We start from the raw sequence: 114,169 nt of genomic DNA, 5'->3' as shown, positions 1-114,169 counted from the left end.
AGTTGATAAATTCAGTTCCTCTCATCTTTTTCCAGACTCAAAGATCTTGATTTCCAAAGAAAATGTCAAATTCACATCATTTTAGAGGTTTTTGGTCAACTTTTAAGCAGTCAGATCTTTTTCTCGTTAGTCCAGAATGTAAGAGGAATCTGTCTCTGACTCTGTATTGTCTTTACCCAGGTTCTGAACAGGTTCTGAACAGGTCTGTGTGGTGGTTCTTCAGCACTGACTCCACCCGCAGGTCACATTTGTGATTCACCTTTTAAACTCTTTAATTGTGTTTCACAATCCTCTGAGAACTGCCGTTATCCCTACTGCTTGTACAGCATTGTGATTGATATCAGCCTCAATAGCTTGTTGCACAGGTCACAACAAGCCCACAACATGGTAGTTTTGAACTGTTAAATACTTTTTTAGTTCGCAATGATGGGATGTCAAGTCAAGTTTATTTGTGTAGCACATTTCAGCAACAAGGAAGTAAAAAGTGATTTTCATAAAAGAAAAACATGAAATCATCAATTATCAAGCAATAAATTAACATTTTCTTAACTGAATTTGATGATTTCATTTATTGTAAGACATTATCAATACTTATATTTGATGTCAATTATTAAAACATATCACTTTTTGAAATAAACTGCCGGGTTATTATTTTATTTTTGGCCACATACAAATGTATGTTTATTTTGCCCTGGGATTTTAGAGTGACATTTGTCAAAATACAAAAGGGTACAAAATTTAGAGAGAATACCCTGGAAGATTTTGTGATTTTTTTTTTCATTTATATTCCTATTCCAGTCATGTGATTGATTACCTGACCTCAGCTCAGCGCATGTTTCGCAACCTCTATGTAGCCACTCTTCAGCGTTGTTTTTTTTTTTTTTTTTCTTTGGCCTTCTTGCCACACTGTCTCACTATTCCTTGAAATACATTCGTCGCGCAGCCATTTCCCGGTTAAACACGCCTCCATCCTCAGCAGCGAGCCAAGCAGCAGCTCTGATAGTGCTGAGCGCTCCGGGTTAAAGAGCAGAAAACGGCATTTTTAATGAAAAACAAACCCTGATTTCCGATGTGTGGAGGAAAAGCACCGAGGGATCCATCGCTCTGACGAAAATTCCTCAGGTAAGTCACTGTAAAATATTTCTGCACGTTTGTGGGAACAGCGATTCATATCATGAAGGTGCAGTGGGCGTAATGCGGTGCCTGAACCGAAACTATGGGGAAAACAGTTATAATTCTGGCATATTTAGATATTCCCAGCGGAGTTCGCTGGGTTTGTGCGAGTAGTTTTAATGTGGGAGTCTAAAAGGTTTTGGAGATGTTGGGTTTTTATTATGATAAAGTTTGTACCACAGTCTGAAGTTTGCGCAGCGCGACAGGGAAGTGGCGGCTGCCAAACTGTGGCGCAGAAGTGACATCTGCTGTGAGACGTTTTATCTCTATGGCCCTAAAACAAACATTTTAGATAGAAATCTACGGAGGATTTACAGCATAAACATTTACGTGGTTAAAAATAATAATTGAGTTAACTTTAAATTGAATTTGTTTTATAACTTCCGAGTTTTGTTGGGCCAGATTCTCAGTTAAAAGGAAAAAAAAAAACACCTCATACTTATCAGATCCAGTGTTTTGTCATCAGCTTTGATTTGGTTTGCGTGTTTCCTCTGTTTCTAGAGAAAATAATAATTACTACTTCAAGTAGACTGAACTGATTCTGTGACTAATCTCACATAAAAAATTACACGTGACGTATAATAATGAGTAAATAAGGCGTTTAATCCACAACTATTACCCTGAAATTACTCTTTTTGCACTTCTTACAGTTCTTAATATCTATATCCACTTGAGATCAAATGGTGCAACAAATAACCAGATTGTCGCAGTTGATTAAAACTAAATCTACAGTGGATTATAATGTGTGCTCTGATAGGCACAGCTCCTCATTTTAACATTTACTTTCCTCACATTCTGGATTTTGTCTTATTAGATGCTTCAGGTGTTGACAAGATTGTTAGGGAATCATTATTTTTGAACAGAGGAGAGGATGCGTTAAAATATTTATTATCTTTCCTGTTGTCGTTAATACTACAGCATCATCATATGAATCCAGACTAGCTAATGCTAGTGGATGGGAACACCTGGACCAAACTATTGTGGGCTTCTACAATCTGGAAAAAGTCAAAAAGTCACACAGATTTATGAAGATGCTTTTTAATTAAGCTTTTCCCCTTTTGCATTGGATAATTATTTACAAAGAACCCAAAGATTATTTAAGAAAAATGGACGCTGGAGTGCAACAGCAATAATCTGCTGCACACACTGATTATTTTTATTTAAAGCATCTTTGATATAGAAACAATGTGGTGTTAAAAACAAAAATATTACAACAGTTTAAGTTAATGTGGGTTTTTTTTACATTGTCTCTATCAGGTAGAAACTCTGGAAATGTTTTAAATGTTCTGCTCCCAGTTCACATGACCATCAGAGACTCTTAGTTTCTGCTACTGAGAACCAACTGTGCTGGGTTTATGCTAAGTGAAGATGCCAAAAGAGTTGTATTTATTTTTAAAAATAAAAAATAAATCTTGAAAAGTTTTAGACTACCCCTTAACTACCAGGATAACTTTTAGCCAGAGTCTCCTGAAAAGTTGTTGTAATTTTAACATTCAAAAATAGGTCTTAGAAATGTAACCAAATAAAATACCATAAAGTCGGCGTTTTATGATTTTCTGTTTTAAATTTCCCAGTTTACAGTAACATGTTTGCACTGGTAAAAGCTTTTGTAACAATTAATTGGCCTGAGGCTCGGCAGACTGTGACAGTGAGTGAGTGGGCGAATGTTCGTAGGAAGAAGGCGATTCTGGAGGGCTGATGGTTGCCAGACGTTTACTCACTCAGCATTCAAGCGCAGACGAAAAGGCAACATGAATTAGAAGCAGATCGTGAGTTCCATCTGAGGCGCAGGAAGAGACTTTTGATGTGGTTTATGCAAAAAGCAGATGTTTTTGTACTGATTCCTGGTAATGTACGATATTCCAGTGACATTTCCCAGAGCAAATGTTTTTCTTTAATTCTTTTACAGCATAAAACACAGCTTGTATTGAAGGTGTCGTTCACAGACTGTTTTCTTTCAGGTGGTCTCAAATGGACTGAATTAAATCCACAGAAATATGGAGGGAATAGGAAACCAAGGAAGACGTACATTCACCTTCCTGCTCCTGATGGTGAGAACGGCTCCAAGTTCATAAAAAAGTTACACTTTTGTGGAAATTACTGTTTGCAAATTCATGCTTGTTATACGTTCTTTGTTTTAGCTAATGAGCAGTGGTGTGTTGACGATAGAGAAGCCATGTGAACCCTGGCACTATGAAACAGATGGAATATGTTGCAACAAATGCCATCCTGGTACAGTAACCCTACGATGATTCAGGCAAATAAAGACAAAAATCTCAGGGTTTTTTTTAACTGGATTTGTTTTGTTTTGTTTTTTCTCTCAGGTTTTAAACTAGTAGAAAAATGTACCAGCAATACAATTAGTGTCTGCACGCCTTGTAGTGATGGTGAATTCTCAGACCAGATAAACTTCAGTCCTACCTGCAGAAGATGCAGAAGGTGCAAAGGTAAAGCAACATTAGCTTTTTCTAATGCAATGCGTGGGAATTGTGTTTAGCATTAATTCAATTGACTCATTTTAATCTTGTTTGCTTTTCTACAGAATCAAACAATGAATATCAGGTATCACCATGTCGAAACGATAGCAACACTAAATGTCAATGCAAAAAAGGCTACTATAAACACAACATTGATTCAGAAACATACGACTGTTTGAAATGTAAAAAATGTGGACCGAACGAGATCGAAGTACAGCCATGTGAGTCTTAACATCGTATTGAATTATAAATTAATCTTTCACTCAGTTGAGGACTTTATTTGAACCCTATTTAAATAAATACTTGTGTTGCACAGGTACACATGAAACCGACACTGTGTGTGATTGCAAGGAGAACTTTTCCAGAGAGACGGGCAAGTGTGAGCCCTGCAGCCGGTAAGTCAGCCATGCTTTCACGTTAGCGCTCTTCTCTCTGCTTCTGATGGGAGTTTTTTTGTTGACACGTTCATTTGGGGAAGTTGTTTTGTAGAATTGAAACTTGCGTCTCACGTCCGACTTTGTTCAACATTTCCATTTGTTGGCAATACAGGAGAAGTTATGACACACTGAAAGTTGCTCACTGGCATTTTTCAAGCCCTTAAAAAAAGAACCTCTGTATTTAAATGGAAAATAAAAAAATAAAAAAAAGATATTTGAAAAAATAAACTGATTATAAAAATATGAACTAGTTTCTTTGGAGCTTTTGTGTTAATTATCGGATAAAATGTCAAAGCAGAACTCGAGTCACATTCAGGGAATTTAGCTTTATGAGATCTACAGATGTTTTCTGTCCATTTCCTACCAAACTGGTAGAGCTTTATTTGACGTTCACTTAAGCCTGATGGTGTCTTTCAAATAGTAGATGCAGAGTTACAGAGCGGACGCTGTAAAAGCAAGTCAGCCTTTATGTTAATCACTTCCTATGAAGACGTGCTACTTCCCCTCCGTGTTCTCAAACATCCTCTTTGTTCTTCACAGTTGTTCTCTGAAGTGCGCACAACACTGTACAACTCCTGCTCAGACAAAAGGTAAGCGCCGACACGGCCACCGACATCAACCACACAGTCCCTCTAAGAGCAGAAGTGTTTCCAAACTTCACACTGACTCACGTTTTCTTCTCCTTTTGAAACTCTGGGACGCCTACTTTTAAAGTTTGAAAAATTTCCAGAAAACTACTCTTGAAAAAGTAATATCCCAGTTTTGACTCCTTTGTAAGGAAAACTGCATTCTCAGAAGAGGCGGTAGTTGTGACCGTAGTGTTTGGTGGTGGGGCAGTTCTCCTTTTCTGTAGTTTCTGTCAACATCAGCAAACCTGTGACAAAGACCGTCACTACTGGTAACCTTGTACAACACAAGGCATTCTCGTCCCTTGACCTTTTCGTGTTTTGTCTCATGATAGCCACAAACCTCACTGCGTTTCTTTGGGATTTTACTGTGAGAACACAAAACACAAAACGGCACTGAATGTTTTTCTGTTTTCAAATTGAACTCGAAAGACAGGTGTACGTTTATGTGCATTCGGCCCCTTTTTCTCTGATACCCCTAAATAAAGCTAACTGCAACCAATTGTGTGCAGTTTAAGCTCTGCATAACAACAGCTGGTCTTTGAAGGAGGTTTGTTAGGGAGCATTACAGAGCAAACATAAAATCACAAAACCCAAACACAGCAGAGATGTTGGGGATAAAGTTGTGGAGAGGTTTTAAGCAGAATTAGGTTATCAAACAATATCTGATGAATTACTTTTCAACTGATCATCTGAAAATGGGGACAGAATAACAACTCTGCAAGACGCAGATGTCCACCTGAACTGACAGATCAGGCAATAAGACTAAAAATAAGTAGCTGATGGTAGCTCTGGAGGAGAACAGAGAATCTGTTGACAGGACGTCTATTCATCATGAGCTCAGCAAATCAAGAAGAGAGACAAGATGAAAGCCTCTGTTGAGAGAGACTAATGGCTATGGCACGGTGGTGGCAGTATCATGCTGTGAAGATGGTTTTCTCTGATAGGAACCAGGAAGTTGGTCAGAGTTGGTAGAAACGTGCATAAGCTAAATATGCTGCTATCTTGAAAGAAAACCTGGAAAAGTGGAGCTTCACCTAAAAGCAGGAAAACAATCAGTGCGTATGACCTAGTCAAAGTATGAGAATAAGTGGCACGACTTGATTACACAGGCTGTCCATTCAATCTCTCTAGGGTTGAGATGTTTAGCTAAGAAGAATGAACAAATATTTCAGTCTCTGGATGTGCCAAGCTGCTCAAATTAAAACAAAACAAATAAATATACATTACATCTTTAATGTCAAGTGAATGATTTTCCTTTCTCTTCACAACTGCATTGGTCTATCACTTAAATATGAACAGTTCTGCTGTGAGTGTTAGTACATTCACAAGAGTAGTAATAATGTTAAAAACCCATAAAAGGTCTAATTGTATTCAGCAAGAATGCAATTTAAAGAAGCAATTCAGCAGTACAGATACGACAAAGTAAAATATTTCATGTTTTTTAACGAATAATCTTTGTCTCTTTCTCAAGGTCCTGCCCATCCTCACCCACAGTTTATCAATATGATCATCGGATTTTCAGTTCTGGTTGTTTTGCTGGTTTTGGGGATTTTAATCACCTTCATCGTCACAAAACGCTCGTTCAATAAGAAGATGCTGAGTCTGTCCTCCAGATCATCTGCCCAGCAAACGGAGCAGAGCAAGGTATCCTGACTGTCCTGTGTGTGGCTGCTTTGTTCAGTTTCGTGTGCATATATGGTTAGTAATACTTGTTTTCTTGTCTACTAGGATTTCCTGGTGAGTATTAATGAGACTTCAGTGGAAACCAGTCTGAAGGAGGCTGCCGAAACCTCTTTTGTTGAGCAGGAGTTATCCAAGCTGCCTGACTGTGTCCCAATGAGTAAGTCTATTACGGCATCCACTGACTTCAACTCATAAAAAAACAGGAAAAAAAAAATCAACTGTGTTGACTCTTTGTGTTCCCCCCCACCCCCTGTTCTGCAGTCCCCGACTTCATCTACTCAGTGCTGGATCTGGTTCCCTTGCAGCAGATGAAGCAGCTTGTTCGCTCTCTCGGCGTCACGGACACAGAGATCGAGCAAGCAGAGATTGACAACAGGTACTGCCGGGAGGCTCACTACCAGATGCTGCGGGTCTGGGCCCAGAGGGCACCGCGGACAGTCGGAGGGGGAAAGGCTGAAACTGTACACCGGCAGGTTTTGGAGGAGCTCTTAAGCAAACTGAGACAGCTTCACCTGAGCCGAGCAGCCGAGGAACTAGAGACAAAGTATGCCATTCAGTGATGCAATCCCCGCCAGCCTGGACTGAAAAAAAAAAAAGCTTACAGAACCAAGTATTGTTCACCTAGAGACCCTGCAGAGGGTGGATTAAAGTGGACACGGTGCTAAAACCAAAGGAGCAGTTTTATTTCACCAGCAGGACGGAGAGCTTTCCCTCAGATCCTCCACTGTGCCAGCAAAGAATCAAACGGGGCTCAAGAAAATGGACCAAACAAAAGCAGCTTTATCAAGAACTGTTTATAATATGAATTCTTTTACATTTACTGAGATGTAGATGAGAAGTGCAGCGCAGATTCCCTTTATCAGTTGTGAAGATTTGATGTACTTACTGTATCAAAAAGTTGGGAAACGTCTGAAAAAAACTAACATGATCCTCCATTTATATCTGAGGTTAAAATTCAGATTTTATGCCTTGATAATCCAGAATCTGGCTGCAAGTTCAAGATAATTTGTTTTTGAGCATTTTATGCATTCAACTTGAAGAAAAGTTGGACCAACAGAGGTTCAAGTAAATAAAAAAGTAAAACATCTAACTTTAAATGAAGCAGAAAAAAACAGATTTGTGGTTTTCTTGGCTTGTGATGAGATTTTATGGGGCTTGAAAACTGTGGTTATCTTCTCATCTACTGACTTACTTTTGCCAGTTAGAACAAAATCAAGAAATATTAATTTCATTTCACATTTTAAGCTCAAGTGTTTGTTTTTTTTTAATGGAAACAAAACAATTCCCTTAAGTCTTGTTTTAAACTGAAAAAATTAACACCATAATTTCTGAGTTACCTTAGAAATCTAAAGGTTTACCAGGTTTTATTGCATCAATGGAGGAGAGAGTTGACAGAGAAGACTGATAATCAACACTTTGGTGGTAGAGTGATGTTATGTTTGATCACTCATTTAAAGTGACCAGTTTTTGCTGATGCGAGGATTTAAATGTGTCCAATTCTGAGTTTATGTTAGTTTTGCACTTTTCTAGCTACTTTTTGAAAGAATATTGTTCCTGTACATTTGCAGTTGGTCGCTTCAGGCGACTAACCTGAACTAGAAACAGAAAACACACAAAATATTTTTTAACAAAGTCTTTTTGAGTTAGCGAACAAAACTTGTACATTTAGATTTTATTTAGAGATGCACCAATCAGGCTTTATCTGGTTCACGGTCTGATTCAGATCCTTTTATTCTAAAAATTAAGACTCATACAACACAAAAAAATCTGCAGAAGATGCTTTGATAAACTGTTTAGTTTTCAAACCAAAATAAAATAATCGCATTTCTCGATTATCTTCATTTATGCTTCAAAGTTAATGATGCATTTAAAGATTGAAAAGTGTTGGAGTTTTTCGTCGTGATATATTTGATGAATAGGAAATGTTTGATTAGAACTGATCAGAGGAATATTATGAATTTTGATCCTAAGCTACTGATTGGTGCGTCTATTACTTTATTACCAAAGATTTTGATTGGTGCTTCTTCAGAAGCTAAACGGCTTTTATTTTTAACTAACTTTACAAAAAAGGGACTCAACTAAGTCTGCACTTGTTTTATTGTGATTATATTGTTGGTCTTTTTATTCAAGAGTTTCACAATAGAGAAGTTTTATATCTCTGAAATATATAAAGCTTTTTTTTTTACAAAGCTTTATTATTTTTCTTATTAAGAGTTTAATAGATTGTAATTGCTGTGTCATTTCACTGAGGTCTGCTAAGCTACATTTTTTTTATAACTATTACACATTTTCACTGTTGTGAACAAACTTAAACATGCAGATAAAATGTGGTCTGGTTAGATTAAAGTTTGTCATATTTTCATAGCAGTTCCCTGTTGCGCTGGAGTAGAAAACACACACAAAAAAAAAGTCAGATCTGCTTTGTTGGAAACAATGAAGCCGGGGAAGTGCTTTGTTCCTCCTGAGCAACTCTGCTGTGTATCGTAGGCTTTTCACCGCCTCAGTAGCATTCTTCTAAGCCCCAATCATGCAAGCATTATCCGTGACACGCCTTGTCTCAAGTCTGTTTCAGTTTTTATATTCATGCCATCCTTGTAGACGAGCTTGGGACGGAAGAAGCGTAACTCTAAAAGCACTTTTTTTTTTTTGTTGCTTGACACTGTATACTGTGTTTGGGTTTTGAATAAAGGTGATGTGAATTTTTTGCATGTCTGACTTGTGTTTGAGACTCATCTAAGGGTGCGTGCGGCGTCAGGGGTGGAGAAAAAGGGGAAGAAAATATTTGAGGATGTGTATCTAACTGCAGGCTCTCTGCCAATTTGCATTCCAGCAAGATAACTTTAACACTTGGTCACATATTTAGCCATAATAGATATAACTGAGAGATTTTTGTCCTTCGTGACAGACTGTGATTTTTATTTATTTTTTTCCTTTTCCTGTTTCTACATTCTTCCAGTTAAATTCCTCTTGTTTTAAACATGGCAAACATCCTCTTCAGTTTTTTTCTTTTTAATAAATTGAGAAGAAATTCTCATTGACATGAAACAACAATTGATCATCGTCACACAAATTAGCCCCCACGTAAGCACTCTGTACCTGCGACACATTAACCAGGCCTCAGCACTGATTAGTCGGCTGCAGAAATCCAGTTGTTCCCGTCGGGCCAGTTGCTGACAGCCGGCGCGCAGGTGAAAGGAAGAAAGGGAGGGACTGATCGGGCCAGAGAGGCATGAGAGGAGGAGAAAACCAACAGAAACCAAAGATGACTGCGTGAAGCAAAATGGATCCAACCAAGCCCAGGTAAAAAACTGAGATTTATTTCTTTATTAGGAGAAAACAATGGTAAAAAGGCTTCTTGTACAGTTATTTTCTTTATATTTAACCACAGTCCTGTTGGTGTTCTAGTCTAGAAACATCAACTCGTCTTCTGGATTTGGTGAAACGTTTACAGAGACTTTAAAAAGCTCAACAAACCTGCATTAATGGAGCTTCATTAATGACTTAAAGCTACAAATCTATAGCAGCGATATGTTCCAGATGCTTTCAGAGTTTGACAGTCGCCGAGTTGCTACACCTGTTCAAAGGTATTACACTGTGATGAAGGCTTTTACGTCAAGTTTGACAGCATAGCAGCAGCTGATTAGTGCGGTGTACTTGTCTCCATTATGTCTTCTCGTAAGAGTCTCTTTACTTCTCACGCTGTACAAAAATCAGCATAAATGCGACCTGAGCACCTTGTTTCAAAAGTGTTAGTTGTCTTAGTTGTGATTTGCTGTATTGAGTTTCCTTGTTATAAAAGTATTTATTTTGCAGAAATAGTTTACTAAAATCCAGTGAGCTAAAGAAAATGCCTCACAGTCTGGACATTTTTTATAACAGACTGAATGTGATGTTAATTGTTGACTTTAAAAAGTCTTACTTGGTAGGAGATGCAAAACAGTGTGAGTTATTTCCTCTCTTTCCAGGACAGATTGTTATCTCTGTGCCCTACTTCTGTTTTCCTGTTCCAGCGTTATCTGCTTTATTTTACATGTAATTCTCCCGTCAGACAGTAAAATAGTACTTTTAAAACTTTCATCCTCTTATTTTGGCTGGTTTCTAGAAACTTACAGGATATAATATGTATATTTTAAATTGTTTTCACTGAGTGGTACATTATTTGAACTCATATAAGAGGCTTATTCACCAAAATCCACTCATATTTATACACTAACGTTCAGATTAGTGAGCAACTTGCCCCAAAACAAATCACAAGTTGATGTTCACCAGACATCGACTTACAGTCACAGCTGGACTCACAGGGGTTTTCTTGGAAACTGTAGCTGGTTAAACATAAAGTTTTCAATAGAAATCCTGTAGGATCTGTCTGAATTCATGAGAAAGAAATCAGCGTTTGGCGAATCAGCAATTTTATTGGGGTATTAAAAACTCCTGCACACATTCCAGACTTCTTATAGGTTTTCTGGCTGAGTCACGTTTCCAATTTGCCCAAGCCAAGCCTTGAAGTGCCATCTGAATGCATTTAGACTAAACTAGCTGAGTAATTTTACGCCTTGTCAAGTCGAGTCTGATACGAATTGTTGAACCTGTGTTAATTTGTCCTGGCGTGGGAACTGCAGACGAGCCGAGGCGATAGACGGTGCCACTGTAAATAAAACAGAACAGTTGTGTTTTGTAATATATCGTCCTGAGACGTGACGATCACATATGGCTTTATTAGGGAACAGAAAGTTATAAACAGTTATCTCTGGGTTTGATTGGTTCAGTTTAGTCGTATAATGTTGAGTGGATGGTGCACAAAGCAGCAACAAAATCAAATATCTGATGATGTTCCTCAAGAGGAAACACAACAGGCACAAAGAAGCCAAAACATCAGAGCAGAGATACGGCTTTAGTATATTCAGCATTATGTAAAATGTATTTTTAGCTGTGTATTTTTAATTAGGCATAAAAAGCCTCTAAACCCAAAGGAGGAACTAAAAGTGTTTTTACACGTGACAGGCGACTTGGCACAGGACCCATTTTGATTCCAGCAGCTTCTTATTTGGTTGAATCTATTAAAAATATAAATATAACACAGTTTAAAACAATATCTTTTTCCAATAAAGTGATTCCAAAGCAGCTATGAGGATAAAATTTGGAATCAAAAAAGATGATCAATCTAAAAAGATGCATTTCTCAGCTAAAAGTCATTCTTTTCCCATATACAATATTTGCTGTAAATAGATTTTTTTTTTAAAAGTAACTTAATCTATAATTTTTGTTTTAAATATTGAAATAGTAAACCTATCTAGTCAAGCAATGTATAGATTAAAACCTTATAGTTTCAGGCATGTTAGTGAACTGATCAACAAGTAATCAAACAAGCACCATCAAAAGTGTGTAGATATTTACTTTTATTAGATACTTCTTCTTTTGTCCTCCATTTTGTTCAGTTTCCTCATTTTATGACTAGAAAACAAAAGAAATTACCTGGTCCTGTTCAGACTCAAGCACTGGGCTGAAGAAAAGTAGATAAGGATCACTTTAAAATGTTAAAATAAATAATTTATATCGTAGTAGCAGTTTTAATGCTGCCATCTGTTTTCATTTGCTCTGAAATTTCAAGCCTTCAGACTTGCAAAGAATGTACAAGCAGACATACCAGAACTGCAACAAACCACACGGCGACCCACTATCATTCTTTCATAGGTTCATGAAATATCTGCAGCCTTTAAGCACCACGGTCTGTCAATAAGTAACGCTGTGCGCCTTTCTTCAGCCTGTCCACAAAAATGCCGTATGTAAACAACGGGGAGTTTGAGTCAGTAATGAAGGAGATGGTGCTGAGACAAGACAGCCTGAATGGGGAGAAGCAGAAAGACGCAGAAACCAGAGAGACGGATGTTGTGGATGATCTGCCAACGGACGTAACGCACCGCAGGGGGTCTGCAGATAAAAACAAGTTCAGCACGTTTGGCCACCAGGCAAGTAGAACATATTAATACCAGATTTTTACTTGCATATCTTCATGAAGATTTTCCCTACCATGTCTGCTACTTTTAATCCTCTTCTCATCATTTAATATTTTGTCTGATTCATATGAAGACAAATTATGTAATTGTTTCCTTCTAAAAGTATTCTTATACTTATTTATTTAATTTTATTAGTCTGTTTTTAAATTACTCTAAAACAAATAGTGAAATCCAAATATTGAAATGCTCTTTGATTCTTTAAATCGAGTTATTTAAACTGCGATGTGTCTTGCAGCTCTTTAATTTTCAAACTATATTTAGTTTGTAATACGTGTGTGGTACGTTTTCATTTAATACTTTGATCGGATTACTTTTTCACATTACAGATATTGTTGCAACATTGAAGTGTAAAGTATGAAATCCTTGAAGAAAACTTCCATAGCAGAACAGAAAGTGTAAGGTTTTAAGAAATATAATATAACACTAATATTAATGCACAAACATTGCCTTGCACAAGAACTCAGAAACATTTTGTTACATTGCAAGCATAAAATTCTGGATATTTGTATGTAAAAGGAAAACACTGTTGCATTTTTTAATATACTTTGACATCTCTGAATAAAATCTAACCCTCTTAAGCAAAAGAATAAAAGAATTTAGTACATCAAGAATGAATGAAGGATCAGTTAATGTCTAAATTATCCTGCATAGACATGCAGCTGTTCCTTGAAGGCCTCAGAGGTTTTTTAGAGAATAGAGCAAAAACAGCAGAATCAGAAAAAGTTACAAAAAAAGTTAAACATCTCAAAAGTTGAACATCTGATGGATTCCTGTACATAGAAAGAAAATGCTACATCTGCAGTCCTTCCAAGACATGAAAATCCACCTGAACAGACAAAACGAGCCACGACTATAAATCAGAGAAGCAGCCAAAAGGCCCATGGTTGCTCTGGAGGAGCTACAGAGATCCACAGTTCATGTAGGAGAACAAATATGGCTATTCTGGAAGAGTGGAAGAGCAGAGAACATGTTAAATGTTGTGTATGGTAGAAAAGTAACACATCAGATCACACTGAACACACCGCAGTAAAACATGGTGGTGGCAGCATCATGCTGCTCACCTTCCAGCTTAACAATGACTCCAAAAATACAGTCGTAGGCATGACGAAAAGCGCATTCATGTGTTAGAACGGTCTAGTCAAAGTCCGGACTCAAACTCAATTGTGAATCTGTGGTGAGTTTGAGCTATTCAGAAAACAGGAACGGGCAGATATTCCAGTGTCTCGATGTTTAATGCTGGTAGAGACGTACGTATCCCAAAACACCTGCAGCTGCAGTCCAACGTGGTTCTGCCTCCTACTGAATGCATCTCACTGAGTTTTATTTGTACAACTTGTGTTTTGCAAATACATAAGTTACGCTCTGCAGGGATGGACATCGTATCGTATGTCCATCCCTTTTTCATTTATCATGAAAAATGTCTTGTTGTTTCCATGATAATCTTAAGTTATTGATGGTAGATAAAAGACAAAACTGACAGTATGATCAGAAATGTTGTTTTTGTGATTTTTTTCCCTACTCTTTGTTGCATGAGAACATCAATAAATATCGGTACATTTAAAAATTTGATTAAATGCTGTGAGCAGCTCAGTGGTATAAATCACACTTCTTTAAGTAAGTGGCATTCCTGATTTACATAGGAATGCTTTTCAAGCATGTAGATTTGCGTTCATGGGGCTTTGAATCCTGTGTTATGCAATCACAGTCATAGAGTTACCAAAAAAAAAAAAAAGTAAACAATAGTTTTAAAAAACGTAATCTTTATCACAATAATATCACTAAATATCGCGATAAAATTTTAATTTCATGTTGCCTACCGCTAATGTTAACCCTTGTGCGTGCGAGGACTGAGGCAAACGAAGAAGACTGTGGCAAATGATACAAGTTTTACGTGTGTAAAACTATTTTCTAAACACAAGGGTTAAAGTTGATTCTCTGGTAACAATGAACAATGAAGCTTGTAGTCGCAACGTGACGAGGTGACGGCAGCCTGTGTCTCATTTTCTATTTTTGTTGACACAACTGTGTCTACAATTGTTTTTTGTTGTTTTTTTTTTTATTCCACGGCTTATAACTCACTATTATTTTTCTTTTTCTAGAGGAAAAGCAAGGTGAAAGTCGTGACTGACTTTGCAACCCTGAGCAAAGTAAACTCGTCAGGAAGTAAATCCAGAACGCCGCTGAAGCAGGTGTTTGGCAGCCAGGGAGTGTCAACGTCTGAGGTATTGTTTGGTCTCTTATTCATCAAGCTGCATTTCTCACACACCGTGAGGCAGATACAGACCTGCTGCAGCCTTGTCCACCCACACGAACACTTAAAACAGTGCAGCGCTACTTGTTCTGCTTCTCTAGTTTTCTTTTTATGTGACCACAAAAATTCATAACATCCTTTACTTTCACGGGAACTGCTGGTGCATTTTAGCATTAATGTTTTCTGCTCCTGTGTGCTGTCATCCCCCCACCCCTCATAAACAACATGGTAGGATTTATTAACCAAACATCTGGAGACGTTTGCTGTTCCTGCCAACCTGAGCTGGATCTGGAAGGAGGAAGTTCAGGGAACAGCACTGGAGAGCAGCTGGACAGAGCTGGTGAAGTCTCACACAGTAAGAAACAGTTTTATATCTTTTAACATGTACACAACTCGGACGTTCTGCAGAATATTATCTGAGTCAAATGCTTGCTAAATTCAGTCCTGCTGAAGTTTGTTTTTAGAGGAAGTAGGAGTATTTTGTTTCCCGTATATCCTCATTGCCTTCTCCGCTCCGTCTGCGCGCTGCAGGCATTCCACAATTACACTTAGCCACCACTTTGTTTTATCTGATTCAGACAATGGCAAAGAAGCAGAGACACCAGCAGGCGGCGCTGTGGGAGTTTGTACAGACTGAGCTGATCTACATCAACAAGCTGAAGATAATCAAAGACGTAGGTCCTCCTGGTTTTATCACAATGCGTGTCAGAGCTGAGGAGGGATTTTCTACAGGATGTTTAACAAATGTGTGTCTGGCTTTCACAGTTGGTTGTTGCCGCTCTGGTCCACCTGCACCAGTATGACGTTCTCCAGGAGGTTAGTCTGCAAAGCATGCAACTGGAATATCACACACATATAAAATATGCAGGCCTAGTTTCCACTGCTCTGTTCTGCTTAGCAGCAAAATACACAGCTTGAGCTGAAAGAAAACACAACAACATCAGCAGCCTGATCCCCACAATGTTTCCACCTAGAAGACGGAAACTATCGCAAAGGCCAGAGAGTTAAAAATGTAACGCTGGTGTTTTAATTCTCCTTCCTCCAGGTGAAACCCAATCAACTTTTCTCCAACCTGCCCTCCATCCTGCAAGCTCACCAGCTGTTCTGGCAGGAGGTGGTTTTTCCCATGTTACAGGAAGTCAGAAGAACGGGGAAACCTTTTGACCCCATGAGGCTGGAGGATGGTTGCCTGCAGGTATGGACTCATTGTCTGCAGATCTACAGTGACACACAGTAAATGATGTTCCTGCCCAGCAGTTAAAATAAATGACTTATCCCCACACCTTCATTTTTCCACTAATGGTTTATGAGTAGGCTATTTGCTCATGGTGCAGAAATGGGTTTGATTGTTCACATAAGTTTGAATTCATCTGACAAAGTTGACTTATTCAGTGATGTGCAGTGCAGAAGTGATCTATCCAAAAGGTTGGTTTACATCAAACTCAGTTTCATTTTGGACCATATAAAATATCTGAATGTTCTTAAAGGGTCAGTTCTGCCAGAATATACTGATCAAATTAATTTACCTGCTAAAATATTAATAAACAGCAGTCCCTCCAGAATTTTGTAATTGTTTTTGTGGCTTTTCGTAATCAAAATTACATATTTTGCGATGCTAATTTAGAAATATTTGTAAGAAATTTTTATACTTTTGCTAATGCGTGAAGTTAAATGTGACTTTTGTTATTACTCACCGTATTGATCACAGTCTATAGATTGACATCAAGTAAGACTGAGTCAATTAAACAACAGTCAATGTTTTTTTTTACCAATTTTTGGAAAAAAAAAAAACTGCTGTGAAATCAGAAAGGAAATGTGGGGATCTGTTGATTTTGTGCGAATTTAGAGGATTTGTGAAAAACTGGAGGGTCCTATTGATGTAATTTGGAGTCTATAAGGCCACATAAAAAGGTACAGCAGGCCAGATTTGGCCCCTGAACCTTTGTGTTTGACACATGGTTTAAATTGTGTTAAGTTTGTTTTCATGGGGTTCTGTACGGCAGTCAGTATCTTACCTGCAGTAGAGAAGCACTCAGACTTCAGATCTCCCTCTACACACATTTTTCGCTGCACATTTTATTAGATCAAACACCAAATATGCATTAATATGCATTAATATACACAGTGTAAACCGTCTCGATACCAGTGGAGAAGCTAATATTCACAGTCTTCCTTATTTCCACTCTTGGGGAACAGCCAGTCAGCATCAAAGAAAGTAAAAGGCTCTCCTGGATTAGCTCTTTTGCAAACAACTAATATCAGCTACAATTGCAACTAGATTTTTTAGCTTCCCATCTGCATTTCTTAGAGGCATTTTATAAATTCTTACCTTCCTAAAATATTGGCATAAGTAATATTTTGTCAAATATGATTTTAAAGTAAATTTTAAAGTCACTTTTTGCCAAAAGATGATTTAGTTTAAGCCAAAAAAACAAAAACAATAAATACTTTTGTCAAGAAATTACTTAGGCCATTATTCTAGGAAGATGATGACATGCTGCATAATCTTCCAATGTGAGAATAATTTCAAGTCATGTTACACAGAAAAATTCACAAATATTCAGCCATGTAGGCATATTTTCACCAATTTAACAACAATTTGAATACATGGTGCAATAACAGGGTTTATGATGCATTTGCGCAAGCTGCATATCAAATTAGATTTATATGCGGCGCAAACGTGCATGCATTAAACGCACATTTGAAGCTAAGATTATAATCTCTTCCTTCTAAAATAATGGATGAAACAATCCCACGCATGCTTCATGAGCAAGGCCTTACTGGAACCTGGTGCCGGTTAGGCCCAGTTTTGCTGTGTATGGAGAATTATAATGAAGTAGAGAGGCAAAGCCAGCATTTAAATCCAGATATGAGTTGTCTTCTGCTTTTGCACCAGTTCCACGAGCGCTTCTTGGCCTACCACCATTACTGCTGGGAGGAGGAAAACAACCTGGAGTTCACACGAAAGCAGATGGAGAGCAACCCTCATTTCCTTGCTTTTGTGCAGGTAAAGCAGCAGCAGCAGTAGAGAAGACAAACAGTCACACCAACACTGAGAGAAAAACTCCCACACTTAGCAACTTTTACTTTGGTGAGATCCATTTTCAGATCAGGTAATTGTGGCGCTGTGGTTACTGACGTTTTTGTAACCTAGTAGGAGGGCAAACATGAGAGCTTTATGTCAACCAAACCACTTTTCACGCCAACATCTTCTCCGAATGATTCGGGTTGCTAGATCTCCAGCAATGGGTCCTGAACGTTCAGCTGGAAAAGGGACTTCAGGACCAGAATACGACACGCTGTCACTCTTCTCAGCTTCACTTTTCACACCTTTTGTTTCCAGGCAAACCTTCACTTCAGCAGGAAATAGTCACTGAGACGTGTTAAAAGGTGGTCCAAGTGACACAGAACAGGAACAGCTAACGCTTCACACTGTAATAAACATGACTTAACACCTTCCATGAACATGAATGAGTCTTCATGAATGTTTACGCCTGTTGTCATGAAGCGTCATTCAGTAAATAATGGCACTTTTAATGCAAACTTGCATTGAAAGTCCATTAGAAGTATCAGTTTTGCATTAAAAGTGTCACATACATAAAGACTTCTTCATGTTCATGACATGAGTTAAGTCATAGTTATGACAGTGTAATGTCAGTCAAATAAAGTGTTACCTTTTGATGCTACAAAAGACAAATAAAATATTTATTTTTTCCATCAGAACGTGGTATGCATAATGTCTTGCATGCATTGCTGCATTACTGCAGTGTGTCATGGAGGAAACCGGTCTGCTGAGATGCTAAAACGTCAATTTTTGTTTTGATAGCGTCGTTCAGCTCCTCTGCATTATTGAATTTGCTGTCTTTCATTTTCCTCCGTAGTGAGGATTTCAGGTCAGACCAGTTTGCTGGCCAATCAAGCACAGTCATTAAAGCAGGTGTTGCTACTTTTGGTTGTGTGGGCAGGTGCCAAGTCCTGCTGGAAACTTAAGTTATAGTTTCCGTGAAGCTTGTCTTCAGAGGGAGACAAAAAAAACCTGCTTTGCCATTTCCTAGCAAACATCGGTAAAGATTTCTGACCTGTTAAAGCTTAGTGGCCCAACACCAGCAGATGACACGATTCAACAAATCGTAACTCTCTGTGGAAACTTCACATTGAACTTGAAGTGATTCTGTGCCTCTACCCTCTTCATCCGGACTCAGACGTTTATTTCCAAGTTAATTGTAAATGTTATTTTCATCTGAAATGAGGTTTGAGCAACAGTCCAGTTATTTTTCCTTCTTTTAAACTTTAAAAGGTTTCTGGTGTTGTCTTTGGCTTCATTTAAGGAATGTGACGGTTGTGGCTCATATCCGGGAAACGCCCGTGTGTGGTGGCTCCTGAAGCACTGACTCAATTCATTTTCACTTATTTATTTATGCAGCATAGCACCAACTCACCACAAATGTTGCCTTTAGACACATAACAACAAATTATTTCAACTCAGATGCATCTGCATATGCTGAGAGTAAGTGTTTTCAAATATCAAACAATGAACCTCATTGTTTCTTATTTTGATTTGAGAGACGATACAGAAACAAAACACACAACAAGAAACTGTCTATCCAACTGAGCGGTTATTTCTGTGTTTTTCGACATGTCCAGTGGGTGGAGATGCATCCTCAGGGGGAGCGCATGCGGCTGGGAGACATGCAGGCCAAACCACATCAGAGGATCACAAAGTATCCCCTGCTGCTCAAAGCTGTGCTCAAAGAAACCCAGGAGCCTCACGTGCAGCGGGCCCTCAGAGCCATGGTGAGGCCTGGTCCAGCGCTGGCTCTTTTCTCCCTACAGCTGCAGATTTACCTCACACATCATGTCTCTGCTCCTGCTTTTCCCCAGCTAACTACTGTGAACAGCTTCTTAGAAAGTATTAATGACTTCATGCAGTATAAAGATGAGCAGTTCGCTCTTTACACCTCTGCGCAGAAGATTGAAGGATATGAGGTGGAGGGAATAAATGAAGAAATCGACAAGGTAAAATGGATTCGCCATCAGGATTTCTGTAAATAATTTGATAAATATTTTTGTGTTAATTAGTACAGATTAGCTTTTGAGTCTCTTCGTCGTTTTCTGTCGTTCTTTTGTTGTTCGTTTGATGGTATTTTGTGATCATTTACAAGGATTTTTTTTTATTCTCGTTCGTTTTGTTTAAGTTGTAGTTCATTTTTTTATTTTCAGTAATATCCACTTTATCGCTGCTTTGTCCCTTTCTGTCTTTATCAATTTCAATTAAGCTCCCTTGTGGCTGCTGGAGGACATAGCAACAAGCTCCAGCAAAGAACATTTTATTTTTAAGATGTTTATTTCTTATTATCTTTAAAAACATAACAGCTCATCAATTCTCACTTGATGGTGTAATGTAGGTGCATGATAACATTAACACTGCAGCTCTAACAAGAATGCAGAAAAAAGCTGTGAATTTTTTTGTTAGCTTTGTGCATCTGGAAACAACTTCGTGTGCAATAAAATGCACTAAACCTGTACTGCACGGGCAACCTTAAAAAAACATAGAGGACTGAATACAACAGAGACGTTAAAATCTTTTTCAACTTCTAGGGTTTATGGTAAGAATATGACATAATAAGTAATCTGAAAGCTACGTGCTGTTGTGCTTGACAGATTGTCCGGGACGTCTGCCGCTTTGACCTGACGTACCCCATCAGAGGAGTTGGCTCCAAGGTCGTACGCAAGCTGCTGCTGGAGGAAAACCTGAAGATACGAGGCAGCAAGGTGAGTGCAGCTTATCCTGGCAGGTCCTGTCGTTTTAAATAATTAATTCCAGTAAATATTTGACAGAAATGTTTATCTTTTTACCCATAATGTACTGCAGACGGACGTGGTGGCTCTTCTGTTTTCAGACGTTCTCCTTCTGACTAAAGTGCAGAAAAAAGCGGAGCGACTGAAAGTGTTTCGACCTCCTCTGGCTCTCGACAGAATGAACTGTGTTCCTCTAAAAGATGGCAGTGGGTAACACTCTCAACGGGACGATTATATCCGAAAGTTCTGCTCAAGTCCGTCCTGAAACCATGATGCTTGTGTTTCCCGTTTCCCTCAGACTCCTTAGTTCTGGTGGAGGTCGGTGAGCTTCACTGCATGATGAACGTCACCATCCTGGTGACCAGCAACCCAGAGAGATGCTCCACTTGGGTCAACGCAATCAAGTCAGCAAAGGTAATCAAATCCTTTGGTCTCATATGGCTTTAGAATTGTTACTTTAGAAATTATTATATCTGTAGATATTAAAGAACAACAAAACATTAGCACTAAGAAAATTGTCTGGCCTGTGCAGGAGAAACATTCTTAATTGTAATCAATAAATCAAGTTTATTTAGCAGATTTCACTTTGTGGAAACATTTTTAAAATTCAGAAACACATCACATTGTCAACAGTTGTGAAAACCAATAACAGACATTAGATTTTGTCAGTTCAAAAGTACAAAGACCCCTAAGGGACATGGGGAAAAGTTTTTCTTTTGCGTTACCTCGCAAAACATTTGTGTTTCCTCTCAATAGGTTTCATGCTTTCTCGCAATAATGTACTAATCAGTTCATGCAGGATAATTTAGTACTGAAAGTCTTTCTTATGGTGGCCATTGTGGTTTCTGCTATAATATAAGGTTTTCGTAAGGTTTTTCCATGTATGTCTGGTTTGTTTGTGAGATATCAGAAGTTTTATATCTTCTTCTAGAGGGTAGAAATGCATCAGAAACCTATTTGCAAAATGCAAAAGCAAAATAGGTTAAACATGAGCTTTCCCTCTCTTTCCATCCTGCCGAAGACGTGAACAAAGGTTTTTGAGTTGGTAGTCTGAATGGTTAATAAAGGGCCGTTTTTATGTGCAGTTCCATTTCTATGATCACAGTAAACAATATTTGGTTATTGCGAGGTAACGTAAAAGAAAAAAAAATTCCCATGTCCCTTAGGGAGCTCCTTACACAGCGACTTTGAATAGGTGGGGTTCAAGTTTATTTAAATGAGCTCAGTGTTTGAGTAAAGTTACGTACTGAAACTGGAGCATCAAAGACAGAAAATCCAAACATTCTCTGAAAATGTAAAAACACCTTCAGAGATCAGGGGGTGGGATATAATACACTCTCAAGTAAGAGCTTTTAATGAAGTTGTTCAGGATTTATACTTGGTTGACCAATTTATTTTTCCAGTTTTAAAGGAAGTAAAGCCTCAGAGCATCACTGAGCCACCGCCGTGCTTCACTGTAGGCCTGCGGTTGTTTTTAGGCTATGTTAAATTCTCCCTCCTCCAGATTTAATGCTGAAAACTCTGAAAGGTTCGCTCTGCTGAACAGAATCCCCAGATCGTTTTTACCTCATTCATATACAGTAGCTGTTGCATGTACATTTCTTGTTCTTCTGGGTCTCTAGTTAGTGGAAATACCTCTGAGTTCAGGTATGGAGCCCTTCAGGGTTTAGCATTCATTCATTCGATACATACTTCACAAGAACAAGAAGAATCTGTTCTCTCTCCCAGAGCTGCAATAGCAAAATGACATCTGTATGTCTCTGTATTCCTGGTTTGATCATTCAGGCAGCTTGTTCTTCACACAAATTTTGTTCAAAATATGTAATAATGTGTGATTGGTCTGACATTTGACATGGCTCTGTTTGCTACACTGACAGCTCTGCACTGAAGGTCTATGCTAAAATGAAAAAGGGCTTGAGAGAGGATTGTTTATGCTGCTAACATCTGTGGCGAATGCTTTCCAACAAGATTTCACTTTGACTGAGATCATCTCAGCTAAGGAAAAGAGTTTAACCTCCAGAGAAAAAGATCCAAACTGTAAACATTGTACAAATTTTACAAAATGTTTGAGACATTTATTAGAAAAACGTCATAATTACTGCATTTTGGATTTCCTCAAAAGCGTATTCTTTGCAATTAAAAGATTATTTTTGTTCAGTCTAATGAGAATTTTCATCAGTCTAATTTAGAAGCTTTTGTGTTTATCCAAAATTTTAAAAAGTAAGTTCACGGTTAGTGTTTGTGTTTCTTAATGCTACATTAGATGCCATGCTTTAGATGCAATAGATAAAATGATTGTAAGCTTTATTTTAATAGTATTTATTGTTCAAACACTAAATGTTGTATCCTGATTGGTTGCAAGATACCTCCTAATTCTGTTATAAAACTTTTACTGTGGGAAATGGATCATTTTGAGACAGTGGCAGTCTGAAAAAGCAGGAATTGTGCTGAATTTTAATAAAAACTTAGTTTTAGCGTTAACTCTTTCAGCTAATTTATTCCTGCAAACACCCAGAAAATTTTTCATTTTGTCTACGAACCCTAAATTGCAGGAGGTGGTGGAATATTTTAGTTGTGGGTCTTATAACAAAGACCAGGAAGTGTTTCAACCCGTAACAGAAAGAAAGGATGAATATTTGTATTATTTCAATCACATTTCTGTCCAAATAGAGTGCTAAACCTGTTAATAAGTAGTTGAAACTACACTAACATGGTGTTAAATGCTTCTTTGTTCACTGTTACTTTATCAGGACGATCTGTTGGAGATGAGAAAGCAAGAGGACAACAGACTGGACAATGTCAGGTCACTTCAGCAGGACACCAAACCTGCTGTAGACGTCAATAATGACGACATGGAGGTAGAAGACCAACCTCCCATGCAGTCAAGGCTAATGAATGAGCTTACTGATGTAATAAATAAAACTCAAACTGTTAATGGATCTGAGGAAGCAGATCAGGATCAGATGTCCCCTAAAAGCTGTGGATTACCTCCTAAAGTTCCCTACAAGCCAGTGCGCAAGAACATCCCGACTCGACAGCCGGCACGCAGAGAGCAAGAGTGGATAGAGATGGGAATAAGGAGAAAACATCTGGAGGAAAATGAGAAAACTGCTGAGACTCCGATGATGAACACACACAGTACTTTGAGGACACGCGGTGAGCTTTTAAAACCGTATCATTTCGGTCAAAATGAAGGTCTAGGAATGTACAACCCAAAGAGACAACCCATCCGTCTATTAGATGAACTTCCTGCTGTTGACTACCCGACAGATGAGGAGGTCACTTTTCAAGTTCCTCACGAACCAAAAATCATGTCCAGGCCGCAGTTTGGAAAACCACCTGTAGAGAAACGATTAATAAGAAGCATCTCAGATATTCAGTTTGTGCCGCAGGACCCCGGTGGAACCTCTTCCTCCAGCCAGTTTCTGGATCCAGGAACTCCTCCTGATGCTGCAGGCTTCCCCCAAAACTTAAAGTCCCCTGGGTTACGGAAAAGGAGGCCAGGCAGCACCAGCCAGGCCCCACCGACTCCGACATCCAGCTTCCTCAATGAGCCGACACTAACTCTGACGGCTCCCGACGGTTCAAACTCCGAGTGCAGCATGCAGGTAAAGAGAAGCTCCCTTCCTACTAAGTTTGATTTAGACGTCCATCTGGGGGTCAACCAGAAGCCGACCAAAAGCAAGCAAGCTCCAAACCCGTACCCAAAGTACTACTCCGACACCGAAGCCTTTTCTGAATCTGAGCTGTCAGGATCCAAATTCCACAATAAAAAGTTTAAATTTAAAGACTTGAGGAGTTCTTCCAGTCCCAATGTGCTCAACAGAGGAGGGCAGCGGCCTCGCAGACCCTCGGACAGCTCGTACCCTGCAGAGGAAACTCCCAAATCGGGATACACCCTGAGAGAACGCACCTCACGAGTGGAGGGAGTCTTGGAAAGAGCCAAGGAAAGGGCAAAAGACAAAGCTGGAATCAAAAGAGACAAACAGCTACAAACAAACCTGCAGTACCTGCGTCCTTCCTCCCCATTTAACAGGGCCCCGTCGCCAACGCCCAGCGAGGGCGGCAATGAGACGGACCTGGAGGAGGTGGCGCTGATCAGACCCAGAACCCTCACGGTGAGCACAGGATGGAAGGAGCAGCTGGTGGACGGCGACGAGGACGACAAGAGCAGCGGGTTAGTAGGACACACGTCCCCTGTTTAACGTACATTTACAATCATATTGTACTTCAACCAAACATTTGTGAAATTTTAACAAACTTTAAAGGGCCGTTTTTATGTGCAGTTCCATTTCTACGATCACAGTAAACATATGTTCGTATGTTTTCATACTTCCATTTTGGCTTCAGGTGCTTCTAAAATAAACACAAGCACCTAAAAGGAAAAACGCCCAGCCATTTTCTGGTAAAGGAGCTCAAAACAGAACAGATCGGGTGAAATTTCAATATCAGAGAATAATTTTGAGTATTAGATGTAATGAACATGTTTTCATAGCCCACACTCCTATCCTAGCTCTTTCAAGGAAGCATAGTAGGTCACCTTTAATGTTTTTTGGTGTCTGGAAAATGAGCCGTTTCAAAAAACTCCAGATAATTAAGTCACAATGGACATTGCGCCGTTACCTAGAAACACATGCAGAGCTCCAGCATGTTTGGTCAGCTGGTGTTACTGCTATATGTGCTGTACAATGGCTGCTGGAAGTGTTTAGTCGTTAATTTACCCTCAAGAAATCACTTCCTGCATTCTTGTTGGTTGTCCAGGAGGCTCTACTTCTGCTTTTCAAAGATGTATGGTTATATAATTGTACATCTGTTTGCAGCCATTTTCATGTGTGAGTTGAGTTGGGGGGCCAGAAGCAACCAATTTGGTTTCAAAGTGACAAGAGACCTTAAAGCAGCTCAGAATTGGCAGACAGATTACGATGAAGCTGTAGAGAAGTTTAAACATGATTAGATAAAAATCCCAAGCTCTGTACATCATAGGGCCTTTCAAGCTGCTGTAAAAGAATGGGAAAAATAAGACATGATTAAACTTGATTGATTGTTTTGGGGTGTTTTTATGAAGCCAGTAAGGATTTTATTCAGTGAAAGGGAATGCCAATCTTAATGGTAAAATAAAGTTTACTTCCAAGTAGGTAGAATGTAAAATTTGTGCTTAATGTAGTTAAACTCTCTGCATCAAAAGTAAGAAAAAATACTGATATTATTCAGTTTTCATTTGTCCCATGTTTTTATATAAAATGAGTCTTTGCACTTTACCTTCTCCATCTCAACTTTATCCCCTACCTGAATGCATCAAAGAGCTTCAAGAGCCACAGCATTGATTAAAAGTTGCAATACAATCAGTTTCATTTCAATACTTTATTAATCTTTATTCTTCATCTGCCTTGTCTGTCAGTACGAACTGACAGTTCAACACTGAAAGCCACAGAATAAATATGATCTAGAGCATCAACATTTCCATTGGCCTCAGTGTTTACAGACACTCTGCGGTGATGTTTGAGCTTCATGGCCTGAAAAATTTGCATAGCTGCTGATTATCTGATGCACACTGCACTAATGCATGCACAGCATGCTAGCTCTGCCACAGTTAGCTTTCTCTCATAACTTTGGACTCGACGTGAGTTTAAACTCCGTGGTATAAATTACTGCATGCATCTGTGTAATCAGCAGTACAGTAATGGCTGGAGTTAAAACAGCCTGAACTTTCTGCTCAACAGCAACCAGGGGAAGCCTACTCAATGCATTGGGGTGTCAACGACCCAACAACCGCACAAAGACAGAAAAAACTAGTTCAGATTCCAGAATAGACAAATAATACAGATTTTTTTTTTTTTTTTTTTATGGTTCTCATTCATCCCCACGTTCTGATGCTGCCCTGGGCAACAGCAAATATGACCAAATCACCACAAGTAACTTTGTAAACGGCAGAGTATTGTATATTTGCACAACATATTCATGACAGTGAAATCATGACAGTGATTTCACATTGAACAATGGTGTAAACTTCAGAGATTATGACCCACTGTTTTGCACGTTTCACGTGTTTTTCTCCTTTAAATCACTCAATTTCAGTGAATGCATCAGATTTCTGTAGAACTGATTAAGGCATTAAGGTGTTTTTAGCCAGAAGTGTTAAAACAGGAAGATGTCTTAAACATTCAGGGTCTGGGACTGTGAAACAAAAACCACCACAAGCTTCTTCTCCTTCCCACGATGCTTGCTTTTATGTAACCATCATATGAAAACAGTTACAGCATCTGTGCAGTTCAAGGTGATAAGACGTTAAATGTTTGCATGATTGCGTTAACATTTCTGTTGCTATATTTTGAAGAAATTCTGACTCTTCATTTGTTTTAGCAACTGGAGTGATTGAAACTGTGATGAAGTGAGAACATAATCCACTTTAGATTCTTTTTTACAACTTTTTCATCCAGTTATTTCACAATGTGTCAGCTACATTTCACCCAACTACAATTTTGTTGCACTTTGGAAAATGTGATTTTGTATTTTTTGATGATTTCAGTTGCATTTTGCATGTTTCCTCAAAAAGACACAACAATCCCTAAAGTGTTGCTATTAGTAGATACATTAATGACTATTTGACCTCTTAATAATCTGCAGCTTAAAGTTCACTCTGACCACATTAGTCTGGTGTTCTCAGTCCTGCTTTGGAAATGATTTGTCGTTACCAACATTTTATTTGTGCACTGTCAACTTGTATCTATTTGACTGCTGAGCTTTAATATAAAACGCTGCTGGAACATTTTGTAAAATTTATTTCTCAATCTGTCGCTCCGTCTCGTACTGAGATGAGTTTTTGAGGAGGAGTGGGCCGGTAATCTACAGACTGACATGTGAGAATGGAACATTAAAAATTGCTGCCTTGCTCATGTTTCTAACCACACCACTCGGTTTGCATCCTGAAGTCCTCATTAGCAGGCTGAATAGGTTTAGGTTTTTCCAGAGACATTTAGATAACAAATTTATTTGATTCATAAATTGGGCGATGTTTTGTATTTTAAGCACTTTTCTTGTTTGCCTGATAAAACTTGTTGCCTGATTGCCATCGTTAGTTGTTGATTATGAATAATTTCTAAGAAAATCAAAAGTTTTTAAACGTTAAAAAGCTGGACTGATGTATTAGTTGCAATTCATCCCAGTGCAAAGGTCAATTTTAATGTCTTAATTTTGGTTTAATTTAACCTTTACTAATGATTTAAGAAAGAAAAAAACTTTAAAAAATTAAGTCAGGTTTTTCGCTGAAAAATGAGAATGGAGCTCCAACTTATTAAAAAAAAGTAAAATTGTTAAATATAATCAGATTAAGTTTGCCAGATTTACTTTATTTACGTTTGTTTAACATGACAGCTTAACGAACTTAATATATTTAATTAGATAAACTTAATTTGATTAACAATAACTCATTTTTTAAAAGTTGGATCTCTACTCTCTTTTTACGGGGTTCTGTTGATGACCCAGTTATTTGATTCAGATCTGCTGGAAAAGAGACACGTCTAAAAGAAACTGGCCCTCAAAGACTTTCACCCCTCTGCATTAGGCTTTCGCGGTCATATATTTATTATTAACACATTTGCCCAAACAGTGTTATCACATTTAACTTTTTTGTTATTTTTGCATTTTTATAAAGAATGTTTTAAAATATATTTATTCATATATTCACTTGAGTTGAACTCAAGTGTTTTTGACGGAAAGGCTAACTTTTTTAGAGATTTAGAGGTTTTTGAAGTATAACCAAGAATAATGCATTTGGTGTTTTTACCTTATTTTACTGCAGTGCAACATTTAGTTGCATTAAAAATTTAATCACAAGCTATAGAGAGATGAATTAAGTCAAATCTACCCAACAAACCACAAAACGGTGCTATAATAAGACTTATTTAAAGGTGCATCTCTAATTTGTCTTCCTAAAATCTCCCTTTAGAGAACCTAAATCATAATTAAATGTATTTTATTCATTAGTAAATGAAGGACTTGTGTTTTAACATTGTTGTACATTCAATTGTCAAGGAAATATTCATAACCCTTAAATTATTCAATTTATTTGTGTTGAATATATTAAAAATCTGAAAAGTGTGGCATGCTGTTATTAAACTCTCCAGAGTCAGTATTTTCCAGAATCATCTACAGTATTTACAGCTGCAGGTTCATTGTGATGCTGCTGGTTTGTTTTTTGGACTCTCTTTATAAATTATCCAAAGGTTGCCCTGGATTTTATTTAAAAGTGATTTTTTTATATTCTTTCATTTTACAGTTGTGTTTTTTTTTTTTTACATAATCTCAACATAGCGACTTTTGCTGTTGTGTGAAACGTTTAAGGGATGTGATTATCTTCCCGCTGTAAATTTCCTACAGCAGGCCTTTTTGCCAATTGTGCTCATTGAAAATAAGAGTGAACGGAAATCAGCTGCTCTATAAATGGCAATATAACAATCTGCTGCCATGTCTGCTTTGTTTCAGCAACGCCATGATGGATGGCGAAGTGGTGGACTGGAAAGGCTGGTGCTTAGATGACGACGAGGTGATGGATCACCTGAGCCCCAGAGGGGAAGGACTGATGGAGGGAATCAGCCGGTCTCTGGCCGACATGGGCCGGCCAGAGATGTTTCCGGGTCAAGACGACGGAGAATACAGTCAAGTGTAGATCTGTAATCTGACCCGTCCTGTTCATTTAGTCAGATGGAGAACTGACACCGAGCACAACATCTTTAGGGGGAAGCAAACGTAAAAAAGCAGGAATGAAGATTCGTGTCGTCGCACAAGAAGATGCAGATTATGTTTTCTCAGTTTCTAGTTATATGAGTGAGAATTGATGTGTAAAGTACTGTAACATAGTCAGAATCAAAAATGTACTGTATATGTTACCATTTTTTTAATTTAGATTTGAAGTGTATGTGTTATTTATCAGATGCGTTAATGTCTTCTCATTCAGAAGGAGAATTATGTACATAACAATTAAAACCACCTTTATTTCTGTTAAGTGCACTTTATTTTTCAAACACTTAAGACATTTTCACAATGGGCGAAAAAATCCACACAAAACCAACAATATTTACATCTGAAATAAAGTATAATTACAGTTTGAATTCCTTTATAGTTCCTGCTACAAAGTCTGCTGTGAGCTTATTTACAAAATCTGTGCAAAAGAAAGCCTATCAGTTTGTTTTTTCTTTGCATGGAAAAGACATTTCACTGTTTAGTACTGGGAACATCTTCCTGCAAAGATCTCTGGTCGAGGGAAAATCACTTTTTCACTCGATCTTTTTCTCTTTCTTCGCGCTCGTTGGAGATGGTGTGAACGATGGTCTCCAGCGCAGGATACTGCAAGATCCTTCTCCTCTGTGGAGAAAAGACAACATTCAGTTATTTCACATGACAGTTTAAAATTTATGAAGAAAAGAGTCCACATTTTCAAGATATTTCTAAATAAACTGAAGATTTTTATTTTTTTTACCCTTCGGTGATTCTTGTACATCTGAGCAAGAATCAACAGCAGAATGACGAGGAGAAAGCTGAGCCCGATCACGGTGCCGGTGTTACTGGAGACTCCTGATGATTTTTCTCCACTCAGACCAGCTAAAGAAGAAGAAAGAAAACAAACTGTGAGATTTCCCAGTAGACATGAATCCATCCTCCATGTGAAGTTCATATTTATTGTGGATCTTACCCATAAGGTGAACTTGGGTGGTCACATTCCCCAGAAGGCCGTTTGTCCCAAAGTAGCGACATGTCCATTCACCAAAGTCCTCCTTCACAGGAACCGTCTGTCCGTACTGGACCGGTCCGACCGACTCGGTGCCGTTGATGTCGTAGCTCACATGAACCCACTCATAGCTGGTCACTTCGCTTGGGTCGGACAGTTGGCAGCTCAACATCGTGGTGCCCTTCTTCTTTGACTTGACAACTGAGGAAAGAAGAATAAAAAGTTAGCATAAATAAATGATGGTGAGGAAATGAAGAGCTGATGTTGAAGACACTCACTTTTAGCGACTACAAGCTGCATCGTCTGGCTCAGTCTTCGTCGTTCTACGGTCCCTCCACACCTGTACCTGCCCTCATTTTCAGGCACGACCTCCTGGATTACGATGGATTTGTCCCAGGAGGACGACGAAGCTGAACGGTTGTTGAAAATTTGATACCCGCTGTCCAGTTTCTCCACCAGTGCCGCTCTGGGGGAAAGGCTAGGTGAGAAGACGCAGGGCATCGTGAACGAAGACCCCAACGCCGCATACAGCTTGGTGTCTTGTTTGGCAGGCTGGATTATTCCTGTAAAAGAAAAAGGAAGATGTTATAGGAGTGATTTAAATCACTACTTCCTCCTAACCTGCTTCAGCTGTCAGACTCTCACCTGCCACAGACAGCTCCACTGAAGCTCTCCATTCGTTGCTGGACGTGTGGACAGAACAAGTCCAGGTTCCTGCCATCTTATCCGAGGCCTTTACCTCTACAGCTCTTCCAGCCTTTGGCGTAAATGACTGCCTGTTCAGCGTCCAGTAAACTACAGCATCTTCACGCCAAGGAGTCACAGAACATCGGAGGGACACATTGTCCCCCCACATGGGAGTCGATGGAAAGACGTACGCTGTGAGGGAAGAAGGAAATAAAAATGCTTAATGATGGGCATTTGAATAACCAGTTCTCAATATTAGCAGAATTTCTGCACATGAACCTCAAGCATAACCTGCATCCTCCCAAAACTGGATTTTCTTATAGCTAACCGTACCAAGTGTCAGAAAAACACAAACCCAAACTAAAACCTTCTTACCTTCAATGATTCGAAGCATGATCCGTTTGTCAGTCGAGTGGCCTTTGATTTCCACCTTGCATGTATAAAGTCCTGCGTCGTCTTTCGTCAGACCATTAATCTCTAGGCTGTAGTCGCCTTTGCCAAACTTCGAGTGCGGGCATTGGACCCGGGAGTTCTCCCTGTTAAACCAGTTAGAGCCCCAGTACTGCAGACCGCTGCTCTGCTTTCTCCACACCGTGCTGCATTTCAAAAGAAACATCCAAGGTCAGAGGTCAAGCACATGAGCTGCCTATACATGAGTAAGTTGATATATGTGTAAATATGTCTGTGATTATTTAAATAAGTCTGGAAATTCAAGCAGTAAATACATGTAGTGATGGATGGTACGTTACTAAATGGAAGAGGAAGTCAAACACTGATTGGTCTGATTAACTATTCAGATTTTAGAGTTTATTTAATAAATAAGGCTTAAAATTGTTATTGTTTCATGACGGACTGCAACACAGCAAATATGAAATACACAAACACTGAAGCTATTATCTTTCTTATGTAATTATAATACTAAATATAAAGATTTCAAATTTTGAAATTTTGGAATTAACTATTTAATTAATTGTTTACACAGTTTTTATTTGCTTATGTATTTAATTTTGCTTAAAATACCGGACATATAAATATTACTTTTACAACATATTTGAGCTATTAATTGCAACACTTTAGATTTTTGCTATAGCTATAAAATAACTACATAAAATAAGCATTCGGCTATTTTCACATTTACTTAAATATGAATACATTTTTACTTAAAAGTTAAAATTAACAGCCATATTTTTTTTATCTAATTCAGTTTTATTTACATGATCACATTTATGATGTTTTAAAAAATAAATCTTCTTATGTGATACTTTGTGGCACTTTATGCCCTGATTGATATTAAGGATTAGTTAGGTTTTAAGCAGAAATAATAATAATAATAATAATAATAATAATAATAATAATAATAATAATAATAATAATAATAATAATAATAATAATAATATCAGAAGAGGTGAGTTTCTTACCCTTTGCTCTCTTTGTTCCAGGTGATGGCAGCAGGATCACACTGTGCAGCTTCACACATGCAGGGCAACACGACCTGGGAACCCGCTTCACCAACCACCTCTGTCACCTCACTTCTCACTCCTAGAAATACAACAGAAGATAAACACTTTACAAACTGAAAACTCAGGAAAAAACTTTAAATATCTGATCATTTGTTTAAAAAAAATTACCTTTTGTGAGAAGAAAAATCATCCCAAAGACGAGACTCTCCACCAGCATCATTCTGATGTTTTAAATTCACACCCAGTTAAAATAAATCCTTCAAATCTGATCCGTCTTTTCTGCTCAGCCGTCTCTCTCTGTGTCTCATGTGCTTTTTTCTCACTCGGCTTGTTGGGGTTTATATTTGAGCCCGTGGGTGCGAGCGGAGGCAGAGATGGGTAGTTCCTCTGCAGATCATGTGACTTCAGGGAGACTTTGATGCGGTCTGGCTTTGTCAGCCTGGAAACTGTAAGACAGAGAAGTAAACAGGGAGTCCCACTTCCTCCCACGGATTCTCTCTATCTCCTTCTAGTTTCTGATTCTTCTAAGTGAGAAATCCTCTCCAACAAAATGTGAAAATATTCAGTCTGGAAGCTCAACAAGTAAGGAGGTCACAGGAAAAGTTTTGACCCAAATTCGATAAGAAAGAAACGATCTAAGTACTCTAAATACATTTTAGAGGTATGTGGTTGATAGATAAAGACACATGGGTAAGTTTATAAACTTTTACAAGGCTAAGTTTTTGTTATAATTTGTTTTAGTTTTCTCTGTAAAGCACAGTGGATGCTTTTTGTTTACAAATATTGTTGGTTTCATTCATGGAAGCCCTGGTTGTTTTTTTGAAACTGCAACACCAAACGCACCCGTCAGCACGGCGTCACTTCCAGTCATTTACGTTCACACCCAATGGTTACCAAGCCATCGACGTTACCAAATCAGATCCCCACCAGCCGCATGAGTATGAGAGCAGGGCTTAACAAACAACAATCTGACCCTGATGGATATTCATGACAGTGAATCATCCCCTCCATTCTCATTTCTTTACTTTCCTTTTCGTCAGATCTTAGACAATTGCAGCGGCAGGAGAATACGGGCCCACACCATGAGGCGAAGGATTGTTTCACATCATAGTTTTGCCATTTTTCATTCAGCCGCAGCCAGAAGGAATCTGATTAACTGTAAACACATTGAGTTTTGAGAATGCAGACGTAAACATCTGGAACGCCTGACGATCATGTATGATGTTTAAAAGATGACGCAGTTTAATGTTTCTCGTAGGTCAGTGTTTGTCACTCTTGGTATTATTGGAACCAATTTTTCATTCAAGTGGTGAAAAATATTTTCCTCTGGATGTTTATTAACTCTTCTAGCTTTAAATTAAAACAGAACAGATTCTACTATAAATAGAAGAAACATGGGCTCTTAGGATGGACCAAACTTTTATTATTCTGCACTATAAAACATTTGAAGGTGGCTCACCTGCTGCCTTTAAAATGCAACTTAAGTCAACAAGAAAACTGGATCAGAAATTAAAGTTCATAAAGTTGATTTAACAACAGGAGACAAGTTGTCTAAACATTGTTTGTTTTTTAAGTTAATCAATCTTGAATTGTGAGTTTTAACTTAATGTTGCAATTTAAACCAAATAACCATTTCGCTGCCCTCTCCTAGTTAAAAAGCACATTTATGTATTATTTTTACTCACAACATCGTGTTAAAAATAACTGTTTATTTTACTTTAGAACAATTTAGATTCTTGTTTCAAATTGCATGAAGGAATATTTTTGATCTGATAATAAATTTTATGAAACATCACTATGAATTCTGCTCAAAAACATGTAGTGTGAGCAGGACTGTCAGTTGCATTAATATAAACATTTTCCTTAATAACACACAAGAGTCAGATCAATGTGATGCACTTCCATCTCAGGCTACAAAAACATTCTGGGAAACAGTTGCCACTCCTGTCTTTTTCTTATTTTAGTTGTTTTTTACCTTAAAAACTCCACTTTATTCAACTCTTGGAGGTTTGACAGCATTAATAAAAAGTGAACACGCAGTTCAAATGTTTTACAGTGTGTGTGTGTGTGTGTGTGTGTGTGTGTGTGTGTGTGTGTGTGTGTGTGTGTGTGTGTGTGTGTGTGTGTGTGCGTGTGTGTGCGTGTGTGTGTGTGTGTGTGCGTGTGCGTGCGTGTGTGGGTGTGTGTGTGTGGGGGGGGTTTTTTACACATTCTGTTACATAATTTAATTGTCAATTTAAGTGCAAATCAGAAAAATAAAACGAGAGATAAAATAGGTGCAATAACCAGGTTGCATAGGTGCGAACAACCTTAAGCAAATACTTTCTTGAGGGCCGTTTAGTTGATTTTCAGCATTCAGTCGTATTTGGTGGTTACCTAAGTGCATATAGCATCTTGATTTTGTACTATCACTATAGTTTAAGCATCTGAACAGATTCAACAATCTGTTTTGCACATCAAACCTGGAGGAGGTTTCAGAGGCAATAGAGGGATTAATTGTAGATGTTGCTTTCAAAAAATGTGTGTCCAAGTAATGAAATTGATGCCTATCTCCTAATAACACCTAGATAACCTCCACCACATCCCAGTCAATCAGAGCAAATCAGGTCTTTCTAGAGGTGAGTGGTGCTGGGGGCTGTGGTGGTCTCTGTGGTTGTTCAATGTACCAGCTGGAAAAAAAAAATCACTTTTGAACTCAACCTGATACAATAAATCCATCTGAGCTGTGTTTTCCGTCAACATCACTAACTAGACGTACGAGCCAATGTTTTTGCACAACAGAGTCTAATGTACGCAGTCAGATGAAGAATGTACAGTACCTATACATTTTCATGCCTCATGTTAGCTGAACTGCAGTAGCAGTGGATATAGTGTCACAATTTGTCCATCGATACAAAGAAAACTAGTTTCAAATTTCTGTTTACATCTAATGCACAGATAAATGCATTATTGAGCATTTATTAAGAGAAAATCAGAAGATATAAAATGCAGTATGCAGCATCTAAAGCACTCCACACCAAATTAATGCAAGAGTGGCCGATAATGACAACAGAAAAAAGGCTGAAGAACCCTGTGTTTGTTTTTAGAGTTTTATCCCAGCTGTGGAGAATAAGAGGTGGGCATAAAGCCAGAAGGGTCAAATGTCATGCACATGTAGACAACATTAAATACACTGCTATGCATTTAAAAAGCTTCACCTGCAGTTCAAACACTGTGATGACGTTGACAGTGTTGTTTTCCTATTATTTCATATCAACAAAAGTTGCAATGTGTTTTTGTTTCATTATTTATTTCATGCAAATATGTTTGAATTGTGGACTTATTGTCGGAAATTCAAGCCTCTGGATATTGTTTGGTTCAACTTCCATATATTTTCTGATTTAAAATTTTTTTTTATTTTCAAGTGAAGTTACCGGATGATACATTTTGCTTGATGAATGTGGGTTGCTGTCTGACTCTCATCACTAGTACAGTTGTTTTTTCTTTCTCTCTTTCTTTTTTTTACTGCAAAATGAACACCCTTGTGTTAGTTATTCCTGTGATTTAAGTTATATTACATCCTTGTTTGACTTGTATCCTAATTTATTTGTTTTAAAATCTTGCTAAATTTGAGAGGAACTTTTGCTCTGGTCTTGTGGTGAATTGCAGAGCATCACTTCCTTAAATCTGTAATATTTTCTGTTTTCCTTTCAGACTCATATTAGCTCTGCAGGTGAATAATCGAGCCAGGGTTTTTCCTCATCAGTGGACAAATCTTTTATGGTTTTAAAAGTTTTTCTATATGCTTTTGCTTCCATATTCAATCCACAGGTGGAACCAATCTTAAGTTTTAGACATAAAACTTGACAAATAAAAACAGCTAAGACAGAACAAAGTGTACTTCATTTATTTCTTAGCTAGGAAAGTCAGAGATGAAGGAAGATCTTATCCAGAGATTTTTAAAACAGAAAAGCAGATTGACAGATAGATAAATGCTGTAGCTGCACAGAGGAGGATAGAGAGAAGTTAAAGTCACACATACGAACCAGAACACCTGTGTGGGTGAAACCTCAAAGCTGTTTACTTCCTCTAGTTGGAACTGTTTCCTTGGTAAAAAGCCACGTGATATATATAAGACGTTAAAAATGAAACTTTTAACGTCTTTTCATCAAATAAACCATGAACTTTGCCCTTAAGCTTCAAATTAAAAGATGTTCTTTGTCTGTGAGAATCTCTGCTGCGTTGGGGGCCTGTGTGCGTCACTCGCTGTGAAGTGGTCTTTCCTACTGCACAGCTGATGTTTTATCACTTCCACTGTATCTGAATGCGAGGGTGAGTGTATTCTGAGGGAAAATGCCCCTCAGATGGAAAAAACTTTTACTACGAGCTTTTAGAGGGTGATGATTATGTTAATAGTCGTGAGCATGGAAAATAGTCAAATGACGTTCTTCAGAAGATCAGAGGATGAGTAGTTTGTTCCTGTGTCACGTTCTCAATATATTCTGACTCTTTTTGCCCCAAACCAGCCTTATCTGCTGCAGTGAACTCTGTTTTAACCATATGGAGAGTAGACGGTTACAACCAGGAGAAATGCAGGCCTGGCTGTGGCTTCAACAATGTGAATGAGTGACTACATTTTGCATATGTAGGTGATGCTAAGTGATGTTCCACCGGGTTTACTGGCAGAGGAGGCTGATATTATTTCTGCTCTGCTGAGAGAATGAACCCTTTTTTTTCTTGTCAGCGCTTTGCTTTGCTTGGTGGTGAAGATTATTGCAACATAAGCAAATGATCTTCTTGCTATTTGCTGAGATATAATCCTGCATAATGTTTTATCAATCTCACAAAAGGGGATTTTTTTTCTTTTTTTTTTCTTTTTCTTTTTTTTGTAGCCTGCATGTACTTTACATGCAAACAGGGCTTTGAACTTCTTACAAAAAATAAAAATAAAAAGTCAACGCTGAGGTATAAGTGCGCACATCCTGCACACTTACAGTAAAAAGGCCAGCCTTCTCTGCACAGGCTACAGAGCGCAAGATGTGAATGGAAACGTATAATGTTCGATAATGTTTCGTTCAAGCTTATTTCCATGCACTGGCAGATGTGTTAGCAAAAATGAAATACTGACAAAGATCAACTTTGCTGCGCTTGTTTTTTTGAAAATGACAAAATATTCCACTTGTCTCTCTGCAGTAGTAAGACTGAAAGTGCCTACATGTGTCAGTGTGTCTGTGCGTGTGTACACAGAGCCTTGAAGAGAAACAATGTGAATGAAGGGAGGTTCTTATGGTTTCAGTCCAACTCGCTGTGTAACAGGAAACCCAAATAAACCTTAACACAGTGATAGTGTGATAGATAGAATATTATTGAGAAGAACACAAGAAAATAAGCTCTAAACCACAAAGAGTGTTTTAATCCATGGTTTTACTTTACAAGATCAGAAAAACTAATTGTAATTAAACTTTAGAAATTACTTTAACCCTTTTATTCGCAGAAGCGATATTTAAAAAATGTTGAGGAGCTTAGCATTAAAAGTTTGTAATAGGCTTCCCAATAAGCCTGATGTTTGTAGAAAACAATTTCATCTACAGCAGCTTGTAAAAAATATTTACCCCTTTAAATGTTCACAATTTGTCAGGTAATAAAGTCCAAATTAATAGCTTTTCTTGTAAAACACCAGCACAGAACTGCGCATATTTTGAAGTTAAAGGATAATGATTCGTATTATTTTACAATTAAAGTTGGAAAAGTGTGAGCTGCATTTGGGTTTAACCTGCTGAGTTTTTCCCCAGTCTTTTTTTGCAAAGGAGACAGACAGTATCTTACAGGTCTTGCCACAAACTATCAGCTGGATTTAGGTCTGGACTTTGACTGGGCCACTCCAGCATGTGGATATGCTGTGATCTAAACCACTAAGTTGTTGAGGTCTCTTTCAGCTTCTGACAAGGTTTTCTTCCTGGATTATCCGGTTTTTAGCTCCATACATTTTCTCATGAATGCCAGCCATCTTTTATTTTCTTGTTCAAAAGCACCCAGAGCATAGTGCAAAGACTGTTGAGCAATTTGCTAGTTAACAGTTTCAGAAAATGCAAACCAGCACACTCGCACACTGAAAAAGCCTGACTTCAACAAGAAAAAAAAAAGAAAAAGGTGTATCCGTGATCCTGTGAGACAAACATGCATCTCATTTTGGACTTAGAACTCCAAACTTCCTCCATGTATCCAGTATTTTCCTCATAGAGGAACAGAAGCTCATAGGAGCAGAAGAAGACGTCTGTCAAAGTTTAAAACTTTGACAAGTACATGTGCCACCAGTGATGGACTTTCATATCATTTGGAAAACGCAATATTTTTTGGAAATAATAAACTAAGTGAATGGATTCAAATCACATTTACACCATCACATGCAAGCAAAGCTCACATTAGCTGGAAAAATATCTTTGTTAATGATCACAAACCGTTAAAAACCCACAGGAAGCAAAGCGTGGTACCATGGTGCTCACTGCAAACATGAATGAATCCACTCACAAGTTGGCATAAAAATACTTATGAAAAAATTTATGAATAAAAATACTGGTCAAAACTCATGCAAATTAAACTTCATAGAGCAGAGAAATTAATTCTTGACCAAAAATAAATAAATCTTTGCATCTGCTGAAAACATTTCCGCTTGCAATTTAATTTTTTGATGTGAAGATCTGATAAACACCAAACAGAAATGTGCATGTATAGTATTCAGACTCTTGACCTTCGTTGCACGCAGAAAGATTGTTGCACTGCATTCAGTCCCCAAAAGCGACGTGGCAAGATGAAAAAGTAAGTGCTTAAAGTCATTTTTGTTTTTAAAATAATTGTATCAACAAACATGCAGCAGCACAAACTACTTTCCGACTGGGTAGTTTGGTTTGCTAATACACTCACACATCTTGCACACCTGCATCCTGCATTAGTCAGAAGCATTAAAATGCACTTGTAACATCAGAGACCTGCAGAAATAGAGGATAATTTATGCATGCAGAGTGCTGCCTACTATAGTACCTTGAAAAATATTTGATTTTTTTCCCCCATTTTGTCATGCCACAGCAACAAACTTGTAAAACTGCGTTTGTTTTCGGTACACCACCTCCCCCACCGCCTTGTTGAATCACAGTTTGCTGCAGTTGCAGCTGCAGATCTTTGGGGTATGTCTTTACCACCTTTGCAAGTCTTGAAACTGAAATCTTTGCCCTCTCTTTTTCGGAAAGTAGCTCAAGCTTAATCACATTGGACAGCGAATGTGCCCACAGCGTGATGCTGCCATAACCGTGCTTCACATGGGCACGCTTGGTCCAGGGAGGCGTGCAGTGATAGTTTTCCTCCACCATGTGGGGTTTTGTCCATGAGACAAAAGGATTAATTTTGGTCTCGTCTGAGCAGAGCAACTTCTTTTGCTTATAAATAACATTTTTGTCACTTTTCCATAAATATTAGAACTGCTGAGTGCCTGACTAATCATTGTCCTACCAACACAGCTATGGATCTCTGCAAAAAAAATTTATATCTAAGAATAGAGATCCAAATTCAGGATCTTTCTGGTCAATACCAATGTCCAGTTTTCTTTCAGGTCTGACCAACTGATTTTAATTTTATTTTCTGAGGTCTGTAACTCATAAAAGGCACAAAATGTGCTGCAGTTCCTTAATAGAGGTTGTTTAGTAAACTAAAGAAAACCAACCAATTAGAAGATTGTAATTTGACGTTTGTTGGGTGGGTGTTTCCAAGACATTATATCTGTGATCAAATTCTCAAGAAATGTACAAACCTCCATGATTAATTCAGCCTTAAATTTTAATACTAACAAACAAAAACCCTCAAGAGACAGAGGCGTGACTAAGATCTTTATTCTTGTCTTCTTGTTTTTTGTTTTCTTTCATTCTTCTTGTTAAAGGTGACGATGAAAAGATTAATAATTTGAATTTTTAGTGAAGTTTACTTTAACCTTTTTTAAATCAGATCGTTTATCATAAAAGGAACTCGTCTGCATAGCGCAGACAATTTCAAAGGCTTCCTAGAACTGTGACCGGCACTCTAAGAAACTTCCTGTTTTCTGGCCTGGAGTTTCCGATGTGGCCTTTTGCACACTGACCAGGTTCCTTCACTTTGAAATGTTAATTTTTCCATTTCTTTATCAGCCTGAGTTAGCCGAGCTCTGGTTTAACCTGCCTCTAATCAAATACATTCAGCAGCACAATTTTTTTCCGTTACACCTCCTAAATAATAGGTGTTAGTTTATTAATTTTCTATGTAAATGGAAACAAGCCTTCACCTAATGTAGACAAAACTTTTAAAGAACTGTAAACCATCTACACATGGAAGAAACAGCATCCTTGATGTTGAATTATATATATCATGGTCGTAATTTGAGCCAACATTTTTTTGCTATTGTATGATTTTATGCAAACACAAGCAGGAAGTCCTAAATATGATGGAAATCTACTCTAAATTACATCTTCTGATATGTTTAACCTAAAGAAATACTAATAAAAAGAAAGACACCAATTTTAGCACAAAAGAGAACGTCTAAAATATATGATAAAACATAAACATGCATTCAAAGAGTGGTATGTGCTTTGCTGTTTGGCAAAGAAGGAAATGGGCAAAAGTTTCAGTTTTAAGACGTGCAAAACTGCTAGAGAACCCCCCGCCCCCCCAGGACTTGCAGCTGAAGTTCTCAAGCAGTCGACATTTTGATTATGATCTCCAAAGAGCCTCTTCAAGAAAGTTGATTGTTTATGTTCTTAATTTGGTGATTTATCTTGGAAACCCTATGTTGCTGTGCTTAGTTGGATGTCTTTTAGTGTGACGGTGGTGGGTAGAGTAGCCAAACATTTTACTCAAGTAAGAGTAGCACTACTTCAGTATATTGTTGTTCAAGTAAAAAGTAGCCATCCAAGAAATGACGCAAGAGTAAAGTGTATTTGAAGGCGATGTAAGTTCTGAGTAACTGATCTCAACATTAATCACTTAAAATTTAAATATTACATCATCAAATGCACTAAAATATAAGGTTATGTGGAAATTTTGGCACTAAATAAAAATAATTTATTTTGAAAAATTGCAAAACAGCAAAATCTGGCAAATGAAACATTTTTGCATATATATTTATTTCAAAATAAAATTTATGAAAGTGTAACTAAAGCTTCAGGTCTGTGTGGTGAATTTGTGTTTCTCACAGAGTGTTCAGAAATTTTGCTCAAGTAAGAGTAGCAATAATTCACAATAAAAATACTCAAGTAAAAATAAAAATACAGCTTAGTAAAACTACTCCTAAAAGCTTCTTTTTTCCAAGAAGTTACTCTAAGTGAGTAAATGCTACCAAACTATGCAATTAAAATGTAAAAAATGAACTAGTAGGACTCTTAGTCGGATATTTATTCAACTAACAAATGTGAACTGACAAGAAAAACACAACAGAGTAATGGATTTTTTTTTTTTTAATTTCTAAATTTCAAAAGTAAATTCAATCAGCAAGAAATAAGCTGGCATTAGTAAATTTTACAATGGACAATGGACTTTTTGGTAAAATGACAGATCTGTAAGAAGTTACTACATGGAAGCAAGAAATAACTAATCCCTGGTCAACTGGAGGAAATATGCATGGCTGAGATAGTAAAACAGATCAAATGGGTGCTTTGCCAAGTCACAATCATCATAATGCTTAACCAAATTTTAGGTTTAATATTTAGAGTTTGGCCACAATATTGGTAAAGCACATTAGTTGTCAGTTACTATCTACATATTACAGTCTTTAAATAATATTGCAGTCTGTTTTGCTCACATGTAAATAGGAAAAATAGGAAAATATGATGAACTTGAGAGAAAAAAAGTTTGCAGTGAAAGAGGGGAACACTAAGCGTCAACCAAAAGAAAACACAAGACCCTTTATTTCTCTGAATTATGTAGAACACAAACCCACAGGTGGAAATTTCAGTATCCTTTCTTTCGCTGTCTTACAAAGAGTGGGCTGATGCGGTTTGATCTACAGACCATATGTTTACATTGTGTTTTAATGTGGGTGGTTCAGTTGAGCAGACCATGGTGAATATCTTAGTGAGGCATTGTCTTTGAAACATTTGTTCCATTTGGCTCCTTTTTTTCTTTTTAACCATCATGTGAAGGTTTCTGCAGACCCCTCATGATAAATTGATTATCATGAGTACTTATGTCACAACTTGTCCTTAATGCACAACATACAAATAGAATTTAGTAGTTTACTAAATTGGAGTTTGTTTGAATTTGTCAGATTTCTTTATTTGATGCTTTACTTTATGTTAACGTTTTGCCCATAAAAAGAAAAAAATATATCTGGATTAAACTTGCATTTTTACTCACCTTGTTTTAACCAGGCAGGCAACTTACTGACCTTGTTTTGGTTATCAAATCTATCACCCATTTCAAATAGCTCCCTCTACTGGCAGTAAACCAAATTTTAAAAAATGCGCATGGAGTTTTTTATATATATATATTGCGCCGCTTACACGACAGTACCGTAGAGCTGCGTTGCATTGTGGGACTTACAGTAAAGATGGTAGCGGGCGTAGAGAGCATGTCGAAACGACGATAACATATAGTTTTGTCATTATATCTTCGACAATAAGTATTTCCTGCTGTTGCATCGTGATAATCATCTGATGCAGGACTGCTGTTGAGTACGGAAACAGGTACGAGTCTCAACGTCGACCTTTATGCAACGTGTTAGCTGAAGCTAATGCTAAAGCTAAGGGTCAATGCAGATACAAACGAAGAGGCTAAGAAAGCTCAGTGTGACTACAGACCGTCACTAGGTTTACCCTCTGATTAAGTTTTAATCTAACCGTATGATTTATCTTTGTCAGAAGACTGAAGATGTTTGCGCTCGGAGGTTTGTTGAGAGTTGGGTCGACCTTCTTTCACTCTGCGGGAAATCTGCTGCTCCCAGTCAGGACCATCTCTACAGGTCAGGCCGGCTCCAGTAAACCCACTGTGTCCATTACCAGTTTTATTTTAGAGCCTGCGCCGCTGCCTACAAATGCATTAAATGCATTCGGTCATAAACTAAATCTTAAGATTAGAATTTGAAGGTACAATCATGACCAACCATTAGTTTTTCAGTGGCACTATCTTGTGTTTTGTTATCTTTGTTTGTTAAATAAACATGTTTAATGTAACATGTTCATTTAACAAACTTTATAAACTTGCACTATTTATGCTTGTGTAATTAACCTTGGAGACATTAAGGATATAAATGCAATAGAGATCTGTTATTCTACCAGTTTTTGCTACTGTAAACGTAATGCTTGTGGGAAACTCGGTGCTGAATGCAGTAATCTGTTCTTCAGGGTCTTGCTGCCAGATCAGGATGCATGCTATCCCTCAGCCTAAACAAGTGGACAGGTGGAACGAGAAGAGGAGCATGTTTGGCATCTATGACAACATCGGCATCTTAGGTAAGGGATTAGTATAATGTAAATATAGATTTTCTTTTCACCATAGATGGATTGTTTTACTTGGCTCATATGTGAGCAAGATAATCTCCAACAAAATAAAATCTGAATCTCAGAAGATGATTTTTTTTTTCCAATAAAAAACATCAGTAACACTTTATTTGAAGGGATGTGCATAAGACTGACATGACACTGTAATAAACATGACATCTGACATGAACATGAAAGAGTCTTCATGAATGTCTGACTGTTGTCATGAAGTGTTATTCAGTAAATAATGGCGCTTTTAATACAATGTTGATACTTTAAATTGACTTTTTATGCAAGTTTTAATGTAATCTTACACTTAAAGTGTCAATATTTACCAAATATTGCAAAGTTGACACTTTTAATGGACTTTTAATGCAACATTTCAATAAAAGTAACTTCTTTTTTTTTTTTTTACCGAAAGACACTTCATGACGACAGTCATAAACATTCATGAAGACTTCTCCATGTTCATGACAGTGTTATGTCAGTCTTATGCACACCCCTTCAAATAAAGTGTTACCCAAACAGGATATATATATATATATATATATATATATATTGCAGCGTTATTCCTCTGTCTTATATATAATCAGTGCAGTAATCTCGTTTTACTTTTTGTGGCCAGGGGACTTCAAAGCCCATCCTAAAGACCTCATTACGGCCCCCTGCTGGCTGAAAGGTTTCAGAGGTAATGAGCTGCAGCGCTTGATTCGGAAAAAGAAGATGGTGGGAGACAGGATGACGACTCTGGACAGACACAACTTGGAGAAGAGAATCAGATTCCTCTACAGACGTTTCAACCGCACCGGAAAGCACCGCTAACGCCACAACGAGCCTCATACAGCAAGGACTGTCAGTGAATTCATCACATCACTGTGTTATGCTGATCGAATTGGAAAATAACTTGCAGCCATTGTGTGCGTTTTATTTTTGGACCTAATGAAGATTGTTTAAAAACCTGGAAGTAAACCGAAAATGCATCATAACATAATAATTAAAAGTTTTTTTTTTACACTTGCACTCATTTTAAACCTGTTTTTTTTTTTTCCTGCTTAGGCAGATGGGAGTAGACCAAAGGCTGAGTGGTCCAGATGGACATACACCATCAGACAAAAAGACACATGTCCATGTCATTCTGAAACTATATACTCACTCTTAAATCACTTACTAAGGTTGTAAATAATGAGGTCAGTTTTAAAGATAATTAATTGCAATTAAAGGTAAAATTGAATGTAGCTGTGTAAAAAAATAACACTGGGTTTGTATTCCTCTTAACTGTTTCTGTTTCCATGTGTGACTTCATGGGGAGTACTGCCCTTTCTGATCCAAATCAAAGCATGAAGAAAAATTCACATTTGTTCTGACTTTATAGAAAGTGATAACATTAGGCTGCTCAAAGACTCAGTGTCAGCATTTTTCTGAAACAGACACATTAAATATGTAGAATATTAAATACTTGAACTAATAGTTCACAATTGCTGTTGGTCTGAAGTCAATATGCTGCTCCTTCACTGGTGATTTTTAGTCATTGTTGAAACTATTTCATTTGTTGTGAGGAAACTTGTTCTCTTCAAGTGTCTGGATGTTCTCACTGATCTTTAATCCCTCATATTGGTGGATTGACTCAATAATCTGACAAACATCCCCATAGCATGATGCATCAGCAGCCATGCTTCACAGTGTATTCTTTGGTTGCATGTTGTCTCCAGAGAATAGGACAGAGAAAATAGTAATTTATCATTTGTCGATCCATGTTTGATTGGTTTGATCAGCCTGGAAACATGATCGGTTTCTAAAAAAAATGTTCTCTACGTTTTCTGGCATTTAGCTAATAGAAATAGTTTTGGTAATTCTAAGCCAAAGCAAGAAAAGTTTGTTCTGATTTAAATTCAGACTGAGAGAAAAAAAATATTTGTCTAAATATCTGGTTTTACGTGTAGATCACACATCACTGAGATTCTGTCTGCTCTGATGAAAGCAGGACATCCCTACTCTCCCATCATTGCTTAGTCTGCATATATTTAAAGAAATTCTAGTTAAAATTCATTCATAGTGTCTTCACTTCTACATGGGAACAAAGAAATCACAATAAGCTTCCAAAAACCATCTGAGTTTTTAGCCAAAATCTGGATTGATGAGCCAAAACTTTATATCCCTGACTGTTTGCACTTGATGTTCAGACATTAAAATACAAATATATGAATTTGGCACAAAATAAAAAAAGCACATTTACATGCACGTATCCACATAAGACAAGCTTGATTGATCTGTTTTATGATCTTTGCAGGTGATGTAAGTAAGATGGTTCTCCCTTGCAAAAGAAATCTGACTTCAGTGGAGCAAACCTGGGTAAATGAATGAATTAATTAAAATCAATGTTAAAATAATTCATTTCTTAACAATAGAAACGGTTTTAGTCAACAAAAGTTTGAATTATCCTTTCATATAAAGTTCATGTTTCCAAACTGCATTGACCCTTCATTCTGTCAATCCAGCGTTGGCTTTAGGACCTCAGTTTTCCACGGCTCATTTAATTGTTACTTTTGTTGAATAAGTGGGTCTGTCGAAGTGCAAACGGTGCGGATTTAAACAGGCTGGACTTGAGTCAAACAGAGGTAGTTGCGAAAGGAAATGTGATACAGTAGCCGGTGGGTAATTGGGAGAATCCCGGGCCAGGGAGAGGAAAACGGTCGAGTCAACACTCCGGTTGTCCACTATACCGCAGTCTGGTCCCGCCGCCCCATCCAACACGGAGAGCTGCAGCACTGCAAAGCCTGAGAGGAGGGAACGGGAGGGGAGCGAGGGGGAGGGGAGGGGTGCCGCACTGTCGTTGGGAGTCCAAGTGAGGAGACGCATTATTGCAGCTGAAACACTTTGCACGAACCAAAGTACCGCACTTCCCCCCCCAAGACGAAGAGGAGGAGGAGACGGGAGTCAACGAGAAACAGCTGGTTTCTCATCACTGCACTTTTCTCTCTCCCGATCTTGACATTTGTTTTGTGGCTCTCAGAAGAGGAAACTACCCAGCCTGCCAGCCAATCAGCGCTGCGTCCTCGATCAGCATCCAGGAGCAGCTCCAAACGCTCAGCATCGCTTGGCAGAGCCGGACGCAGAAAAGCCCCGCTGGGACCCGAACACCCATGGATTCATCTCTCGGCTGGATTATAATTTAGAAGCGCTCCTCTCTTCTTGAACTCGCGTTGCTCCCCATCTTTCTCCCCCAGCCACACTGTGAGTTATTGCCCGACCTGTATACGTGGCTCGGTATTGCGGTACTTTTGCTGACGGCTTGCAGTATAAATGCATCGCTAGAAGATCTCCACTGCGCCAAGAAGACTCCCCGCCCTTTTCTGAAGCTACTTAAACCTCTTTACTAATTAAAACCTCAGATTGTTTTTCCTGGATAAGTGCCTTCACTTTTTTTCGGAGATTTTTATTATTATTATTACTTTAGTATCCTCCGTCTGCTCCCTCACTTCCACCGCTGAGTCAGTTCAAACAGCTGCATAGAAGATGTGAGTATTAATGCGGATTCTCTTTTGCGTCTTTTTTTTTTTTTACAACAATGCAAAAAACCGTGAAAGCTGTTCCAGATAAATCTTTATTCAGTTCTTAATCATTTGCATGTCTTTTTTAAATCAGTATAGAATCAAAAACTGTGCTGTTTTATTTCACTTTGCTGTGTTTTTTGCTGACGCATGTGAAAATTGTCGTCACATCTCTTAATAGAGTTGGATTACTGCCACAGCTAATCTTTCAGTGGATTTAAATCGAGTTGGTTTTATAATGTTGCATCCCCAAAAATCCTTTCAGTTCTTGTTAAACTATTTAAAATATCATTATTTTTTTGTTTGCTCGGCTCAGAAGCGGAGTTATTGGAAACATTGTACAATAATAATACTAATCATAATTATGATGACATTTATCTTCTTCCTGGGACCATTTGAAAATTTTCAACGATTTTATTTATTTATTTATTTTTTATTCCCTGAGAAGCAGAGGCGCTCCTGAGGGGGGCGGATCCCCGGGAAGGCAACGGCCAACCTTGTTAAATTGCTGACCATCCCCACTGGCTCCACAGACATATTATTTATTAAAATTAAAATAAAATTGGAGAAAACACATTTCATTGAACTGAAGTATCTATCTATCTATTTATTTATTTATTTGTTTATTTTCTGTGTCCTTCTGCCACCTTTAAATATATATCACTATTTTTCGGTTCTGCTCTCCCACACGCTTCTCTGTACTTGTAGATGATAAATGACAACAGCTAAATAAAATTCCTGAAACTCTGTCAAAATGTCACTTTTTGGTTTTGATGTCACCCCCAACAATATCAGTGGCCCCCATCTGACCTGCCCTATAAAAACTTTCTGGAGCCGCCCCTGCTGAGCTGTGACTTTTATTCCCACCAGCTCCCTCTCTTTGTGGAGTTTAATTGGTTTTTAATCTTGCTCCTGTTTTTCCTTACCTTGTTTTTTTTTTTTTTGCTTTCCCTCTTTACTCTCTATTTTTATTAAGACAGTGTATCAAAGTTTACTACTGGAAATCACATTTTCTCTTTTGTTTCTCAACTAAACAAATCCTCAAGTTTTTTTCAGATAGAAATTCATAAATTTTTTTTCAATACATTTCATAAGACTATGCTCCTTATTTAAAATCACTCTCCTTTTTTCTGGTCCACTTTTTGAGTTATTTTTGTTATGCACTTTACCATTTTTCTTCAATCTAGGGCTTTAAACATGAAAAACATTTATTACACATTTAGGAAAACATGACATTTAGTGCAATATACTGCATTTATTACAGAAAAGCCTAAAGCTCAAGTTCTTCTCCCTGATATTTGGGATTGTAACCAATTCATTTTACGGAGAGTTAAAGCCGCTTAAATTGATCAATAATATTACAGGCATCCAGAGTTTGAACACCTAAAATGTAACATTCATCCATCTACTGCTTTGCGGTCCTGGTACTGTGGTGATGATTGTGGCTGAATGCGTTATAGAGCTCAGTCTCTTTTGTTGTTCACTGTTGCATGAACTGAGCTGCTGACGGCGTTGTGGCCTATTTTAAAACTCGGATTTATTCTGCAACTGGGTCTACGTACTTTAGTGGTTTTCTCAAAACTTTCTCTTACGTAAACCACACATCATTAATCTAATTGAAGAGGTAATAATCAGGTTAATAATACTTGAACCCAGCAGCAAGGACTGGTGAAGATGAATGAAGGCTGTGATTGAAAATCTGAGCGATTTCAGTAAATATTGATTTTTCAAGCTCATTCTAAGTTCAACCATGAGAAATATGTTGCTTAAAAATGAAGATGAATTTGTTTTTTATATGCTATTTGTAGTGAAAATATATTTTTATATATTTATATGTTCACAAATGCTCCACTTTCTCACACAGACACTAATGAACAGTGAAACCTGAAACAATGCACACATTTTATACCTTTAGATTCATTATGTGGCACCCACATCACATCAGAACTGGACGATTCAAGTGTTTATTTTTAATGCAGTCTTTCTTTTGTTTCCAGGTCTGCCCCAGATGCGTCTGCCCCTCCTGCTGCTGGACCTCCAGGCGCTCCTGGCGCCCCCGGTCCAGATGGAGCCCCAGGTGGAGCGCCACCCGGCCCACCCAACACCAGCAGCAACCGCAGGCTTCAGCAGACACAGGCCCAAGTCGAGGAGGTGAGATAAACTAAGATCCCAAACTTGTGCAGTGCTACTTTCTCTTTTTAATTCAACTGAAATGTTAAAGGAAATTTTAAAACAGCACTCTATCTCTATTCTTTGTGATTTATTGGCTCAGAAGAACCAATTTCCCTTCCTCCATCAACCGTTTAATCCTTTCTGTTTCTGCCAAATGCTGCCTCATTGCCGGCTCTAGGTGGTGGATATCATGAGGGTGAACGTGGACAAGGTTTTGGAAAGGGACCAGAAGCTTTCAGAGTTGGATGACAGAGCAGATGCTCTGCAGGCCGGTGCCTCCCAGTTCGAAAGCTGCGCAGCCAAGCTAAAAAACAAGTACTGGTGGAAGAACTGCAAGGTGGGTGCATTTAAGTGTCTCATCACAGAGAAACTACTAATGTCTGAGTCAAGCAAATGCCTGCAGGCATTCAGCGTTCTGTTTGGAGGAAGACATTGTAATCTGTTAATGAGCTGCTGTTGAGGACTGCAGTGACGCCTCAGGGAAAAATGGAAGACAGACGTCTGTTACTGAAGAGTTTTAAACTGGAAACTGGATAGCTTACATAAGAAATCCATAAAAAAATACAAATAGTGTATTGTTTTTGTTTTATTGAGTTGCTCAGGTGGTGTTTTGATCTGTTTTCAAGCAAATAACTAGAGAATTTTTGTCTTATTTTCCTTTTTTAACAGATGATGATCATGATGGGCATCATTGGAGTCATTGTGGTTGGAATAATATTCTGTAAGTACAATGTCGTTTTGTTTTAGTCATTTAGGTTTATGGGACAAGTGAAACCTCCCCTTTGTCTTTTAAATAACATACTGTGTCTTCCTAAAGATCTGAACTTTTTTTTACAATTTCATGTTACAGTCACACATTTCAATGGATTTTTATTGGGATTTTATGTCACAAACCAACACAAAGTAGTGCTTGATTGCGTATTATGGATACCGACATGACGCACATTTTCATTAGAGAACAAAACAAAACAAGCCATGAAACCAAAGTATTTAACTACTTAAGTGAATATAAAACTGAAACACTGAGTTCATAAATCCCCACCTGAGTTGATTTTGATCAATAATCACCGGAACATTGACCAACGTACTTTATGTATATTGATCATTTCGATGATGGCACTCGACAAAATGTCATGTTTGTTGCTGGTTTCTCAGTTTGTGACTAAATGATCTTTTCATGACTTTTTATTTTTGTCTTTTTCTGATGTAAAGCACATTGAACTGCCTTTTTTTTACTTGTAATGTACTTTATAAGTAAATGTGACTGACTGATACGCACAAATGAAAATGGAAAAAAGACAAAAACGTCACACCTTCAATGACTGACTGTGTCTTGAAGGGCAACTAAGAAAAACTGTTGACAGAGCAACTGTGAGTAACACGCTCCACAAATCCTCTCTTTACGGAAAAGAAGAAAGCCATGTGAGGTCCTGTTTGCAATTTCCACATTGGGGTCACAACAAACATGAACCTTTTTATCCACATGCAAAACATGTCAGGCGGAAAACTGACTCAGCTCATTTAACTAAACAGACCACAGCAGTGGCAGCATCATGCTGGCAGGACAGAGAAGCTGGTCGGAGTTGATGAGAAGGTGGATGGAGACAAACACTTACAAATCCTGGATCACAACCTGCTAAAAGCTTCAAAAGACTTGAGACTGGTGCAAAGGTCCACTTTCCTGCAGAATAAGAACCATAAACATTCAACCGGAGTTACAATGGAAATGTTTTGATCAAAGTATATTCATGCATTAGAAGGGCCCAGTCAAAGTCCAGAGCTAAATCCAACCGAGCTGCTGCAAGATTTTAAAAAATGAAGCTCAGAGAAGCTCTCCGTCCAATCAAACTGAGATTTAAAAAAAAATCTGAAATATCCTCAAATTGTAGCCTCAGCAAAATATGGTTCTACAAATATTAATTCAGATGCGCAAAACACATTTTACATTTTTTTGTGTGAAGAAAATTGAAAACCGTGTATCATATTCATGAGGTGGTGCAGCTGTTTGCAGCCTTGGTGGGTTTGAATCCTGTCCAAAGGCTCTTTCTGCATGGAGTTCACTGGACATACACACCACCCCCCTCTGAGGTTTGTTTGTTTGGATGGATGGATGGATGGATGGATGGATGGATGGATGGATGGATGGATGGATGGATGGATGGATGGATGGATGGATGGATGGATGGATGGATGGATGGATGGATGTTCACTCTGTGCTGGTCTCTCACATGAAATCCAAATTGCTGCAGTGTGTGACAACAGATAATATAAGTTACCGTACTGGAGCTGATGTGACTGAACTTTTGAAGATAAATTATTTTAATTAACGCTTCTTTACCTTATTTTGCTTCCCTGATTTATTATCCATTAGACTAATGGCTGCCTCTTTATCCTTCATTTGCAGTGTACTTCTTCTACTGAGCGCCTCCCATCATCACAGATGAACTCAAACCTAAGGATACCGTTACAGGGGAGAGGAAAAAATGAAGCGCCACTCCTCCCTTCTATCAGCCTTCCTCCTCTTCACACAGTCTTCCATTGAACCATCCTGCACCCCAACAGTCATGTTCCTGCGTATGTGTTTCTGCTCTCTCCGTGCCCCTTTCCCCACCTTCTTTCTTGCTGCTTTCTCTCAGTCTTCCTCCATGAGGTCTCACTCACTCTCTCCAGTCTCTGCACCTCATGTATTATTGAAGGCTGCAGCGGGCGGACGGAAACAGGGAGGAGAAAAAGAAAGAAGACGGGAGAAAGCAAACAGAGCTCAGAGAAATATAAGTGGAGATTGAACAACAGTTTGCAGTCTTTCTACTCCAGCCAACGCTTGACCATGAAATTTTTTTACCTACATTTGTACATTGATACCGACATGCCAAACTAATACCCTCCCTTCATCATAATGCTTATTACTAATACGTTAGCTTAGGAGTCGAATCATTTCTGTTGTTTTTCCACGTGTGCAATTGTGATCCGCCACTCTGCAGCTTTTACCCAATAGGATTTCACCAGTAATTTATTCCATTTCCTGTTCAACTTTCTCTCACACAAGTCTCAAACTTCTGCAGGGATGATAAGAAAGGAGAAATGCAAAAAAGGGGGAAAAAAGTTTGCTTGAAATGTTAAGCCAAAAAGAGGTGATTCAGGAAAAAGAAGTAGGAGTTCAGCAGCATATTTTCCTGCATAAATACATGCAACCTGAGTCATAGCCTCCAGGCAGAAAGCGATGAGTCAGTTTTGGGATTTTTCTATCTTAGGTGATGGTAATAGAGTCATGTACGCAGAAAGGCACATGAAGCAGCTACTGACAGACAATCTGCACGCCTGAAGGACCCGAGGAAGGCCTCTCCACTCTGAATGGACAGAGTCGCAGCCACAGACAGATGAATGTGTAGCGTCGCATTTTGAGCAACCTTCTATTGGAGTGTTTGTTGTTTTCAGAGCGCAGGAGAATGAGAGAGGACAGGATGAGGATCCCCCAGAGCCGCCAGGCTGCCCAACCCCCACCCCACCCCTTCACTCACATAAACCAGACTCATCTGTCACCTGCAGTACGATAACAGCCAGTCAGAGGCATTCGTTTCTAACCTGCATGGCAAACAGTATCCATATTCGTGTGACCTGTGTATCTGCCATTTCTTAATCTTACTGCCGATTGTATATTTTCTTTCCTTAGTGGTTTCAAGGACCTGTGTATAATGTCTTTCTGATCAGATACGTACTGCTTATGCAATGTGCAACAATGCTCATGAGTTTGCCAAAATGTGTCACTTGCTTTGAACAGAAAAAAAAAAAAAACATAATACTCAAGGACTGCAACCAACCGCTACTGTAGTAAATCATTTTAGGAATCACATAGAGCTAACATAGGAGAACCACTGTACATACATACAAGTTTATGCTCCTGAAAATGTGTTTATATCAATTCCTTTAGGTTTTAGGAGACTGTTGGTTGTTCGTGGAACTCATTTTCTGATTTTGAAAGTTGTGAAAAGAGTAAATAACACAAAGAGATTCATGAGAACAATGGAGTAATGCATAACTGTAGCACTAAGCTCTAATTATCTGCTGATATTGTGCAACAATATTAACAGGTGAATAGAGAAGAGATTATGTTTTGTGAATTGAACATAAGGGTGAGAGATGCAACTGAATTTTGCAACAAAAAAGAAATCTAATGCATGTTTACCACTTTTGCTGATGCCAATAAATAAATCATGACCTGAACTCCATCAAACTGTTTTCTGACTCTCCTCATGATTCTTCTAAACACAGAAAAGGCTAAAAGTCACTGATCAGGATTCACATGTTAAGTCAGTGAGAAAGAGCTGAAAACTGATCAGCGAGGTCCAGCCTGATTTAAATCCATAAAGCTAGGACACAGTAATAATTATGTTCAGTATTAATGTTTGCAGCCCTCAAAAGTAGTTCCTAATAGTACCTGAACTAGTAACTAGTAGTCGACTGATTGATAACTACAAATATTTTTTCCGAAATGAGTAAATTAATTAACGAGTGAAGTTTTTTTGTCTCTTAGTAAATTATTTTAATCTACTCTCATGACCACAACTTTGAATTCAAGTTGTAAAACAAACCAAAAAAAACTTCAATAGGGACAAACACCCTCACCAATGTAGAGTCATAAAAGCTTTATTTTCAGACAAAATAAAGTGAAAGGTCAGTGTAGGACAAACAAAAAGACAGAAAAACAGTAAACAGCTGCTGCATTTAAAACCACACCATCATAGTGGAAGAACCGCAATTCCTCCATCAATTCCTCCTGAAGTGCAAAGAAAAGTTGTAAATAAAAAAAATCCAGTATTTCCTCAGTTTGTACAGCGTCTTCCTTCTGCTTGTAATTAATTAACGTATTTTGTTCCCACAGTATTTGAAACTCAAATAAAGCGGCGTCAAACCTGATATTTTTAGCACTTTGTGGTTCATCATTAAATGTTTACTGACTGATTTTAAGTAAAGCTTCCGATTCACAGCCTCATACAAATAAATGAGCTTCTTGGTTGAATAAAAATTACTTTAAATCTATTTCTGTCAAAAGTATGAATAATTTAAAGAGCAATGCCACAATGGAGCTTAAAAACAAATCCAGAAGAAACCTCAAAGACATACAGGATTTTAAAGGTTGCTGTTAAAACCACCTCATTTTAAAGAGACTTATTGTAGGCTGCTGTTTTTGTTGGATTTATGCAGATATGAAGTTTAAGTTTAACCCCAGGAGAGACGTGAAAGGTCCGATTATTTGTGCTGATTGGAAAACTATATTTGAGATTCAGATCGGTCCTCTGGTCAGACAGAGATAATGAAACTTCAGTGGTTCATCTCTGAGAAAATGTGTTTTTCCTGCTGAGATTATCAGTATATCACAACAAAAGGAACTTCAAGATCCAAGGATGCTTAGTGCAAATAAGAAAACAATAGAAAACAATAGAAACCGTACAGCAACTGGATGCAAATCATAATAAATGAATGTTTCCCACAAATAAAATATTTCAAATTCAGCCGACAACAGCTATGAGACCTGAAAATGTTTACCTTTACAGAAAAAAAATAATTCAAGGCTCAGCTTCAAGTTAAGATGACCAGAGAGTCACTTATTTCATGACCTGATAGAAGAAGAGAACAGTGACAACGAGGAACCCGAGAACCCACCAGTAGGAATCTGTAGAGAGAGAAAACACACAACACTAAGGATTGTTTTAATGAGAGGAGACAAATGTGCAAAAATACAAAAGCTCTAATCAATGTTATTGAATTAGGTGGAAATTTACTGAGACATAAAGTTTGATTCTTTGGAAATGTGATCAAGTGATAAAAAAGTAAAGGTTTTATCTTGGAGAGGTTTGTGTGGAGGTTTCTTTCTTGTACTAAAACAATCCGAACAGCCTGTCGGAGAAATCTGACAAATGTTTCATATTTCTGTTTTTACTTAATTTATTTAATTTTTTATCATCTTTAGATTAACAAGTTAATGAAAACATTTTGTTCAAACGTTTATTTGAAAAAGAAACTTACCTGGTTGGGGACTTTCGAGTACTATACTGATGTGGAGCGGATCGTCCAGAGCTGGGTGGGTCACCCTGCAGGTGATCTTGGTTCCTGGAGAAAAACTCTGGTCAATGGTTACATGAGAGGACAAGGTAAACGTCCCGTCCCCGTGCTGCCGATGACTGCTCAGAGAGCCCTGGTTCGGAAAGAGTTTTGGATCCGTTTCCGTTGGAGGAAGGAAAAACCACTCCATCTGAAAAGCAAAGAATAAAGAGCAGAAAATTATGACCTGTAATCAGGCAACCGATCTTTGAACAACAAAATGCAACAAACTACTGAATGAAGAGGATTCAGCATTTTTAGTAGTTGTGCATTTGAAACTAAAGTTGTTTTTGTTCTTGATCTATAAAACATAAAACTGCTTGTGGTGAAGAAAAATCAATGTATTTTAAAGAAGGTCTTTTGGAAGGTAATGAAGTGTTTTTATTCTTCAATATCTGCAAACAAAAACCATCATCTTATCGCTGCCAAGTCAGTTTATATGACAAACTTTTTAAGGAAGCAATTTTTTGGGACAAAATACATAAATGTTTATTTTGAAGTGGAAACAAAAAAGATTGGTTTCATTTAAAGTATGAGGATTTGGGGGTTTTTTTATCCACAAACGTATTATAATATTTTTTGGGTAAATTCATGATGAAGAACACAAGGGGGCGCCATACTTCCATCCAAGTCTCTAATTGAGGTAGCCTGTCAAAACACAACTAATTATTATCAACTAATTAGCAACAAGCTTTAAAATGAATGCGTCTTTATTTCAGAAACTCTCACTGAAAAAAAAAAATTTACCTTTAAAATGTTTACATTTATTCTCTGGATTAAAGAAATCCCACATTATGAAATATTTGTTTCTTTTTAAAAAATGCAAGTAATATATCCAGAATTTCTATTTTCCCTAAAGTAAAAATACTGTACACTTAAAATAATTTGTCCACAGATATCAATGTGAAACATTGTTTTGCTTGACGTTGGTGCAGTCAGTGAAAGGTTAAATGAAGTTGTAGCTTAATCTCTGTGTCCAATAATTAGGAATTTATTTGTGAGGTTTTTCTGTGTTTTGAGCTTTGGAAAAAAAAACAGCAGCTTTGGTCTATAACCCCAAATGTGTTGTGTGTTGGTAAGACAATACACAACACTCAGATAAATAAATCTTTCAACAGCAAAAAGAAAATTAAAATTGAGCTATTATTACTTCATTCTAATACATTTAATTATTATCTCTCTGATAAAAGGAAACTCTAGGGTTTTTTGCAGGTTATTTCAAAGGGTGCTAATTAACCAAATTAAATAATTACATCTAAAAACAGAGTTGCTGACCTGTACATCTAATGGATAGTATTTAGCACAATGGCAGCTCAGTGTTTGTGGAGAATTTTTATTCAGAACCAGCTTCTCCGCTGACAGAGAAACCTGCGGCAATTCTGGGAAGAAAATCAAAAAGAGGAAATAGTTATAAAATAACCAAAAGATCGACTTTAATGGATGCTTAAAATAACAGTAAGATCAGAATAGAGGAAAAACTTACGAATGATATGGAGCTGGATGACCTGCTGGGCGTGGAAATGACCCAGGTTGACGGTGCAGATGTAGGTTCCTTCATCGACGACCTTCAGCCGAGTTAGACTCATGGAGACGTTTCCCTCACTGAGGAGCAGAGCAGCGTCCACACTGGAGCCGTTCCTCTCGCCATGAACTGAGCACAGAAAATCAGACAGAAATGACAACTTTATCCAAAGTTATCATATCAACGTTAAAAGGGACAAACTCGGATCTGGAGATTTAGGTGGAAATAAATGTCTTATTGCAACTCTGAATAACGTTTTTGTCCTCAAAACTCCCAGATCCTTCCTTTGCTGTGTAATTATGAATGGTTTTTTTTTTTCATAATGACTATTTTTTCGAATTTATTTGATATACTTTTGTACAATATTCATTTATTGGCATTATTTTGCATTTCTATTGAAAGTAAAAGCTTTAAGATTAGTTCAAAGTTATCCTGTGAGTCTAAATAAGTTTATAGAAGTCTTTTAACATGTTTTGCCCTTGTGAAAAGTTGTGTGAGGTTTTAGTAATGAACATTCAGGTAGATGCAATATGCTGCTTCACCACATTAAAAACTGCATGCATATCAGAAAACGTTTAAGATTTATGAATGCTAATATTTTTCTAGAAGCAGTGGACTGATTTCAATGCACAGACCGGCAAGGCAACATGCAAAAACTACGCTTTCTTGATATAAAGTCATTTCTACAACACTTATTGTAAAATCTGTTGAGTAAAACCTCATGTTAATATGACACAGTGAGTTGTCAGCGAGTTACAGCTATACAATCTGTGTTCTTATATATAATATCTAAGAAAACCTTTAAAAAGCATTTGCATAAAAACAAAAGAAGTAATAAACACAGAGATGTTATTGATTCAATAAAAAACATTTTAAAAAACTCATAAATATAGAGTCCTCCATATTTCACTAGATTAACTCGTCTTCATCTCACTAGTTTTGATATTTGTGAGAACATTTTTATAAACAAATGCCCGTTTATTCTGTTGTTTATTCTTGTTAGTACTCACCTACAGTGGCCTCTTCTGTGTCATCCAGCTTTGTCTTCGTTTCGAGAACTTTCCTGCCTCTCCCTCTGTGCTGCAGGCGCCATTCCAGGCCCACTTCCGGTGCTAACGGCGTCTCTTCCTGCTTGAAGCCGCAGTTGAGGAGAACATCTCCTCTCAGAGGAGCAGATACAGAATTTATGTCGGAAAACACCAGGAATATCACTGTGACACAAAGAGGTAAAGAAAGCAGAGAAAATGTCATGAAGAAGAATCTTTTTTTTCTTATTAGATGCAGCCCTGAACTTTGTATTTTACCTTTAGTCAGCAGAGTTCCTGACTGGCTGAGAGGTAAGTTGAGTTTGCTTTGTGTCAAGGTGGTCTGATCTTTGTCAAATGGTAATGTTTGAAGAATGAGCGATGTGCTGAAGTCGAGTCCCTCCACGCTGAGGGAAACCATGAAATATGCTGGATCAGAGCTTTCCTGAAGTCCTCGAGGAGTGTAGCGACTTATTTCACACATCACCTCCTGCTCATTGCAGTCTGCATGGAGCAACATGCCTGCGTTGGGGATGTCAGGCGATGACACTGGAAGGAAGGAACAAAAAACGTTGAACACAAACTGAGCAGATTTTACAGTGACTGAGGTTGAGATGTGTCGATAATAAACGGACACCTTTGTTTTCAAACAGAATGAGGTCTGGATCAGGGACTGAGGGCGGGACAAATGGAGTCAGTGTGTCAAGGGATTCATCGGGTCCCACTGGGACGTCTCGAAGGACGAGTGTGGCTGGAGTTCGGCTGAAGAGAGAGCCGCCTCCCATTCCACCCATTCCGACTCCCTCCTCCACCAGAGAGCAGGAAAGAACGACGTCTGCAACCCCATCAGCTGCAGACAAACATAAAAAACAACTTTGAAGCTCATACGTTTTTTCAGTTTTCATGTAGCGTATTTAGTGTAACTTCACATATTTGTTGAAATTATCACTATGTCGTGACAGATAATTTGTGAAAATATCGAGTTCCTCTGCCTTCTCCCAGTACTCCCAGTTTTAACAGCAGAAATAGGCCACTCAGTCAGAAACAACCAATCAGAGCCAGGAGGACGGTTTTAGCGCTGTCAATCACTCTCATGCACACCCATCTCCTCTTGCTCTTTTCTACACTGCAGCTGATTTACCTCAACGTAGCCTGCAACGAATGCTAAGGCTAGTAGCATTCGGCGGGTAGCATGGTGGAAAAATGGTTTCATTTGTTTCTTCGCCATTAGTACATTTAGTAGCAAATACATGAGATTGATTGACAGGAGTCCTGTGAATGTTAGAGTCTTTAGGTTATGGAAGCTGCAAGGATGGGGCTCAACGCAGGACTTACTTAAGATATTTCACTGTATTGAAATTTTGGGTCGTCTCACCATCATCTCAAACGTTTTTTGTTCCCTTAGAAATTTTTCTAACCCAGGTTAGCTTTGGGACACAGCATGACACCTTGCAACTGGTCCATTAAAAGTTAAACGGCTTGCAACGATGCTTAGTCAGATTGTACATGTCAAAGTGGATAACAGGACCCAAAGTTTTCCAGCAGATTCTCCAAAACATCTCACTGCCTCAGTCATCCACATTCTATAATGTGTCCTGGTGCAAAATGTTCCCCAGGAAAGTGACGAACAAGCACTCAGACCATCTAGTGTTGACCTGATAACATATTGTTGACCAGCCTCCAAATATCAGTTTTGGACCACTTTTGTGCTCCATATTTATATATTTATCCACTCTTTTAACATTTGAAGACTGGAAACAACTCAACAAGAGCTGCAGTTTGCTCAACCTGATCCTCATCAAAATCCTTCTGTTTGAAAATTTTTTCTGCTTTCAATACATCAACCTGGAGGATAAAATCTTTCATTTGATATCAAATATATTCCACCCACTAACATGTGCCAAGAAGATCTTCGCCTGTCTTACTCCCTGATCAGTGTGTCAACAAATTGTTCAGTTCAGTATGCATAGGATATTTTGGATTCTAATTCTTTTAACACACTTTTTGTTATGATCGATCTCTTGACTGAGTTCACATCCGTAATGTATTTAGTTTCTTATAACACATTTAAACAAAAATAAGACCGTTTTAAAGTATGGGATGCCAAATAAAATGCTAATGACGAGAAGAAAACCTGTGAGCAGATTCAAGAAAAAGTTTGCTTATTGCTACTTACAATCATTTGTGAAAATACGAGTATATCTTACCATTAACGAACGTCAAAAACCATCCGATAAATATTGCTTCAATCATCTTCAAGGAGCAGAAGATTCGTGTTTTATTAAAAATGAAATAAAAGAATACTGCACCAGAGCACTTTCACTTTTGATTTCAAAAAGCTACACACGCTTCATAACGATGGTCCCTTCTTTGAATACAATAGAGCTTTGTGACTCCCTCTTCGCCCCATCTGTGATATTCATTAACGAGATATTATTACCGGTAATAAAAAATAGAAATAAAGTCTTTCGGCAGGAACGGATGTGCGTTTAGATGTTCTACTTTGAGCATGCGCAGAATGCGAAAACATATCACTAAAAGTGAAAGTAAACTCAGAGGCTCGACCAATCAGAAACTAGCGGAATTCGAGTCATGGGTTACTATGGTAACAGTGGTTATGCGTCGTCTTTCTGTTAAAAGAATCCTTCCCTCCCCTGAATTGAAAGACTAACGTGAATCTGGTAATATCTAATAATGTATCCATACAAGCCATTGTATGACCTGATTGTCAATCTCCAAGTTCAGTTTATTAAATCAATCAGTAACATTTAATCAAAACTAAAACGTTCAAATGATTCACTGCGGTGTGAGTTTTTAAACTTTACACAGTCTTAACTTTTTAAAACTGAAAACATTGGTTACTTGTCAGCTTCTTCAGCTTATTGATTTTCAGTATAATTTTTTAACATTTATTGTGCATAAGCTGAAGCACTATTGCTTATATTTCATCTTGTCAGCTCTTCTGTAGCTCTTCTTCTGAGAGCTACAGTTACTTGCTATCCGTAGGATAAAGAGCTAAAGCCATGCAAAAACAAAAGAAGTTATAGAGTGCAATTTAAGTATTGCAAACCTACAATAAAGTGATAAATTTTGTTTAGCTGTACTTAAACTAATTAGCAAACACATCTTGACATTATAAGTTATGTGCAAATAAGGTATTTGGTATAGACTTTGGGCTGCACAGTGGCGCAGTTGGTAGAGCTGTTGCCTTGCAGCAAGAAGGTTCTGGGTTCAATTCCCAGCCTGGGGTCTTTCTGCATGGAGTTTGCATGTTCTCCCTGTGCATGCGTGGGTTTTCTCCGGGTACCCACGCATTTCTCCGGTTTCCTCCCACAATCCAAAAATATGACTGTTAGGTTAATTGGTCTGTCTAAAATTGCCCCTAGGTGTGAGTGTGTGTGCATGGTTGTGTGTCCTGTGTGTCTCTGTGTTGCCCTGCGACAGACTGGCGACCTGTCCAGGGTGACCCCGCCTTTCGCCCGGAACGTTAGCTGGAGATGGGCACCAGCAACCCTCCCGACCCCACTGAGGGACAAGGGTGAAAGAAAATGGATGGATGGATGGTATAGACTTTGCCATGGTAAACCATATTGTTTTGCTGAAATGTTATTCTCAACAAATTAACTTTTTCTGCCTACATCACCAACATTTTTTTATTAACCTACATCCATTAAAAAAATTTTAAAAAAACATGGTCATCAGTACATATTTTATTTTTCAACACAGAAATCAGTTGTACAAATGTTCAAAACTTTCTCTTTGGTTTACAGGTTTGCTTCAATAGAGTAACATCTACAGATATCCTGAACATTAACTTCATAACTTCATTTTTTTAAGTAGACAGAGCAGAATATTTTTATCAGTGTACTTCAAATCACCGCTGGTCTTTTGGTGCTTGGGAACTCTGATGGCTTATAGGTAGTATTTGATGTTTGGAACACAGTAAAGATAACAAGATTGTTTTTTCTAGTGTGATGAATTTAAAGAGAAAGGCTCTTACTACTTCAGCAATTTATTTTCTGAAAACAATGTTACCTGGAAACAAACATTTTTGTCTTCAATACTACATATATTTGTGTAAAGATACTAATTTGATTTTTTATTATTGAGTTCACAGATTCATTTATGTTACATTTATTTCACCACATGTAAATGTTTCTCATATAGCTTAAGTTGTTATTGTGCTTAAATGCTTCTATGAAGCTTCAATGCTTGAATGCTTTCAATTTTCCTGCATGATCTTGTTAATCCAGTCTACATAGTTTGCCACTTTGGTATAAAATCCATATGTTCCTTTCTGCCCACATCTGAACCCCCAGCTGACAATCCCAGCAGCCCAGAATCGTCCATTTTCAGATTGCAGAGTGAAGCCACTCCCACTGTCACCTTGGCAAGAGTCCTTCCCGCCTTCAGGAGTTCCAGCACAGAACATGTTGTCTGTCAGTATTGGTTTCTTGGTTCTAGGTGTTCCCCTCAAAGAATTACTGCATCTTTCCTGTTCCACCACTGGAATATGCACATACTTCAGCTTATTTGTTAGAAAACGCTGCTGGTTGCCCTTGTCTGTAATGCCAAAGCCAGACACCAGCCTGAAAAAACAAAAGGTTCACAGAACAAAAAATCAGTTATGTAAAAGAGATTTGATATTAATGAAATTACTTTGAAGGCCTACTGTTTCTTTACCCCATCATTCCCGTGTCATATGTGTCATTCTTTGATGGCAGACACAGTGGCATTATTGCTGCTTTGAATGTGACCGGGTCTTTAAGTTTTATCAATGCAATGTCGTGGTCATAGTTTAAATTGTTTGGATTATTGTACTGATGGTGAACATGGACTGCAGTTGCATTCAGAGAAGGAGTTTCTAAAATTTGGTGAACATCTGTAAGTCCAAGGTAAATCTATAAAAAAACACAAAAGAAAAAATATTTCAACAAAACATGGACAAACCCAGAAGATTACAGAGTGTTACTTACAGAAAAAGCCTCAGGAGTTTGTACTTGTCCATGAATCACAACCACGTGAGCTGCAGTTAAAATCCAGCGATCTGCTATGATCATACCTCCTCCCCTGCTGTCACCTACATTTATGAAAGCTTGCCATGGGATGGTATGCTCTGCAGCATCATTTCCTCCAATAATCCTCTGGTGATTTTCATTTTGTTTTGTTGGTCGACCACAAACTACATAGGATATAAGTTTGTAGTTATAGAGAAGACATAGAGATTTCAAGATGTGCTCTGATGTTTTAAGAGACCAAAAGTGATACCTGGTAGGCATGCTGGTCTTAAAATAACATCATGGTTGGATCTCCACTGTCTATCCGCTTCACAGGTGAGAGAAACTACAAAGAATAGAATGTTATGTGTTATATCCATCTTTGGTGTTAAAAAGACTGAGAATTATTGGTTACTGTTTGTGCCTGAATGTTACTTATTTCATGGACTCCACTCTGTTATACCCTCTGTAAAAACACCCTCACCCATTACTTTGTGACAGACATTTTAGGTTGTTGGTTTTTTTTGACCAATGCATGTGGCATTTTTTCCTCTTCCAACCTGCAAATATAGCTCCGGTCTTTCAAAATCCTGAAAGATTCTGGCAGTAATTTACATAACTATTTATAAATATATGTTGACTTTGACCTAAATGCATGCAAAATGTCTTTCAGAGGGTCTGTTGGTGTCAATGCATGGCAGCCTCTCTTCTGTCTGCTGTGTCAGCAATCTAGCTTACCACCACTAGGTGTGTGAATTACTGAATACTGTGTGAAGTGCTTTGGGGTTCACAAAGGGCTATACAAGCACAGGCTATTTACCATTTTACCAGCGCTGGAAGCTTATTGGAAGCATCTATATCAGTAAGTTACAACTGTACAGTAAAATCTTACCATTATTGCCACCATATGGTGAATAAAATGGTTCATTGCAATGATACTGAACAACAGAAAGATATTGGTTCTGGAAGCCAGACAGGAAGTTAATTCCTCCATTCAGCAGGGGGTCAGGTTCTCCACAATCAATTACTATGGCAGAGAGAAAAAAAAGATTCAACATTTGTCAGCAAAACATTTGTCCTGATTATTCACACGTTCATAACGTACTGTGGCATTCAGGCAGTGGGAGGTGCCACTCTCCGTTGCTTTGGCACATGGTAGAGAAACCCATTATCTCCACACCATCCTGACCAAGAAGAAAGTGACACACATTACATTGAAACATTGTGGTGTTTAAAATTTTATTTAAAAAAGTGCTTAAACTTGCCATCATTAGTTTGTATCCGTCATCACAGCGCACAAAAATATAATCTCTGTAGAAGTACTCAGTTAAGGAAGGGGTGACCCTTCCTTTAGCGACTTGTCCAGGAACTGGACACGTCACTCCTAAACACATGAGGAACATAAATGTGTGATCAGCTGCATGTTCCACCTTCAGACCCTCTTAATTTTCTAATGTCCTTTCACCCCCTCACTGTGTGTGCTGTAGTCCAGGCTCCATCCATTGCTTTGTCCCTGATTATCAATGTTATAGTCCAGCTTGACAATGTTTGAGTTTGTGTTTAATAATCCTGGGCTTGATCCCCCACACAGCTTCATGGGATTTCTGCCTGGAATGATCACCTTATAGAAAGAAATGCTCAAAGTTTGTTAACTGAGCAAATATTTACATTTTGTAGTTTGTTTACTTCTATTAATTTTACTACAGCTGGTTAAAGCTGATTCACGTTACCTCCAACCAGTGATGGAGACAGTTTGGGCCTTCCTCTGTGTCCACACTCTCAATGTGAAATTTGTCAGAGAAGTTAAGGGAGAGAGTGAAGCCAGACTCAACAGAAATGATATACTGACAGGACAAAGCATCTGGCGAGGGATTCGGATAACCCGGACTCATCAAGTGTCCTTCCAGTTCATCAAATACTCCGCCACCACAGGATACTAGACACAATGAAAGTCACAAAAGAGTTTTCACATACAATTCCTTGCAAGACTATTTCATACATTTTTTCATATTTTTTCACATTAAAACCTCATATTTCAATGTATTTAATTGTGTTTTTATGTGAAAGACCGAAATAAGGAAGTGCATGACCACAATGTGGAAGGAAAATGTTAAATGGGATTCAAATTTGATTTCGTAGTTCGGCATAAGACACCTACACAACACATGAAAACGTGAACGTTGTGGCCCACGAGAAAACTGCAGTGTGATGGAAAATTAACACATTCAACACACCATCCTCACAATGAAACATACAGGGAGCAGCACTATAAAGTGGGATGATTTTCTTCAGCAATTAATGGAGAATAAGATATGGAATTAAATACAATCCTTGGGGAAAAAAAAGAAATTGACTCTATAGGGTGGCTGAATGCATATATGTATGCCTCACTTTTTTATTTTTTTATATGTAAAATTTGTGTGGAAAGGTATATTAAATTATCTTTTCTAATGTCACTCTATCATTGGCTCATAGCTTTAAGTCAAAAGGGGAAAAGTAATTTTTTTTTCCATTACTTTGAGAAACTTATACATTAATTGATTATGCATTTGTCTCATGCAAATCAATTGATTTGCATGAGACAAGAGGCATCAGAGTATTGAAAAACTGATTTTAGATTTACCCTTCATGAGCAAATACTCCGTTCTCTCCATTAACCAAACTTACGCATGCAGGTGCGCTGGTCTGAGCGTAGCTCGTAGCCATGGTGACAAGCACAGAGGTATGACCCAAGTGTGTTGAGGCAGATCTGAGAGCAGAGTGGACCTGATCCATCCTCAGGTTCTGGTGCTGAGCATTCATCTATGTCTGGTGAAATGAAATTATTCATATAATGGTTAGATATTCGAAATTAAAGACATATTATTTATCACGCCAGAAAATTACCAACGCACACCTATTGCTTGGTACTGAGCAGAAAATCCCACATTCTGGTTTCGGTCCGGGTTGTAGTCATCGGACTGGAATATCAGGGTGAGTCTGTTGCCTGGAGACAAAATGGGCTGATAGCCGGGGTGATGTCCATCAGCAGAGTTCTCATTGCCACAAAACTTTCCAAGCACCTTTTCATCGTATAGGACCTGCAAATATAAAATCTTAAATATGATGAAGAAATACTACCCTTAATATGTTATTTAAATGGGGACTTGTAAAAGTACATAGAAGTAATTGTTCGTTGATTTTGTATTTGTTTCCAGAAGTAAAACCAAATGGCTCACAACAGTGGTGGTGTGAACCATTCTGAAAATTCATTAATTTTATTAGTCTTTTTTCCTTAATGTGTATAATCTTAATTATTTATGCAACATTTACACCGATTCTCATTAAACAATTAATTTTCCCCAGTTCTCTTCAGGGCATTGCTGATAGCGTCCTATAGTGAAGCTAAATAGCCAATCGTGTGTGGTTGCTAGGGGAAAATAAAAACCATTTGGCCAATCAGGGTCGCTGAATTTAATGTCTTTAGGGCGCTCAGAATTTTGCCTTCTCGTATCAGATTCCATAAAGTTCTTGGTCGCCATGGTGATAAAGTTGGTAATGGCGACGATGGCAGCGAATTCTACACAGTGACTGACAACATGGTTTTTTCCACATGGGCGGTAAGCTACAGCTTCTGCTTCTCTGTGTGTTTTATTAGGTTTAGCTATATTGCGCTGCTCTTTTGTTGTTTTGTTCATCAACTGCCGTCATTTATTCTTTGCTGATAAACAGTGGAGGTTGCTGGTTAGCATAATGCTAATGCTGCTCTAGATTGTTGTGATTTCTTTTTCATTATTATGATGCTCTTCTTTCCTTGACTTTCTGTTTCTGTCATATTACTAAAGTTTGTTTGATATCTTGATGTTTGCATGGTAATATGGCCGTTTTGATGTGGTGTTGTTCATTGAGCTGAAATCCTGTTTGCTAACTCGTATTTATGAACGTACGTACCTACCTAGTTATAGGAAGGCCTCTGCTGCTTGATATCAGTTGTCTCTTCACAGTTTTAATAAAAATTAGCCTGTTATTTCTTCAGCGTTATACTACTAGACGATCATACATAAATCTGGCATTTTTCACAGTTTTGAGTCTGATTCAGTTAGCTGTTGACATTTATTTAATGATTAAATACTGTATATTTTGCAAGTTACTTAACATTGACTTTTTACTTGCAGCTAATTTAACATGTTATTTTTGCTAGAAGAAAAGTGTTTTATTATCCTGGGCTTGTAGTAATTTTTCTAAGGTTCAGTTGATTCAGTTTTTCACTGAACCAATTGTAATTCTTATACCTGACTACGAAAGGAAATCTCTTGGCACATTAGCCCTACCAAGAATTATTTTCATCAGCCGCCACTGGTTCATACAAAACATTTCAAGCACCTTTTATTCTAATAATTGAGAGAAAAATATAAACCTAAAAAAATTCTTAAAGATAAATAATAAAGACTCGGCAAATCAGAAATTATATTTCTACGATCACATTGAACTCCCAACTCAGAAAATAGTTTGATGACCCTGACTTTGGAATACATAATAAATCTAATCTCTTACAAGAAAAAAGACTGTTAGGCCCAAACCTTTGTGTTCCTTATAATGTTAAATATTTTACAAGCTGTGAGCAATTATGCAGTGGGTACATCTGAAAGTATTATATTGCTCTGACTGTGATGGAGTCGTAGTAGCAGCCTGCAGAGGCCTCAATATCCAGATGTGTGAAGGTCAGACTGATCTGGAAGCCCTCCGGCACGCTGATCTCCCACTGCTTCTGCAGGTTGGGGGGATAGGGCAGAGGATACTGGGGGGAATGGATCTCCCCGTACATCGGAGGGTCTGAGTCTGGCAGTGGGACACACTCACACACCAACACATGCAGAAACCTGAAGACGTGCACAAACAAGAGGTCCATCTGTTTATCAGACTTTGATGATCAGAGTCACTGGTCCAAAGTCGATTCAAACAGAAAAGAGCAAACAGAGGGTCAGAATCAACTAAACCACAAGATACATTTTATAGCTGAGAATATCTATGACAATTAAACACTTGCCTGTTAAGAAAAGGCTCTCTGAAATGAGTCATAAATACTTTGAAGTAGAGTAAAACAATCAGGTTTTTGCATTAATATTTAGAGACGTTTAGAATCAAGACAAAAAAATCTGACAAAAACGGTTTAATTCAATCATAATTGATTTTTCATAAAAAAATAAAAATCCTTTAAACTCACCATATGATGAAAGATGTCCAACTAATCCGTAGATTGAATATATCCATGCCTGAATTTTTCTAGCTGTGTACCAGCACAAGTCTGAGATACAAGTGAAACATTAATGTCATAATGGCTCCTGTTTCAAGTATTAAGCAACCCATTGCGTTAATGCCAGGAATACGCCGTGTTTGTCTTGGCAAAAATCAAATATGTTTGTTTTTGAACTTCAAGGGAGTGAAGATAGTATTTTGTAAAAATTGTGATTAGAATTGGATAAGGCATTTACATATTTGATCGTTTATGCTATTTTAGATTATGTTTTGCTATTCTTTCACTGTAATGCATCTTTCACTGTAATTTATGCATCTTTGGCTCATTCATCAGCTGTCATAAATAATTCCACCACCAGAGGGAGGTATGGATATTTTTCCAGCATCACCCCTTCAATGAACAGTAAATGTTTGGCAACATTGCTAAACTCACTTTATCACCCTTATTCCTGAGAGGCTTAAAGTGGAAACAATTATGGGCCTTACTTCCGGAAGTAGCAGTATTTCACTGCAATTTGTAAGGTTTTTTGCTAGTCTATATTCATGATAGATGCTACATCTCTTTTCGGTTATTGTAAAATAATTAGTTAAACTTTTTTACGGATACGCCGTCTGCTATCTGAGAGATGCTCAGTACAGAGGATCGTAATTGTGAGTTTAATCTCGAGGAGCGACAGGAACAAGATCGTTAAGTTTTGTAATGGAATGACACTTAATTAGCAGCTCTGCTAGCAGCTCGTTTCTCTGAAGAACTGACAGTAATGAAGAAGAGAAAAGCAGCGAAGCTGGTCAGAGTTCTGAGCTGCCGTTTTGCTCCGACAACAACAGAACTACATAATATTAGCTTGGTGTGATGTGAATTTTATTTTCCGTTTCAATTTAAAAAATAAAGTTCATGAAGTGGCTGCAACAAGCGTGTTTTATCATTATGTTTGGGCCAGCAATACATTTTTATAAGACTAAATAAAATATCCGGGTTTATTTAGTCCACAAGCAGAACCTCGAGGTTTTCCATTGCTCGGTGTTACTGAAAATCAACGGAGAAATGACCGTAGCTGCTGCTCTCCTGACGGTGTTCTATCAGATTGTCATACTTTCTATGAGATTATCATATGGAGGATCTCCCCACTGGACAATAGGTGTAATCAATAACTAGCAAAACTGCTACATTGCTTTCATAGATTGGCTAATTTTTCTGTCGAAGGTAGCCAATATTTCAATTATATTTAGCTCTGTAACTCTTACTTTAATAAGAAGAGTTTGAAACAGGAGGGAGCGTCTGAGCATTGCCACTAGCCGACAGCTCTGTATGGGAGCCGAGAGCAGAGGGGCTATTGCAGCTGGCAGTAAAACAAAATAAAGTATGTCTTTATTTCTTACCATCTTCGAGCCACATATCTGAATACTTTTCTAGAAAACTCTGGTGCTGACTCTTTTAGTTTAAGTTATGATACTAACCAAATATTCAATTTCTACATATTTATTGGTTCTCAACCGTCCAGGATATGGAAAAACAAAAAATAAATAAAAGTTTAAAGCAACTTAAGTTCTAATTTAAGTAACACATAACTTGTATTGAGAACCACTGCAATAACTCAATATTTATGAGGAATTTTATTAAGTGGAGTTGCTCATTAAAGCCTTAAATTTTTGTAAAGGTGTATCAGAGATTAGATCTGTGACCAAGATCCAATTTCTGCTCAAGCAAACACATATCTAAGACATTTTAATCTTAGTTTGACTTCTGGGTCTCAACTGGTTGTTTACTGAGAAAAACACTTTTGTTATCCATTTTAACATTACATTTGACTATAACTTTGCCGACCCTCCCAAAATTGCTCCTGTTTATGGGCCTCCTGTGCATAGGGTCTCCCCATAAACAGGAGGCCCTATGCACAGGAGGCCCCTTGCACTTGACTAGAACAAAAATGGATCACACATTAACCTGTTATAGAGAGCAACTTGCCACTGGAAAGTGTTGTAAGATGCGGAGCTCTGGTAACTTAAATGGTAAATGGACTGAACTTATATAGCGATTTTCCAGTCATTTTGACTGGAAAATCGCAATGTAAAATCGCAATCGGAATGTGACTCTTTTTACTGGAAAGAGTCACATTCACCCAATTGCACTCACAAACGCTCACACATTTATACACCGATACGCAGATCGGTAAGCAATTTGGGCTTAAGTGCCCTGCCCAGGGGCACATCAACATGTAGCAGTAGAACGCTGGAATCGAACCTTCCGATCACAAGACGACTACTATCCCCACACAGCCACAGTTGCCCCAACTGTTGTGCTGTTCGTGGCTGTACTCTACTAATCAGACCAAATTTAATTTGTGGCTGCAGCAAGTGTGTTTTGAACATGCTCCCAAAACAAAACCGGTAGTTTTCATCGCTTACAGACAAATAAGCAAACAAAAAGAATTTGGCTAAAAATTCTAAACTTGAAGAGAGAACCCAAAATGCTTGATGTCTACTCATGTCATTGTGTGGACTATAAGCAACAGAAGAAAACCCGCATCTGAAGCAACTGAGTCAGTGAAGTAGCCAAATATGCTAGTGCGGGTTATTTGCGGCAGTTTCTCCAAGTCACCATCCCTCTCTTCAATAGCTGTAGGTAGCGGTAAAACAATATTGCCACATATTTTATAACCTAAAACAGAGGTCCCCAAACTTTTTCCTTTGAGGGCCACATAACTTTTTCCTTCTCTGGTGGGGGGCCGGAGTCAGTTTGTAACAGAAAAATGTGACGATTGCAGGAGTGCCTAAATGTAAAAATTTGTTGTTTTCCAGAAAGCACAATCAAATAACCCTCTCTGGGTTCTTCACAGAACAAAAATCAAGAAATAAATAATTACACTATTAATGAAATGAATAATAACCAAATAACCCTCTCTGGGTTCTTCACAGAAGAAATCAAGGAAGGATTATAGTCCGTACTTTCCTAACTATAAGCCACAACCCCAGTAAACCAGTAAACATGCACATATAAGCCGCAGATATTTCTGCCACTCCAGGTTTTCCACAACGATGCAGCAACAGCAGAGGGGGGCGGACACCCAACATTTGAGTCATAATAGGTCAATTAAAAATCACATTTATTAGGGTTTAAAAAGAAAAAGTTGCCAAGTTTATATTTAACTGAACTGATTCCGGTAGTTTCCGAACGGTAACTGTAACAGTAAAAGTGCTGATCCTTCATGTCCTAGCATGTGCTAAATGAAAATGTGCACGTTCTTCTTCTTCTTCTTTAGATTTCAACGGCCGCTTGCATCCATTATTGTTGCACTACTGCCATCTACTGGATCCTAATATCTATACCTCAAATTCTCATAATGGTCCCAGTATTATTTAAAAAACAGTTAAATAGCATTTCCCCTCAATGCTATTTAACTGATCAACAACACTCTCAAATTTAAATTCCCTATTAAAACCTAATTCCGTTTTAATGGGCGCGTTCTTTTATTTCCAATTTTGACTTCCAATGATTCACTTTGTAATTGTCTCGCTATGGTGTCTTGTAGCAAAACTAACCATCAGACAAACTCCTCTCACACAAGTCAGGATTAATTAGTTCTTCCTTTATTTCCATGTAGAATGGAGTGAAATTGTCCAAACACAAACTCAGGATGAGCTCAGAGCAGCTTACAGAAGTGTTTTACATTCAGATACATACATTAGAAATACAACTGATACAACAGCTACCTCGGAATGCTATGAGCTGCAATGCTACATAACGACCTCAGAAATCTTAGCAGCCTGCTAGTTAGCAATGACGTAGCACATAATCAAATCGCCCGCAGGTATTTCCAAAACTAATTCAATAAACAAGTTACTTCTTTTATCCAGTGGTGGGAACTGTACTTAAGTACAATTTTCGTGTATCTGTACTTTACTTAAGTAGATTTAATAATGGGTACTTTCTACTTTTACTCCACTACATTTTACAGTAAGTATCTGTACTTTCTACTTCACTACATTTCTACAAAGTGTCGCGTTACTCATTACATCCAAGTCGCGTTGAGCTTTTTTTCCGTTAAAATGTGAAGTTCAGGGATTTAAGGTGGCACCGTAAAATCCGAGCAATAACGTGACTTAGTGTCTGTTGTCACCCATCGGCTCCACCTTTACTCGCACGCGGAGCTCCAGACATGCGCAGTGGTTTCCTCTGAGCGTCAGTAATATAATAGCGCTGCATAAATCATAAGATATAGCGACATGTACAATCAGCAGCGCTTCGCTTTCACAGACGGTGGGACTTCGTCCAATTTTTAACGTCACTTGGAAGGAAAGCTTAAAGAAAGGTAAGCTCCGTGGACGTGATGCTAGCAAAGCTAACTGTATTTACTGAAACACATGTTGCATCTGCGATGAAAAAAAGTTGTCACTCATGCGCTAAATTATTGTGTGGAGGTGTTGACTGAGGTGTTGCATATATGGGACAACACTGTGACCAAAGTGCAATATAGTAATATGACATTCATGGATGATCCGATTCTTTTGGACAGATCTTGACCAAGTCCTATAGTACTGAAGCCTCACTGAGAGCCGTACTTTGTTCTTGTAATGCTCTGCGTACACTGCAGTAGCTATTTTATTTCATTAAAATATGTTTATATTTAATTGGCGAATAAATAAAACAAGAACGTAAGAACACAGAGCATGCTCATTGCTCTTTGTTTTCGTCACCTGTCATGGTGGCAGACGTTGCAGCAGGAGGGACGATGAGAACAGTCACGGTGCTCCTCCTGCTTGGTTACTTGTTGCTTATTGGGCCTTGGACAGTGTTCATAGTTGAGCGTTGTTAATTGCTATGTTTAATGGTGCAATTTCTGACATTGGCAATATGGGCAACCACCCAGGGTGTTATTTTTTTAGGGATGGCAGGAGACCTCTGTGTATTGTGGCACAGAGATGAAAGCAAAACAGAATGAAGAAGAGTTTGAATTGTCACTGGATAATTTATTTCAGCTCTAAGTGTTTAATATCTAGGTGTTTTTATGGGAAAGTGAATCTTTCAGATCAATTTGAGAAGCAATTTTGATAGGTGCACTTAATTTTATTGCCATGTAGCATGGGGTGCTGGCTTTGATTTGGTCTTGGGTTCGGTGGTCTAGACTACAACTCTGCTATGTGGCTCCTTGGTTCCATGTCCTCCTCTGCCAGTTGGATTTCTTTCAAAATAAATGTGTGGCAAAAAAAGTGAAGTTCATGCTGTTAGGACAGGAGATGTTTCCATCCCTGAAATTATGATGCATAGAATCACATATCTAAGTCAAAACTATGTTACAGAGTAAACTCAATAAAAACATGCTTTATCTGTGGCATTGTTCATTAAAATGGCACATTACTGATGTATTAAAATTAAATACGATTGGTACACTTAATGATATTAGTGATTAGGCAATGCATTCAGCAAGTACTTTTACTTTTAATACTTAAGTATTTTTAAAAGCCAGTACTCTTTTACTTAAGTAAAATGTTAATGTGGTACTTTGACTTTTACTTAAGTACATTTTTGACTGTGTATTTGTACTTTTACTTAAGTAAATTTTTTGAGTACTTTCTCCACCACTGCTTTTATCACATGTTAACATAAAGGCTCGTTTTGAAGTATAAGCTGCTACTTACAGGCATTGCTTCGAAGAACTCGAACTGGAATGCGGCGTTCATAACAGACAAGTGTGTTCATCTGCTCTACTGCTATCAAACAACCGCACTGATTAAATAACATAAAAGTCAAGCAGTTCCCTAAAAGTCCAACAACAATGCGCCTTGCAAAATAAAACCCCCACAGTTTACAGGACACACTTCCTGCTAAAGAGCCCCCTGGTGGTTGAAGAAAAATCCACATATAAGCGGCTTATAGTCCAGAAAATACAATATATATTAAAAAAAATCTGAACGCTCTCTGGTATTGTTCAGGGGGCTGGACTAAATGTGGAGGCGGGCCAGATCCGGCTCGCAGGCCGTAGTTTGGGGACCACTGGCCTAAAACCTCTGTGGAAAGCCAGCTAGCGAGTTGCTAACCTGTAAATAAATGGTGGTTTCATTTTGCGGTGGAAGGCGCGCCCATAAATCACGCAAAGCCTCATGGGGGCTAGGAATAAGGTGGATAAGAAACCCGTGAACCACAATACAAGAGCGTTTGGTAGTTTAAGTGGATGAGGACATTTTTGGCATTGTATAAAAAGACACATAAAGACGCTTAAACCACTTTATTCAAATTGAATAAACAAGGTTTTGAACAAAATAAAGTACAGCTGAACTTACAAACACCTGGAAAATTAAGTAGCTGAAGTTACCTTTCTAATTATGATTTATTATACAGTATGAGCATATTTGTATTTGAAACTTATTATGTTTAATTAGTTTTTAGTGATGGTGTGTTTGTTTTTGTCTCATATATAACGTGTTACTGTGTTTAATCTTCAATGCTTTCAATTTTCCTGCATGATCTTGTTAATCCAGTCTACATAGTTTGCCACTTTGGTATAAAATCCATATGTTCCTTTCTGTCCACATCTGAACCCCCAGCTGACAATCCCAGCAGCCCAGAATCGTCCGTTTTCAGATTGCAGAGTGAAGCCACTCCCATCATCACCTATGCAAGAGTCCTTCCCGCCTTCAGGAGTTCCAGCACAGAACATGTTGTCTGTCAGTATTGGTTTCTTGGTTCTAGGTGTTCCCCTCAAAGAATTACTGCATCTTTGCTGTTCCACCACTGGAATATGCACATACTTCAGCTTATTTGTTAGAAAACGCAGATAGTTGCCCTTGTCTGTAATGCCAAAGCCAGACACCAGCCTGAAAAAACAAAAGGTTCACAGAACAAAAAATCAGTTATGTAAAAGAGATTTGATATTAATGAAATTACTTTGAAGGCCTACTGTTTCTTTACCCCATCATTCCCGTGTCATATGTGTCATTCTTTGATGGCAGACACAGTGGCATTATTGCTGCTTTGAATGTGACCGGGTCTTTAAGTTTTATCAATGCAATGTCGTGGTCATAGTTTAAACCGTTTGGATTATTGTACTGACGGTGAACATGGACTGCAGTTGCATTCAGAGAAGGAGTTTCTAAAATTTGGGGAACATCTGCAAGTCCAAGGTAAATCTGCAAAAAACATAAAAGAATTTTTTTTTTTTCAAAAACACATGACAGTGAACAAACCCAGAAGATTACAGAGTGTTACTTACAGATAAAGCCTCAGGAGTTTGTACTTGTCCATTAATCACAACCATGTGAGCTGCAGTCAAAATCCAGCGATCTGCTATGATCATACCTCCTCCCCTGCTGTAACCTACATTTATGAAAGCTTGCCATGGGATGGTATGCTCTGCAGCATCATTTCCTCCAATAATCCTCTGGTGATATTCATTTTGTTTTGTTGGTCGACCACAAACTGCATATGATATAAATTTATAGTTTTAGAGAAGACATGGAGATGTCAAGATGTGCTCTGATGTTTTAAGAGACAAAAGTGATACCTGGTAGGCATGCTGGTCTTAAAATAACATCATGGTTGGATCTCCACTGTCCATCTGCTTCACAGGTGAGAGAAACTAAGAATAGACAAAAATGATTATTTACAAAAGTGGTATTTTCATCTTAGGTGTTAAAATCAAATACCAAAGTATTATCAGTTACTGTTCACAAAATATTCACCAAAAAGTTACTAATTTTGTACATCATTTAATGTCTTCAGCCTTAGTGAACAGCATGCCTAACAACTTTATTTTGTTCACTCTGGAGGAAATTCACAAAGCAAGTCAATATCCTCCAATCTCTGCAACTGCTCTGCTTTGGCTATTTAACAGATTCCTGTGCGGGATCTACAAGTAAGTTTTACTAAATACATCCATATGTAAACGCGCTAATCAAGCCCAGTTGATGGATCCATCTTGGACATATTTTTTGTCAAGTTGTACTTCAGATTCTCATGTACGAATCTGTATGTCTTATTCTCATCCACAAACACAGCTAATGCAGCTGTGAACACAAAGCTTGAGAAACTGTTTTAAGGATTTGCCTTTTTTATAACTTTACTAAGTTGTAATAATGTCAGAATTAATGCAGTTATTGTAACTGCAGCCCATTAATTTATGCATTTAAATTTGGCTTCTATTACGAGATCTATTGCATGTTGGGCAATTGTTCTTTAAAATCTCCTTGCTATTGTACCATCCTGAACTCCTTTTTATGCCATAGTTGTGACAAAAGTCCCCCATAGCCTACACAAATATAGTTTTCTCTTCATGCATGTCTTCTAAGTTACACAATATGGCTGGATTGTCTTGGTATGGCTGGACGTTGCTCTATATGCAGACAAAATGTCTCGCATAAAGTGTAAACAAAGTGAATCAGCATCAGGAGTTGCTATGATGCTGGTAGGCATTATGCTTCCTTCTGACTCACATTTTATATGAAATCTCAAAATATAACAAAATACCACATTAAAACTTATAAAAACTGTGGAACTTCTTGATAATATATAGATGAAAACACACAGAGTTCATCTGAGTCTCAAAGCTTAGAGCATCTATGGAAGCTTCTTTAGAAAACATCTGAATAGAATAGAATATACTTTATTATTGTATAGTAAAATCTTACCATTAATGCCACCATATGGTGAATAAAATGGTTCATTGCAATGATACTGAACAACAGAAAGGTATTGGTTCTGGAAGCCAGACAGCAACGTTACTCCTCCATTCAGCAGAGGCTCAGGTTCTCCACAATCTATTACTGCGGTAGAGAAGAAAATAGGTTCAATATTTTGTTAGTATCAGTTGGTTTCTTTGAAGATGCAATCCTTTTCTCAGTCAGTGAGGAAATGAAGCTTAGGTGAAAATTCAGTCTGGAAGACTCTTGCTACACCTGCCTCATCAATCAGCGCCTCCCCCTCATCTCCCTGGACCTATCAGCGCTGGACCAAGCCTCATCATGGCCAATCATCGACCGAGCTCCAGTTGATAAGGACCTTCATTCATGGCCTCCTCCGCTTACCAGATGCGATCAACCCACCTCCGCCCCATCTCCACCTTCCACTCCCGGCTCTTCAGGCACACGTCCTTCTTCGACCTCCACCACCAGTACTGGCCCCGGAGGGGCTACATTCCTATGCAGCATCAGGAATGTTTATCGAGCTTATCGCAGTTTCAGCTCAACGTCCTCGGCCGGGGCCTGAACGCCAAAGGACTTTAATGTTTACTTGTCAATAAACTTTTTAATTGCTTTCTTTCTCTGTCTGAGTCTCTCCAGATTGAAAAGGATTCATACAAGTCTCCCCAATGCAGCGATCTGCGGGTAGAACTTTCTCTGTTTCAGAGTTTTGTTAAACTATATCATGTAATCATGCTGTGACACTTATCCATCTTACAGTTGAAAAAAAATTTATACATTCAGAAATTCAACACCAGATATTATCTGTTCAAGTAGAAATCTCACAGCAAACTCGACAGGTTTAGCTTAAAGCACATTATTGAGTTACATGGATTAATGTATATTTGTGGAAAGGGAGATTAAGTTATCCTTTTTAGTGTTATACTGTATACTGTTGGCTCACAATGTTGCCATTGCTTTGAGAAACAGATTTAACATTAATTAATTATGCATTTCTCTCCACCAGTTTCTTCCAAATCAAGGTGTTGAGAAACTGATTTTAAATACACCTGAAAATCTCTCTGTTCACCAAACTTACACATGCAGGCGCGCTGGTCTGAGTGTAGCTTGTAGCCATGGTGACAAGCACAGCGGTATGACCCAAGTGTGTTGAGGCATTTCTGAGAGCAGAGTGGACCTGATCCATCCTCAGGTTCTGGTGCTGAGCATTCATCTATGTCTGGTGAAAGGAAATTATCCATATAATGGTTAGATATTCGAAATTAAAGACATATTATTTATCACGTGGGAAAATGACCAAAGCACACCTATTGCTTGGTACCGAGCAGAAAATCCCACATTCTGGTTTCGGTCCGGGTTGTAGTCATGGGACTGGAATATCAGCTTGAGTCTGTTGCCTGGAGACAAAATGGGCTGGTAGCCGTGGTGGAGATGAACTACATCAGTGAACTCTACATCAGCAGAGTTCTCATTGCCACAAAACTTTCCAAGCACCTTTTCATCGTAGAGGACCTGCAAAGATAAAATATACAAAATAATGAAGAAACAATAACCATACAACTTTTAATAAATAGGTTTCAATGAATAACATAAGCCTTTTTAATACAATATTAGAAATACATTATCAAATGGAAACAAATGTAATTCAATTCCTTATTAAAATAAGAAACTGAACATTTTATTGATTAAAATGCTATAGCAGAATTCCTCTAGTGTACGCTTGATCATTAGTACTAAGGGATGCATCTGCATCTAAATACTTTTAAAATTAACATGTGAAAAGCTCAGCCCTTTCTGCTTTACACATCATACAATGTATCTGTGGACATATGTTTTTCTTATAACCAATGAATAATTTAATAGTTAATGGTGCTTAATAGGAGACTTTTTTGTGCACAATCTGAACTGGATGACACTGAAGCTACAATTTGAGTGGTAGGGTATTTCAGTAATTGATTCATCACAATTCATCTGCCCTACATCTCTTAGTTTAATATAGCTCTGACTGTAATTGAGGATTTGATGTCCACATGTGTGAAGGTCAAGCTGATCTGGAAGCCGTCCGGCACGCTGATCTCCCACTGCTTCTGCAGGTTGACGGGATAGAGCTGAGGACACTGGGGGGAATGGATCTGCCCTGAGTCTGGCAGTGGGACACACTCACACACCAACACATGCAGAAACCTGGAGACAAGCAAGAGTTCGATCTGTTTGTCAGACTTTGATGATCTGAGCCTCTGGTCCAAAGTCGATTCAAACAGAAAAGAGCAAACAGTGACAGAATCAACTAAACCACGGAAGACACATTTTATGTACATCTATGACAATAAATCAACTATCTGCCATAACACATTATGCCTTCTGCAGTCATAAATCATTTAAAGTAGAATAAAAGATTTAAAGTAATCGCTTTAATATTTAGAGACGTTTAGTATTATAGGGCTACAATATCATATGATAATGTTAAGAGCTGTTTAATTCTGTTACCATTTTGTTTTAAAATCCTCTAAACTCACCATGTGATGAAAGATGTCCAACCAATCCTGGCATTGAATGTGTCCATGTCTGAATTAATCTAGTTGTGTACGAACACATGTAGATACAAGTGAAACATTAATACCAGAAAGATGGCGTGTTTATCTTGGCAAAAATCCAGTACATTTGACTTTGAACAGCACACGAAAAGTATCATAAAGATGGTATTTTGTGAATAATATGACTATATGATATGATTAAAAAATGTCAAGTTTCATGCTATTTTAGTTTGTTTTTCTATTCCATTCGTCATATTTGGCTCATTCATCAGCTGTCATAATTAATTTTACCACTAGAGGGGGGTGTTTATATTTTTCCAGCATAGCCCCGTCAGTGAACAAGTTTGTATATCGCAACAATACGCTAGTAAACATGAAGTTTATTTTCAGTTTATTTATGATGAAGATAGCAGGATGAAGCCTGCCCCCAGGACTGAGGACACCTGGCAGTGGCGCAACTACACATTATTCAGGTGGATGCAAAAACATAGATCGGCGCCCCCCCCCCGACCGAGGGACGGAACGTCAGGGTGAAGGAGCGACGCTCACTCAGCACCCCCCCTCCCCCCCCTCCGAGGCGACGATACGTGAAGGGTAAAACTCGCTACATTTACCTCGTTATGTGCGCGAGGTGAAGGAGCGTAAGGCGCGCATTAGTGTACGGGAAAACATCATCGGCGCGCCGCCCCCTCCAGACGGGGTTTTGACGCCCCCTCTGGTGCTGCGCCCCTATGCGTTGCATACCCTGCATACCCACTTTTTGCGCCACTGCTCAAATCCATGGAACAAACATCCTGCTCCAACAAAAATGCACCGCACTTCATCTAAACCACCTGCATATCCCCCAAGAGCGCACACGTCCAAATAAGGACAATTGCGTCACGGGCTTCCCCCGTCACCAATTAAACGCATGGAAATTAGCGTCCAGAGCGAAACGCCAACAAGCAGTTGACCAATGCGAAACAAGCGCTCACAAAGAAGAACGTAATTCATTTAACACGGTAAAAACAAAAGCCAAACTTACCGAACCGAACAGAACCGTTTGACGACCCCCCAATTGTTACGACTGGCTCAATGTCATAACAAAAACGGGAGACCATGCAGGGGTTAAAGTGTAGAAAAATGAATATTTATTAACAAAAACAACAATGGATTGTGGATATCAGTGGTGTAATGCAAATGCTTGGATGTGTTGTATGAGTGCATATGGAAGTGTTGAAGTGCCAAAACAAAGACAAACTCAAATGTGCAAAAAGGAGGGGAGCCGAGGCCTGGCAACAGAACACCATAAGCGGCAGAGTGGACGCTGAAGGCGACCCAGAAGATGGAGACAGCCAGGTTTAAGTACTCTGCATTCCCAATCAACCTGATCAGCAGCACCTGTAAAGGGGAGGAGCACAAGGACAGACAAAAGCAACACCTGCAGCCCAGCCCTTAAGGCCCAGGGCCGTAACACTTGTTTTGTTCCACTGAACCTTCTCAGCTCCATTTTAAGAAGCCGACAGCAGAAACCCCTTCAACAGTGCATGTGTTTTGAAATCAGTGATGTCAGTAACGCTACTTTGTAACGTGTTACTGATGTCTGACCACTTCTTTTTCAGTAACGAGTAAGCTAAGGCGTTACTATTCCAAATCCAGCAATTAGATAAAAGTTACTTTTCCAAATCACTGTGTGTTACTATTTTCTTTCGTAATGTCATTTTGTTTCCTCTGCGCGTCTTGGGGAGCGACCGCCGTTTCTACGCGACATTTATCAGCTGATCAGAAACATGGAGGGAGGAGGGAGATGCACATTTTGTTGCTGGAAAATCAAGAACTATTTTGAGATTCTGTCAAGTCCGATTATTATAAGTTACTTTGGACTTGTTTTTTTTTTATAAAGTTGCTAGCAAACTTAATGAGTTGCAGTTTGTTGGGCTTGTTTTTGAACATGAAGTTCCTCATTTGTGCAGGAATCTGGGGTGTTTAAGGTTTTTTTGTTTTGTTTTTCGTTCCTATGGCTCGCCATCACCACCAGATGGCACCGTGGAGGCTAGGTCAGGAGGACTGGAGTGCTGACGTCACGGTCACACCGGTTCCCAATCCACTGGTCAGCGGGGCTTCAAGAAACTGCGACTGCCAGCATACCGACGCTTGAGTGTTGGCCAGTTATGGTAACTCTGAGCCCTCCTGTGATCTAGTTGTGCTTCCAGTTGAACTGATCTAACGCCTTCTGTTGTCTGGATTCTTTCAGATGTCCCTGTGACTACAAGTTTGGCTATATTCCCGAGTTTCCCTTGTGACGCCGTGGATATATTACCCATTGGTGCCCAAGACCACCCACTTGCCTTTCTCCGTTGAAAAGAAAAGAAGACTCCTCTGTGTCTGGAAATCCAAGCTGGCAGTCCGCTCGCTCGCTCCGTGACACATTCTCCACCGCAGTATGACCTCAACCTCCAGCCCAGATTCTCAGCGCCTTTTTAAGACTTTATAGTTGGTGTTCAGATATTAATCTTGTCTTTCAATGACGCACAACTATCAAGTGATATTTTAAAATTTCCTGTCAACTTAAAAAAAAATTTAACTCAAAAACTCAGCGGGCCGATGAATGACTGCCAAGCGTCCCAACCACTGCGTTTAACAAGTTTTCTGGGGGTAAAACCTGAATGTGTTTCAATTGTTACTGAAATACATGAACTTTTTAAGTATTTTACACTATTTTACACGTTTACCCCTAGAGGGGTCACGAGTGGTGCTGGTGCTCATCTGCAGTGGTGGTGAACACACACACATCTAGGGAGAATTTAGAAAGACCAGTTAACCTAACAGTGATGTTTTTGGACTGTGGGATGAAGCCGGAGTACCTGGAGAGAACCCACCATGCACTGGGAGAACAAGCAAACTCCATCCAGAAAGACCCCAGGAATCGAACCCAGGACCTTCTTGTTGCAAGGTGACAGTGCTACTACCAACCAGGGGCGTCATATAGGGGGGAAAAGTTAGGAAAATTCCAAGGGCCCCTGACCAACAGGGGGCCCTCCACATTTTTTTCTTTCATAGAAATTAAATAAAAATGGGGCCCTGTCAATTACAAAATTAATCATATTGTGTTTTCTAAAATTGTTTTTAGCAATAAAAATCAAATGTTACCACTCCCAGACCAAAAAGCACACATCCATATTTGGACTGAATCCTCCCCTGGATCCTCCTGGATCTGCATGAAATGCAATCTAGAAACAACCAATCAGTAGCAGGAGAGTTTTAGTGCTGTCAATCACCATCTCATGTGGCTGCTCATCCTCCCTCTCCTTGCTCTGTGCTATGCTGCAGCTAGCACTGCCTGTTGTGAATGCTCATTCTGGTTAGCATAGCTACCAGTGATGGCAGATAAACGGTTTTTCTGTAACGATAAGTTGTTTCTCCCCCATTAGCATATTTAGCAGTGAGTGAATGAAGTTGATTAACAGCGCTAAGAGCGTCCTGCTGGTTCTGATTGGTTGTTTTGGCCAGAACATTGCGTTTCTATAGCTAGCAATAGTAGTTCAGGAAGGAGATGGAGGTAGGGATGCCACCCATCCCGTAAAATACGGAATCGTCCCATATTTGGGAGAAGAACTGCAGACCCGTCAGAACCTAAAACACATCTCTTCATCCCTCAATCATCTGCCGAGGCTCATAGGGATATTCTAATGCATGAATGATTGCTCTACGGATCACTTTTTAAAAACAAAAAACACCGCCATAAAATAATGTCTATCACTGCAGTGGAAGTCCCACCCAATGAGAGTAGGGTGACGCGCCATGGGGAGCGTCCCTTATTTTAATTTCTGAAAGGTGGCAACCCTAAATGGAGGAGATTGTTTTCACAGATCATCTGTAACAGCCTGCTACGACATCGTGACAGCTTTAACAAATATAGAAAAAACATTTTTATTAAAGTTGTATTCCGCAGCTTGAATAAAATGCAACTACGTGGCATTTTTTGAGAAGTCTGGCTTGCTTTATGTATATTTTGCACATTGCCTATGACTGTTGCTTGTGGGGAGAGACATTTCAGTAATAGAAAAAAAGGAAGCAACCTACTTGCATACAGTATGTAAACGGCTGCATGTAAAATTCATAAGCAACTGAAGGCTCGACAACTGAAGGCTCGACAACTGAAGGCTCAACAACTGAAGGATGGACAACTGAAGGATGGACAGCTGAAGGATGGACAGCTGAAGGCTCGACAACTTAAGGTTCGACGTCTGAAGGCTCGACAACTGAAGGCTCGACATCTGAAGGCTCGACAACTGAAGGGTCGACATCTGAAGGCTCGACAACTGAAGGCTCGACAACTGAAGGATTGACATCTGAAGATTTGACAACTGAAGGATAGACATCTGAAGGCTCGACAACTGAAGGCTCGACAGCTGAAGGTTCGACAGCTGAAGGCACGACAACTGAAAGTTTGACATCTGAAGGCTTGACAACTGAAGGTTCAACATCTGAAGGCTCGACAACTGAAGGATTGACATCTGAAGGTTTGACAACTGAAGGATAGACATCTGAAGGCTCGACAACTGAAGGCTCGACAGCTGAAGGTTCGACAGCTGAAGGCACGACAACTGAAAGTTTGACATCAGAAGGCTTGACAACTGAAGGCTCGACATCTGAAGGCTCGACAACTGAAGGACAGACATCTGAAGGCTCGACAACTGAAGGCTCGACAGCTGTAGGTTCGACAGCTGAAGGTTCGACAGCTGAAAGGCACGACAACTGAAAGTTCGACATCTGAAGGCTCGACAACTGAAGGCTCGACATCTGAAGGGTCGACAACTGAAGGGTCAACATCTGAAGGCTCGACAACTGAAGGCTCGACAACTGAAGGCTCGACAACTGAAGGCTCGACATCTGAAGGCTCGACATCTGAAGGCTCGACAACTGAAGGATAGACATCTGAAGGCTCGACAACTGAAGGACAGACATCTGAAGGCTCGACAACTGAAGGCTCGACAGCTGTAGGTTCGACAGCTGAAGGTTCGACAGCTGAAAGGCACGACAACTGAAAGTTCGACATCTGAAGGCTCGACAACTGAAGGCTCGACATCTGAAGGGTCGACAACTGAAGGGTCAACATCTGAAGGCTCGACAACTGAAGGCTCGACAACTGAAGGCTCGACAACTGAAGGCTCGACATCTGAAGGCTCGACATCTGAAGGCTCGACAACTGAAGGATAGACATCTGAAGGCTCGACATCTGAAGGCTCGACAACTGAAGATTCGACATCTGAAGGCTCGACAACTGAAGGTTCGACATCAGAAGGCTCGACAACTGAAGGCTTGACAACTGAAGGTTCGACACCTGAAGGTTTGACATCTGAAGGTTTGACAACTGAAGGATAGACATCTGAAGGCTCGACGTCTGAAGGATTGACATCTGAAGGTTTGACAACTGAAGGATGGACATCTGAAGGCTCGACAACTGAAGGATAGACATCTGAAGGCTCGACAACTGAAGGCTCGACAGCTGAAGGTTCGACAGCTGAAGGCACGACAACTGAAAGTTCGACATATGAAGGCTCGACGTCTGAAGGCTCGACATCTGAAGGCTTGACAACTGAAAGTTCGACATCTGAAGGCTTGACGTCTGAAGGCTCGACGTCTGAAGGCTCGACACCTGAAGGCTCGACAACTGAAGGCTCGACAACTGAAGGCTCAAAAATTTAAGGATTTATATCTGAAGGTTTGACAACTGAAGGCTCGACAACTGAAGGATAGACATCTGAAGGTTCGACGTCTGAAGGCTCGACGTCTGAAGGCTCGAAGTCTGAAGGCTCAACATCTGAAGGTTCGACAACTGAAGGCTCAGCACCTGAAGGCTCGACAACTGAAGGCTCGACAACTGAAGGCTCGACGTCTGAAGGCTCGACGTCTGAAGGCTCGACAACTGAAGGGTCGACAACTGAAGGGTCGACAACTGAAGGGTTGACATCTGAAGGCTCGACGTCTGAAGGCTCAACGTCTGAAGGCTGGACAACTGAAGGCTCAGCATCTGAAGGATGGACATCTGAAGGCTTGACAACTGAAGGTTCGACGTCTGAAGGCTCGACGTCTGAAGGCTCGACAACTGAAGGTTCGACGTCTGAAGGCTCGACAACTGAAGGTTTGACGTCTGAAGGCTCGACAACTGAAGGACAGACATCTGAAGGCTTGACAACTGAAGGCTCGACATCTGAAGGCTCGACAACTGAAGGACAGACATCTGAAGGTTCGATGTCTGAAGGCTCGACGTCTGAAGGCTCAACGTCTGAAGGCTCGACAACTGAAGGCTCAGCAACTGAAGAATGGACATCTGAAGGCTTGACAACTGAAGGTTCGACGTCTGAAGGCTCGACGTCTGAAGGCTCGACAACTGAAGGTTCGACGTCTGAAGGCTCGACAACTGCAGGACAGACATCTGAAGGTTCAATGTCTGAAGGCTCGACGTCTGAAGGACAGACATCTGAAGGTTCGATGTCTGAAGGCTCGACAACTGAAGGGTCGACAACTGAAGGGTCGACATCTGAAGGGTCGACAACTGAAGGCTCAAAAATTGAAGGATTTACATCTGAAGGTTTGACAACTGAAGGCTCGACATCTGAAGGCTCGACAACTGAAGGACAGACATCTGAAGGTTCGATGTCTGAAGGCTCGACGTCTGAAGGCTCGACGTCTGAAGGCTCAACGTCTGAAGGCTCGACAACTGAAGGCTCAGCAACTGAATGATGGACATCTGAAGGCTTGACAACTGAAGGTTCGACATCTGAAGGTTCGACGTCTGAAGGCTCGACAACTGAAGGTTCGACGTCTGAAGGCTCGACAACTGAAGGTTCGACGTCTGAAGGCTCGACAACTGAAGGACAGACATCTGAAGGTTCGATGTCTGAAGGCTCGACGTCTGAAGGCTCGACGTCTGAAGGCTCGACGTCTGAAGGCTCGACGTCTGAAGGCTCGACGTCTGATTGCTCGACGTCTGAAGGTACGACAACTGAAGGCTCAAAATTTGAAGGATTTACATCTGAAGGTTTGACAACTGAAGGCTCGACATCTGAAGGCTCGACAACTGAAGGACAGACATCTGAAGGTTCGATGTCTGAAGGCTCGACATCTGAAGGCTCAACGTCTGAAGGCTCGACAACTGAAGGCTCAGCAACTGAAGGATGGACATATGAAGGCTTGACAACTGAAGGTTCGACATCTGAAGGCTCGACGTCTGAAGGCTCGACAACTGAAGGTTCGACGTCTGAAGGCTCGACAACTGAAGGTTCGACGTCTGAAGGCTCGACAACTGAAGGACAGACATCTGAAGGTTCGATGTCTGAAGGCTCGACGTCTGAAGGCTCGACGTCTGAAGGCTCAACGTCTGAAGGCTCGACGTCTGAAGGCTCAACGTCTGAAGGCTCAACGTCTGAAGGCTCGACAACTGAAGGCTCAACAACTGAAGGATGGACAACTGAAGGATGGACAGCTGAAGGATGGACAGCTGAAAGCTCGACAACTTAAGGTTCGACGTCTGAAGGCTCGACAACTGAAGGCTCGACAACTGAAGGATGGACATCTGAAGGCTCGACAACTGAAGGTTCGACAACTGAAGGTTCGACAACTGAAGGCTCGACATCTGAAGGATCTTCAACTGATGGCTTGACAACTGAAAGCTCGACAACTGAAGGCTCGACAACTGAAGGCTCGACATCTGAAGGCTCGACAGCTGAAGGCTCGACAGCTGGAGACTCTGGCTCACTGGAACGGCACAAGCTGGAAGCCCTGGGACAAGCGGAGGGCTAAGAGATCCTTGTCGCTGGAATCGGATGTGGCATGGGGAGGCTTCTTGGGTCCGGAATCAACATAAGCACAGAAAAGCATCATCGGTCCATTTTTGACGGAGGCACAGAGAGACAAGACACTATTGGCCCTAACTGAGAGAAATGGCATCTCACGGCATTAACAGCACCAGAAAAAAACCTTGAAACAAAGCTGGCTCTCTTTTTCTGGTGCTTTTTTAGGTGACTTTCTAGACACCACACGATCGCATCGTCGACCTCCTCTTTCTTTATGAAGGACAGCACCCATCCAGCAGACCCGCAGCGTTTAGTGATATCCCTAAAAACCTTTTTACTTAGGGCAGGAATCCATTTCTGCTGGATTTTGTATTGCCGTCCCTCAAATTCAGCCCAGATTTGGTCGACAATGCGATCATGTGTCTCTCTCAGGTAGCTAAGACTCCAACGTTTCTTTGACTTCTTGATTCCTTGAGATATCAACAACTGTACAAAAAGGTGTACCGCGTCTTTTCGCTCTTCCTCGAGTGATTTCCTCATTGCTCTCAGTTCCTGGACGAACCAGATGACAGGATTCACCAGAGATCTAAATTCTAACCCCACCTTGAGCCACTCGTTGGGGTCCTGGTCATCTGAGGGAGATGTCACCATCGATATGATATGCTTTATAAAAAGCATGTTTAATACCTCTGTACACTCATCTTTTATATTCTTCTCAATACCCATGGCCTGGGCGAAGGCCTGAGAAACAATATTATCAAATGTGGCTTTCAAGTCCTGATATGTAAATCCCTGGTTCTCAACCAGGTCTAAAACCACATCTGAAAAGACATCTGTCAGATAATTCAAAAGATGTTCGGTGTTCTCTCTGATGTCCTCATATTCCAAAGTCAAATCGTCCCAATCTTCCTCTGGGATTTGTTGGTAATATTCCTCAATCGCGGGAATTGCAAGGTCATCCACTAAGACATGGAGATCTGCTCTTATTGAATTCATCAGCGCCATTTTCCTAGATTAAACGAGATCCTCTTCTCCTCGAACTGACTTGTAATGAGGTAGAATTTTATCAACAGGAGTTATATATGTGTTACATAACAAAGCGCTTGTGACATCACAAACTATGACGCATCAGCACAGAAATACATGCAGAGCAATGACGTAATCGGCATGCAAGTGTTCTGACGATCTGTGCTACCTCGTCACTTTGTCTTATCTGACCACTTCTTTTTCAGTAATGAGTAATCTAAGGCGTTACTATTCCAAATCCAGCAATCAGATAAAAGTTACTTATCCAAATCATGCGCGTTACTATTTTCTTTAGTAATGTCATTATATTTTCTCTGCGCATCTTGGGGAGCGACCGCCGTTTCTACGCTACATTTATCAGCTGATCAGTTGATGAGAAACATGAACAATGGACAGAGGAGGGAGATGCGCATTTTGTTGCTGGAAAATCAAGAACTATTTTGAGTTTCTGTCAAGTCCGATTATTATAAGTTACTTTGGGCTTGTTTTTTTTTAACGTCGCTAGCAAACGTAATGAGTCGCGGGTTGCGGTTTTTTGGGCTCGTTCTTGAACATGAAGTTCCTCATTTGGGCTTGGAAACAGTGGCGGAGCTAGACTTTTAAAGTTGGGGGGGCCAAGGGGAGGCCAGGACTACCTCTGGGGGGGCAAAATTTATAATGTGTGCGCGCACATCTATCTAGTCGATAGATAGACCAAACTAAATATATATATATATATATATATATATATATATATATATATATATATATATATATATATATATATATGATTTTTTTTCTTTGACGGACAACAAAAAAACTGTAGCGCAACCTCTGCTCCAAACTACGAATATTGTCGGCCCGTCTTCGGTTTTTCCTTTTTTTTTTTTTTCAGAGGATCAGTAAATACTGTAACTTATTGGTGTTTTACCATCACCACCAGGTATGAAGTGCTTTAGCCTTTGAGTTGCCCCACAGCCCAGCACAACTGAAACAACCGGTGTGAAGTAGCGAAGTACTTGTACTTCGTTACTTCACACCACTGCCTACCAGATTGTCAACAGGAATGGCATCCCGGACGGACAGATTGTGGTCTTGATGTACGATGACTTGACACAAAACGAGGCATGAGTTTGCTTTTCTTACTGTTTCTGTACTTCTCCTTTCTTCTAAAGAGTTCAGAAACTGTATGCCTATTATTCATTTCTTAATAAGTTATAAGACTACAAATGAACTTACACTAGGGATTGCTAACTGTTTACATTCGTGGTTCTCAAGCTGTGGTGCATGTACCACTGGTGGTACTTGGGATGGCTGTAGTTGCACTCAGGAGAAATATTATGTGCAATGCAAGAAATTAGCAGTACTGCAGTGAAAGAACAGATTCCAGCAGCTATTTATGTCATGTTCAGATTAATTTTGAAGTTGCAATGTGAATACGATTTCACCATGTTCCAGTTCCATGTCTGCAAAGAGGTGGGACTTACTGCTTGACGAGCTCAGTTATTAACGATATGTGCCAATTACAATGCATTTTTCCACATTTTTGCATAGAGCCGTGTGTGTGAAGCATTTAAAGAAATGCAAACGATCACAAGTGCAAATAAAAAGTTGTATTTTTATGACATGTAAGGATTTTATGCATGTCACAATTTTTCCCAGTCAAAATCCCAACTTCGATGGACTTTTTAGTAAATATTTTGAACTTCAAACTCCCAACTACAGTCATATATTTGATGAATTAATATTTAATTTCAAGGCAATAAGAAGCTTCTGATCAAACAAGCAATTCATTTTTCTAAGTATAATTTCAAGGACATAAAATCTGAGGGCGGCGGATGTAGATCCACCTCTGCATAGCAAAAACCACCAACACTTCTCTACCTACTGAGCCTAAAGGTTTAGCTCTGAAAAAGTTACGTGTAACCTTGGAAAATAATCCAGCAGGTAAACATAAATAATGTAGTTGGTGAAATCACTGGGAATCTGAGGTGTGAAAGACCTTGAAGCGGGCTGAGAACACTTTCTGCTTCTACTGCTGGGTTTCCTCAGGCCTGGCGCCCAGGATGAGACGAAACTCCATCTTAACTGTTTAATATTATGATAAATGGAGAGAAAATGTGATATCAGTGTGACTGGAGCAGGGAGTGAGGAAGTGGGATGTGAAATTAGATGGTGAATGTGTCGCCGGTGACAAACCCAAAGTGAGATGGAGAAAGCTTAATGGGAAGAGTGATATTCCTCCTGGGGGAGTTTTGCTGATGGCAGTGGCGCAACTACACATTATTCAGGTGGATGCGAAAACATAGATCGGCGCCCCCCACCACCCAACCTCCCGAGGGAAGGATCGTCAGGGTGAAGGAGCGACGCTCTCCCCCCGAGGCGACGATACGTGAAGGGTAAAACTCGCTACATTTACCTCGTTATGTGCGCGAGGTGAAGGAGCGTTACACGCGCCGAAGTGTATGGGAAAACAATCATCGGCGCGCCGCCCCCTCCAGACGGGGTTTTGGCGCCCCCTCTGGTGCTGCGCCCCTATGCGTTGCATACCCTGCATACCCACTTTTTGCGCCACTGACACCTGGTCCCCCATTAACTCCTAATGGGTGTAAAATGAGACTTTCTTCTGTATGCCTGCACACGGTCACACCTCAGTAAGAAGGTGGCTTGGTTGGCTTGCAGTGGTCATAACTCTAACATCAGTGAGTAATGTTTCTCCTGTATAAGACCTGAAATATGACAAGTTGGTTAACTCATATTGTTTAAATTTAGAAACTGCCTGGAGTTTCCTGCGTGGTTCTGGGTGGGCCGTAATTTACCCTCCCAAGTTCATCTGTACTTTTTATTGCACACATGCAGCTCAAAAGCACAAAAATATGACAAGTATTCATATATAGAAAGTACTGGCAAGATGATCTTCCTGCTGTTGTTGGGCCGGAAGGAGCTCTCTGGTCGTGATGACAATGGCTTCCTCTGCCATTTTCCAAAATCACCTATTAATCTGTAATTTCATTTCAGACAAAGAGCTGCTGCATCACGGTGGAGACCCTGCTGCTTTGTTTGCTTAGTTTTCTGCTTTTGTTTTGTTAAATTTGTTTACTTTGGGTTATTTTTATATTGTTTGTTCTGTGTGGCCTCTGGCCTTGCTGCAGGTAGCAGCTTTGTTTTTTTGTTTTTTTTAGATTACTCAATTAAAGCACTTATTTTTAATGAATGTATATGTCCAAGGTTGGGGATAACCTAATTTTAGCACTTGTTCATGTCTAAATTGTGGTGTCTTTCTTTGTGCATTTGCTTAGTTTAATCCCACCCTTATTCTCTGTGTCCAGGCAGAGATCTGAAGCCGGTGGGGGGCCTCCAGCGAGTTTGTGTTAGCAATTAAAAAAAACAACTACTGTAACCTTTTGTAAAATGTAGAATTCAAAACTAATGAATTTAGTGGTAGGTTTCAGATTCATTCTTAATGTGAAGGTCCATCCTCTGACTTTTAAACATGAACAATGTGACAGAAGAGTTTAGCTGGTTTCAACATAACATGTTTAAAACCTCAGATCCAGAAACTAGCCTCATGCTCAGGCAGTAATAATGAAAACAATGTCACTGAAAACAACACCATAAAATGTATTATTTATTGGCATTTATAAACTTTATAACATGTAACTCTGACATATATTACAAAGCATTGTGATAAATTTATCAATGTAGAGAATATACTCATGATATAGATTTGTGAGTATGGATTAAGTCACACATAAGCAAAGCAGGTTAGCATGTAAAATGGTTCAAGTCTTTAGATGATTTGTGAACACTTCTTTTACTACAGATATGAAGCACTGTATTTGGTACCATCTTCTTAAATGTCGTTATTGATTTTATGTCAATGTTTGAATATTTGATTTCAAGAATTTGTAAAAATTGGTTAGTTTCAATAATTTGATCAGCTCTGATAGATGGTTATTAATTGTGATTGAGTGTTGGTTGTTGTTGTTTTTTTAACTCTGTGCTTCATTTTTCTTGATCTCGTTAATCCAGTTGACATAATTCTCCACCTTGGTGTAATAACCCTTCTTGTCACCTGTTGCACCACCCCTCACACAGGGAGATCCCCATGACACAATGCCAATCAGATAATGGGGCCCTATGCCTGAAGACAACATGGGTGAAACAAAAGGGCTGCCACTGTCTCCCTTGCAACTGTCTGTCCCTTTGCCTCCAGCGCAGAACATGTTGTTAGTAAAAGTCATGGCTTTGTTAGAAAGGGAAGGTGTGTTCCTACACTTAGAGACGGGGAAGACAGGAATGTCAACGTATTGTAAGACGTCTGATGTACGACTCCAACTATTATCCTGAAATATAGCCCCCCAGCCAGACACTGTGCCTTGTTCTCCCTCCATCACACCTCTGTTTACTTCTGGCAAGCAAATAGGCAGCAGGTTTGGGCCAAGCTTCACTCTGGACGTGAATTTTATCAGAGCTATATCATTATCATAATTTGTTTGTAGTGAGGCTCCTCTGTAGCTGGGATGCACTATGATTTTTTCAATTGGAATGGGAGATACATCAGTTCCTGTAGTTGTTGCATCTATCAGTCCACCGTAGAGTTGAACTGATTCTTTTGGGATGTCATTCACAACGTGTGCTGCTGTGACGGCCCACTGATCGTTTATCAGCGATGCTCCTCCGAACTTTGGAGTTGTTATGAAAAGCTGCCACGGTATTTCTCCCAGCAATGCCGCTTTTCCTCCCAAAATTCTGCCTGTGCTTGACGTTTCTGGCATTCCACAAACTGAAATGCACAAAAGTGATCAGTAAAGCGAATTGAGTGATTTAGTAAAGAAATAGTCAAGCAGGCATTCCCCCTACCTTCATTGCATTTTGGCATCCCGGTCCACTCGCCATCGGCGTTACAAGTGCTTGTATCTGAAAGGTGTAATGAGGCACATTGTTTAAAAACGAGCAACAGCAAATGTGCCACAGTGTGGGAGAGTCGTGTAATCACCATTTCCTTCCAGTTTGTAGAACTTTGAAGTGCAGTAAAACTGGATCTGGCTGCCATACTTTGTGTTTTGATCATCTGGATTCACCAGCTGAAGGATGCCGCCACGGCCAAGATCCGGCCAACCACAATCCACAACTAGAGCGAGAAACAAAAATTACCACGCAAAGCGGCAGTACGTTTCAAATGAATAAGAAAATGTTCAGATTGGTTTTAGTCACACTCACTTTCACAGGGGTACATGGGAGCCCATAAACCATTGCTCTGGCAGGTTGTGTCATACCGTTTCAATAGACCGTCAGAGGCCTGTTTCACAAAACGAGAACTTCATTAACTTAACGTCAGCCTTGGGTTTGCACAAATCCATGCAAACTTTACTCTGGTCAACAGCCAAAAAGTTGTCTGGGGTTTTTCCAACTGTTTTAGGGTAATTTTGATGCGCTGAATCCAAAAAAATCACATTGGTTTTGTTCAACTTTCTGAAGTACGCTACATTTTAGATTGGGATGCTGGGATGCAGTCATGATGGCTGATTACTCTGAAGAGAGATATCCCTGCTGCTGAGCATGCCAAGCGTTAGAAACGGAGGTTCATGCCCTTCATTTTGCACAATGAAGACGTAATGTTCAATTTACATGCACTAACCCTTATCAGTGTTTGTTACTCAACTTACAGAAATCCAAGTTTGGATCACTTAATTAATACACTATGTTAGAAAACAATTTGTTTCTCCTAGAACCTTTTTTGGATGAGAAATATTAACATAAATGAACCGATAGTGTCACAAAAATGCCATCTGTCAGAAGATCGGATTAGAATAAAAACCTGACTGAGAAATAAGGATGTCACTTTTGGATTCATTTGTGCAAAATAGTCCTAATTCAGGTGAAAAAACAAAGACAACTTCCAAAAAATATTCTTTTGTAACCCAGTGTGATTTGAGGACTCACTGAATCTGCAACATAGCCGAGATCACAAGTTACAGTCACTGATTCTCCCCAGTGATATTCTTGTTTCAGAGGAGTCGTATTTGAGTTTGAGGTCACAGGTCGACAGACCTTATCTGCAGGGAAGAGCAGTGATTTTAGAGATACTAGAGATCCATTTTTAGGAGGGTAGAGAGGAACTGTATTAAAAAGAAGCTGCATTACCTCTGGTCTTGAAGTGGATATTAAAGCCCTTGTTGGTCCCAGACCCGTCGGAGGTGAAATGGATCTGGATGTGGCTCGAGTGAGTGAGAAGAGGAGAATGTGGGGGTTTGTTACCACAGAATGGACCCAGAGTCTCAGAGTGGGTCTCAATCTGTCAAACACATCAGCACAGTGCATGTCTTAAAATATAACACTCTGAAGCACCTGATAAAGCATGCACATACGCAGTACTATTAAACCTTATAACATGTAAAACGTCACAAATATGTTTTCAGTGGGGAAAACAAAACACTTCTTGCAGATGATCTTTGTGACAGTTTTGCACTCTGTTCACTTGAACTAGCTTTGTTTTGTTTCAGAGGCAGGTGCATTAAAGTTGCACTGAATACTGCAACATCATTGACCTCAAATTAGCAACCTCACAGTTCTAAAGTAAACCATGTGCTGGAGTCCCTCAAGTCAGAGCTGCTGCTGCTGCTTAGAAATCTGAACTTCATGTTTGTATAAAAAATCCCTTTAAATCTGGACTTTGGTCTGATGTGTCAAACTTTCAGCTTTCACGATTTTGTAAGGTTCACTGAGGGTGAAATGATGGTATCTGAAACTGCGGTTGTCTCTGTAAAAGACAACCGTGTAGGTGTGATGGTGTGAGGGTCGTTGATGGTAAATGGATTTTTTCAGACTCCAAAACCTAACCATCATGGTAACCACAATATCCTAGAGTGATGCATCATTTCAAGCTACCGTCTGTTCAGAGGAAATTGACCACAGTGAGAAGTGAGTTTAACTCTACAATGAAGCCCAAGCAAATGTGAGAGTCATAGTAAAGGTATAAAACATATTTTATATTATTTACATTTTATTTGCTCACTATTTTACCCTATAGAGTTTCATAATTTAATAGGTTAGTACTAGTCAGAGCCTAGTTTATCGTATTTGTGGATTTTCCTGTGGAACGTAACTCCAAATAATTTGTTGGAAACCAGGCTATCTTTTTGTAGCACAAATCTAAAATATTAAAGAGGAAATGAAGCTTAGGAAGGTGAAATGCCTATTGCTTCATATGCTGTTGGCAAGCAGCATCTTCACTGGTGCAATCTCATATGTATTGTGAGGTAAATTTTATTTTTAGTGATGTCCAAATCTGCGAATCAATAGTGATAGAATAGTAAAAACCTATAAGAATGAAACTAGTAAAAAAAAAAAAAAGAAGTCAAACACTGGCTCATCAAACAGGATGTCCTCTGGTTGTTTAATCCAAGTTTTCAACACTTCAGTCTCAACTTCCTCTTTTTTTATTTTTACTGTCCAGGGAGTAAAGCTTTAATAAAAATAAAAAAAACACCTTCCTGGGATTTTTGAGTACCGTGACTCGATCCTCACCCTCAGCTCATCCACGCAGTTTCCCTCAGGGCTTTGCTCCACATCGAAACCCTCGGAGAAGTGCAGCTCCAGCTGGAGGTTGTCCTCCACAGACAGTGTGTATTTGCAGTTGACATTTTCTGCGTACTCTCCAGGCCAGGAAGGACTGGATACGTCTCCTCTTTTCAGCCCTGACAGGTCCTCAGCGCAGCCCACTGCATTTAGGATGAGACGAGTTCATTCTCAAGCTGCTCATCACTTTGCCAGCACGATTAGACCTGACTAAGATCGGCCTCCGCTTCTTCCAGACTGACCACTTCTGCTTCTCCTATTTCCAGTTCTCACTTCGTGTTTCGGTTTTGTCCTCCTCCATTCGTCATTCGTCGCGTGTGACCTGCCAAGAAGTCAGAAAATGTCGCCCTTACCCGTGCAAGTGTGTTTGTCCTCGTCCAGGTGGTAACCATGACGACAGGAGCAATAGTAGCCTCCGACGAAGTTGTGGCAAAACTGTGTGCATTTGTTGATTTGCTCGTCCTCACACTCATTAAAGTCTGCAAAGTAAAATAAAAGACCCTGAACATCTTTAAAATGTGTTTGTCAAAGTATTAACTAAATACTTTGATAAAGTATTTAGTTAATAAATACTAACATTTCTTTTGGTCGTCTGACTGTGAAAAACACTTTCTGGAATTTTATGTAATGTCCGTCCTTTGTGCTCCAACTGTTAGATTTAGGTGAAAAACAGACTAAAGTGGAAAGGCCCCAGAATTTATTTCTCTTTTTGACTGACTAGATAACAATAAAATCACCACAATCCATTTGAACATGGTTCCTACTCTGTCTTAAAGCCTGGAAAGTTATGAAATGTACTTCTACCATTTTCTACGAATAATTACATAATTACAAATATTTTAGCTTCCAGACTTAATTTATCCTCCAATATTCTGCAATATAAAAAAGAGAACGTCTATATATTCAGGTTTTTCATTCAGCAAAATTCCTACTATATTCAATATTCCTCTGGATTGTCAAAGTCAAACAACACTGGGACAAATTTCCGTCACAACGATGTCAGAGACTCATCGAAATATAACAAATCTGTAATGTTTTTGCTGTTAGGAAGGATTTACTTTTTCTCAGGAGGCCCGGTTGGTTTTGGATTTATTTTTCAAAGTAAATAAAATGAGTATTTGGTAGCTGCTTTTTCCATTTACCGTATTTTCCGCACTACAAGGCACACCTAAAAACCTTCAATTTCCTCAAAAGCTGACAGTGCGCCTTATATATGGACCAATATTGCGACACAACAGGTCTAGCAACTACAGTAAGCAGCCGCCGGTTTCATTTTGACCGTAGAAGAAGAAGCGCGCGGTGCATGCTGGGATAGTTGTCAGAATGCTGGTTTGTTGATAAAGTTTGACTGACCTATCTACCTACGGACCTGATGCTGCAGATCATTTAGCACCACGTTCTCTACGAACATGCTGTGCGCGAACCGAGAAGGGTGACCATCGTCCGGCCACGCCCCGGCCCAGTCGCTGAGGAGAAGGTTCTGACTTTCTTCCCTGCGGGCGGGGAAGAGAGACAGAGACTGCGGCGGCAGCGTGTCGGTTGGTCTGTGTTATCCAGAAAGCAGTTGGGCACAATATCGCAACACCAACACCGTGAGTGAAACAACGACTGGGGCAGCCTACTATATAAAGTACTCGGGGACCATTTCTTTATCATTACACATCCACATTTGTACGTGACGGGTGGCAACCCTAACTGTAGCGTCTATTCTATGTGCCTTATATATAATAAAAGTTTTAAAATAGGCCATTCATTGAAGGTGCGCCTTATAATCCAGTGTGCCTTATAGTGCAGAAAATACGGTACTCAGGTTATCTTTGGCTGATCTTAAAATTAGTTTTATAAGCAGAAACATTCTAATTTAAAAGTTGATTCGCATGAGGCACATTTGTGCTTTTAATCTAACATTTGTTAGATTAAAAGCTTTTTTAAATTTATTTAATACCAAAATAATAAAAAAGCACTTTTTGAAAATAAGTTTTAAGTATTAGACATTCTTTCAGAAAGCCCACTTTTTATTGGTTGTAATAATATATTCTTCAGTGTTATAAAGCAGGAAATCATCACAATTACAGAAATATCGACTTTAAAACATGAGCTATTTTGTAAATAATCTAATTTGTTTTATTTAGTGAGTGGAGTTACTGAAATACATGAACAGAAGAAATCTGAAATGGGGCAAATTTCCAGCCAAAATGTAGAAATCTCACTGTGGAAAAGTATTTAACTGTGAAATGGAAAATGTGAGCCATCATTCCCCTCATTGTTCTGAGGTATTTACATGATGAAAATGAAAAAGTAGAGTACACATGAACTATTTTACATTTGCAACAAAACCGTTTCCAGTTCAGTTTTGGCAGCGGTTACTCATTGTCTAAAAATAAACCTGACCTTTTTCTGAAATGCAACAGGTCGCCTGAACTGGACATGAAACAAGCTGAAAACATTTGCTGAAGTTCGGTTTGTTTGTGTCTCGTTCTCACCTTGAAGCGTGTAAAACCCTCTGAAGCCAGTGTGTCTCTTGGTGTTGGAGTAATCGGAGTGAAACAGAAGAGTGAGGCAGCCGCCAGCGGAGGAGAACAGCAGCGGATTCACCGACTCCTGAAGCTCCTCATAGTCTCTTTTCCCACACAGAAGAGCAATCAGGTTCCCGTTTGACGAGATCTGGGAGTAAACACGACAGACAAAACTACTTATCTAGTTATTCACACCAGTTTGCTGCAGTAACAGGTGAAAGCATCATTCATCCGACCTTCACAGCATCATTTTCACAGTCTTGGCTGTTCTCCAGGTCCATGTGGATCAGCTTGATGGAGACGGTTTGGCCTTTGGGCGCGCACCTGGTCCAGTTTAAACTGGTGTGAGGCAAATATCCCATGGGATAGCCAGGAGACTCCACCCATCCCAACAGCGTGGAATACGAGGAGCAGGGCAGCAGCAGAAGAAAGAGACTGAAAGTATGTGCAAATGTTACAAAGGGAATATCTTCATTACAAAATCTATATATTAGAGATAATAAAAAATGAACATGATGTTATTTTAAACCATGAGTTTCAGTGAAAGTTTGGTAAACAGTGGGCACCTGCCGAAGAACGGGCTTTTCTGTTAAATGTAACTCCAGATTAATCACAGACAATTTGAACATTCATGGATTTTAGAGCAATAAGTAATAAATCAGTTAATTGCATAATAAATGAAAACAAGCTCAATTATTTCCACTTGCATCATTTACGGTTTTTCTTTTCTTTCCCTTATTCTACCAAAAACTGGATGAGTGAAGTCTTCAGTCTGGTGCTTTGGTCTAAATTAGTCTTTTTTTTGATGATTTTATTTATTGTTTTTGTTGTTTATTTATTTGGGATATTTAAAATGTTTTCCAGTTCTAGTGTTAAATGTTCATTACAATTCTAAGTTTATTGTTCTTTGTGAATGTGTATCTTTGCGTTATAATGCCATTACCGTCATACTTGACAATATTCTCAAAGCAACAATATTATCGTTTATCGCAATAACTTGTGGGACAATTGGTGGCCGACAGGTGCAAATGCGCAGCAACAGAGAAAACATGCATACAAAAAAAAGACACGCAATAGACGCAAACAAAAACCAAATAAAATGCAGCAAACAAAAAAGAGAGACACAAACAAAAAGCAAATGAAATGCTTTTTGCCAGAGGAACAAAAAAAGACGCAAACAAATGAAATGCAGCAAGGCTTAGTTTTAATCAGTCAAACCCATTTGCTCAGGAATAAATTAAATACTTTAGTGAACCAAAAAAATTTACAGCTATTACCTGGCTTAATATCTGTGTTTCACCTTCACTCATAGGGGAAAACTATCGGGAGTTTTTAAAACAATTTGCTGGGAGACATGGGTTCTCTCTCGGTGTACCAAACATGTAGCGCCCGGCCAGCTGACAGCTGGGAGGGGAGCTAACTGCTAATGCAGCGGGAGCAGACATCTCCGAAAAAGTCGGAGCAATATTCTAACTAAGTGATTTATTGATGAACCGAGCAGATATTTGAGATCTATACATCTACATTCTCGCCTAAAAACATTGTAAAAAAATCATTTAGTGTAATTTTAAGCGTAATACAGCAAAAATAATTTTGCCGCCATTGCTGCTTTTCTGAACACCCGTTTTAAAGGATGCAGACCCTAAATTTGGACACAGCTGTTTTTTGTTCGACTCCCTCTAGTGGTCTGGAGCACTTCCGGTTTTCAGCACTTTTTGTTTGCATCTTTTCTTTTGTTTGCTGCATTTCATTTGTGGTTGTATTCTTTTTTGCTTGCGTCTCTCTTTTTTGTTTGCTGCATTTCAATTGTGGTTGTATTCATTTTTGTTTGCGTCTCTTTTTTTGTTTGCTGCATTTTATTTGCTTTTTGTTTGCGTCTATTTTTATGTTTACTGCATTTCATTTGTGCGCGTCTTTTTTTTTGTTTGCATGTTTTCTCTGTTGCTGCGCATTTGCACCTGTCGGCCACCGTAAATTTATCATACAGCAAAATGTATTATTGTGACAGGCCTAAAATATTTGACAGAAAATGCAGTTCTCGAAACATAAGTAACTGCTTGGCAGGTTATTGGCTTGTGTTTGCAAAGCAGCCAATCCAGGAGCTGCTTTCATTTCCCTTGATGCTGATTGGTTGGTCCCCAGGAGGAAGACTTTAATGTAGGCTGTTAAAGTACAGTTGAGACAGATTCCACTCTGTGTATTAATGTAAACTCAGGTAAATTTAGTGTTTGAACTCTTTAAATGTGCAGTTATAAGCCTTCTCCTTCTTAACTATTTGTAGATTTTAAATAATAATAGCCGGCTGTGGTTCATATCTCTGTGAATACAGAGCCTCTACTGGACGCATCATTTTGTTGTCCAAAACTCTTGAGTCAATCATTGCTTCCAAAATGTTCCCGATCAATATTTCTCTAAAATATTTGTCATGGTCTTTTCCTGACTGTTCGGTACATTAGACCAATGAATCATTCAGACAGATTTCTGAACTGAAGGGATGAACAAAGGTTGAGTCTTCACGTAACACGCAACTTGTAAATGTATAAATGTAGACATTTTTGAAGCTTTTCTCATTTCTTAAGCTGAAACTGTAAAGAATATCAATGATAATTTAATAGCTCCAACGAGATGATTTAAGCTCCTTTCTCTGTCATCTTTCATTAATAATTCACCACTCAACATGTTTAGCAATGTTAGCATGCAGGAATAATGGCTCTATCATGTTCTTTAAGTTTAGTGGGTCCACTGTGTAAAGCTAATGGGAGAAACTTTAAAAAATTGCAAAATAGTGTCTGTTTGCAAAATGCTGACGTTTGGTAATTATTTGATGCCGTTGCATTTTTGTGTGTGTGCAGACCTGCGTATCTGTATCAAACTGTACGACTTTTCGTCTTTGCTTTGAATTTGATCTGTGGAGCATTTCAGGAGGAACAGTGTTGAATGTCATGTTGACATGCTAGTTACAAAGAAAAAGTTAATTTCAGGAAGTGCTCAACCGAAGCTTAGCAGAGGTTGAAAACACACTGTGAAGAAAAAGAAGAACTACATATCTAAAGAGTCTCCGTGTTGCCAACTCAATATCAACAAAACCCAGTATGGAAGAGCTGCTATCACTGTTTAGCCATCTATAAATCAATGCAAATACAATGAAAAGGTCAGAGGAACAGTCATGTCCATGACGAATCACTCTTTCTTACGCAGGAAAGTGTAGTTCAGACAAACAGCCTTATGATCCACATTGCTACGTTTACTTCTAAGGTGTAGTTATCATTCCTGGCATCTTTCAAGACAATAACACTCAGAATCAGGCAACTTGAATGGTTAAATATCACAACAGTAGCTGAAAAATTGGCCAACTATGCATTAGCACAAGTTTTTGCAGGAGTCAATAACTCCATTAATTAAATTAGGACTCCATTAGTCACTGCCAAAAACTGTAAATCGAGTGATTGAAGAGTTTTTTTTGCTGAGCATTTTCATTACTTTTGTATATTCTGACAGAGAAACACAGAAAGACGCACAAAAAACACAATTAAAGTGCTGATTAGCACATGTTAGACATGTTATTTGGATTTATAAAAATAAAAAAAAACCCACCTTAATCTGAACATGGCAGCACGATCCTCATATGAACCGTCTGTCTTCCTTCTTCCTTTTTTCCCTCATTAATTTACTCTCTGTTCTCACCCCCCTCCAGTCCCCTCTTCCTCTCTCGGTTATAAGTTGCACCGGTAAGCATTTATGAATCTATTTATGTACAGCTGTGTTTGTAAAGTGATGTGAAAGCACAACCCCCCTTAAATGTCCTCTTATGTCTTTACAAAAAACTAAAAGCACTTCTACTTTCAAGCAAGAATTTGATCTATTCACATCGTTAAATTGTAAATGAACTTTGAACTGAGCTCAATTTCGCCAAACGTGCTCAGTCCTGACGGCCACCAAGCACATCGAATCTAGAAATAATTTAAGTAGAATCTGTCTGCCAACATGAAGTAAGCTAAAAGACAAAAAAAAGCAACACACTGTGCTATTAGCTAAGAAAGTCTGACAAAAAACACACATGTATGTATATAAATATATATATGTGTGTGTGTACATATATGTACACACGCGTATGCAGTCTTGTACTGCGGTCAACAATGCAGAGTGGCAAACGTGATGTAAAGATTAGAAAGATTAGAGTGCTCAGCAGCAAATTTGATTTAAAAAACAAAGCAATGGATGTTTCAGTAAAACCAAGGTAGTATGTACGTACTGCAACAGTGAATTATTCTTCTGCCAAAGAAGTGGAACAGCTAGTTTAAAACATTTAAAACAAAATTACTTCTTTTAACGTGAAAACCTGAGAAACTGAACTTAAAATTCAAGCACAGTGACTAATCGTGATTAATTGCTGTTTCATGGGGTTATTAATCTGAATAAAAAGTCTTCCTATATCTATTACCATTGTTTTTACAAAAGAGGAAGACAAGGTTGAATTGTTTAAAAGTGTTTGTGTGTTTGATTCAATACTATGATGGGACAAAGGTAAAACTACAGCTGACAAAAAAACAACACAAAAGGACCATCTGACAAGAAAACAACTGATGATCCTCAAGGCCGTTTGAGGGAAGAAACCAAAGAGGAAAGAACCATTGTGACTTTGAGCAGATTGGGTTGGATTGTGCGAAGGACAACAATCCAAATCATAGTAGCAGGTTTACCTCCGAAAGTCAAAATTTATATTTTGAAGTGGCCTAGTCAAACTTCAGAACTTTAGCACCCTAAATGTGGCTAAATTAGGAAAAAATCTACAAAGAAGATTTGGCTGAAGTTCCTCCACAGCGATGTAAAAGAGTCATTTCCAGTGTTAAGCCTTAAAGACTTAATGACAGCTGTCGCTGCCAATGGTGGCACAAAGTTATGTTTCAGTGTTAATTACTTTTTTCTCCATCAGTAAATTCAATTTGTCACTTGAAAACTACTTTTCATTTGATATTAGGATTTGTTTGAGGATCAGAAATAGCTCAGTATGACAGAAAAGCAAATCCATTTTTCAACAGGCTGCATATTTACTGTAACAAGGCAAAAATCGGGGGGGAAAATAGGGTGACAGGAAAACCACCTGGCCTTGAAGTTTGATCTCTGCGGCGCTCCAGCTCTGCTTTGACAAAGGTTTGTTGATAGCAATAGAGACAAAGCAAAAAGAAATGAGTGTATACAGAGAGAGGAAATGTCTCATTGTATCACACAGCGCTAGGCGTACCTTTGGGTTTATAGCTGCGGAAACACACACACAGCGTTCACACCGCCAGAGAGAGAGAGAGAGAGAGAGAGAACCAGGACCGGAAGGAAACGAGGACCGACACAGAAAGACGTAGAGACGGAGGGGAAAACGGCAGATGAGGGTCAACGGGGCTTTCCATTGTGTAGGATCAGAAAAAGCAGGGAGGGAAAAGAAATCTGCTGCCAAAGCCAGAACTTACATGACAGAGAGAGGAGCGTGAGCGAGTCAGAGAGACGCAGAGTTTCACCAGAGACGGTGGCTGGAAACCCAAAGCTTGAACTTCTACACACAAGAGGAAGACTGTGATCAAATGTGCTACTGATGGCAACCAGTGAAGACAAGGGGAAGCAGAGCGGGAAATGCGATGAATGTCCTGCAGGTCAGTGAACGTCTCAGTTTGTTCTCTGTTTCACAAACCACTTCGTAGAAATCTTAAAAACAAAAACAAAGTTTGTTTCAGTTGTAACATCCCTGCTTCTTTCCACTTTATACAGGAATGTTCGTAGAGAAAGATTGCAACGACAGAGAACGCACAAAGTGTAAACCGTGTTCTAACGGGACTTTCACAGAGACCCCGAACTACCGGAAGAGATGCTTTTCCTGTCGTCCCTGCGGTAAGTCACAAACATTCAGAAAACGTACAAATGTGAATCATTTATCTCTTGCTCTTTTGTTTATAACCCTTATAAACTACAACCAGCTCAGCCTTATTTCTGTGCTGGGAGAAAACAATGGCTCTTTACCGATTTCTTCTGTTTGCCTTTTTTCAATGTTTCATATCAAACAAATGTTACTATTAGATTAAAAAAAGAAAAAAAAGTTAATAAAATGGTCATGGAGGAATTTTAACTCTACTTCCTCGCAGCATTATTTTATTCAGCTACATTTGATGGATTGAATTACTTGTTTAAGGTCACAAAGACTTTGACTAGGCCATGCCAAAACTTTCACTTATTTTTTTTTCTGCTGTGGGTTCTCAGAGGTGAACTCCTAGTTCAGGGGTCAGCAACCATTTCAATTCAAAGAGGCACTTTTGCCATCAACACTACAAAATGAAATTAGTCTGCAGCCGCAAAAAAAAGGTTTGATCATAATACCACTTTTTCGTATTGGTATTATGATCAAAAACATGCCTTAGTTTTTAAGAGCCACAGTAGAGGGGCCAAAGAGTCACAGGTTGCAGACTCCTGACTTAAACCAAGTGTGTTAAGGTCATGAACTTATTGTCTCCTTCAGAGTTTATTTATTTTTGCTTGCAAGTAGAATTTATGATTTCAGTCGAAACAAGTCATCCTGAGACAAGAAAGACGGCAGATAAAGATGGCTGGTATGCTGTTTATTCTGAAAAATTGTTGGTTTACAATGCAGGACGCACACTTCCTCACTTTTGTCCCGTCTGTCCCAGATCAATACCTGAAGTTCTTGAGGCATCTAAAGTTGTAGATGTGTTTTGGGCCTCCGTTGTTTAGCATCCTGGATGTTTAACATTGATGCTCTCATGGAGGGATTTCTGTAGGCTGGGCAGCTTCACCACTGTTCCATGTTTTCTCCATTTGTGGATAAAGTCGCTCACTCTGGTTCCCAAACGGCTTTGTAACTGTTTCCAGACTCATTAAAGTGAATGACTTTCCTTCTCTTCCGTTCTTAAACATTTTCTTATTCAAATCGGAGTATGATGTTTTGCCTTTTGAGATCTTTTAGCCTACTTCATGTTGTCAGAAAGGTCCCGTTTATAGGTGATTTCTTGATTGATGAAATCACCTATAATTATAAACTATGGTTTTGGATAACTTCTTCCCTTGGTACATACATTTATTTTTGGAAAAGTTTTTTTTTATTTACCCAGGTTAGTTTGTTAAATGATCTGAAACACTTAAATGTGACCAAATATAGGACAAACAGAAGAAATCGGTATGGTTGCCAGCAGTTTTTTTTTTTACACCACTCACTTAGCAACAGTGGACCATTTTCTCCTTAAGCTAACTTGAAAGTATCTACAGTGTGAAAATAAAGGGAGGAAGCTGTCTGGTGATAAGTTTTAGTGCAGACAGTTTCAACTGTAACCTAAACACCCACACAAACACACACACACGCACACACACACGCACACACACACAAACAGACTGGCTTTAAACACCTTCAAATCACAAATTAACAGGAGAAAATCTCTCTTTTTCAACCTTACAGTTAAAAACAGTCGAACAAAGAGCATCTGCACAGATAAGAAGGACACTGTTTGTGAGTGTGACCCAGGTTTCTTCTACCGTAAAAACACTGATCACTGCGAGGCCTGGACTAAGTGCCCTGTGGGTGAAGGAGTCAAAAATAACCGTAAGTTTCAAAACAGATCAGCCTGCTCTCTTGCAGAGATTCTCATCCCTGTGTGTAATAACTAAAAAAACAAGACGGCTCTGCCTTCGACTTCTTTTCGCAGCTACTTCTACAAATGACACAGTCTGCGCTCCGTGTGAAGAAGGAACCTTCAGCAACGTCACAGATTCCTTCTCACCTTGTCAACCACATTTCAGGCAAGTCTGAGTCCCTTTTAGTTTCTCATCATGTCAACAAAGCTGAATGTTTACTGGTAAAAACGGCACAGCGCAAGTAAATCTCCAGGTTACACACTCAAAGCAGAAAAACAACATTTAAATTTCTGTTAATGGAAAGAACACAGTGTAGAACGAAAAAAAGTGTAGAGGATTTTCATAAAGTAGCAACCAAATCAAAGCAGCAGAATCGTCCCAGTGTGTTTTGAATTTCAGCTGAGTATTTAATAAAAGAAACATAACCAAACCTTTTTGTATCTGTTCATCGAATGACTTTTATACATTTTATTTGCTTAGAGAGAGAAAAACACTGTTTTAACTCCTTACAGTTATTTCTGAAACCCTTTAACTGAAGTACAATTGTTTTTGATATTTGTCCTCATCTTTAGTTTTTAAAATAAAGGATAAAGATTTTAAAATAAATCCTTCTCTGCTAATTCATAGTTTGTTTCCTTAATTTTGAACCACTTTTGTATACACCTTGGAAGGAGTGTGTTACAGGCTTTGAACATAATCAATTCTGTTCTGAGCTCTACTACATCCTAAAATGTTAAAGTATGCAATGTAGGAAATATTTCATTAGTTGGATGAAGTTATAATTCACTTTGAGAATAAATCAATAATTAATTCCTTTATTATTTCTTTCAGGTGTGAGGCCTTCAGACTACAGCTGAAAACTCCAGGAACCAAAACAACGGATGCCATCTGTCAAGACTGTGAATCTCGTAGGTCCACCCCTTTAGATTGAGACATTTTGTGCATTATTTTTGACTAACATGTTTGAAATGTGATGTCGTAGGGCTTAGCGGATGTGACTCTCAGGGATCCGGTTGAGCTTGAATTAGGAGAGGAAGTGGAAGTGGCATAGAGGGGAAACCATTTTATGCAGTGGTTGCAGTTTGCTTGTCTCTTACAAGAGATAAAGCCCTTTGATTTTGAAGGGTGAAATCACATGTATGGAGTAAGACTGAATGCAAAAATAATATTCTTTATTGTAAAAGAATTTAAAACATATCGTGTGTGGGTGAAGGGCAGAGTTTGAAATGTCTGAAAGCTTACTGAAGGCTGTGATTGGAGTTGTGTTAAATATGAATGTGTTTATGGGGAGGCACAGCCTTAAACTTGAAATGTTTGGCGCCCTCCATGGAGTACGACAGCCTTTGTTTCTGCTGCCTGGTTCAGGGCGCGGCGGGTGTATGTATGTATACAGATGGAGCAGAGACTCACGCAGATATAGACTGACCACAGTGGGCAGCTGTAGCTGATGCTTAGCGTTTATGGACAGACCGGAAAATAAATTTACTACCATCTGAGTCGCAACAAATGGCTGGCTGTGACTGTACAGAGCTGACCAGAGCTGTTGTAATTGAGTATTTTAATAATCAAGTAATCTATTGATTATTCTGACGATTAACCAAGTAATCGAATAAAATAAAATATTGCTAAATACTGACATAACAGCTGTATTAATATCAGATATAAACATCGGCCCAAATTTATGTATTCGTGCATCCCAGCAATTACTTTTCTGTAGTTTAACAAATTAAATTGTAGTAACTCAGGTTTTTGGACGAAAGTTATGAAAAAATCTGAAACTATGTTCAATTTAACATTAAAGCAGCAGGCTTATAAAAAAATGTCTATACTTCAGTTTTTGGTTTATGTATTTATTTTAAATCATATTTATGTTACATTAGAAGAGATCAAATTACTCCTTAAAAATAGAGAAAAACTATCTTCTTCCTCTCTGTGTTCTCACTGTGCCCACATTTAATTAAATTTATTGAAATTGAAACTCAACTGGATGTCAGTCACACGTCTCTTCTTTTGTTTTTAGACTCTAAGACATGTGGAAATCCCATGCCCAGGGGACTTTTTTATTTTCTAAACTGTTAAGTGTATTTATCTTTGTAAGCTGTAACAAAATGCTATGATAATATATCTGTATTTCCCATAAACAGATAAAATTTTATACATGAAGGGAATTACAAATATCCAAATGTTTTTAGGCAATTAAAACACTGAAACTTGTAGCTATTAGAATAATTAGTTCTGCAGACGTATCACCTTTGTTGCTGTTTCTCATGTTTCAAGCATTTTGATTGTTGCGTTGACTGTAGATGTTGACAAGTTTCTTGCAGTTTCTCCGACATTTAATCACTTAAAGAGATCAAGGCGCGTCTGTCCTAATCAAATCCTATGTTCTCCTGCCTTTCCCATTTTGTAGAATGACTTTGACGTGGTATTAGGGTCACATGGAGGGAAAAAAGAATGGTGGATATTTTTCTCTTCCATTGAGAAATTCTGTTTCGCAATTAAAGTAAAAATATTGAAAATAAAGTGAAATAATACAATTGAAGAAAAGGTGGAATGAAAATTTGTGCTCTTCTCAAAGTTTTATAAAAATGTGCATCCACAGGACGTTTATAGGCTAAAAAAAATTATTTATTAAATCTTAATACGAAGTGTAAAGTTTCAAGCTCATTTATGCAAAGTAAGGCTGTTGCATGTCAACTTTATTGTTGATGTATGTTTTTTATTTTAGATTGTAATGATTTTCTTTCTCATCTTTGTTACTTGACTTCTTCTCTAATCTTAAAACTGGTAAATAAAAGAAAGAAGAAAAAAAAAAAAACAATTTTGCAAGGGGCACCATACCACAGCCACAAAAACCAAACATGACTTAATACGTAAATCGTCTTCGCACTACCACAGAGGTAACAGTCTTTTGGTCCATGGTCTAATCAGTGAATTAGCTAATTGAGTTTAGTTCAGAATAATTTAGACTAATCTTTGAATACGGGCTACAGCTGCTTCTAGTCATAATTATAAACTGGGGAAACAGAAAATACAGGTTCACTGACTTTGGTCATCTTGGAAAGTACATAAAAAACATGTACTCAAATTAAAAGTTGAATTTTTCAACATGTTTCAGAGGAAGGTGATGCAAAGAAAAAAAATCTAATTTCTTTATTTGTCTTTGCATTCAGTGAGATAAGTTGCGTGGAGCTTTGTAGGTTTTTGTTTTTCCCAGTAATTGTACTTTGAGACATGAGAAAGCATTCAACCTCCTTTGTTTATTTGTCTGTTGCTGGTGATTAATTCAAGAAAATGTCAAATAATGATGACTGGAGACCAGCTCTCCCACACTCCATCTTTCCCTGAAGTTAAGCCACTACTCTGACGTAAATTGTTACGTAACCTTAACGACGCTAACACGCATGTTGTGTTCCCTCTCTGTGAATCAGAGTGTTGCTGGATCCTGCCTGCATGCCTGTGGGCCGGACTTGTTTTGACTATTTTGGTCGTGGCTGCGTTCATCTTCTGGAGAGCAAAGCGCAGATCCTATAGACCAGGTGAGTACAAAACGACACCTATGTGGGTGGGATTTATTGTCGTTTGTCTCTTTACACGCTGGTTAAAAATAAATCTAAAGAGGAGAGCTGCTCGATCGCAGAACCTGCAGTGAGACTCATTTGCTTTGAAGTCGCACAGTTGAAGGTCATATAGCTGTGGTTACGGGAAATTACATTTTGATCACACATTTTCTTACATCAACAGAACTTTAAGGTTTTACCTCCGAGTTATGTTCTGCTAGATGTTGCACAGAAGCAGCAGATCCAGCAGATAAAGCTGCTGAACTCAGATGTGTTAAGTAAAAGAAAGGCTCAACGAAGATGACGAGCTCAAGGGGGAAACCACATCCTGTACAGTTTTAGCTTGACACAGTTCTTTGGTATGATGTGACGCACACTTCACAGGCAGCCAACTCATACTGAGATGGCAGGCCTACGTATGTGGCATAATGGTGTTACCTATTGTTTTTTGGCTGACACTATTTGCTTATTTTCCATTTAATCTCTGTGGTCGTACTCTGTGGCCATACTGGAATAGGAGGCTTTTGTCTCATCCTCTGTGGTTTCAATCAAAGTGGATCTCGCTGCTCTTATCAGACGCCGTAAGGACAGCTGCTGATAAGGTTCACTGATGCACACTTCTTGTTTTTTTTGTATCTCTGCATGTCTGTGCTTTCCACATGATTCAACCTGTCTGTCGGTAGATATCTTCAAAGGCTTCTTTAGGAGAAATTGCAGAAATACAAAATTTCCTCCTCATTACAGTGTCATATCAGTTTCAGTTTTACTCGAGGAGATTCTGAGAATTTCTGTTTATTAACGAAAAATTTGTCAAGATGCAAATTTACATATTTGTGTTCCTTAAAAAAAAACCTTTTAATCTTATTTTTTTGGGCAATGGTTAAAAATGTCAAATGCTGTTCAGTCTTACAATTATAGCCCAAAGTAAATGTAATACCAACCCGTCAATGGGCCTTTTTGTACACATAAAAACATAAAGAATAGTTTTAAGGACGACTTAAGGTCATTTGGTTAGAGCAACTCAAAACATATTTCTAATAAAATACAATTTCCTTAAATGAACTTTCAAAAACCCACTTAAAAAAGAAACTTCTGAGTTTAGTTCAGTGTTATTTCACCTAATCGTTGCAGAGTCACTTAGCATATTTTTTTCCAAACAAACAGCTTTTATATTAATCTGCTGAATAGAAAATATTTTTATTGAGACCAGAAATGTGGATAAATGAGCTGCCTCACTTTTTTGGCATTATTGAGCAAATTGTTGTTAATAATTTAATTCATGCATATAATATAAAAATAATGTACCTGCAGAGCGGATATTTTACAATTACTTTAGCAGGAAAATTAGATATTTATTTAGTAGGCTTTGATAATAACAAGTATATTTTAATCAATCTTGTCTAATTTGAAGTTTTATTACAAAACTTTTTTCTCTCGACACAAATCACAATGTAAAAATTATAATTTATCTCTTTTCAAAATCATGGCTTAGTGTTTTTATTTTATCTTGTAAAATCTGAGAAACTAAGCATTAATTTAGCAGGAAAGTATCACGATGTGTCATTACACAACCTACATTTGCTGGAAACATTTGAGTTTCCTGCAATTCTTTATTGCAACATTTTTTAAATAATTCCCTTGATGTCACCATTTAGTTCACACACCGGAATCAGGGCAATGCCGCTCAAGCTAACCACACACACACACGAAAACAAACGTCAAAATACATTTAAATAGATGGTCAAATTGATGGAAAAAGCTCCATTATTGATGGTTTTCCCCAAAAGTAAAGATGTGCATAAAAACTGAAGTTGTTGCTGTGACAGTAGAAATGGAGTTTAGCTGTTTCCCCTGACTTATGAAACTAATCATCTGCTTTAATTAAATGGCATGTTCTCCTGTCTTTTCAATCTTGAAGAGCGACTAATAGAAATGGACCTCCATGTCATGCCATATTTAGAAAGAAGGGAAAGAGGAAGTGACTTTTATGCAAAATGTACACAAAAAATGTTTTAGTTAAGTTTTTTAGGCCTTTGTAATGGATGTCACTCGTTTCAGGGTCGAGGATTTTGTTAAACTAACTATTTCACAACTCGACACTCTTTATCCCTTGTATAAGGGAACTCAAATAATAGTCAGGCAGAGAAGAGCAGACCTTTTAAAAACAATTAAAACTCCAGGAATTACATGGAAAATGACATTAGGCGTATTTAAGGAAAGATGAACAATTAACACAGAGAAGCTGAACTATAAAACTTCAAAACAAGCGAAAAGGTCAATACCGATCTAAGAAAACAAAATGCAATGTGTGCAAAGAGCAGAACACAAGAATAATTAAAGAAACTAACACAAAGGAATGAACTCAAACAGTAATGAAATGAACAACAAAGAGAAACCAAACATCTCATCTGCAAGACAATCCTGGTTAAGACTGGGCAGAGTTTACATTGCATTGTTGAGTTTTTGACACTTTTACTTGGAGTGTCGATAAACACTGTCGGCATCATCTTTACAGTAGATGCGGTGAATGAATCACACTGCAATCGGCGTGTTTAGATTGTCAACTTAATTTATCTCCGAGTTGTTTCCTCTCACTGAAACCAGACGGCGAGAGGAAAAGAGAACCTGATTTTAGCCACGTAGCCGAGACCTAAAGTCTTAAAGCCATGCTTGTTTCTGTGTTGCTATAGATACACGATTACATATTGGTGTTGTAATTTTTCCACGCTGAGTGTGCGAGACTGCTGTTTTGACTCAAAGGTTACAGAAACCTTCCTGAAAAAGGAAAACCTCTGCAATACAAGTGTGTGTTTAAAAGCAAACCGGTGGTGAAAACAGCGTCTAAACTTGTAGTATCGGTTTAACATTGAGTCACCGGAAGCTGGGTTACTTTTGAGCATGTTCTATAAAGTAATCACCTCGGACAGGTACTTTTTTTTTTTTTATTTGAAGGTGACGCAGTCTAACCCCTTATTAAGGGGGAAGTTTCAGGGCACGTGCGTCAATGTGACAAAAGGAAATAAAAAAAAGACGAAGTCTCAGGTGTGTGTAGGTTCACGTCTGTGGAGAAAACCATGAATGAGTTATGTAGAATGTAGACGCACACTGTTTCCAAAGTGAATGATTCGAGTTAAGCGATCGCTCATGAAGCTCAGAGCTGACTGTGTGGGGATGAACATATGTATAGTGGAAAGATCGACCTAATCATCCGATTACCTTCCTCAAGACTTTTTTTTTTTAAATTAGAGAATAAATCTTCTGGAACAGCAAGCACGTCTCACAGATAAAGTAATTTGCATTGTAAAGAAAAGCCTCCGCTGCAAGTAAAAAAAAAAAAAAAAAAAACTGTGAAAATGTTTCCTTGTTGACAATCAGGAGGAGACGCGTTACCCGTAACTTCAGGGGGTTCGCCACCGGATGCAAACCCCTCGTAAGCCTCGTGAACAGAAAGCCTGGGGTGCAGTTCCCGTAAGCGTTCAGAACCAGTTTCACCAAAGAGATGACAAGAAAGCACACCCGTGTGTCTGACTCTGCCTCGGTAAAAAGTCACAGAAAACCCACAACCATAAAACCATATTTTAATGTCTTTGTTTAGCTCTCAATTAAAATGATCCGCATGCAGAGAGGGATTTAAATTTCACGTGCATTGCTCTAAAACGCGGACTCTGTTAAAACAATAATTTTCTTCAAAATATCACAGCGTTCAAGCTGAGATTGTATTTTTTTTCCCAAAGAAGTACATCGTTTGGATAAAGACGATTAATGCAATGAAAGGTGGCTCAATTTCAGAACAATCTGACGGCATCGATTTTTGTCACGTTTGTTTCTCGCTTGTTTGTCGTTTAATCTGCATCAGCAGGTTTAACTCTGAGCTAAATGACTAATGATGCTGAGCGCCTCAGTGCTGGAGTTATAGCGCCACCTAAGGTGCATTCAGCAAACTTCTTCCTTGTTTTATTTAGAAAATCAGATGCACTGCAGTTAATATGAACTATCTGATCAGATTGTTATCGGCATGTTCGAGGCTGAATTGTCTGATTTTTGTAAATGTCGTTGCAGTCAAACACAGTGTTCCTGTTACCATGATGACGGTCGTTGCCGAGCCGGTCCTCGCTCCGCCAGAGCTGCTGTCTCACTGCCAAGAGAGCTGCACAGACTGCAAACCATCGCCTTTCAACTCAGGTAAAAATAAAAATAGATATATACACCAACACAGAGCAATTCAGTAAATTACACCATTGTTAAAAACTTCATTTATTTAATCAATTCACAAAATGAAACATTATCAGTTAGATTGATGTTTTCGAGCCTTAATTTCTGTTAATTATGATGATTTTCTGAGCACTATACCACTGGCCTTAGCAAGTTTTCTGGGGAAAACCTTGAGTAACATTAGGATTTTTAAAATATGTGTAATAACAACTTTCAATTATTGTATTTATATGGTCAGTTTTTGTTTTTACAGCCTGGTATGCAGATTTTTTTTATACATTATGATTGTATTTTCAATATATGGCATTATGCTCTACCAT

The 114,169-nt window shown here is 38.8% G+C and overlaps 8 protein-coding genes across 10 annotated transcripts; 4 read left to right on the top strand and 4 right to left on the bottom strand.

Annotated features, from left to right (window-relative positions):
• The first annotated feature begins 888 nt into the window (after window positions 1–888).
• tnfrsf1a (tumor necrosis factor receptor superfamily, member 1a) lies at window positions 889–9,103 on the top strand. Its single transcript, XM_008431440.3, has 10 exons — window positions 889–1,122; window positions 3,135–3,224; window positions 3,315–3,405; window positions 3,498–3,620; window positions 3,716–3,871; window positions 3,967–4,045; window positions 4,628–4,677; window positions 6,188–6,360; window positions 6,445–6,556; window positions 6,661–9,103. Exons 2-10 carry the CDS (start codon window positions 3,171–3,173, stop codon window positions 6,957–6,959), a joined length of 1,137 nt encoding a protein of 378 aa, XP_008429662.2. The 5' UTR covers window positions 889–1,122; window positions 3,135–3,170; the 3' UTR covers window positions 6,960–9,103.
• A 381-nt stretch (window positions 9,104–9,484) lies between these two features.
• On the top strand, window positions 9,485–29,464 carry plekhg6 (pleckstrin homology domain containing, family G (with RhoGef domain) member 6). The gene is made up of 15 exons (XM_008431438.2): window positions 9,485–9,699; window positions 12,161–12,365; window positions 14,513–14,635; window positions 14,897–15,019; window positions 15,243–15,338; window positions 15,430–15,480; window positions 15,710–15,859; window positions 17,561–17,671; window positions 19,309–19,458; window positions 19,546–19,680; window positions 20,326–20,436; window positions 20,537–20,669; window positions 20,762–20,877; window positions 23,214–24,640; window positions 28,945–29,464. Exons 1-15 carry the CDS (start codon window positions 9,680–9,682, stop codon window positions 29,126–29,128), a joined length of 3,135 nt encoding a protein of 1,044 aa, XP_008429660.2. The 5' UTR covers window positions 9,485–9,679; the 3' UTR covers window positions 29,129–29,464.
• Window positions 29,465–29,499: 35 nt separating this feature from the next.
• Window positions 29,500–32,933, bottom strand: lag3 (lymphocyte activating 3). The gene is made up of 8 exons (XM_008431437.3): window positions 32,503–32,933; window positions 32,293–32,413; window positions 31,250–31,470; window positions 30,833–31,066; window positions 30,466–30,750; window positions 30,152–30,388; window positions 29,939–30,060; window positions 29,500–29,823 (listed from the first exon to the last, which is right to left on the bottom strand). The coding sequence occupies exons 1-8, from the start codon at window positions 32,552–32,554 to the stop codon at window positions 29,728–29,730; spliced, it is 1,368 nt and encodes a 455-aa protein (XP_008429659.2). The 5' UTR covers window positions 32,555–32,933; the 3' UTR covers window positions 29,500–29,727.
• Window positions 32,934–42,831: 9,898 nt separating this feature from the next.
• On the top strand, window positions 42,832–44,825 carry mrpl51 (mitochondrial ribosomal protein L51). 2 transcript variants are annotated; one of them, XM_008431436.3, is made up of 4 exons: window positions 42,832–43,013; window positions 43,191–43,288; window positions 43,671–43,778; window positions 44,431–44,825. In XM_008431436.3, exons 2-4 carry the CDS (start codon window positions 43,198–43,200, stop codon window positions 44,625–44,627), a joined length of 396 nt encoding a protein of 131 aa, XP_008429658.1. In that variant the 5' UTR covers window positions 42,832–43,013; window positions 43,191–43,197; the 3' UTR covers window positions 44,628–44,825. The 2 variants fall into 2 exon arrangements, with proteins under 2 accessions (XP_008429658.1, XP_008429657.1); XM_008431435.3 differs by having other exon boundaries at window positions 43,188–43,288.
• Window positions 44,826–46,625: 1,800 nt separating this feature from the next.
• On the top strand, window positions 46,626–53,760 carry LOC103478001 (vesicle-associated membrane protein 3). The gene is made up of 5 exons (XM_008431433.3): window positions 46,626–47,320; window positions 49,351–49,504; window positions 49,704–49,862; window positions 50,195–50,246; window positions 51,930–53,760. Coding segments are annotated over exons 1-5 (384 nt in total). The 5' UTR covers window positions 46,626–47,318; the 3' UTR covers window positions 51,947–53,760.
• Window positions 53,761–54,153: 393 nt separating this feature from the next.
• Window positions 54,154–60,704, bottom strand: tapbpl (TAP binding protein like). The gene is made up of 8 exons (XM_008431434.3): window positions 60,379–60,704; window positions 58,809–59,021; window positions 58,451–58,720; window positions 58,157–58,357; window positions 57,108–57,275; window positions 56,900–57,003; window positions 55,550–55,775; window positions 54,154–55,196 (listed from the first exon to the last, which is right to left on the bottom strand). The coding sequence occupies exons 1-8, from the start codon at window positions 60,422–60,424 to the stop codon at window positions 55,129–55,131; spliced, it is 1,296 nt and encodes a 431-aa protein (XP_008429656.1). The 5' UTR covers window positions 60,425–60,704; the 3' UTR covers window positions 54,154–55,128.
• A 1,159-nt stretch (window positions 60,705–61,863) lies between these two features.
• Window positions 61,864–80,133, bottom strand: LOC103478000 (complement C1r subcomponent-like). The gene is made up of 21 exons (XM_081597352.1): window positions 79,554–80,133; window positions 79,044–79,221; window positions 78,345–78,549; window positions 78,116–78,256; window positions 77,026–77,160; window positions 75,903–75,977; window positions 75,612–75,817; window positions 75,311–75,528; window positions 74,851–75,216; window positions 67,814–68,027; window positions 66,065–66,248; window positions 65,836–65,976; window positions 64,899–65,104; window positions 64,642–64,789; window positions 64,434–64,552; window positions 64,274–64,352; window positions 64,061–64,195; window positions 63,440–63,514; window positions 63,148–63,353; window positions 62,855–63,072; window positions 61,864–62,760 (listed from the first exon to the last, which is right to left on the bottom strand). Exons 1-21 carry the CDS (start codon window positions 79,598–79,600, stop codon window positions 62,394–62,396), a joined length of 3,663 nt encoding a protein of 1,220 aa, XP_081453478.1. The 5' UTR covers window positions 79,601–80,133; the 3' UTR covers window positions 61,864–62,393.
• Window positions 80,134–91,969: 11,836 nt separating this feature from the next.
• c1s.2 (complement component 1, s subcomponent .2) lies at window positions 91,970–113,824 on the bottom strand. Of its 2 annotated transcripts, none has more exons than XM_008431428.3 (11): window positions 113,719–113,824; window positions 98,688–98,886; window positions 98,419–98,599; window positions 96,289–96,414; window positions 95,885–96,078; window positions 94,502–94,652; window positions 94,301–94,413; window positions 93,578–93,656; window positions 93,354–93,488; window positions 93,218–93,274; window positions 91,970–93,140 (listed from the first exon to the last, which is right to left on the bottom strand). In XM_008431428.3, the coding sequence occupies exons 1-11, from the start codon at window positions 113,802–113,804 to the stop codon at window positions 92,347–92,349; spliced, it is 2,115 nt and encodes a 704-aa protein (XP_008429650.1). In that variant the 5' UTR covers window positions 113,805–113,824; the 3' UTR covers window positions 91,970–92,346. The 2 variants fall into 2 exon arrangements, with proteins under 2 accessions (XP_008429650.1, XP_008429651.1); XM_008431429.3 differs by lacking the exon at window positions 113,719–113,824 and adding an exon at window positions 102,046–104,051.
• Between the last annotated feature and the right edge of the window lie 345 nt (window positions 113,825–114,169).

The sequence above is a fragment of the Poecilia reticulata genome, chromosome 16 (assembly GCF_904066995.2).
Source record: "Poecilia reticulata chromosome 16, P_reticulata-male-v2, whole genome shotgun sequence".
NCBI lineage: Eukaryota > Metazoa > Chordata > Actinopteri > Cyprinodontiformes > Poeciliidae > Poecilia > Poecilia reticulata.
This window is presented reverse-complemented; position numbering and strand designations above follow the sequence as displayed.

Excerpts from the sequence above, each read along its gene's own strand:
- tapbpl (XM_008431434.3), bottom strand. The coding sequence starts at position 60,424 with ATGATTGAAGCAATATTTATCGGATGGTTTTTGACGTTCGTTAATG. Across the intron at positions 57,276-58,156 it reads CACAGAAGAGGCCACTGTAG|TTCATGGCGAGAGGAACGGC; the intron begins GTGAGTACTAAC and ends TTCTGTGCTCAG. Across the intron at positions 55,197-55,549 it reads ACTCGAAAGTCCCCAACCAG|ATTCCTACTGGTGGGTTCTC; the intron begins GTAAGTTTCTTT and ends CTCTCTCTACAG.
- plekhg6 (XM_008431438.2), top strand. The coding sequence starts at position 9,680 with ATGGATCCAACCAAGCCCAG. Across the intron at positions 19,681-20,325 it reads TAAATGAAGAAATCGACAAG|ATTGTCCGGGACGTCTGCCG; the intron begins GTAAAATGGATT and ends TGTGCTTGACAG. Across the intron at positions 20,670-20,761 it reads TGTTCCTCTAAAAGATGGCA|ACTCCTTAGTTCTGGTGGAG; the intron begins GTGGGTAACACT and ends CGTTTCCCTCAG.
- LOC103478001 (XM_008431433.3), top strand. Across the intron at positions 49,505-49,703 it reads CACAGGCCCAAGTCGAGGAG|GTGGTGGATATCATGAGGGT; the intron begins GTGAGATAAACT and ends TGCCGGCTCTAG. Across the intron at positions 49,863-50,194 it reads ACTGGTGGAAGAACTGCAAG|ATGATGATCATGATGGGCAT; the intron begins GTGGGTGCATTT and ends CTTTTTTAACAG.
- c1s.2 (XM_008431428.3), bottom strand. The coding sequence starts at position 113,804 with ATGGTTTGCAGTCTGTGCAGCTCTCTTGGCAGTGAGACAGCAGCTCTG. Across the intron at positions 96,079-96,288 it reads GGACAAACACACTTGCACGG|TGGGCTGCGCTGAGGACCTG; the intron begins GTAAGGGCGACA and ends TCCTAAATGCAG. Across the intron at positions 93,657-94,300 it reads TCGGCTATGTTGCAGATTCA|GCCTCTGACGGTCTATTGAA; the intron begins GTGAGTCCTCAA and ends TTTGTGAAACAG.
- tnfrsf1a (XM_008431440.3), top strand. The coding sequence starts at position 3,171 with ATGGAGGGAATAGGAAACCAAGGAAGACGTACATTCACCTTCCTGCTC. Across the intron at positions 3,872-3,966 it reads CGAGATCGAAGTACAGCCAT|GTACACATGAAACCGACACT; the intron begins GTGAGTCTTAAC and ends TGTGTTGCACAG. Across the intron at positions 4,046-4,627 it reads AAGTGTGAGCCCTGCAGCCG|TTGTTCTCTGAAGTGCGCAC; the intron begins GTAAGTCAGCCA and ends TGTTCTTCACAG.
- LOC103478000 (XM_081597352.1), bottom strand. The coding sequence starts at position 79,600 with ATGGACACATTCAATGCCAGGATTGGTTGGACATCTTTCATCACATG. Across the intron at positions 75,529-75,611 it reads AAACTCCTGAGGCTTTATCT|ATTTACCTTGGACTTGCAGA; the intron begins GTAAGTAACACT and ends TGTTTTTTGCAG. Across the intron at positions 75,217-75,310 it reads TATGACACGGGAATGATGGG|GCTGGTGTCTGGCTTTGGCA; the intron begins GTAAAGAAACAG and ends TTGTTTTTTCAG.
- lag3 (XM_008431437.3), bottom strand. The coding sequence starts at position 32,554 with ATGATGCTGGTGGAGAGTCTCGTCTTTGGGATGATTTTTCTTCTCACA. Across the intron at positions 30,751-30,832 it reads AGTGGAGCTGTCTGTGGCAG|GAATAATCCAGCCTGCCAAA; the intron begins GTGAGAGTCTGA and ends TTTCTTTTACAG. Across the intron at positions 30,389-30,465 it reads GCAGCTTGTAGTCGCTAAAA|TTGTCAAGTCAAAGAAGAAG; the intron begins GTGAGTGTCTTC and ends TTCTTTCCTCAG.
- mrpl51 (XM_008431436.3), top strand. The coding sequence starts at position 43,198 with ATGTTTGCGCTCGGAGGTTTGTTGAGAGTTGGGTCGACCTTCTTTCAC. Across the intron at positions 43,289-43,670 it reads AGTCAGGACCATCTCTACAG|GGTCTTGCTGCCAGATCAGG; the intron begins GTCAGGCCGGCT and ends TCTGTTCTTCAG. Across the intron at positions 43,779-44,430 it reads TGACAACATCGGCATCTTAG|GGGACTTCAAAGCCCATCCT; the intron begins GTAAGGGATTAG and ends TTTTGTGGCCAG.